Raw genomic sequence first — 144,179 nt, 5'->3', positions numbered from 1 at the left:
AGCCCAACGAGCCTGACGCGCATTAAGTCGTTTGGCTGAACGGATGTACTCAAGGTTCCTATGGTCAGTCCAAACGACAAAAGGAACGGTCGCCCCCTCCAACCACTGTCGCCATTCGCCTAGGGCTAAGCGGATGGCGAGCAGTTCGCGATTACCAACATCATAGTTACGTTCTGACGGCGATAAGCGATGAGAGAAAAACGCGCAAGGATGGACCTTGCCGTCAGAGAGAGAGCGCTGAGAAAGAATGGCTCCCACGCCCACCTCTGACGCGTCAACCTCAACAACAAACTGACTAGAGATGTCAGGTGTAACAAGAATAGGTGCGGATGTAAAACGATTCTTAAGAAGATCAAAAGCTCCCTGGGCGGAAACGGACCACTTAAAGCACGTCTTAACAGAAGTAAGGGCTGTGAGGGGAGCTGCCACCTGACCGAAATTACGGATGAAACGACGATAGAAATTAGCGAAGCCCAGAAAGCGCTGCAGCTCGACGCGTGACTTAGGAACGGGCCAACCAATGACAGCCTGGACCTTAGCGGGATCCATCTTAATGCCCTCAGCGGAAATAACGGAACCGAGAAAAGGGACAGAGGCGGCATGAAAAGTGCACTTCTCAGCCTTCACATAAAGACAGTTCTCCAAAAGGCGCTGGAGGACGCGTCGCACGTGCTGAACATGAATCGAGAGAGACGGTGAAAAAATCAGGATATCGTCCATGTAAACGAAAACAAAAATGTTCAGCATGTCTCTCAGGACGTCGTTAACTAGTGCCTGAAAGACAGCTGGAGCGTTAACGAGGCCGAAAGGAAGAACCCGGTATTCAAAGTGCCCTAACGGAGTGTTAAACGCCGTCTTCCACTCGTCCCCCTCCCTGATGCGCACGAGATGGTAGGCGTTACGAAGGTCCAATTTGGTGAAAAACCTGGCTCCCTGCAGGATCTCGAAGGCTGAAGACATAAGAGGAAGCGGATAACGATTCTTAACTGTTATGTCATTCAGCCCTCGATAATCCACGCATGGGCGCAGGGACCCGTCCTTCTTCTGAACAAAAAAAACCCCGCTCCGGCGGGAGAGGAGGAGGAGACTATGGTACCGGCGTCGAGCGAAACCGACAAATAATCCTCGAGAGCCTTACGTTCGGGAGCCGACAGAGAGTATAATCTACCCCGGGGGAGTAGTTCCCGGAAGGAGATCAATACAACAGTCATACGACCGGTGTGGAGGGAGAGAAGTGGCCTTGGAACGACTGAACACCGTGCGCAGATCGTGATACTCCTCCGGCACCCCTGTCAAATCGCCAGGCTCCTCCTGTGAAGAAGAGACAGAGGAAACAGGAGGGATAGCAGACATTAAACAGGTCACATGACAAGAAACATTCCAGGATAGGATAGTATTACTAGACCAATTAATAGAAGGGTTATGGCGCACTAGCCAGGGATGACCCAAAACAACAGGTGTAAAAGGTGAACGAAAAATTTGAAAATAAATGGTTTCGCTATGATTACCAGAGACAGTGAGGGTTAAAGGCAGCGTCTCACGCTGAATCTTGGGGAGAGAACTACCATCTAAAGCGAACAAGGCCGTGGGCTCCCTAACTGTCTGAGAGGAATGTCATGTTCCCGAGCCCAGGTCTCGTCCATAAAACAGCCCTCCGCCCCAGAGTCTATCAAGGCACTGCAGGAAGCAGATGAACCGGGCCAGCGGAGATGGACCGGAAAGGTAGTGCGTGATCCAGAAGGAGAGGCCTGAGTAGTTGCGCTCACCAGTAGCCCTCCTCTTACTGATGAGCTCTGGCTTTTACTGGACATGAGGTGACAAAATGACCAGCGGAGCCGCAGTAGAGACAGAGGCGATTGGTGACTCTCCGTTCCTTCTCCTTGGCCGAGATGCGGATACCCCCAGCTGCATAGGCTCAGCATCCGAGCCGGCGGAGGAGGGTGGCAGTGATGCGGCAGGTGGCAGTGATGTGGAGAGGGGAGCAACGGAGAACGCGAGCTCCTTTCCACGAGCTCGGCGACGAAGATCAAACCGTCGCTCTATGCGAATAGCGAGAGCTATTAAGGAGTCCAGACTGGAAGGAACCTCCCGGGAGAGGATCTCATCCTTAACCTCGACGAGGAGACCCTCCAGAAAACGAGCGAGCAAAGCCGGCTCGTTCCAGTCACTAGAGGCAGCGAGAGTGCGAAACTCAATAGAATAATCCGTTATGGATCGATTCCCCTGACATAGGGAAGACAGGGCCCTGGAAGCCTCCTCCCCAAAAACAGAACGGTCAAAAACCCGTATCATCTCCTCCTTAAAGTCCTGATACTGGTTAATACACTCAGCCCTCGCCTCCCAGATTGCCGTGCCCCACTCACGCGCCCGTCCGGTAAGGAGAGAAATGACGTAGGCGATGCGGGCTGCGCTCCTGGAGTAAGTGTTGGGCTGGAGAGAGAACACCACATCACACTGAGTGAGGAATGAGCGGCACTCAGTGGGCTCCCCAGAGTAACACGGCGGGTTGTTGATCCTGGGCTCCGGAGACTCGGAAACCCTGGAAGTGGGCGGTGGATCGAGGTGGAGTTGGTGAACCTGTCTTGTGAGGTCGGAGACTTGGACGGCCAGGGTCTCAACGGCATGTCGAGCAGCAGACAATTCCTCCTCGTGTCTGCCTAGCATCGCTCCCTGGATCTCGACGGCGGAGTGAAAAGGGTCCGGAGCCGCTGGGTCCATTCTTGGTCTGATTCTTCTGTTATGTACTTGAGTGAAGACCCAAAAGCGGTTTTAACAGAAAACAGAGTTCTTTAATGAAAAACAGGAATGGCATAAATCCTCTTCCAACGTAGTCAATGGAACAAAAAGAACGTTAGTATAATGCAGGATGCACCTGCCAGGCAGACTCCGACAGGATAGGACAAGGTGGAAGCAAACGAGACGACAGCTTGCTTCTGGCATCAAAAACACAAACAAGAATCAGACACTGAAAGTAGCAGGAACAGAGAGAGAAATAGAGACCTAATCAGAGGGGGAAGAGAGAACAGGTGGGAAGGAGTGAATGAGCTAGTTAGGGGAGATGTAGAACAGCTGAAGAATGAGAGACAGAGAAGGTAACCTAAAAAGACCAGCAGAGAGAGACAGAGTGAAGAGAAAGGACAGGAACAGACATAACAAGACATGACACTCTCTCTCTCTTTATCTCTCCAGTATTTTTCAACCTCTCTCTCTCTCTTTATCTCTCCAGTATTTTTCAACCTCTCTCTCTCTCTCTTTATCTCTCCAGTATTTTTCAACCTCTCTTTCTCTCTTTATCTCTCCAGTATTTTTCAACCTCTCTTTCTCTCTTTATCTCTCCAGTATTTTTCAACCTCTCTCACTCTCTTTATCTCTCCAGTATTTTTCAACCTCTCTCACTCTCTTTATCTCTCCAGTATTTTTCAACCTCTCTTTCTCTCTTTATCTCTCCAGTATTTTTCAACCTCTCTTTCTCTCTTTATCTCTCCAGTATTTTTCAACCTCTCTTTCTCTCTTTATCTCTCCAGTATTTTTCAACCTCTCTTTCTCTCTTTATCTCTCCAGTATTTTTCAACCTCTCTTTCTCTCTTTATCTCTCCAGTATTTTTCAACCTCTCTTTCTCTCTTTATCTCTCCAGTATTTTTCAACCTCTCTCTCTCTCTCTTCCAAACAATATGTCAAATAATAAGGTACATCTAAAACTTTAATATTAATAATAATATTTCCAATCTTGAATAAATGAATGTGAAAAAATGTATTCCAAAACCTAGTCCGTGTTTCGTCCACCTTAAGGACTATAAAGGTGTTGTCTGTATCATGTACGGATCCCGGGTCATAGGGTCTTACAGGAGGCATGCATAGGAGCACAATGACACCAAGATCAAATCAAATTGTATTTGTCACATGCACCGAATACAACAGGTGTAGGTAGACCTGACAGTGAAATGCTTAATTACAAGCCCTTAAACAACAATGCAGTTTTAAGAAAAATACCTAAAAAAATAAGAAATAAAGTAACAAGTAATTAAAGAGCAGCAATAAAATAACAATAGCAAGACTATATACAGGGGGTACCGGTACAGAGTCAATGTGCGGGTTAGCCATTTGATTAGATGTTCAGGAGACTTATGGCTTGGGGGCAGTAGCTGTTTAGAAGCCTCTTGGACCTAGACTTGGTGCATCAGTACTGCTTGCCGTGCGGTAGCAGAGAACAGTCTATGACTAGGATGGCTGGAGTATTTGACCATTTTTATGGCCTTCCTCTGACACCGCCTGGTATAGAGGACCTGGATGGCAGGAAGCTTGGCCCCAGTGATGTACTGGGCCGTACGAACTACCCTCTAAAGTGCCTTGCGGTAGGAGGCTGAGCAGTTGCCGTACCAGGAAGTGATGCAACCAGTGCTCTCGAAGGTGCATCGGTCGATCCATTTGAGGATCTGAGCACCCATGCCAACTCTTTTCAGTCTCCTGAGGGGGAATAGGTTTTGTCATGCCCTCTTCATGACTGTCTTGGTGTGCTTGGACCATGTTAGTTTGTTGGTGATGTGGACCACTGTTGTGTCATCGGCAAACTTAATGATGGTGTTGGAGTGGTGCCTGGCTGTGCAGTCATGAGTGAACAGCGAGTACAGTAGGGGACTGAGCACGCACCCCTCTGAGGGGAACCCGTGTTGAGAATCAGCATGCCGGATGCAGGAAGTCCAGGATCCAGTTGCAGAGGGAGGTGTTTAGTCCCAGGGTCCTTAGCTTAGTCCTTAGCTTCTCTATCTGCTCCTCTCATTCTCTCTCTGTCTGCTCCTCTCATTCTCTCTCTGTCTGCTCCTCTCATTCTCTCTCTATCTGCTCCTCTCATTCTCTCTCTGTCTGCTCCTCTCATTCTCTCTCTGTCTGCTCCTCTCATTCTCTCTCTGTCTGCTCCTCATTCTCTCTCTGTCTGCTCTTCTCATTCTGTCTGTCTGCTCCTCTCATTCTGTCTGTCTGATCCTCTCATTCTCTCTCTGTCTGATCCTCTCATTCTCTCTCTGTCTGCTCCTCTCATTCTCACACTCACCTCTATCCCCTCCGCCCCTTCTTTCCTCCTCGCCCCCTCTTCTCCCCCTCTCTTCCCCTCCTCCTCTTCCCCTCTCCTCCCAACCTCCTCTCCCATTCTCCTCCTTTCCCCCTCTCCTCCTTTCCCCCTCTCCCCCTCTCTTCCTCTCCTCCTCTCCCCCTCTCTTCCTCTCCTCCTCCCCCCCCTCTTCCTTTCCCCCTCTCCTCCTCTCCTCCTCTCCCCCTCTCTTCCTCTCTTCCTCTCCCCCTCTCTTCCTCTCCTCCTCTCCCCCTCTCTTCCTCTACTCCTCTCCCCCTTTCTTCCTCTCCTCCTCTCCCCCTTTCTTCCTCTCCTCCTCTCCCCCTCTCTTCCTCTCCTCCTCTCCTATCTTCTTTTCCCCCTCTCCTCCTCTCCTCCCCTCCTCATCTGAGTGGGTTTTCAGGTGACTGCTTCTAAATAAACAACACAAACAGATGAAATGATCTGAAAGAGCCAGAAACACAGAGCGTGGCTAATTTGCTGCTACGGAAACAGCTCCTGCATGTTCCTCGCCATGCAGGAGCTGGTATTATTAGCTGAGTTGACTGTAGATCTGTTAATACACTTAACTAGATCAGCCCCCCCGCTATAGATCTCTTGACCATAGATCTGCAAACACACTCAATCAGATCAACCCCCAAAGACAGAGGGCATATGTCCTTATCTTAGTTGATTGACTTGTACAACAGTACAGTCGTGGCCAAACGTTTTGAGAATGACACAAATATTAATTTTCACAAAGTCTGCTGCCTCAGTTTGTATGATGGCAATTTACATATACTCCAGAATGTAATGAAGAGTGATCAGATGAAATGTAATTAATTGCAAAGTCCCTCTTTACCATGCAAATGAACTGAATCCCCCAAAAACATTTCCACTGCATTTCAGCCCTGCTACAAAAGAACCAGCTCACATCATGTCAGTGATTCTCTCGTTAACACAGTGTTGACGAGGACAAGGCTGGAGATCACTCTGTCATGCTGATTGAGTGCGAATAACAGACTGAACGCTTCACAAGGGAGGGTGGTGCTTGAAATCATTGTTCTCCCTCTGTCAACCATGGTTACCTGCAAGGAAACACGTGCCGTCATCATTGCTTTGCACAAAAGGGGCTTCACAGGCAAGGATATTGCTGCCAGTAAGATTGCACCTAAATCAACCATTTATCGGATCATCAAGAACTTCAAGAAGAGCGGTTCAATTGTTGTGATGAAGGCTTCAGGGCGCCCAAGAAAGTCCAGCAAGGGCCAGGACCGTCTGCGGGATCGGGGCACCACCAGTACAGAGCTTGCTCAGGAATGGCAGCAGGCAGGTGTGAGTGCATCTGCACGCACAGCGAGGTGAAGACTTTTGGAGGAAGGCCTGGTGTCAAGAAGGGCAGCAAAGAAGCCACTTCTCTCCTGGAAAAACATCAGGGACAGACTGATATTCTGCAAAAGGTACAGGGATTGGACTCCTGAGGACTGGGGTAAAGTCATTTTCTCTGATGAATCCCCTTTACGATTGTTTGGGGCATCCTGAAAAAAGCTTGTCCGGAGAAGAGAAGGTGAGCGCTACCATCAGTCCTGTGTCATGCCAACAGTAAAGCATCCTGAGACCATTCATGTGTGGGGCTGCTTCTCAGCCAAGGGAGTGGGCTCACTCACAATTATGCCTAAGAACACAGCCATGAATAAAGAATGGTACCAACACATCCTCCGAGAGCAACTTCTCCCAACCATCCAGGAACAGTTTGGTGACGAACAATGCCTTTTCCAGCATGATGGAGCACCTTGCCATAAGGCAAAAGTGATAACTAAGTGTCTCGGGGAACAAAACATTGATATTTTGAGTCCATGGCCAGGAAACTCCCCAGACCTTAATCCCATTGAGAACTTGTGGTCAATCCTCAAGAGGCGGGTGGACAAACAAAACCCACAAATTCTGACAAACTCCAAGCATTGATTATGTAAGAATGGGCTGCCATCAGTCAGGATGTGGCCCAGAAGTTAATTGACAACATGCCAGGGCAGATTGCAGAGGTCTTGAAAAAGAAGGGTCAACACTGCAAATATTGACTCTTGGCATCAACTTCATGTAATTGTCAATTAAAGCCTTTGACACTTAGGAAATGCTTGTAATTATACTTCAGTATTCCATAGTAACATCTGACAAAAATATCTAAAGACACTGAAGCAGCAAACTTGTGGAAATTAATATTTGTGTCATTCTCAAAACTTTTGGCCACGACTGTTCGATGCTCTGTCGCCTTTTCATCTCCTGCAAATAGAGCTGTCAGAATGAACATCGTTACATTAAGGGCTTTGATCTGGTAGTATACGCGGTAGCCCTGTGTCAGCCATTGGAAAGGCTTGAGGCAGAAGATGCCCTTAGGCACCGTTCTAAGATCAGTTTGCACCGACCCCAATACTACCCTGCACCATTAGTGGGTTTAAACTCAAAGCTGACCCTAAGTCAGCCGTTAAGGTTAACAGGAAGTCAACCTCAACACAAACAGGAAGTGTTGTTGTGTTTAGTTCTCTGTGGGTTAGCCTTTCTACGTCAGCAGTGACTGTGTCTCCTACTGTAATTCTCCCCTCCTCACTGCAGAAAGGATCGTTTTATATTTATTTATAAATTAACTTTATCTGGGTCAGCTAACATAACAGTTGACACGGCTGGCTGCTTGTAGTGTAGTGCTGCTTCCTGTGGGGAGGAGAGAGATGGCCCTCTGACATCTAGTGTAGGGAGGAGAGAGATGTCCCTCTGACCTCTAGTGTAGGGAGGAGAGAGATGGCCCTCTGACCTCTAGTGTAGGGAGGAGAGAGATGGCCCTCTGACCTCTAGTGTAGGGAGGAGAGAGATGTCCCTCTGACCTCTAGTGTAGGGAGGAGAGAGATGGCCCTCTGACATCTCGTGTAGGGAGGAGAGAGATGGCCCTCTGACCTCTCGTGTAAGGAGGGACGGTGCACTGATCTGGTCACAGTGGTTTATCTCTGCAGTCGTAATAGCTGTAGTAATTGATATGGTTTACCAGAGAGGGACTTAGGAAAATGACAATTGACCCAGAACAGGGCAGCAAGCCTGGCCCTTTAATGTACATGGATGGTAACATGCATGTCAATCTCTCATGGCTCAAAGTAGAGGAGACGTTGACTTCATCACTACTTGTTGTTTTAAAGAAGTATTGACAAGCTGAATGCACCAAGCTGTCTGTTTAAACCACTAGCACACAGCTCAGACACCCACACATACCCCACAAGACGTGCCACCAGAGGTCTCTTCATAGTCCCTAAGTCTAGAACAGACTATGGGAGGCGCACAGTACTACATAGAGCCATGACTACATGGAACTCTATTCCACATCAATACCTATATAAGAATGCTGTTCATTGACTACAGCTCAGCCTTCAACACCATAGTGCCCTCCAAGCTCATCATTAAGCTCGGGGCCTGGGCCTGAACCCTGGACTTCCTGATGGGTCGCCCCTAGGTGGTGAAGGTAGGAAACAACATGTCCACTACGCTTATCCTCAACACATGAGCCCCTCCTGTACACATACACACGCATACACACACACACACACACACACACACACACACACACACACACACACACACACACACACACACACACACACACACACACACACACACACACACACACACACACACACACACACACACACACGCATACACAGACACACACACACACACGCATACACATACACGCATACACATACACACACACACACACACACACATGCATACACACACACACACATACACACGCATACACGCGCATACACATACACACACACATACACACGCATACATACACACACACACACACACACACACACGCATACACACTAAACACACACATGATAACATACACACTATACAAACACGTACACATGGATTTAGAATTGTAGATATGTGCTAGTGGCCTGGGGGAACACACTTAATGTTGTGAAATCTGTTGTGAAATGTAATGTCATGTTTTTAATTGTATTTCACTGCCTGGCAGGAACTAATGGGGACCCCATAATAGATACAATTACAAAAAAAATACCTATGAGTTTGTGTGAGTGTTGGTAGTTTGGATATGACGTGTGTGTGAGTGGTGTTAGTTTGGATATGATGTGTGTGTGAGTGTTGGTAGTGTGGATATGACGTGTGTGTGAGTGTTGTTAGTTTGGATATGACGTGTGTGTGAGTGGTGTTAGTTTGAATATGACTTGTGTGAGTGTTGGTAGTTTGGATATGACGTGTGTGTGAGTGTTGGTAGTTTGGATATGACGTGTGTGTGAGTATTGGTAGTTTGGATATGACGTGTGTGTGAGTGGTGTTAGTTTGGATATGGAGGTGTGTGTGTAGGTGTGTATGGGAGGGAGGTGTGTGTGTAGGTGTGTATGGGAGGGAGGTGTGTGTGTGTAGGTGTGTATGGGAGGGAGGTGTGTGTGTAGGTGTGTATTTGAGGGAGGTGTGTGTGTAGGTGTGTATGGGAGGGAGGTGTGTGTGTAGGTGTGTATGGGAGGGAGGTGTGTGTGTAGGTGTGTATGGGAGGGAGGTGTGTGTGTAGGTGTGTATGGGAGGGAGGTGTGTGTGTAGGTGTGTATGGGATTGTTCGGCCAAAGCTTTTCCTCTGCATTTCTTGGCATATTGAAATGCTATTTCACTGTGTGTGTGAGTGTGTTGTTTTGTGTATCCCTCTCTTTCTCATACTCTCTCTCTTTAATCTCTATTGCTCTCTTTTTCCTAAACTTCCCTCCCTCCTCTTCTCCTTCTCTCCCTCCCAGTCTCCTTCTCTCCCTCCTCTTCTCCTTCTCTCCCTCCCCTTCTCCTTCTCTCCCTCCTCTTCTCCCTCTCTCCCTCCTCTTCTCCTTCTCTCCCTCCCAGTCTCCCTCTCTCCCTCCTCTTCTCCCTCTCTCCCTCCTCTTCTCCTTCTCTCCCTCCTCTTCTCCCTCTCTCCCTCCTCTTCTCCTTCTCTCCCTCCTCTTCTCCCTCTCTCCCTCCTCTTCTCCTTCTCTCCCTCCTCTTCTCCCTCTCTCCCTCCTCTTCTCCTTCTCTCCCTCCCAGTCTCCCTCTCTCCCTCCTCTTCTCCTTCTCTCCCTCCCAGTCTCCCTCTCTCCCTCCTCTTCTCCTTCTCTCCCTCCCAGTCTCCCTCTCTCCCTCCCCTTCTCCTTCTCTCCCTCCCAGTCTCCCTCTCTCCCTCCCCTTCTCCTTCTCTCCCTCCGTCTCCCTCCCTCTCTCCCTCCTCTTCTCCTTCTCTCCCTCCCAGTCTCCCTCTCTCCCTCCTCTTCTCCTTCTCTCCCTCCCAGTCTCCCTCTCTCCCTCCCCTTCTCCTTCTCTCCCTCCCAGTCTCCCTCTCTCCCTCCCCTTCTCCTTCTCTCCCTCCGTCTCCCTCTCTCCCTCCTCTTCTCCTTCTCTCCCTCCCAGTCTCCCTCTCTCCCTCCCCTTCTCCTTCTCTCCCTCCCAGTCTCCCTCTCTCCCTCCCCCTTCTCCTTCTCTCCCTCCGTCTCCCTCTCTCCCTCCTCTTCTCCTTCTCTCCCTCCCAGTCTCCCTCTCTCCCTCCCCTTCTCCTTCTCTCCCTCCCAGTCTCCCCTCTCTCCCTCCCCTTCTCCTTCTCTCCCTCCGTCTCCCTCTCTCCCTCCTCTTCTCCTTCTCTCCCTCCCAGTCTCCCTCTCTCCCTCCCCTTCTCCTTCTCTCCCTCCGTCTCCCTCTCTCCCTCCTCTTCTCCTTCTCTCCCTCAGTCTCCCTCTCTCCCTCCTCTTCTCCTTCTCTCCCTCCCAGTCTCCCTCTCTCCCTCCCCTTCTCCTTCTCTCCCTCCCAGTCTCCCTCTCTCCCTCCCCTTCTCCTCCTTCTCTCCCTCCGTCTCCCTCTCTCCCTCCTCTTCTCCTTCTCTCCCTCCCAGTCTCCCTCTCTCCCTCCTCTTCTCCTTCTCTCCCTCAGTCTCCCTCTCTCCCTCCTCTTCTCCTCCTCTCCCTCCCAGTCTCCCTCTCTCCCTCCTCTTCTCCTTCTCTCCCTCCCAGTCTCCCTCTCTCCCTCCCCTTCTCCTTCTCTCCCTCCCAGTCTCCCTCTCTCCCTCCCCTTCTCCTTCTCTCCCTCCGTCTCCCTCTCTCCCTCCTCTTCTCCTTCTCTCCCTCCCAGTCTCCCTCTCTCCCTCCCCTTCTCCTTCTCTCCCTCCGTCTCCCTCTCTCCCTCCTCTTCTCCTTCTCTCCCTCCCAGTCTCCCTCTCTCCCTCCTCTTCTCCTTCTCTCCCTCCCAGTCTCCCTCTCTCCCTCCCCTTCTCCTTCTCTCCCTCCCAGTCTCCCTCTCTCCCTCCCCTTCTCCTTCTCTCCCTCCGTCTCCCTCTCTCCTCCCTCCTCTTCTCCTTCTCTCCCTCCCAGTCTCCCTCTCTCCCTCCTCTTCTCCTTCTCTCCCTCAGTCTCCCTCTCTCCCTCCTCTTCTCCTCCTCTCCCTCCCAGTCTCCCTCTCTCCCTCCTCTTCTCCTTCTCTCCCTCCCAGTCTCCCTCTCTCCCTCCCCTTCTCCTTCTCTCCCTCCCAGTCTCCCTCTCTCCCTCCCCTTCTCCTTCTCTCCCTCCCAGTCTCCCTCTCTCCCTCCCCTTCTCCTTCTCTCCCTCCCAGTCTCCCTCTCTCCCTCCCCTTCTCCTTCTCTCCCTCAGTCTCCCTCTCTCCCTCCTCTTCTCCTTCTCTCCCTCCCAGTCTCCCTCTCTCCCTCCTCTTCTCCCTCTCTCCCTCCTCTTCTCCCTCTCTCCCTCCTCTTCTCCCTCTCTCCCTCCTCTTCTCCTTCTCTCCCTCCCAGTCTCCCTCTCTCCCTCCTCTTCTCCTCCTCTCCCTCCCAGTCTCCCTCTCTCCCTCCTCTTCTCCTTCTCTCCCTCCCAGTCTCCCTCTCTCCCTCCCCTTCTCCTTCTCTCCCTCCCAGTCTCCCTCTCTCCCTCCCCTTCTCCTTCTCTCCCTCCCAGTCTCCCTCTCTCCCTCCTCTTCTCCTTCTCTCCCTCCCAGTCTCCCTCTCTCCCTCCTCTTCTCCTTCTCTCCCTCCCAGTCTCCCTTTCTCCCTCCTCTTCTCCTTCTCTCCCTCCCAGTCTCCCTCTCTCCCTCCTCTTCTCCTTCTCTCCCTCCCAGTCTCCCTCTCCCCCTCCTCTTCTCCTTCTCTCCCTCCCAGTCTCCCTCTCCCTCCTCTTCTCCTTCTCTCCCTCCTCTTCTCCTTCTCTCCCTCAGTCTCCCTCTCCCTCCTCTTCTCCTTCTCTCCCTCCCAGTCTCCCTCTCTCCCTCCTCTTCTCCTTCTCTCCCTCCTCTTCTCCTTCTCTCCCTCAGTCTCCCTCTCCCTCCTCTTCTCCTTCTCTCCCTCCCAGTCTCCCTCTCTCCCTCCTCTTCTCCTTCTCTCCCTCCTCTTCTCCTTCTCTCCCTCAGTCTCCCTCTCTCCCTCCTCTTCTCCTCCTCTCCCTCCCAGTCTCCCTCTCCCTCCTCTTCTCCTTCTCTCCCTCCTCTTCTCCTTCTCTCCCTCAGTCTCCCTCTCCCTCCTCTTCTCCTTCTCTCCCTCCTCTTCTCCTTCTCTCCCTCCTCTTCTCCTTCTCTCCCTCCTCTTCTCCTTCTCTCCCTCCTCTTCTCCTTCTCTCCCTCCTCTTCTCCTTCTCTCCCTCCCAGTCTCCCTCTCTCCCTCCTCTTCTCCTTCTCTCCCTCCCCGTCTCCCTCTCTCCCTCCTCTTCTCCTTCTCTCCCTCCCAGTCTCCCTCTCTCCCTCCTCTTCTCCTTCTCTCCCTCAGTCTCCCTCTCTCCCTCCTCTTCTCCTTCTCTCCCTCCCAGTCTCCCTCTCTCCCTCCTCTTCTCCTTCTCTCCCTCCCAGTCTCCCTCTCTCCCTCCCCTTCTCCTTCTCTCCCTCCCAGTCTCCCTCTCTCCCTCCTCTTCTCCTTCTCTCCCTCCCAGTCTCCCTCTCTCCCTCCTCTTCTCCTTCTCTCCCTCCCAGTCTCCCTCTCTCCCTCCTCTTCTCCCTCTCTCCCTCCCAGTCTCCCTCTCTCCCTCCCCTTCTCCTTCTCTCCCTCCCAGTCTCCCTCTCTCCCTCTCCCCTTCTCCCCATCTCCGTTCCCATCTCCTTCACTCTCTCCCAGTCTCCCTCTCTCCCTCCTCTTCTCCCTCTCTCCCTCCTCTTCTCCCTCTCTCCCTCCCAGTCTCCCTCTCTCCCTTCTCCTTCTCTCCCTCCCTGTCTCCCTCTCTCCCTCTCCCCTTCTCCCCATCTCCGTTCCCATCTCCTTCACTCTCTCCCCGTCTCCCTCTCTCCCTCCCCGTCTCCCTCTCTCCCTCCCCGTCTCCCCATCTCCCTCCCCGTCTCCCTCTCTCCCTCTCCGTCTCCCTCTCTCCCTCCCCGTCTCCCCGTCTCCCTCTCCGTCTCCCTCTCTCCCTCCCCGTCTCTCTCTCTCCCTCCCCATCTCCCTCTCTCCCTCCCCATCTCCCTCTCTCCCTCTCCGTCTCCCTCTCTCCCTCCCCATCTCTCTCCCTCCCTCCCCGTCTCCCTCTCTCCCTCCTGGTCTCTCTCTCTCCCTTCCTGTCTCCCCATCTCCCTCTCTCCCTCCCCGTCTCCCTATTTCCCTCCCCGTCTCCCTCTCTCCCTCCCCGTCTCCCTCTCTCCCTCCCCGTCTCCCCATCTCCCTCTCTCCCTCTCCGTCTCCCTCTCTCCTTCCCCATCTCCCTCTCTCCCTCCCCATCTCCCTCCCCATCTCCCTCTCTCCCTCCCTGTCTCCCTCCCCGTCTCCCTCCCCATCTCCCTCTCCCCCTCCCCGTCTCCCTCTCTCCCTCCCCATCTCCCTCTCTCCCTCCCCCGTCTCCCTCCCCATCTCCCTCTCCCCCTCCCCGTCTCCTTCTCTCCCTCCCCGTCTCCCTCCCCATCTCCCTCTCTCCCTCCCCATCTCCCTCTCTCCCTCCCCGTCTCCCTCCCCATCTCCCTCTCTCCCTCCCCGTCTCCCTCCCCATCTCCCTCTCTCCCTCCCCATCTCCCTCTCTCCCTCCCCATCTCCCCTCTCTCCCTCCCCGTCTCCCTCCCCGTCTCCTTCTCTCCCTCCCCGTCTCCCTCCCCATCTCCCTCTCTCCCTCCCCATCTCCCTCTCTCCCTCCCCATCTCCCTCCCCATCTCCCTCTCTCCCTCTCCGTCTCCCTCTCTCCCTCCCCGTCTCCCCGTCTCCCTCTCCGTCTCCCTCTCTCCCTCCCCGTCTCTCTCTCTCCCTCCCCATCTCCCTCTCTCCCTCCCCATCTCCCTCTCTCCCTCTCCGTCTCCCTCTCTCCCTCCCCATCTCTCTCCCTCCCTCCCCGTCTCCCTCTCTCCCTCCTGGTCTCTCTCTCCCTTCCTGTCTCCCCATCTCCCTCTCTCCCTCCCCGTCTCCCTCTCTCCCTCCTGGTCTCTCTCTCTCCCTTCCTGTCTCCCCATCTCCCTCTCTCCCTCCCCGTCTCCCTCTTTCCCTCCCCGTCTCCCTCTCTCCCTCCCCGTCTCCCTCTCTCCCTCCCCGTCTCCCTCTCTCCCTCCCCATCTCCCTCTCTCCCTCCCCATCTCCCTCTCTCCCTCCCCATCTCCCTCCCCATCTCCCTCCCCATCTCCCTCTCTCCCTCCCTGTCTCCCTCCCCATCTCCCTCTCTATCTCCCTCTCTCCCTCTCCGTCTCCCTCTCTCCCTCCCCATCTCCCTCTCTCCCTCCCCATCTCCCTCCCCATCTCCCTCTCTCCCTCCCTGTCTCCCTCCCCGTCTCCCTCTCTCCCTCCCCATCTCCCTCTCTCCCTCCCCGTCTCCCTCCCCATCTCCCTCTCTCCCTCCCCATCTCCCTCTCTCCCTCTCCGTCTCCCTCTCTCCCTCCCCATCTCCCTCTCTCCCTCCCCATCTCCCTCCCCATCTCCCTCTCTCCCTCCCTGTCTCCCTCCCCGTCTCCCTCCCCATCTCCCTCTCCCCCTCCCCCGTCTCCCTCTCTCCCTCCCCATCTCCCTCTCTCCCCCCCGTCTCCCTCCCCATCTCCCTCTCTCCCTCCCCATCTCCCTCTCCCCCTCCCCATCTCCCTCTCTCCCTCCCCGTCTCCCTCCCCATCTCCCTCTCTCCCTCCCCGTCTCCCTCCCCATCTCTCTCTCCCCCTCCCCGTCTCCCTCTCTCCCTCCCTCTCTTCGTGAGTGTAGTCTGGGCAGCCTGCCAGCTGGCATGTGTGTTTTTGAATGAATACCTGATGAAGTTGGTGGAGCGAGGCGTGGGAGGAGCCCAGTGTGTGTGTCTCTCTAACCCTTGCATAACACACGTTGCGAGTGCTGCTTGCATGGCTCCCTCTCTCACACTGCGCGTGTGTGCTGCGTGTGTGTGAGTGTGTGCTGCGTGTGTGTGAGTGTGTGTGAGTGTGTGTGAGTGTGTGTGAGTGTGTGCTGCGTGTGTGTGAGTGTGTGTGAGTGTGTGTGAGTGTGTGTGAGTGTGTGTGAGTGTGTGTGAGTGTGTGTGAGTGTGTGTGTGAGTGTGTGAGTGTGTGTGAGTGTGTGTGAGTGTGTGTGAGTGTGTGTGAGTGTGTGTGTGAGTGTGTGTGTGAGTGTGTGTGAGTGTGTGTGAGTGTGTGTGAGTGTGTGAGTGTGTGTGTGAGTGTGTGTGTGAGTGTGTGTGAGTGTGTGTGTGAGTGTGTGTGAGTGTGTGTGTGAGTGTGTGTGTGTGTGAGTGTGTGTGAGTGTGTGCTGCGTGTGTGTGAGTGTGTGTGAGTGTGTGTGAGTGTGTGTGAGTGTGTGCGCTCGGGAGGCAACGGTGGCAGAGGGTGAACTTCCTGCCTGCTGCCATGCCGTAAGGGGGGATAGGGGAACACAGGCAGGGGCCAGAGCACGGAGCACACCCCTCATCACCAGGACTGTTTGGGATGTTCTGCTTTGCTCCGGGTGAAGGAAGGAGAGAGAGAGAGTGAGAAAGAGAGAGAGAGGGTGTGAGATAGAGAGTGATAGAAAAAGAGAGAGTGAGAGGCAAAAAGAGAGGGTGTGAGATCAATAGAGAGTGATAGAGAAAGATAGTGAGAGAGAGGGACACTCTGCTTGCCTCTGGGGCGTTTCTTAAGAGAGTGTGTGTGTGAGAGAGAGAAAGAGAGGGATAGAGAGAGAAAGAGAGGGATAGAGAGAGAAAGAGAGGGATAGAGAGAGAAAGAGAGAGAAAGAGAGGGATAGAGAGAGAAAGAGAGGGATAGAGAGAGAAAGAGAGGGATAGAGTCGTACTGAAAGGCAGGCTGGTAGCATGCAGCAGGAGGGCTTCTCCAGACACACTGGTAAGACACTTTGTCCTCACACTGACCGTCTTTTCTGTCTCATACTTAGTCTCTCTGTGCGGTGTTACACTGTACTGTCTTCTGACTCGGCCGTCTGTGGTTCCTCTCACGAGGTGTTTCGCCTGTCTTCTGTTCTCTCTCTCTCTCTTTCTCCCTCTAAACGAGCTCGAGGACTGTCCCATGGGTGGAGTGTAGAAAATGCAAGTCATGCAACTCTCCTTTAGCGCTTGTTTTCCAAAGGCTGCTTTGTTGAGTTATGTCTCCTACTCCTTCACTTCACTCTCCCCTCGTCTCTCTCTCTCTCTCCTTCACTTCTCTCTCTCTCTCCTTCACTTCACTCTCCCCTAGTCTCTCTCTCTCTCCTTCACTTCACTCTCCCCTAGTCTCTCTCTCTCCTTCACTTCACTCTCCCCTCGTCTCTCTCTCTCTCCTTCACTTCACTCTCCCCTAGTCTCTCTCTCTCTCCTTCACTTCACTCTCCCCTAGTCTCTCTCTCTCTCCTTCACTTCACTCTCCCCTCGTCTCTCTCTCTCTCCTTCACTTCACTCTCCCCTCGTCTCTCTCTCTCTCCTTCACTTCACTCTCCCCTCGTCTCTCTCTCTCTCCTTCACTTCACTCTCCCCTAGTCTCTCTCTCTCTCCTTCACTTCACTCTCCCCTAGTCTCTCTCTCTCTCCTTCACTTCACTCTCCCCTCGTCTCTCTCTCTCTCCTTCACTTCACTCTCCCCTCGTCTCTCTCTCTCCTTCACTTCACTCTCCCCTCGTCTCTCTCTCTCTCCTTCACTTCACTCTCTCTCTCCTTCACTTCACTCTCTCTCTCTCCTTCACTTCACTATCCCCTAGTCTCTCTCTCTCTCCTTCACTTCACTCTCCCCTAGTCTCTCTCTCTCTCCTTCACTTCACTCTCCCCTAGTCTCTCTCTCTCTCCTTCACTTCACTCTCCCCTCGTCTCTCTCTCTCTCCTTCACTTCACTCTCCCCTCGTCTCTCTCTCTCTCCTTCACTTCACTCTCCCCTAGTCTCTCTCTCTCTCCTTCACTTCACTCTCTCTCTCCTTCACTTCACTCTCTCTCTCCTTCACTTCACTCTCCCCTAGTCTCTCTCTCTCTCCTTCACTTCACTCTCCCCTAGTCTCTCTCTCTCTCCTTCACTTCACTCTCCCCTAGTCTCTCTCGCTCTCCTTCACTTCACTCTCCCCTACTCTCTCTCTCTCTCCTTCACTTCACTCTCCCCTAGTCTCTCTCTCTCTCCTTCACTTCACTCTCCCCTAGTCTCTCTCTCTCTCCTTCACTTCACTCTCTCTCTCCTTCACTTCACTCTCTCTCTCCTTCACTTCACTCTCCCCTCGTCTCTCTCTCTCTCTCCTTCACTTCACTCTCCACTAGTCTCTCTCTCTCTACTTCACTTCACTCTCCCCTAGTCTCTCTCTCTCTCCTTCACTTCACTCTCCCCTAGTCTCTCTCTCTCTCCTTCACTTCACTCTCCCCTAGTCTCTCTCTCTCTTCCCTCTTCCTCTTGCTCTGTCGTTTCTCTCTCTCTCTTTCTGTTGCTCATTCTCCCATCTTCCTCTCTCTCCTCTGTCTCTCGCTATGTACTCTACGTGGTGAGAGGAGAGGGGAGCTCTGGACAATACTGAAGATAGTGACAGGCCTGTTTGTGCTCCCAGCCTGACTGCCTGCCTCCCCTTAAAGAGACACACACTGACAGAGAGGGAAGGAAAGAGAACAGAGGGAGAGAGAGAGAGAGAGCGAGAGGGAGAGAGAGGGGGAGAGAGGATAGGGAGGGGGAGAGAGAGAGAGAGAGAGAGAGAGGGAGAGAGAGAGAGAGAGAGCGAGAGAGAGAGAGAGGAGGGGAGGGGAGAGAGAGAGAGAGAGAGAGAGAGAGGGAGGGAGGGAGGGAGGGAGGGGGGAGGGAGGGAGGGAGGGAGGGAGGGAGGGAGGGAGGGAGGGAGAGTATTAGTGTGTAAGGTACTCCTGGTGCAGAGTTGTACTATACACAACAAGAGCTTGAGAACTCACTATATATAGCTCTGAGGTAATGTATCACACTGTAGTTATCCCTCTGAGGGCTGGACGGGGGACAGGGTAGTACAACACACACACACACACTATATGGAGTGTATTACACACAGACGCACACACACACACACCATATGGAGTGTATTACACACTCACACACACACTCACACACACACTATATGTAGTGTATTACACACTCACACACACACTATATGTAGTGTATTACACACTCACACACACACACTATATGTAGTGTATTACACACTCACACACGTACAAGCAGCCAGTTTGTACAGACAGAACAACAGACAGTGAGCAGTACGGACACACCAACATCTCATCTCTATGACAACAGAGTTTGCATGTTATTTGTGTTTGTTTCCAACGTGTTCTGGTAGTCTAAGCCTTCATATTTGTTCTAGTTGACAGTCTACTGGGTAGTCTAAGTCTTCATATTTGTTCTAGTTGACAGTCTACTGGGTAGTCTAAGCCTTCATATTTGTTCTAGTTGACAGTCTACTGGGTAGTCTAAGCCTTCATATTTGTTCTAGTTGACAGTCTACTGGGTAGTCTAAGCCTTCATATTTGTTCTAGTTGACAGTCTACTGGGTAGTCTAAGCCTTCATATTTGTTCTAGTTGACAGTCTACTGGGTAGTCTAAGTCTGTTGGCCTTAAGACCTTTCATTCCATATTTGGTATTTAGAAAACTGATGACATATCAAAGTGATTTCTCACTGCAGAGCTTGCAGCCTTCCTGTGTGTGTGTGTGTGTGTGTGTGTGTGTGTGTGTGTGTGTGTGTGTGTGTGTGTGTGTGTGTGTGTGTGTGTGTGTGTGTGTGTGTGTGTGTGTGTGTGTGTGTGTGTGTGTGTGTGTGTGTGTGTGTGTGTGTTTATGTTGAATGGGGATCTGTCAGTGAACTAATGTAGGTCACTAGAGGTCAGCTCTCTCTCTTTCTCCCTCCCGTCTCCCTCTCCATCTTTCTCTCTCCCCTCTCGCTGTCATCTCTCTCCCCCTCTCTCTCTATCTTTCTATCTCTCCCCCTCTCTATCTCTCTCCCATTCTCCCTCTCTCTCTAACTCTCTCTCATTCTCCCTCTCTCTCTATCTTTCTATCTCTCTTCCACTCTATCTCTCTCCCGTTCTCCCTCTCTCTCTATCTTTCTATCTCTCCCGCTCTCTATCTCTCTCCCGTTCTCCCTCTCTCTCGATCTTTCTATCTCTCTTCCTCTCTATCTCTCTCCCCCTCTCTATCTCTCTCCCGTTCTCCCTCTCTCTCTATCTTTCTATCTCTCCCCCTCTCTATTCAATTCAATTCAAGGGGCTTTATTGGCATGGGTAACATGTGTTAACATTGCCAAAGCAAGTAAGGTAGATAATATATATATATATATATATATATATATATATATATATATATATATATATATATATATATATATCTCCCGTTCTCCCTCTCTCTCGATCTTTCTATCTCTCTTCCTCTCTATCTCTCTCCCCCTCTCTATCTCTCTCCCGTTCTCCCTCTCTCTATCTTTATATCTCTCCCCCTCTATCTCTCTCCCGTTCTCCCTCTCTCTCTATCTTTCTATCTCTCCCCCTCTCTCTCTCTCTCTCGTTCTCCCTCTCTCTCTATCTTTCTATCTATCTCCCCCTCTCTATCTCTCTCCCATTCTCCCTCTCTCTCTATCTTTCTATCTCTCTTCCTCTCTATCTCTCTCCCCCCCTCTATCTCTCTCCCGTTCTCCCTCTCTCTATCTCTCTCCCCCTCTCTATCTCTCTCCCCACCTCTCTCTCTCTCCAGGGGGAGTTATAGCACAGTGGTTCAGCTCTCTCTCTAATCCTGCAGGATAAAGCAGCAGAGGAGAGGAAGGATAGAAAGAGGGATAGAGAGAGAGGAGGAGAGGAAGGCCCAAGCGGGAAAGATTAGGGGCTGGCTTTCCCCGGGATACCACTGGGATGTAGAAACACTGCACTAACTCTCTTGATTGAAGCATTGTAACTCTCTTGATTGAAGCATTGTAACTCTCTTGATTGAAGCATTGTAACTCTCTTGATTGAAGCATAGTAACTCTCTTGATTGAAGCATTGTAACTCTCTTGATTGAAGCATGGTAACTCTCTTGATTGAAGCATTGTAACTCTCTTGATTGAAGCATTGTAACTCTCTTGATTGAAGCATTGTAACTCTCTTGATTGAAGCATTGTAACTCTCTTGATTGAAGCATTGTAACTCTCTTGATTGAAGCATAGTAACTCTCTTGATTGAAGCATTGTAACTCTCTTGATTGAAGCATTGTAACTCTCTTGATTGAAGCATTGTAACTCTCTTGAATGAAGCATTGTAACTCTCTTGATTGAAGCATGGTAACTCTCTTGATTGAAGCATTGTAACTCTCTTGATTGAAGCATTGTAACTCTCTTGATTGAAGCATGGTAACTCTCTTGATTGAAGCATTGTAACTCTCTTGATTGAAGCATTGTAACTCTCTTGATTGAAGCATAGTAACTCTCTTGATTGAAGCATTGTAACTCTCTTGATTGAAGCATTGTAACTCTCTTGATTGAAGCATGGTAACTGTCTTGATTGAAGCATTGTAACTCTCTTGATTGAAGCATTGTGTGTGTGTGTGTGTGTGTGTGTGTGTGTGTGTGTGTGTGTGTGTGTGTGTGTGTGTGTGTGTGTGTGTGTGTGTGTGTGTGTGTGTGTGTGTGCGTGCGTGCGTGCGTGCGTGCGTGTGTGCGTGTGTGTGTGTGTGTACGTGTGTAGCTGCATGAACATTATTAATGAGCCTCACACAGAGTGTTTCCCTGCTCTCACCGACGCAACACACACACATACAATGCCCACAGATGGCAGAAATTGATGCTTACAAACAAACACACACATGTAAGCGTGCGTCTCATCTTCCCAGGGTGGGCATTCAAATGCTGTTTAACCCCAATTCTCTCTCCTCTTGTTGTAATGGGTCACTGTATGATAAATACATTTTTCTATTGTGTGTGTGTGTGTGTGTGTGTGTGTGTGTGTGTGTGTGTGTGTGTGTGTGTGTTTGAGAGAGCCTAATCTGACATGTTTGTTCCCTGTGCTCCCCAGGTTGCTGCAGCTGTCCAGAAGGCTGTCCAGAAGGCTGTCCAGAAGGCTGTCCAGAAGGCTAGCTCACAGAGGGAAATGATTCCGCATGAAGCTGACGGACGGCTCTCCACCTCTCTCCACGACAACGCCGGGTGTGACTCGGGCTGCTCTCACGGCAACGGCAGGTGTGCCGCTCTCTGCTCTCTGCTGAGCCAGAGCCAGGCGTTGGACAGACGCTGAGCTACCCCTTCCCTCCCTCTCTACCTCCTACACCGTCCTACCTACCTACCTACCTACCCCCTCCAGTCTCCCAGTCTCCTGGTCCTACCCACCCACACAACCAGCAGGAGGGCCTCCTCTGTCAACGAGGAAAACCAGGCCAAGGAGAGAGAGAGAGAGAGAGAGAGAGAGAGAGAGAGAGAGAGAGAGAGAGAGAGAGCGCCAAAGATGGGAATGAAAGAGAATGTGAACGAGGCAGAGACATAAGAACTAGAGAGTTAGTGTGAAAAGAGAAACAGGCACACCTGTTGTTGCCGTGGGAGCAACGCGTGTCTATGTGACAGAAAGTCTAGAGACAAAAGACAACAGTATGAAGTCCAGCCATGAGCGCAGCAACGAGTGTCTGCCCCCCAAGAAGAGAGATTTCCCAGCCAGCACTGCAGATGAGAGGCCCCTGTTGATGGCGCCCGCCAGCGAGACCCAGCGAGGAGAGAACCTGACATGGCTGGCCAGTGTAGCTGGCAGGCACAACAGAGACATTAGTGGAGGTAACGGGGATGGCGGTAGAGGTGGGCAGCGTACCAGCACTCCCTGTGAGTCTGACGTGCCCCAGTACAAACCACTATGCTCCACCATCACCACACACTCAGACTTCCTGGTCCCTTCCTCCATCTGTTCCTCCTCTTCATCACATCAGTCCAGAGTGGTGACCACATCGCTCCCTGCCATGTACAGCAGCTCTCCTCTGTCCCCACCAGGGGGACCATCCACTACACCCAGCTTCCCCACAACCTTCAGTTCATCAGTTCCCCTTACCCAGGCCCCTACGCTGGCTACCTCTCCTCCCAGCCCCCCCCTCTACCCACCTCCACATCCCAACGCTCCCACCCTGACCCCTACCCCAACACCACCATCACCTCCAAGCTGAACCAGCACCACTCTGTGGGTCCAGGTCGCCCCCCACCCCAGTCCCTACCCCCAGGCCTGGCTGTATCGGACACTGGCCCCCAGTACGTCCAGCTCTCTGGTTCCTCTCAGAACGTGGCCCCCCGGACTGCCCCCTTTCCCCACGGAGGGACCCACCACCTGCACCACAACCCCCACCACACCCTGGCCTTCAGCGGGGGCTCCCAGGTGCTGGTACAGTATGCGGGCTCCGGCTCCGAGGAGCCCCTGACTAAGAGAGAGGAGGGCCGGCCCAGGGAACTGCACAACGGAGAGCTGGAGAAGAGAGGCCGCTTTGAGAGGAAGGAAAGCAAAGGAGCCCCATCCTCATCCTCCTCTTCTTCATCCTCTTCCTCCCATCACCAGCTCCACCAGCAGCAGAGCTCCCACCATCACTATGAGACCTATACCTCCCATGATGCCTCAGGGCTACGGACCCCTCTCATGCTCGTCCCTAACAGTCACGGAGGACAAGACCACCAGAGTCCCGAAAAACTACCCCTCTCCTCTGCCTTGCACCCAGAGAAAGGCAGCCTCCTCCTGGGTAAACCTGTGTACCGTACCTCCTCCTCCACGTTCACCTTCCCCCCTGCGCTCAACGTGGATAGTCTTAAGGCAGCCGTCAGCTCCCTGTCCCCCCACACTCACACAGTCATCCAGCCCACACACAACGCCAGCGATGCATCGCCCATCTCCCTAGGCCAACTCTCCACCAACTTCTACCAGGCTGGCCCAGGTGGGCAGCCCATCATCGGCTATCTGTCTGGGGGTGCAGGGGGGCAACAGTACCACACCAGTCTGTCCCAGCACCTGCTCATCCCCGTCAGTGGGGCCGGGGTCACCAGCCTGGAGGCTGGCCATACTGCCCACATAGCCACCACAAGTCAACCACAGCCCTTCCCTGCCACACTCTCCCACGGCTATGTCGCCACCACCACCACAACTAACCCCAGAGAGGAGCATCTATTTGAGGTCCCGGCCCCCTACCCTCCTCTGTCCTACCCTGCTGGGGCTGGGGGGAGCATGGTCCAGGCCCAGCTACACCTCCCGGTGGTCCCAACCCCCCAGGCCCCCTCCTCAGCCACCTCCTCGGCCCCCTTGGGCTCCTCGCTGCCCGCCTACTTTATCAAGGGCTCCATCATCCAGCTGGCGGACGGGGAGCTGAAGCATGTGGAGGACCTGAAGACGGAGGACTTCATCCAGAGCGCTGAGATCAGCAGCGAGCTGAAGATAGACTCGTCCACCGTGGAACGCATCGACGACAGCCACACACCCAACTTCGCCATCGTCCAGTTCTCCGTGGGTGAACACCACGCTCAGGTAAGAGAAGGCTTTTGTTTATGTAACTTCAATGAATATCAAAACAAACAAACGCTAAATCATGTTTGTGCATCAACATAACATTGATATTCACAAGTGGACAGAGGTGCTAACCAGGGCCTGCGCACGTCAATCGATTATTGAACAACTCCCTGTGTGTTCATACTAGAGACTTACTGTGACTGCAACTCAAGCCTCTCTTTCCACCGATATAAAGCCTGCACCCGGGGCTTGTGAAGGCGGTGTTTGTCAACACAGGAGAGGATCCGGACAAGAAATCAAATCAAATCATCTGTAAAACCCAAACTGTTTGAGCGACAAAACTAATAAGCATTGAAAGGGGAGACTCACGCAAACAACAAAAAGGTGTCAGTCATTTTGCTCTATTTCGGGGGGTACCATACCTCAAACTGTTTTTAAATACAACAGATTCTGTTCCAACAGCCCTGGGCCCAACTCATTGGAATATCCCCACCCCAGGGGCCCAAATATAGGATGGGATCTGTGATTGGGCGTTGCATACTGTTGGCCTATCATATGGATTGGAATTAGGCACCTCTTTACCATGAATCTGGGTGAGAACAGGCCATGGTGATGGTTCAGTGATGTGTTCAGGACAGAGGTTGAATGGTTTAGTCTACTGGAATAGATGAAGGGGGCTGTCAGCTGAGACAGACATTCACATACAAATATTTTAGATCTCCCCTCTTTATGAATCTCATATGGGATTAATTGACGCATAAACGTGTATTATTTGTATGTATTTCCATCTCTGTCATATGAAACCACTGGCATGTGTGGTGCGCATTAGACTGGTGTTTTCCGCTACTTGCATTCCGGGACGCGTGTGTTACCATGTAGCCATTGCTGCGCTTATAATGTGAGCAAATAATATTTTATCAACTTTCTAAACCTTCTGATCTGTTCCATCAGCCTCTTTGTGTTTACAGGCTATTTTAGACCGCAAGTCCCACTGGGCGTCAGTTGTAGTCTACATGCAGGCTATTTTAGACCGCAAGTCCCACTGGGTGTCAGTTGTAGGCTACATGCAGGCTATTGTAGACCGCAAGTCCCAACTGGGCGTCAGTTGTAGGCTACATGCAGGCTATTTTAGACCGCAGGTCCCACTGGGCGTCAGTTGTAGGCTACATGCAGGCTATTTTAGACCGCAAGTCCCACTGGGCGTCAGTTGTAGGCTACATGCAGGCTATTTTAGACCGCAAGTCCCAACTGGGCGTCAGTTGTAGGCTACGTGCAGGCTATTGAGCTTCTTGTGTGAATTCTTATATGGATGATAATAAATGGACATATATTTTAGGGGGTGGATGTATTTTTCGTTATGGAAATGATGAAATGTTCAGGGCATGCAATAGGCATAATAAAGTGGTTCGTCACTGACCCCGGCACACATTATGCCAGAGTCCGCATCGGTTGGAATCCGTGTTTTTCCCCCTCGCCCTGTCTTTCTAACACTGATCTAGCTCTGAAATAAAACGTTCAAACAAATTACAAAGGTTAAAACAATACTGTTAATAAGAGGCTTGTTTAATATAATGCTTGTAATATAATGATACAGTATAATGACCGTAGAGGCGAGGCCGTTATGCCGTTTAGCAGTGGGAGGACATTAACACACACGGGTGCAGCAAAGTGCCAGATTCTTCAATGATAATGACCAAATCATTAACTCGTGATTAAAGAGACCAGGTTGGCCCGAAACGAGTGGGAATGGTGAATTCAACTGTTAAACAAGCTGCTCAAAAAGCTGTCAATCAACTGATGGCCCAAATCAGCTCATCAACTCAGCCAGAGGAACACAAACGGTAGCCTATGACGGGTTTCCACACCTTTCATTATGTGTCAATGGACAGGCTAACGGGCAGCCTGTTGGAAAATCATCAGATAACACGGGGTTCACCCGCACAGCTGATCTCCATAGCAACCATTATTGGTCCCACGAATAACCACACCTTAGTCACACCTGCAACCAAATTCTTTTAAGATGTGTTCGCCCTCTGATTGGTATTGTCATGGGAACAACTTAGTCCTTTTTGAACTGGTCTCATCTTCACAAGCATTCAGTACAGTTGAAATAAAGTATTTTATTGTTTACCAAAGCAAATCTACTGTGGCAATTTACCCAACACTTTGTATAAATGGAAAATCATGTTTAAAAAAAAAATTGATTCCCATTTATGTAATCCATTAAATACAACTGTATATGAAATTGTCTGTTACACCTGGACTGTGCCATTCATGCGCCATTTGCACTCAATTATGTAGTCTACCTCACTATTATAGTCTCCTACATAATTAGTTTTGATAGGCTATAGTTTAGGTGTTGTCTCCTATATGATTAGTTTTGATAGGCGACAGTAGGCTATAGTTTAGGTGTTGTCTCCTATATGATTAGTTTTGATAGGTGACAGTAGGCTATAGTTTAGGTGGTGTCTCCTATATGATTAGTTTTGATAGGTGACAGTAGGCTATAGTTTAGGTGTAGTCTCCTATATGATTATTTTTGATAGGCTATAGTTTAGGTGGTGTCTCCTATATGATTAGTGTTGATAGGCTATAGTTTAGGTGTTGTCTCCTATATGATTAGTTTTGATAGGTGACAGTAGGCTATAGTTTAGGTGTTGTCTCCTATATGATTAGTTTTGATAGGTGACAGTAGGCTATAGTTTAGGTGTTGTCTCCTATATGATTAGTTTTGATAGGTGACAGTAGGCTATAGTTTAGGTGTTGTCTCCTATATGATTAGCGTTGATAGGCTATAGTTTAGGTGTAGTCTCCTATATTAGTGTTGATAGGCTATAGTTTAGGTGTTGTCTCCTATATGATTAGTTTTGATAGGTGACAGTGGGCTATAGTTTAGGTGTTGTCTCCTATATGATTAGTGTTGATAGGATATAGTTTAGGTGTTGTCTCCTATATGATTAGTTTTGATAGGTGACAGTGGGCTATAGTTTAGGTGTTGTCTCCTATATGATTAGTGTTGATAGGATATAGTTTAGGTGTTGTCTCCTATATGATTAGTTATGATAGGTGACAGTAGGCTATAGTTTAGGTGTTGTCTCCTATATGATTAGCGTTGATAGGCTATAGTTTAGGTGTAGTCTCCTATATGATTAGTGTTGATAGGTGACAGTAGGATATAGTTTAGGTGTTGTCTCCTATATGATTTGTTTTGATAGGTGACAGTAGGCTATAGTTTAGGTGTTGTCTCCTATATGATTATTTTCGATAGTTGACAGTAGGCTATAGTTTAGGTGTTGTCTCCTATATGATTAGTTTTGATAGGCTATAGTTTAGGTGTTGTCTCCTATATGATTAGTGTTGATAGGCTATAGTTTAGGTGTTGTCTCCTATATGATTAGTTTTGATAGGTGACAGTAGGATATAGTTTAGGTGTTGTCTCCTATATGATTTGTTTTGATAGGTGACAGTAGGCTATAGTTTAGGTATTGTCTCCTATATGATTAGTTTTTATAGGCTATAGTTTAGGTGTTGTCTCCTATATGATTAGTGTTGATAGGCTATAGTTTAGGTGTTGTCTCCTATATGATTAGTTTTGATAGGTGTCAGTAGGCTATAGTTTAGGTGTTGTCTCCTATATGATTCGTTTTGATAGGCTATTGTTTAGGTGTTGTCTCCTATATGATTATTTTTGATTTGTGACAGTAGGCTATAGTTTAGGTGTTGTCTCCAATATGATTAGTGTTGATAGGCTATAGTTTAGGTGTTGTCTCCTATATGATTTGTTTTGATAGGTGACAGTAGGCTATAGTTTAGGTGTTGTCTCCTATATGATTAGTGTTGATAGGCTATAGTTTAGGTGTTGTCTCCTATATGATTAGTTTTGATAGGCTATAGTTTAGGTGTTGTCTCCAATATGATTAGTTTTGATAGGTGACAGTAGGCTATAGTTTAGGTGTTGTCTCCTATATGATTAGTTTTGATAGGTGTCAGTAGGCTATAGTTTAGGTGTTGTCTCCTATATGATTAGTTTTGATAGGCTATTGTTTAGGTGTTGTCTCCTATATGATTATTTTTGATTTGTGACAGTAGGCTATAGTTTAGGTGTTGTCTCCAATATGATTAGTGTTGATAGGCTATAGTTTAGGTGTTGTCTCCTATATGATTTGTTTTGATAGGTGACAGTAGGCTATAGTTTAGGTGTTGTCTCCTATATGATTAGTGTTGATAGGCTATAGTTTAGGTGTTGTCTCCTATATGATTAGTTTTGATAGGCTATAGTTTAGGTGTTGTCTCCAATATGATTAGTTTTGATAGGTGACAGTAGGCTATAGTTTAGGTGTTGTCTCCTATATGATTAATGTTGATAGGCTATAGTTTAGGTGTTGTCTCCTATATGATTAGTTTTGATAGGTGACAGTATGCTATAGTTTAGGTGTTGTCTCCTATATGATTAGTTTTGATAGGTGACAGTAGGCTATAGTTTAGGTATTTGTCTCCTATATGATTAGTTTTGATAGGTGACAGTAGGCTATAGTTTAGGTGTTGTCTCCTATATGATTAGTGTTGATAGGCTATAGTTTAGGTGTTGTCTCCTATATGATTAGTTTTGATAGGCTATAGTTTAGGTGTTGTCTCCTATATGATTAGTTTTGATAGGTGACAGTAGGCTATAGTTTAGGTGTTGTCTCCTATATGATTAGTTTTGATAGGTGACAGTAGGCTATAGTTTAGGTGTTGTCTCCTATATGATTCGTTTTGATAGGTGACAGTAGGCTATAGTTTAAGTGTTGTCTCCTATATGATTAGTTTTGATAGGTGACAGTAGGCTATAGTTTAGGTGTTGTCTCCTATATGATTAGTTTTGATAGGTGACAGTAGGCTATAGTTTAGGTGTTGTCTCCTATATGATTAGAATTGATAGGCTATAGTTTAGGTGTAGTATCCTATATGATTAGTTTTGATAGGCTATAGTTTAGGTGTTGTCTCCTATATGATTCGTTTTGATAGGCTATAGTTTAGGTGTAGTCTCCTATATGATTAGTTTTGATAGGTGACAGTAGGCTATATTTTAGGTGTTGTCTCCTATATGATTAGTGTTGATAGGCTATAGTTTAGGTGTTGTCTCCTATATGATTAGTTTTGATAGGTGACAGTAGGCTATAGTTTAGGTGTTGTCTCCTATATGATTTGTTTTGATAGGCTATAGTTTAGGTGTTGTCTCCTATATTATTAGTGTTGAAAGGCTATAGTTTAGGTGTTGTCTCCTATATGATTAGTTTTGATAGGTGACAGTAGGCTATAGTTTAGGTGTTGTCTCCTATATGATTTGTTTTGATAGGTGACAGTAGGCTATAGTTTAGGTGTAGTCTCCTATATGATTAGTTTTGATAGTTGACAGTAGGCTATAGTTTAGGTGTTGTCTCCTATATGATTAGTTTTGATAGGCTATAGCTTAGGTGTTGTCTCCTATATGATTAGTTTTGATAGGCTATAGTTTAGGTGTAGTCTCCTATATGATTAGTTTTGATAGTTGACAGTAGGCTATAGTTTAGGTGTTGTCTCCTATATGATTAGTTTTGATAGGCTATAGCTTAGGTGTTGTCTCCTATATGATTAGTTTTGATAGGCTATAGTTTAGGTGTAGTCTCCTATATGATTAGTTTTGATATGCTATTGTTTAGGTGTAGTCTCCTATATGATTATTTTTGATAGGTGACAGTAGGCTATAGTTTAGGTGTAGTCTCCTATATGATTAGTGTTGATAGGCTATAGTTTAGGTGTAGTCTCCTATATGATTGGTTTTGATAGTCTGTTCTCTCTCTCCATCTCTCCCTCCTCTCCTCTCACTCTCTTATATTATCTCTCCCCCAGGTGAGTGTGGAGGTGCAGGTGGAGTATCCCTTCTTCGTATTCGGCCAGGGCTGGTCATCGTGCTGCCCGGACCGGACCACTCAGCTGTTAGAACTACCCTGCACCAAGCTCTCAGTGGGGGACGTCTGTATCTCCCTCACCCTGAAGAACCTGAGGAACGGCTCCCTGAAGAAGACCCAGCAGACCCAGTACCAGGCCATGGAAATCACTACTAGCTGCAACATGGGCTCCATCCACGGGCCCCTCAAACCCTCCAGGTCTTCCCGGGGTGGAAGGGGGTCAGGCAGGCACGGGGAGCAGGAGAACGGGGTGGGTCATAGAGGCCCCAGTGGGGGAATGGTGGTTGAAGGTGCTCAGTTCACCTCAGAGAATGGGGAACTGAGGTTCGGCGTCGGGGGGGGGGCCAACTTGAAAGGAGGCCAGCCTGGAGATTCAGAATCCAGTAGGGGCGCCGCCAAGCCGGCGAGCCGCAAGAGGAGGTGGTCGGCCCCCGAGGGCCGTCAGGTGGAGAGGAGCGAGGAGGTGCCCCAGTTGACTCTACCCAAACCTTCCTTTATCACTCAGGGGGTAAAAATCAGCATCGAAGGCAGGTCAAATATAGGCAAGTAGTGAAGGCAGGAGATTAAAACAAGACTGTTAATTCAAATAAGGATTGGAGGAGAGATGGGGAAAAAATAAATGCCCTCGTAAATGTTTTATTTTAACGACTTTGTTTGAGATTTTTTCTTGTTTATATTTTCTATCCGGATTACTGTAGGCTAAATTTGACCCATGTTATCACCTTACATTAAGTCCATGTTATAATAACATTGTAGTAGATGCGTTCGGCATTACGTAAACGAGCAAACGGTGCAATTGCTTTGGGATTTTTCAACAAATCTCTGGGCAAGGGGTTTTGTGAAGTATAGTACATGTTTTATTGGTGGGTTTGTGGCAAGAGCGCTGCTTGATACCTCTCTGGTCATTTGATGGCTGCAGGTGGACAACTGAATGAAACATGTAAGTTAGCTTTCCTATAGGGCCTAGGAGATGACGAAGCTGCCATAATGTATACCGGTGAGTGATATCACTTCCTGGTAGAGGGCGCTACTGACGAGAGTGTTCGGGATGTCTGGACGGAATCACTCTCCACGCCACCCGTTGCCGCGGTGGCAGACTGAGTTGATATGATGTCATCTATCCCGAGCGACTCAAGACGTCTTTAGATAAAACACAGTAAAAAAAAAAGGACTTTAACAAATTCAAACCCTCGTGAATAGAAGAGGATGTGTAATAACACCTTTATGTGTCTCTGACAGAAGGTTAGAACTACACATCTAATCCTAAACAAGGGGTCACCAGATGCCTCGACAGTCATCCACCTAGACCACTCAGCTAGGTGATGTCACCCAGCAGGGCCAGACCAGCCAGGCGAGGTCATCAGGCCGCGCCACTGGGCCACCATAAAAACTCTTCCTTCCTTTGTTATGTTTGGGTGACAGTGGAGTCATTTTGTTATTATTCTTGATAATGATATATTTAAATGATTGTCTAAAAATTTGAGGTCAGGGGTCACATACTGTATGTATAATTTGATCCAGGGTGGTTAAGTAAAATGTTTATGTTATTCCTTTATACCCTACATACATTTACATTCACACTGAGTTGATGAACTATGGGATTCTTCAGAGGAAGATGATGTTGACTTGGTGCAACCTTTTCCTTTAAATTTTTATTGCAGAAAGAAAGAGCTTATGTCTCAAATGGTCTCCTATACCCTATATAGTGCACTTATTTTACTAAGGCTCCTATCCTTATGGGCCCTAGTCAAAAGTAGTGCACTGTATAGGGAATAGGGGCCATTTGGAACGCAGTCAGGGAGTCACTGTTGAGTCTTTAGAGAGAGACAGCATGTTGTCTTGAAGCACTTGCATTTGCACACCTGTCACACTCCCCAACTGATGATAACACAACTATTATTAATTATTATTGTTATTGTTATTGTTGGTCTCTCTTCATTAACACAGTACTGTATGTTTTTGTTATTTTACCTTAAGGAAGAAGTAGAACTCTGTGACAGTAGGACTTTAGAACAGTGAAGGGGTCATGATGATGTCATAGAGGAATGATGATGTCATGGGGTCACAAAGTCACTTGACCTGACAGGGATGAATGTGACAGGTGATGAAGCGAGTGCCAGTTAGGAGAGGGAAAGAAAGTGAGAAAGAAAACAGAGGAATATAGAGGACGATATGAAAGCAGAATAGTGGGGTTTTTTTTTGTTAAGGCACTTTACTCCAATCAGAACATGCTCTTCAAAATATGGGTGTGGTCAAAAAAAAGACACATAACTGCCTTTTCAAGGAAATCAAAAATGTCAATCAAGTCCAAAAGGAGATTGGACAAAGGATGGGAATAGGCAGGAACTATGTACAGGTATGTTGTGGACGAGACTGAGAGAGTTATAGATGCTCTGGACACAGAATGTTTGACGTGTGTCACATACATAATGTATGTACGGGAAGTGTGCATGAATGTTGGTATGTGTAAGGACACACACACCAGAGGAGGCTGGTGGGGGTAGCTATAGGAGGACGTATTCATTGTCATGGCTGGAATGGTATAGATGGAACGGAGTCAAACACACTGTTTCCAGGTGTTTGATGTGTTTGGTACCATTGCATTGATTTCCATTCCAGCCATGACAATGAGCCCGTCCTCCTATAGCTCCTCCCACCAGCCTCCCTGACACACACTCACACAAACACACAGGGAATACAGTACCTGCACAGACTCTCCTGAAGGTGAGGGAGGGCTGTATGTATTTCAGACTTGTGATATATGTTTCATGTGTATCCAAATACTCCTGTTGCATAGATGTTTCCCCTTCATGATATAGAGAAGAGAATATATTTGAGTAGGAAACTAAGACGATAGTGATTCTCAGTGGTGTGTGTGTGTGTGTGCGTGTGTGTGTGTGTGTGTGTGTGTGTGTGTGTGTGTGTGTGTGTGTGTGTGTGTGTGCGTGTGTGTGTGTGCATGTGCGTGTGTGTGTGCGTGTGCATGTGCGTGTGTGTGTGCGTGTGTGTGTGCGTGTGCATGTGCGTGTGTGTGTGTGTGTGTGTGTGTGTGTGTGTGTGTGTGTGTGTTTGTAAATGTGTATAGAAATATCATATAAGTTAATTTGATATATCCCATGTTAAATGTCCAGGGTTCCTGTATTTGGAGTTCTACTTAAGAGAATCTTGCAATTTGCACATCTGGAGAGGTTGTCAGTTGGGTGACATGACTTTTTGGTTGTGTCCGAAATGGCGCCCTTTTAACCTACATAGTGCACTGACCAAAAGTAGTGCACGATATAGGGAATATAATGCCATTTCAGATACACCTATGTTTTCAGCCAGGTTGCACACACAAACACACACACTCACACAAACACACAGTGAGCTGAAGCCATAGAGATAGGTAGAGGACTCGTCTTTGTATCTGTGCCATTATAGTGTCTGTGACAGCCTCAATGGCGCTGTCCATGCTATCTCCAATTTAAAGTAGTCATTTGTCGTCTTCACTATTGGCTGGTCCCTCCTGATGACCCAGTTGGACATGACTCCAACAGGGTCACCAGGGGGATCATTCAATGAAGCTGGAAGTCCCACCCAGTTGACTACATTAAAATGTTTGAATCCCTCAATGGCGCTACCCATGCTAATATGACCTTTTGGCCAATAGAGGCCTCTATCATTCTCTATGGCTGAAACCCCATTTTACTGAAATGTAGCAGTTACTTAACAAGTGCGCTCCCTGCTGATTGGCTCTGACAATCTTGAGTCTGCTCCTCATTGGACAACCACACACATCTGTGGCACGTCCAAGTCCCACCCACTTGTTGGGGGTTTGGTTGAGAGACAGTGTGGAGGTATGTCGGTCGGTCTTGGAGACGGGGGCGGGGCCACCAGCAGGTACACCTGTTGAGCTCTCTGATTGAACTAGATTTTCAGGTGTGTTTAGGTGGTAAAAGGTATGGCAGAATAGGAGAAGAAGGTAGAAGTTGCTTCTAGCCACTGGTGTAGGTTCAGATGTTTAGTTCATCCCCCTAAAGGTTCGTGTTAGGTGTGGGTGTAGGGGAATCTGATCCTAGATCTGTGGTTAAGAGGAACTCCTACCTGGAGGGCGGGTGCAGGTGATTGCCGTGGTGATGGACAGATGGATGGATGGTAAAGTCAGATGGATGGTGGTGGCGGTGGTGGGGAGTGAGTAGACACCCTGTGTAAGATTTGAAAATGCTTTATTGTTTTTAATAAAACAGGGTTTCTCAGATCAACACCACGGCATCTTCATTTTTTCTTTTATAACATTCTTTGACTGTTGTCTTGAGCTAGTTTCTCTGTGTGTGTGCGTGTGCGTGTGTGTGTGTGTGTGTGTGTGTGCGAGCGTGTTTTCTGAGAATGTGTGAGTCTTTTTGTAAGGACAGGATGGATATAATGTTTTATTTGCTTCTAGAGCTTCACCTTGGTAAAATAGCAGATATTTAAACCATTACATATATGGCTTTGCATTCATACACATTGAACCAAAATGAGACCCCAGTTAAGTCTTGTTCTAACTGACTAACCCCTACCTAAATGGGACAATTCAGTAAAACAACGACACACACTTACACCCCTTGCCAATCAAACCCTTTCAGGTAAAGTTTTCTAGTGCAAATGTAAAGCATAATGGCAGTGGTGTGGTGGCTGCTTTCCAATAGTTAGACAACAAGCATCGAGTCAGCATGTGTGTGAGGGGTGAAGCTGTGTCTCTAGAGATGGGGGGGTGAAGCTGTGTCTCTAGAGGTGGGGATGAAACTCTGTCTCTAGAGATGGGGGATGAAACTCTGTCTCTAGAGATGAGGGATGAAACTGTGTCTCTAGAGATGGGGGATGAAACTCTGTCTCTAGAGATGGGGTATGAAACTGTGTCTCTAGAGGTGGGGGGATGAAATTGTGTCTCTAGAGATGAGGGATGAAACTGTGTCTCTAGAGATGAGGGATGAAACTGTGTCTAGAGAGATGGGGGATGAAACTGTGTCTCTAGAGATGGGGGATGAAACTGTGTCTCTAGAGATGGGGGATGAAACTGTGTCTCTAGAGGTGGGGGATGAAACTCTGTCTCTAGAGATGGGGGATGAAACTCTGTCTCTAGAGATGGGGGATGAAACTCTGTCTCTAGAGATGGGGGATGAAACTCTGTCTCTAGAGATGGGGGATGAAACTGTGTCTCTAGAGATGGGGGATGAAACTCTGTCTCTAGAGATGGGGGATGAAATTGTGTCTCTAGAGATGGGGGGATGAAATTGTGTCTCTAGAGATGAGGGATGAAACTGAGTCTCTAGAGAGATGGGGGGGATAAAACTGTGTCTCTAGAGATGGGGGGGATGAAACTGTGTCTCTAGAGATGGGGGATGAAACTGAGTCTCTAGAGATGGGGGGGATGAAACTGTGTCTCTAGAGATGGGGGATGAAACTGTGTCTCTAGAGAGATGGGGGGGATAAAACTGTGTCTCTAGAGAGATGGGGGATGAAACTGTGTCTCTAGAGAGATGGGGGGTGAAACTGTGTCTCTAGAGAGATGGGGGGATGAAACTGTGTCTCTAGAGAGATGGGGGGATGAAACTGTGTCTCTACAGAGATGGGGGTGAAACTGTGTCTCTAGAGAGATGGGGGGTGAAACTGTGTCTCTAGAGAGATGGGGGGATGAAACTGTGTCTAGAGGGATGTGGGGATGAAACTGTGTCTAGAGAGATGGGGGATGAAACTGTGTCTCTAGAGATGGGGGTGAAGCTGTGTCTAGGGAGATGGGGGGATGAAACTGTGCCTAGAGAGATGGGGGGATGAAACTGTGTCTAGAGATTGGGGGTGAAACTGTGCCTAGAGAGATGGGGGGATGAAACTGTGTCTAGAGAGATGGGGGGATGAAACTGTGTCTAGAGAGATGGGGGATGAAACTGTGTCTCTAGAGATTGGGGGTGAAGCTGTGTCTCTAGAGATGGGGGATGAAACTGTGCCTAGAGAGATGGGGGGATGAAACTGTGTCTAGAGAGATGGGGGGATGAAACTGTGTCTAGAGAGATGGGGGGATGAAACTGTGTCTCTAGAGATTGGGGGTGAAGCTGTGTCTCTAGAGATGGGGGATGAAACTAGAGATTGGGGGTGAAGCTGTGTCTCTAGAGATGGGGGATGAAACTGTGTCTAGAGAGATGGGGGATGAAACTGTGTCTAGAGAGATGGGGGATGAAACTAGAGATTGGGGGTGAAGCTGTGCCTAGAGAGATGGGGGGTGAAGCTGTGTCTCTAGAGATGGGGGATGAAACTGTGTCTAGAGAGATGGGGGATGAAACTGTGCCTAGAGAGATGGGGGGATGAAACTGTGTCTAGAGAGATGGGGGGATGAAACTGTGTCTAGAGAGATGGGGGATGAAACTGTTTCTAGAGAGATGGGGGGTGAAACTGTGTCTAGAGAGATGGGGGGAGGTGAAACTGTGTCTAGAGAGATGGGGGGATGAAACTGTGTCTAGAGAGATGGGGGGATGAAACTGTGTCTAGAGAGATGGGGGGATGAAACTGTGTCTAGAGAGATGGGGGGATGAAACTGTGTCTAGAGAGATGGGGGGATGAAACTGTGTCTAGAGAGATGGGGGGGATGAAACTGTGTCTATAGAGATGGGGAATGAAACTGTGTCTAGAGAGATGGGGGGATGAAACTGTGTCTAGAGAGATGGGGGGGATGAAACTGTGTCTATAGAGATGGGGGTGACACTGTGTCTCTAGAGAGATGGGGGGATGAAACTGTGTCTCTAGAGATGGGGGTGAAGCTGTGTCTCTAGAGATGGGGTGAAGCTGTGTCTCTAGAGATGGGGGATGAAACTGTGTCTAGAGAGATGGGGGTGAAGCTGTGTCTCTAGAGATGGGGGGATGAAACTGTGTCTAGAGAGATGGGGGATGAAACTGTGTCTAGAGAGATGGGGGGATGAAACTGTGTCTAGAGAGATGGGGGTGAAGCTGTGTCTCTAGAGATGGGGTGAAGCTGTGTCTCTAGAGATGGGGGGATGAAACTGTGCCTAGAGAGATGGGGGGATGAAACTGTGTCTATAGAGATGGGGGATGAAACTGTGTCTAGAGAGATGGGGGGGATGAAACTGTGTCTATAGAGATGGGGAATGAAACTGTGTCTAGAGAGATGGGGGGATGAAACTGTGTCTAGAGAGATGGGGGGGATGAAACTGTGTCTATAGAGATGGGGAATGAAACTGTGTCTAGAGAGATGGGGGGATGAAACTGTGTCTAGAGAGATGGGGGTGAAGCTGTGTCTCTAGAGATGGGGGGATGAAACTGTGCCTAGAGAGATGGGGGGATGAAACTGTGTCTAGAGAGATGGGGGGATGAAACTGTGTCTAGAGAGATGGGGGATGAAACTGTGTCTAGAGAGATGGGGGGATGAAACTGTGTCTAGAGAGATGGGGGGATGAAACTATGTCTAGAGAGATGGGGGGATGAAACTGTGTCTAGAGAGATGGGGGATGAAACTGTGTATCTAGAGATGGGGGGATGAAACTGTGTCTAGGGAGATGGGGGGATGAAACTGTGCCTAGAGAGATGGGGGGATGAAACTGTGTCTAGAGATTGGGGGTGAAACTGTGCCTAGAGAGATGGGGGGATGAAACTGTGTCTAGAGAGATGGGGGGATGAAACTGTGTCTAGAGAGATGGGGGGATGAAACTGTGTCTCTAGAGATTGGGGGTGAAGCTGTGTCTCTAGAGATGGGGGATGAAACTGTGCCTAGAGAGATGGGGGATGAAACTGTGTCTAGAGAGATGGGGGGATGAAACTGTGTCTAGAGAGATGGGGGGTGAAGCTGTGTCTCTAGAGATGGGGGATGAAACTAGAGATTGGGGGTGAAGCTGTGTCTCTAGAGATGGGGGATGAAACTGTGTCTAGAGAGATGGGGGATGAAACTGTGTCTAGAGAGATGGGGGATGAAACTAGAGATTGGGGGTGAAGCTGTGCCTAGAGAGATGGGGGTGAAGCTGTGTCTCTAGAGATGGGGGATGAAACTGTGTCTAGAGAGATGGGGGATGAAACTGTGCCTAGAGAGATGGGGGGATGAAACTGTGTCTAGAGAGATGGGGGGATGAAACTGTGTCTAGAGAGATGGGGGGATGAAACTGTTTCTAGAGAGATGGGGGTGAAACTGTGTCTAGAGAGATGGGGGGAGGTGAAACTGTGTCTAGAGAGATGGGGGGATGAAACTGTGTCTAGAGAGATGGGGGGATGAAACTGTGTCTAGAGAGATGGGGGGATGAAACTGTTTCTAGAGAGATGGGGGGTGAAACTGTGTCTAGAGAGATGGGGGAGGTGAAACTGTGTCTAGAGAGATGGATGGGATGAAACTGTCTAGAGAGATGGGGGTGAAGCTGTGTCTAGAGAGATGGGTGGTGAAGCTGTGTCTCTAGAGATGGGGGATGAAACTGTGTCTCTAGAGATGGGGGGATGAAACTGGGTCTCTAGAGATGGGGGGAGGAAACTGTGTCTCTAGAGATTGGGTGTGAAGCTGTGTCTAGAGAGATGAGGGGTGAAGCTGTGTCTAGAGACATGGGGGTGAAGCTGTGTCTAGAGAGATGGGGGGGGGTGTGAAACTGTGTCTAGAGAGATGGGGGGTGAAACTGTGTCTAGAGAGATGGCGGGATGAAACTGTGTCTAGAGAGATGGGGGAGGTGAAACTGTGTCTAGAGAGGTGGGGGGTGAAGCTGTGTCTAGAGAGATGGGGGGGTGTGAAACTGTGTCTAGAGAGATGGCGGGATGAAACTGTGTCTAGAGAGATGGGGGAGGTGAAACTGTGTCTAGAGAGATGGGGGATGAAACTGTGTCTAGAGAGATGGGGGGTGAAACTGTGTCTCTGGAGATGGGGGGTGAAACTGTGTCTCTGGAGATGGGGGGTGAAACTGTGTCTCTAGAGATGGGGGTGAAACTGTGTCTCTAGAGATGGGGGTGAAACTGTGTCTCTAGAGATGGGGGTGAAACTGTGTCTCTAGAGATGGGGTGAAGCTGTGTTTCTAGAGATGGGGTGAAGATGTGTGTCTAGAGATAAGAGGTGAAGCTGTGTCTAGAGAGATGAGGGGTGAAGCTGTGTCTAGAGCGATGGGGGGATGAAACTGGGTCTCTAGAGATAGGGGGAGGAAACTGTGTCTCTAGAGATTGGGGGTGAAGCTGTGTTTCTAGAGATGGGGTGAAGCTGTGTTTCTAGAGGTGGGGTGAAGATGTGTGTCTAGAGATAAGAGGTGAAGCTGTGTCTAGAGAGATGAGTCGTGAAGCTGTGTCTAGAGAGATGGGGGTGAAGCTATGTCTAGAGAGATGGGGTGTGAAGCTGTGTCTAGAGAGATGGGGGATGAAGCTGTGTCTAGAGAGATGAGGGGGTGAAGCTGTGTCTAGAGAGATGGGGGGGTGTGAAGCTGTGTCTAGAGAGATGGGGGTGAAGCTGTGTCTAGAGAGATGGGGGTGTGAAGCTGTGTCTAGAGAGATGGGGTGAAGCTGTGTCTAGAGAGATGGGGGGTGAAGCTGTGTCTAGAGAGATGGGGGCTGAAGCTGTGTCTCGAGATTTGGGGTGAAGCTGTGTCTAGAGAGATGGGGGTGAAGCTTGGTCTCTAGAGATGGGGGTGAAGCTGTGTTTCTAGAGATGGGGTGAAGCTGTGTTTCTAGAGATGGGGTGAAGCTGTGTTTCCAGAAATGGGGTGAAGATGTGTTTCTAGAGATAAGGGGTGAAGCTGTGTCTAGAGAGATGGTGTGAATCTGAGTTTCTAGACATGGCGTGAAGATGTGTTTCTTGAGATAAGAGGTGAAGCTGTGTCTCTAGAGATGGGGTGAAGCTGTGTCTCTAGAGATGGGGTGAAGCTGTGTCTCTAGGGATGGGGTGTGAAGCTGTGTTTCTAGAGGTGGGGTGAAGATGTGTGTCTAGAGATAAGAGGTGAAGCTGTGTCTAGAGAGATGAGGGGTGAAGCTGTTTCTAGAGAGATGGGGGTGAAGCTATGTCTAGAGAGATGGGGTGTGAAGCTGTGTCTAGAGAGATGGGGGATGAAGCTGTGTCTAGAGAGATGAGGGGGTGAAGCTGTGTCTAGAGAGATGGGGGGGTGTGAAGCTGTGTCTAGAGAGATGGGGGGTGAAGCTGTGTCTAGAGAGATGGTGGGGTGTGAAGCTGTGTCTAGAGAGATGGGGTGAAGCTGTGTCTAGAGAGATGGGGGTGAAGCTGTGTCTAGAGAGATGGGGGCTGAAGCTGTGTCTCGAGATTTGGGGTGAAGCTGTGTCTAGAGAGATGGGGGTGAAGCTTGGTCTCTAGAGATGGGGGTGAAGCTGTGTTTCTAGAGATGGGGTGAAGCTGTGTTTCTAGAGATGGGGTGAAGATGTGTTTCTAGAGATAAGAGGTGAAGCTGTGTCTCTAGAGATGGGGTGAAGCTGTGTCTCTAGAGATGGGGTGAAGCTGTGTCTCTAGAGATGGGATGAAGCTGTGTTTCTAGAGATGGGGTGAAGATGTGTTTCTAGAGATAAGAGGTGAAGCTGTGTCTAGAGAGATGGGGTGAAGCTGTGTCTCTAGAGATGGGGGGTGAAACTGTGTCTCTAGAGATGGGGTGAAGCTGTGTCTAGAGAGATGGAGGGTGATGCTGTGTCTAGAGAGATGGGGGTGAAGCTGTGTCTAGAGAGATGAGGGGGTGAAGCTGTGTCTAGAGAGATGGGGGGGGTGAAGCTGTGTCTAGAGAGATGGGGGTGAAGCTGTGTCTAGAGAGATGGGGGGTGACGCTGTGTCTAGAGAGATCGGGGTGAAGCTGTGTCTAGAGTGATGGGGGTGAATTTGTGTCTAAAGAGATGGGGGGGTGAAGCTGTGTCTCTAGAGATTTGGGGTGGAGCTGTGTCTAGAGAGTTGGGGGGTGAAGCTGTGTCTAGAGAGATGGGGGTGAAGCTGTGTTTCTAGAGATGGGGTGAAGCTGTGTTTCTAGAGATGGGGTGAAGCTGTGTTTCCAGAAATGGGGTGAAGATGTGTTTCTAGAGATAAGGGGTGAAGCTGTGTCTAGAGAGATGGTGTGAATCTGAGTTTCTAGACATGGCGTGAAGATGTGTTTCTTGAGATAAGAGGTGAAGCTGTGTCTCTAGAGATGGGGTGAAGCTGTGTCTCTAGAGATGGGGTGAAGCTGTGTCTCTAGGGATGGGGTGTGAAGCTGTGTCTCTAGAGATGGGGTGAAGATGTGTTTCTAGAGATAAGAGGTGAAGCTGTGTCTCTGGAGATGGGGTGAAGCTGTGTCTCTAGAGATGGGGGGTGAAGCTGTGTCTCTAGAGATGGGGTGAAGCTGTGTTTCTAGAGATAAGAGGTGAAGCTGTATCTCTGGAGATGGGGTGAAGCTGTGTCTCTAGAGATGGGGTGAAGCTGTGTCTCTAGAGATTTGGGGTGAAGCTGTGTCTAGAGAGATGGGGTGAAGCTGTGTCTCTAGAGATGGGGGGTGAAGCTGTGTCTCTAGAGATGGGGTGAAGCTGTGTTTCTAGAGATAAGAGGTGAAGCTGTGTCTCTAGAGATGGGGTGAAGCTGTGTCTCTAGAGATGGGGTGAAGCTGTGTCTCTAGAGATTTGGGGTGAAGCTGTGTCTAGAGAGATGGGGTGAAGCTGTGTCTCTAGAGATGGGGGGTGAAGCTGTGTCTCTAGAGATTTGGGGTGAAGCTGTGTCTAGAGAGATGGGGTGAAGCTGAGTTTTTAGAGATGGGGTGAAGCTGTGTCTCTAGAGATGGGGGGTGAAGCTGTGTCTAGAGAGATGGGGGTGAAGCTGTGTCTAGAGAGATGGGGGGTGAAGCTGTGTCTAGAGAGATGGGGTGAAGCTGTGTCTCTAGAGATGGGGGGTGAAGCTGTGTCTCTAGAGATGGGGGTGAAGCTGTGTCCCTAGAGATGGGGTGAAGCTGTGTCTCTAGAGATGGGGGGTGAAGCTGTGTCTCTAGAGAGATGGGGGGTGAAGCTGTGTCTAGAGAGATGGGGGGGTGTGAAGCTGTGTCTAGAGAGATGGGGTGAAGCTGTGTCTAGAGAGATGGGGGGTGAAGCTGTGTCTAGAGAGATGGGGGCTGAAGCTGTGTCTCGAGATTTGGGGTGAAGCTGTGTCTAGAGAGATGGGGGTGAAGCTTGGTCTCTAGAGATGGGGGTGAAGCTGTGTTTCTAGAGATGGGGTGAAGCTGTGTTTCTAGAGATGGGGTGAAGATGTGTTTCTAGAGATAAGAGGTGAAGCTGTGTCTCTAGAGATGGGGTGAAGCTGTGTCTCTAGAGATGGGGTGAAGCTGTGTCTCTAGAGATGGGATGAAGCTGTGTTTCTAGAGATGGGGTGAAGATGTGTTTCTAGAGATAAGAGGTGAAGCTGTGTCTAGAGAGATGGGGTGAAGCTGTGTCTCTAGAGATGGGGGGTGAAACTGTGTCTCTAGAGATGGGGTGAAGCTGTGTCTAGAGAGATGGAGGGTGATGCTGTGTCTAGAGAGATGTGGGGTGAAGCTGTGTCTAGAGAGATGAGGGGGTGAAGCTGTGTCTAGAGAGATGGGGGGGTGAAGCTGTGTCTAGAGAGATGGGGGGTGAAGCTGTGTCTAGAGAGATGGGGGGTGACGCTGTGTCTAGAGAGATCGGGGTGAAGCTGTGTCTAGAGAGATGGGGGTGAATTTGTGTCTAGAGAGATGGGGGTGAAGCTGTGTTTCTAGAGATGGGGTGAAGCTGTGTTTCCAGAAATGGGGTGAAGATGTGTTTCTAGAGATAAGAGGTGAAGCTGTGTCTAGAGAGATGGTGTGAATCTGAGTTTCTAGACATGGCGTGAAGATGTGTTTCTTGAGATAAGAGGTGAAGCTGTGTCTCTAGAGATGGGGTGAAGCTGTGTCTCTAGAGATGGGGTGAAGCTGTGTCTCTAGAGATGGGGTGTGAAGCTGTGTCTCTAGAGATGGGGTGAAGATGTGTTCCTAGAGATAAGAGGTGAAGCTGTGTCTCTGGAGATGGGGTGAAGCTGTGTCTCTAGAGATGGGGGGTGAAGCTGTGTCTCTAGAGATGGGGTGAAGCTATGTTTCTAGAGATAAGAGGTGAAGCTGTGTCTCTAGAGATGGGGTGAAGCTGTGTCTCTAGAGATGGGGTGAAGCTGTGTCTCTAGAGATGGGGTGACGATGTGTTTCTAGAGATAAGAGGTGAAGCTATGTCTCTGGAGATGGGGTGAAGCTGTGTCTCTAGAGATGGGGGGTGAAGCTGTGTCTCTAGAGATGGGGTGAAGCTGTGTTTCTAGAGATAAGAGGTGAAGCTGTGTCTCTAGAGATGGGGTGAAGCTGTGTCTCTAGAGATTTGGGGTGAAGCTGTGTCTAGAGAGATGGGGTGAAGTTGTGTCTCTAGAGATGGGGTGAAGCTGTGTCTCTAGAGATTTGGGGTGAAGCTGTGTCTAGAGAGATGGGGTGAAGCTGTGTCTCTAGAGATGGGGGGTGAAGCTGTGTCTCTAGAGATGGGGTGAAGCTGTGTCTCTAGAGATTTGTGGTGAAGCTGTGTCTAGAGAGATGGGGTGAAGCTGTGTCTCTAGAGATGGGGGGGTGAAGCTGTGTCTAGAGATTTGGGGTGAAGCTGTGTCTAGAGAGATGGGGTGAAGCTGAGTTTCTAGAGATGGGGTGAAGCTGTGTCTCTAGAGATGGGGGGTGAAGCTGTGTCTAGAGAGATGGGGGTGAAGCTGTGTCTAGAGAGATGGGGGGTGAAGCTGTGTCTAGAGAGATGGGGTGAAGCTGTGTCTCTAGAGATGGGGGTGAAGCTGTGTCTCTAGAGATGGGGGGTGAAGCTGTGTCTCTAGAGATGGGGTGAAGCTGTGTCTCTAGAGATGGGGGGTGAAGCTGTGTCTCTAGAGATGGGGGTGAAGCTGTGTCTCTAGAGATGGGGTGAAGCTGTGTCTCTAGAGATGGGGGGTGAAGCTGTGTCTCTAGAGATGGGGGTGAAGCTGTGTCTCTAGAGATGGGGTGAAGCTGTGTCTCTAGAGATGGGGGGTGAAGCTGTGTCTCTAGAGATGGGGGGTGAAGCTGTGTCTCTAGAGATGGGGGGTGAAGCTGTGTCTCTAGAGATGGGGGTGAAGCTGTGTCTCTAGAGAGTACACTAGTAAAAAGCCTTCCTGCCCTTCTCTCTCTCTCTCTCTGACTGGCTGTAACATGTCAATCATTTCATCTAGAAGCTCTCTGCTATAAAACCCTCTCCCTCATGCTAGGACCAAAATAAAGAGATGAACCCCCTCCCCCCCCCCCCCCCCCCCCACACACACACACACACACACACACACACACACACACACACACACACACGAACACAAACATACAGGCTCGCACACCCTTCAAAGAACCCAGCCAGCCATTAACAAACCAGCTTAGTCATTTTAGCGTGGCCTGTCAGTTGCACGGCCTGCCAGTCAGAAGATTCAGGGAGATTCTCACATATGCAGTGACAGACAGTCCAATATGGACTACAGTGCACATCATGCTACACCCACTAGTGTAGCAATTAATCTCTGACCCCTAGTTCAGGTACCCATGACGACCCCATAGCCATCCAGCCTCTCTCATACACTCACTAGAACCTTATAGACTGAGTGTACAAAACATTAAATAACATGTCTTAGATGGACCAGGTATAGCAGGCAGTCGGTGCAAGGTGCACTGGTTTGTGTGAAGAACCGGAACGCTGCCAGGGTTTTTCACGCTCAACAGTTTCCTGTGTGTGTTAAGAATGGTCCACCACCCAAAGGACATCCAGCCAACTTGACACAACTGTAGGAAGCATTGGAGTCCACATGGGCCAGCATCCCTGTGGAATGCATTAGACACCTTGTAGAGTCCATGGGGTTGCAACTAAGTGTGTGTGTATATATATATATAGTGTACAAAACATTAAGAACACCTTCTATATATATATATATATGTCTTCTAGAAGGTGTTCTTAATGTATTGTACACTCAGTGTATGTGCAACTGCCTATTTCTTCCCCCAGCACAGTTTCCTTTCTAGTTCCCACACACAGTCATGCTGTATATTTCTTTAGCGACATATTAAGTAACAGTTTCATGCTCCATTGGAAATTGTTGCGTGTTGAGATTAGTGTGACGTGAACCCAGAGATTCAGCTGTTTAAACACACAGATTCATCTGTTTACACACGCAGGATTCCACATCCACCAGATCCTCGATATTGTTTCGCTCAGCTTCACAATCAAAGCAGTGTGTCAAGTTAGTTGAAGGGGGGAGAAGCCTAGTGGACAGGGTCAGGGTCAGGTTAGTTGAATGGGTGAGAGGCCTAGTGGACAGGGTCAGGTTAGTTGAATGGGTGAGAGGCCTAGTGGACAGGGTCAGGTTAGTTGAAGGGGTGAGAGGCCTAGTGGACAGGGTCAGGGTCAGGTTAGTTGAAAGGGTGAGAGGCCTAGTGGACAGGGTCAGGTTAGTTGAATGGGTGAATGGGTGAGAAGCCTAGTGGACAGGGTCAGGGTCAGGTTAGTTGAATGGGTGAGAGGCCTAGTGGACAGGGTCAGGGTCAGGTTAGTTGAATGGGTGAGAGGCCTAGTGGACTGGGTCAGGGTCAGGTTAGTTGAATGGGTGAGAGGCCTAGTGGACAGGGTCAGGTTAGTTGAAGGGGTGAGAGGCCTAGTGGACAGGGTCAGGGTCAGGTTAGTTGAATGGTTGAGAGGCCTAGTGGACAGGGTCAGGGTCAGGTTAGTTGAATGGTTGAGAGGCCTAGTGGACAGGGTCAGGGTCAGGTTAGTTGAAGGGGTGAATGGGTGAGAGGCCTAGTGGACAGGGACAGGGTCAGGTTAGTTGAAGGGGTGAGAGGCCTAGTGGACAGGGTCAGGGTCAGGTTAGTTGAATGGGTGAGAGGCCTAGTGGACAGGGTCAGGGTCAGGTTAGTTGAAGGGGTGAGAGGCCTAGTGGACAGGGTAAGGGTCAGGTTAGTTGAAGGGGTGAGAGGCCTAGTGGACAGGGTCAGGTTAGTTGAATGGGTGAGAGGCCTAGTGGACAGGGTCAGGGTCAGGTTAGTTGAAGGGGTGAGAGGCCTAGTGGACAGGGTCAGGTTAGTTGAAGGGGTGAGAGGCCTAGTGGACAGGGTCAGGTTAGTTGAAGGGGTGAATGGGTGAGAAGCCTAGTGGACAGGGTCAGGGTCAGGTTAGTTGAAGGGGTGAGAGGCCTAGTGGACAGGGTCAGGGTCAGGGTCAGGTTAGTTGAATGGGTGAGAGGCCTAGTGGATTGGGTCAGGGTAAGGTTAGTTGAAGGGGTGAGAGGCCTAGTGGACAGGGACAGGTTAGTTGAATGGGTGAGAGGCCTAGTGGACAGGGACAGGGTCAGGTTAGTTGAAGGGGTGAGAGGCCTAGTGGACAGGGTCAGGGTCAGGTTAGTTGAATGGGTGAGAGGCCTAGTGGACAGGGACAAGGTCAGGTTAGTTGAATGGTTGAGAGGCCTAGTGGACAGGGACAGGGTCAGGTTAGTTGAAGGGGTGAGAGGCCTAGTGGACAGGGTTAGGGTCAGGTTAGTTGAATGGGTGAGAGGCCTCGTGGACAGGGTCAGGGTCAGGTTAGTTGAATGGGTGAGAGGCCTAGTGTACAGGGTCAGGTTAGTTGAATGGGTGAGAGGCCTAGTGGACAGGGTCAGGGTCAGGTTAGTTGAATGGGTGAGAGGCCTAGTGGACAGGGACAGGGTCAGTGTAGTTGAATGGGTGAGAGGCCTAGTGGACAGGGTCAGGTTAGTTGAAGGGGTGAGAGGCCTAGTGGACAGGGTCAGGGTCAGGTTAGTTGAAAGGGTGAGAGGCCTAGTGGACAGGGTCAGGTTAGTTGAATGGGTGAATGGGTGAGAAGCCTAGTGGACAGGGTCAGGGTTAGGTTAGTTGAAGGGGTGAGAGGCCTAGTGGACAGGGTCAGGGTCAGGTTAGTTGAATGGGTGAGAGGCCTAGTGGACAGGGTCAGGGTCAGGTTAGTTGAATGGGTGAGAGGCCTAGTGGACTGGGTCAGGGTCAGGTTAGTTGAATGGGTGAGAGACCTAGTGGACAGGGTCAGGGTCAGGTTAGTTGGAGGGGTGAGAGGCCTAGTGGACAGGGTCAGGGTCAGGTTAGTTGGAGGGGTGAGAGGCCTAGTGGACAGGGTCAGGGTCAGGTTAGTTGAAGGGGTGAGAGGCCTCGTGGACAGGGTCAGGTTAGTTGAATGGGTGAGAGGCCTAGTGGACAGGGTCAGGGTCAGGTTAGTTGAAGGGGTGAGAGGCCTAGTGGACAGGGTCAGGTTAGTTGAAGGGGTGAGAGGCCTAGTGGACAGGGTCAGGGTCAGGGTCAGGTTAGTTGAATGGGTGAGAGGCCTTGTGGACAGGGTCAGGGTCAGGTTAGTTGAAGGGGTGAGAGGCCTTGTGGACAGGGTCAGGTTAGTTGAAGGGGTGAGAGGCCTAGTGGACAGGGTCAGGTTAGTTGAAGGGGTGAGAGGCCTAGTGGACTGGGTCAGGGTCAGGTTAGTTGGAGGGGTGAGAGACCTAGTGGACAGGGTCAGGGTCAGGTTAGTTGGAGGGGTGAGAGGCCTAGTGGACAGGGTCAGGTTAGTTGGAGGGGTGAGAGACCTAGTGGACAGGGTCAGGGTCAGGTTAGTTGGAGGGGTGAGAGGCCTAGTGGACAGGGTCAGGGTCAGGTTAGTTGGAGGGGTGAGAGGCCTAGTGGACAGGGTCAGGTTAGTTGAAGGGGTGAGAGGCCTAGTGGACAGGGTCAGGGTCAGGTTAGTTGAAGGGGTGAGAGGCCTAGTGGACAGGGTCAGGTTAGTTGGAGGGGTGAGAGACCTAGTGGACAGGGTCAGGGTCAGGTTAGTTGGAGGGGTGAGAGGCCTATTGGACAGGGTCAGGTTAGTTGAAGGGGTGAGAGGCCTAGTGGACAGGGTCAGGTTAGTTGGAGGGGTGAGAGACCTAGTGGACAGGGTCAGGGTCAGGTTAGTTGGAGGGGTGAGAGGCCTATTGGACAGGGTCAGGTTAGTTGAAGGGGTGAGAGGCCTAGTGGACAGGGTCAGGTTAGTTGAAGGGGTGAGAGGCCTAGTGGACAGGGTCAGGTTAGTTGGAGGGGTGAGAGGCCTAGTGGACAGGGTCAGGGTCAGGTTAGTTGGAGGGGTGAGAGGCCTAGTGGACAGGGTCAGGGTCAGGTTAGTTGAATGGGTGAGAGGCCTAGTGGACAGGGTCAGGGTCAGGTTAGTTGAATGGGTGAGAGGCCTAGTGGACAGGGTTAGGGTCAGGTTAGTTGGAGGGGTGAGAGGCCTAGTGGACAGGGTCAGGTTAGTTGAAGGGGTGAGAGACCTAGTGGACAGGGTCAGGTTAGTTGAAGGGGTGAGAGACCTAGTGGACAGGGTCAGGTTAGTTGAAGGGGTGAGAGACCTAGTGGACAGGGTCAGGGTCAGGTTAGTTGAATGGGTGAGAGGCCTAGTGGACAGGGTCAGGTTAGTTGAAGGGGTGAGAGACCTAGTGGACAGGGTCAGGTTAGTTGAATGGGTGAGAGGCCTAGTGGACAGGGTCAGGGTCAGGTTAGTTGAAGGGGTTAGAGGCCTAGTGGACAGGGTCAGGTTAGTTGAATGGGTGAGAGGCCTAGTGGACAGGGTCAGGTTAGTTGAATGGGTGAGAGGCCTAGTGGTCAGGGTCAGGTTAGTTGAAGGGGTGAGAGGCCTAGTGGACAGGGTCAGGTTAGTTGAAGTGGTGAGGAGGCCTAGTGGACAGGGTCAGGGTCAGGTTAGTTGAATGGGTGAGAGGCCTAGTGGACAGGGTCAGGTTAGTTGAATGGGTGAGAGGCCTAGTGGACAGGGTCAGGGTCAGGTTAGTTGAAGGGGTGAGAGGCCTAGTGGACAGGGTCAGGTTAGTTGGAGGGGTGAGAGACCTAGTGAACAGGGTCAGGGTCAGGTTAGTTGAATGGGTGAGAGGCCTAGTGGACAGGGTCAGGTTAGTTGAAGGGGTGAGAGGCCTAGTGGACAGGGTCAGGTTAGTTGAAGGGGTGAGAGGCCTAGTGGACAGGGTCAGGTTAGTTGAAGTGGTGAGGAGGCCTAGTGGACAGGGTCAGGGTCAGGTTAGTTGAATGGGTGAGAGGCCTAGTGGACAGGGTCAGGTTAGTTGGAGGGGTGAGAGGCCTAGTGGACAGGGTCAGGTTAGTTGGAGGGGTGAGAGGCCTAGTGGACAGGGTCAGGTTAGTTGAAGGGGTGAGAGGCCTAGTGGACAGGGACAGGGTCAGGTTAGTTGAAGGGGTGAGAGGCCTAGTGGACAGGGTAAGGGTCAGGTTAGTTGAAGGGGTGAGAGGCCTAGTGGACAGGGTCAGGGTCAGGTTAGTTGAAGGGGTGAGAGGCCTAGTGGACAGGGTCAGGGTCAGGTTAGTTGAAGGGGTGAGAGGCCTAGTGGACAGGGTCAGGTTAGTTGAAGTGGTGAGGAGGCCTAGTGGACAGGGTCAGGGTCAGGTTAGTTGAAGGGGTGAGAGGCCTAGTGGACAGGGTCAGGTTAGTTGAATGGGTGAGAGGCCTAGTGGACAGGGTCAGGGTCAGGTTAGTTGAATGGGTGAGAGGCCTCGTGGACAGGGTCAGGGTCAGGTTAGTTGAATGGGTGAGAGGCCTAGTGTACAGGGTCAGGTTAGTTGAAGGGGTGAGAGGCCTAGTGGACAGGGTCAGGTTAGTTGAAGGGGTGAGAGGCCTAGTGGACAGGGTCAGGGTCAGGTTAGTTGAAGGGGTGAGAGACCTAGTGGACAGGGTCAGGGTCAGGTTAGTTGAAGGGGTGAGAGACCTAGTGGACAGGGTCAGGTTAGTTGAATGGGTGAGAGGCCTAATGGACAGGGTCAGGGTCAGGTTAGTTGGAGGGGTGAGAGGCCTAGTGGACAGGGTCAGGTTAGTTGAAGGGGTGAGAGGCCTAGTGGACATGGTCAGGTTAGTTGATTGGGTGAGAGGCCTAGTGGACAGGGTCAGGGTCAGGTTAGTCGAAGGGGTGAGAGGCCTAGTGGACAGGGTCAGGTTAGTTGAATGGGTGAGAGGCCTAGTGGACAGGGTCAGGTTAGTTGAATGGGTGAGAGGCCTAGTGGACAGGGTCAGGGTCAGGTTAGTTGAATTGGTGAGAGGCCTAGTGGACAGGGTCAGGGTCAGGTTAGTTGAATAGGTGAGAGGCCTAGTGGACAGGGTCAGGGTCAGGTTAGTTGAATAGGTGAGAGGCCTAGTGGACAGGGTCAGGGTCAGGTTAGTTGAATTGGTGAGAGGCCTAGTGGACAGGGTCAGGGTCAGGTTAGTTGGAGGGGTGAGAGGCCTAGTGGACAGGGTCAGGTTAGTGTATTGAGAGGTGGTATGATGGTAGTACTATGATAGGTCAGTAGTAGAGATGTGTAGTGAGAGGTGGAATGATGGTAGTACTATGATAGGTAGTAGAGATGTGTAGTGAGAGGTGGTATGATGGTAGAACTATGATAGGTAGTAGAGATGTGTAGTGAGAGGTGGTATGATGGTAGTACTATGATAGGTAGTAGAGCTGTGTAGTGAGAGGTGGTATGATGGTAGTACTATGATAGGTCAGTAGTAGAGATGTGGTATGATGGTAGTACTTTAATAGGTAGTAGAGATGTGGTATGATGGTAGTACTATGATAGGTAGTATAGATGTGTAGTGAGAGGTGGTATGATGGTAGTACTATGATAGGTAGTAGAGCTGTGTAGTGAGAGGTGGTATGATGGTAGTACTATGATAGTTCAGTAGTAGAGATGTGGTATGATGGTAGTACTTTAATAGGTAGTAGAGATGTGGTACGATGGTAGTACTATGATAGGTAGTATAGATGTGTAGTGAGAGTCAAAACTGTTCGCTGCTCTGGCCCCCCAATGGTGGAACAAACTCCCTCACGACGCCAGGACAGCGGAGTCAATCACCACCTTCCGGAGACACCTGAAACCCCACCTCTTTAAGGAATACCTAGGATAGGATAAAGTAATCCTTCTCACCCCCCCCCCCCCTTAAATGATTTAGACGCACTATTGTAAAGTGGCTGTTCCACTGATGTCAGAAGGTGAATTCACCAATTTGTAAGTCGCTCTGGATAAGAGCGTCTGCTAAATGACTTAAATGTAATGTAATGTAAATGAGAGGTGGTATGATGGTAGTACTATGATAGGTAGTAGAGCTGTGTAGTGAGAGGTGGTATGATGGTAGTACTATGATAGGTCAGTAGTAGAGATGTGGTATGATGGTAGTACTATGATAGGTAGTAGAGATGTGTAGTGAGAGGTGGTATGATGGTAGTACTATGATAGGTAGTAGAGATGTGTAGTGAGAGGTGGTATGATGGTAGTACTATGATAGGTAGTAGAGATGTGTAGTGAGAGGTGGTATGATGGTAGTACTATGATAGGTAGTAGAGATGTGTAGTGAGAGGTGGTATGATGGTAGTACTATGATAGGTCAGTAGTATAGATGTGGTATGATGGTAGTACTATGATAGGTAGTATAGATGTGTAGTGAGAGGTGGTATGATGGTAGTACTATGATAGGTAGTATAGATGTGTAGTGAGAGGTGGTATGATGGTAGTACCATGATAGGTCAGTAGTAGAGATGTGGTATGATGGTAGTACTTCAATGGGTAGTAGAGATGTGTAGTGAGAGGTGGTATGATGGTAGTACTATGATAGGTAGTAGAGATGTGTAGTGAGAGGTGGTATGATGGTAGTACTATGATAGGTAGTAGAGATGTGTAGTGAGAGGTGGTATGATGGTAGTACTATGATAGGTCAGTAGTAGAGATGTCTAGTGAGAAAGTGGTTTGTAAAAACCAACCAATAAAGATGCACATAGTCGACTAACAGCGTAGACTTGATACTGTTTCCAGCACTTTGTAAACCCAGAGGAATGGATCTGGTCTAAACCCTCAGACCAAGGCCTTTCCAGAGGAATGGATCTGGTCTAAACCCTCAGACCAAGGCCTTTCCAGAGGAATGGATCTGGTCTAAACCCTCAGACCAAGGCCTTTCCAGAGGAATGGATCTGGTCTAAACCCTCAGACCAAGGCCTTTCCCAGAGGTATAACATTCATTCAATTCAGACAGAGAATGTGTGTGTGTGTGTGTGTGTGTGTGTGTGTGTGTGTGTGTGTGTGTGTGTGTGTGTGTGTGTGTGTGTGTGTGTGTGTGTGTGTGTGTGTGTGTGTGTGTGTGTGTGTGTGTGTGTGAGAGAGAGAGAGAGAGACACAGAGACAGAGAGAGAGACAGAGAGAGAGACAGAGAGAGAGACAGAGAGAGAGACAAAGAGAGAGACACAGAGAGAGACACTGAGACAGAGAGAGAGAGAGAGAGAGACAGAGACAGAGAAACAGAGACAGAGACAGAGAGAGAGACAGAGAAACAGAGAGAGAGAGGATAAAGAGAGGATAAAGAGATGGGAGAGCCTGTTCAGATTAATTTATTTGCACATGGCCTCCTTGGAAAACCGTAGTGTTTCCACTCTTTGCTCCATTTCGCCTCGCGTCCGGCACGTTCTTGGGTCCAATGTGTTGAGACGCGAGGTGGTTTCTTGGTTCCGTGGTTCTAAACAGAAGGGCCATTTTTTTCATAGACACACCCACTTTTCTGTGTTCAATTTGGTCCTATAGTATAAAGGTCTATGGTTTCTTTATTAATTGACCTTTTCCGGAATAGATGGGTTAGCTGACAATGTCCTGAACACTACGGGCATGCTTCAAAGGGGCAGAAGTCCATGTGTTGTGGTTCTAGATGGCCAGATAGCGAGCAACAAGACGATGTCATTTAGGGAATTGTAGGTGGCTTGTTTCAGCAAGTTTTAACTTGTTCTTGATACAATGTCTTGTTTTGACTGATGTCACATCTATGCTAATATAGCAAAAAAAATAGCTAGCGATCTAACCAACAACTGTAACGATGTATTTGAGAGACAGCAAGTGCTCATTGTGCAAATATATTTAAGTTTTCAAAAAACAATAGTCACAAAATATAGTTTACATGTTATCAACAATCTAAGCCAACCCCGTCTGTTTTGCCCCATAGTTGCGCACTCGTGCTTTTTGTTGCTAAACAACCAACCCGTCTATAGGACCTCTTCCGGTTTCCACTAATTACCACAGCCACAAAGTACAAATTGGCTATATGATTAAAATGCATGTAAACACAAATTAGCTTACTTTAAGGTTAGGCATAAGGTTAGCAGTGTGATTACGGTTAGGGTTAGGTTTAAATCCCATTTTAAGAAGAGACGTCTTGTCAATAGAAGTCCGCTGGATAATCAACTCAGGCAGAGAAAACATAAACACGTCCACAAACCCAATGGTTAAGTTTGACCTCAACTCAATGTGGATATTCGATATGTATTATTACTATTTTGACTGATTATATTTATATAATAAATAATAATACATTTATATAACAAATATAATGTATTGTTTGGATTATTATTCTGATATTTTTATATGCTGGAGATGGCTGCATGCCCTCAAAATGGAGGTTGAGTAAGGATAAAGGGGTTGTCCTGGTGCTGCAGTGAAGTAGCATCATCTATCTACAATGACCAGCTGACAGACAAACATAGTCACTCACTCTGACCTCTCACCTTTGACCCTTACACACTGAAGGGCCAGGGATGGGTCTTCTGTCAGCTGGGGTTCATTAAATGTTGTCTGTCTACTGGTCACAACACACAGCCTAGTGGTTAAACACACACCTGGGAGTGGGACTCTGGTCAAACTGGACCTGTGGGGACATTCACATGGCTGACTGCCAGTCACTCGGGGAAAGAACTGAGACATAACACAATAACTGTTAAGGCAGGCAAGGAAAGACATGATAGCCATAGCAGGCCAGAACCATCCAACAACCAACTCCTGTTGTAAAGATGCTGTATTAAAACAGCACCTACCCCAGTGTCTGTCACTCTCCTCAATAGCAAACCAAATGGTCAGTGTATTAGAGATCTGTAAGAACACAACTCTTAAGAAGAAAAAAAGAAAAGAAACTTTGAAATATCTTCAAGAAATGGGCAAATAAATGTGCTTAAAGTTTTAAAATGTTGCCAATTAATAATCTATAAAATATTGTAGGCTACTTCTGTAATATAATATTTCAAACAAATATACATAGCCCATACATCCCCCACTCCTCAACCCAACTGACAATGTTTAATAAAAGAGGGAGCCAACCAAAAACAAAGACGTTGTCATGGTTTCAGCACCAAGACAGGACATGCTTTCTCCAGGATACACCGGCCCCTGTGTTTGTATCGCTGAGTTCTGGAATCACAGAAAACAGGAGCTCCTCCTAGTGTCTGCCCAGAGACATGACACCACACGACCTGCTTACTGTGGCCTACAACCCTGTTGGCCAAGGTGTCTTGTCTTAACTGGTGTTGAAGGGGGAGAGAAAACAACGGATCGTGCATTACAACTTGTTACACACATTTACAACTTCCTGGTTCTTTTAGCTGTTGTTGTTGTTGTTGTTGTTATTGTTTTTGTTGAGAGTTAAAACCTACTGGGCGGAAGCTCTCCAGGAACAGGGTTGGAGATTAAGCCTACAGAACGGTATCTCTCCAGGAACAGGGTTGGAGTGTTAAACCTACAGGAGGGTAGCTTTCTAGGAACAGGAATGAGGTTTAAACCCACTGGACGGTAGCTCTCCAGGAACAGGGTTTGAGAGCCCTGCTCTATTGTATGGAAATATTGTGCAGTATTGGCTCGCCCAGCAATTCCCAAACTCGGTCCTGGGGACCCCAAGGGGTATAAAACCTCAGTCAGTGAAATATAAAACCTTACTCAGTCAGTAAAATATAAAACCTTACTCAGTCAGTAAAATATAAAACCTTACTCAGTCAGTAAAATATAAAACCTCAGTCAGTAAAATATGAAACCTTACTCAGTCAGTAAAATATAAAACCTTACTCAGTCAGTAAAATATGAAACCTTACTCAGTCAGTAAAATATAAAACCTTACTCAGTCAGTAAAATATAAACCTTACTCAGTCAGTAAAATATAAAACCTTACCCAGTCAGTAAAATATAAAACCTCAGTCAGTAAAATATAAAACCTCACTCAGTCAGTAAAATATAAACCTTACTCAGTCAGTAAAATATAAACCTTACTCAGTCAGTAAAATATAAAACCTTACCCAGTCAGTAAAAAATAAAACCTTCCTCAGTCAGTAAAATATAAACCTTACTCAGTCAGTAAAAAATAAAACCTTCCTCAGTCAGTAAAATATAAACCTTACTCAGTCAGTAAAATATAAAACCTTCCTCAGTCAGTAAAATATAAACCTTACTCAGTCAGTAAAATATAAAACCTTACTCAGTCAGTAAAATATAAACCTTACTCAGTCAGTAAAATATAAAACCTTACTCAGTCAGTAAAATATAAACCTTACCCAGTCAGTAAAATATAAACCTTACTCAGTCAGTAAAATATAAAACCTTACTCAGTCAGTAAAATATGAAACCTTACTCAGTCAGTAAAATATAAAACCTTACCCAGTCAGTAAAATATAAAACCTTACTCAGTCAGTAAAATATAAAACCTTACCCAGTCAGTAAAATATAAAACCTTACCCAGTCAGTAAAATATAAAACCTTACTCAGTCAGTAAAATATAAAACCTCAGTCAGTAAAATATAAAACCTTACTCAGTCAGTAACATTTACATTACATTTACATTTAAGTCATTTAGCAGACGCTCTTATCCAGAGCGACTTACAAATTGGTGAATTCACCTTCTGACATCAGTGGAACAGCCACTTTACAATAGTGCATCTAAATCATTTAAGGGGGGGTGAGAAGGATTGCTTTATCCTATCCTAGGTATTCCTTGAAGAGGTGGGGTTTCAGGTGTCTCCGGAAGGTGGTGATTGACTCCGCTGTCCTGGCGTCGTGAGGGAGTTTGTTCCACCATTGGGGGCCAGAGCAGCGAACAGTTTTGACTGGGCTGAGCGGGAACTGTACTTCCTCAGTGGTAGGGAGGCGAGCAGGCCAGAGGTGGATGAACGCAGTGCCCTTGTTTGGGTGTAGGGCCTGGTCAGAGCCTGGAGGTACTGCGGTGCCGTTCCCCTCACAGCTCCGTAGGCAAGCACCATGGTCTTGTAGCGGATGCGAGCTTCAACTGGAAGCCAGTGGAGAGAGCGGAGGAGCGGGGTGACGTGAGAGAACTTGGGAAGGTTGAACACCAGACGGGCTGCGGCGTTCTGGATGAGTTGTAGGGGTTTAATGGCACAGGCAGGGAGCCCAGCCAACAGCGAGTTGCAGTAATCCAGACGGGAGATGACAAGTGCCTGGATTAGGACCTGCGCCGCTTCCTGTGTGAGGCAGGGGCGTACTCTGCGGATGTTGTAGAGCATGAACCTACAGGAACGGGCCACCGCCTTGATGTTAGTTGAGAACGACAGGGTGTTGTCCAGGATCACGCCAAGGTTCTTAGCGCTCTGGGAGGAGGAAACAATGGAGTTGTCAACCGTGATGGCGAGATCATGGAACGGGCAGTCCTTCCCCGGGAGGAAGAGCAGCTCCGTCTTGCCGAGGTTCAGCTTGAGGTGGTGATCCGTCATCCACACTGATATGTCTGCCAGACATGCAGAGATGCGATTCGCCACCTGGTCATCAGAAGGGGGAAAGGAGAAGATTAATTGTGTGTCGTCTGCATAGCAATGATAGGAGAGACCATGTGAGGTCATGACAGAGCCAAGTGACTTGGTGTATAGCGAGAATAGGAGAGGGCCTAGAACAGAGCCCTGGGGGACACCAGTGGTGAGAGCGCGTGGCGAGGAGACAGATTCTCGCCACGCCACCTGGTAGGAGCGACCTGTCAGGTAGGACGCAATCCAAGCGTGGGCCGCACCGGAGATGCCCAACTCGGAGAGGGTGGAGAGGAGGATCTGATGGTTCACAGTGTCGAAGGCAGCCGATAGGTCTAGAAGGATGAGAGCAGAGGAGAGAGAGTTAGCTTTAGCAGTGCGGAGCGCCTCCGTGATACAGAGAAGAGCAGTCTCAGTTGAATGACTAGTCTTGAAACCTGACTGATTTGGATCAAGAAGGTCATTCTGAGAGAGATAGCGGGAGAGCTGGCCAAGGACGGCACGTTCAAGAGTTTTGGAGAGAAAAGAAAGAAGGGATACTGGTCTGTAGTTGTTGACATCGGAGGGATCGAGTGTAGGTTTTTTCAGAAGGGGTGCAACTCTCGCTCTCTTGAAGACGGAAGGGACGTAGCCAGCGGTCAGGGATGAGTTGATGAGCGAGGTGAGGTAAGGGAGAAGGTCTCCGGAAATGGTCTGGAGAAGAGAGGAGGGGATAGGGTCAAGCGGGCAGGTTGTTGGGCGGCCGGCCGTCACAAGAAGCGAGATTTCATCTGGAGAGAGGGGAGAAAGAGGTCAGAGCACAGGGTAGGGCAGTGTGAGCAGAACCAGCGGTGTCGTTTGACTTAGCAAACGAGGATCGGATGTCGTCGACCTTCTTTTCAAAATGGTTGACGAAGTCATCTGCAGAGAGGGAGGAGGGGGGTGGGGAGGAGGATTCAGAAGGGAGGAGAAGGTGGCAAAGAGCTTCCTAGGGTTAGAGGCAGATGCTTGGAATTTAGAGTGGAAGAAAGTGGCTTTAGCAGCAGAGACAGAGGAGGAAAATGTAGAGAGGAGGGAGTGAAAGGATGCCAGGTCCGCAGGGGAGGCGAGTTTTCCTCCATTTCCGCTCGGCTGCCCGGAGCACTGTTCTGTGAGCTCGCAATGAGTCGTCGAGCCACGGAGCGGGAGGGGAGGACCGAGCCGGCCTGGAGGATAGGGGACATAGAGAGTCAAAGGATGCAGAAAGGGAAGAGAGGAGGGTTGAGGAGGCAGAATCAGGAGATAGGTTGGAGAAGGTATGAGCAGAGGGAAGAGATGATAGGATGGAAGAGGAGAGAGTAGCGGGGGAGAGAGAGCGAAGGTTGGGACGGCGCGATACCATCCGAGTAGGGGCAGTGTGGGAAGTGTTGGATGAGAGCGAGAGGGAAAAGGATACAAGGTAGTGGTCGGAGACTTGGAGGGGAGATGCAATGAGGTTAGTGGAAGAACAGCATCTAGTAAAGATGAGGTCGAGCGTATTGCCTGCCTTGTGAGTAGGGGGGGAAGGTGAGAGGGTGAGGTCAAAAGAGGAGAGGAGTGGAAAGAAGGAGGCAGAGAGGAATGAATCAAAGGTAGACGTGGGGAGGTTAAAGTCGCCCAGGACTGTGAGAGGTGAGCCGTCCTCAGGAAAGGAGCTTATCAAGGCATCAAGCTCATTGATGAACTCTCCGAGGGAACCTGGAGGGCGATAAATGATAAGGATGTTAAGCTTGAAAGGGCTGGTAACTGTGACAGCATGGAATTCAAAGGAGGCGATAGACAGATGGGTAAGGGGAGAGAGAGAGAATGACCACAAATATGAAACCTTACTCAGTCAGTAAAATATGAAACCTTACTCAGTCAGTAAAATATGAAACCTTAATTGAATCCCTCCCTCTCTTTCTTGGTCAGACTTCTTATACAACTCACCTTTACTTACACTGTGTCAAGCAAACACTCTCTCAAAGGAATCAAGTACAATGTCAAGTCTTCCTTATTGTGATACACTTTAGCCAATCAATCAAGACCAGCCACTACAACTAGATCACAAGATGTTCCCTGTAATAATGCCAGGGGTACAAACACACATCACACAGCAAACCCAGAGGAACACAACTCCCAATCCCCCAGTCCCCTACCCCCAGTCCCATACCCCCAGGCCCCTACCCCCTGTCCCCTACCCCCAGTTCCCCAATCCCCCAGCCCCCTCCAGGCCTACCTATGACCTTCTCTCCAGACTGGTTCACTTGGGTCTGATCAGGACATCCGTAAAGTCCAGTTTGAGATCTGTGTCTACACGAGGCATGGTTCCTGAGTTATGGAGGATTATTCAGGAGGTTATTCTGAGGCAGCAGGCTGCTGGGCTTTTCGTAGGCACCAAGACCCGGACCGCAACCTCCAGGAGCAGATTTATAGTGTATGGTGGCCCTCCCAGCCCCCTTGGAATCTCCTTCTCTTTCCCCTTCACCCTCGCTCTCCCCTATCCTTTGTTGTTCTCCCCTCCACCTCCCTCTCTCGCAGTGGAGTGGACACAGCAGCTGTGTCAGCTGCAGACGTTGCTTGTCCGGGCAGATTAAGCACACACATCTTGTAAACATACACTACCGGTCAAAAGTTTTAGAACAATGTTTTTCTTTATTTTTTACTATTTCCTACATTGTAGAATAATAGTGAAGACATCACAACTATGAAATAACACATATGGAATCATGCTTTTCCTTCACTCTGCGGTCCAACTCATCCCAAACCATCTCAATTGGGTTGAGGTCAGGGGATTGTGGACGTCAGGTCAACTGATGCAGCACTCAATCACTACCCTTCTTGGTCTAATAGACTGGAGGTTGGGTCATTGTCCTGTTGAAAAACAAATGATAGTCCCACTATGCACAAACTAGAAGGGATGGTGTATTGCTGCAGAATGATGTGGTAACTATGCTGGTTAAGTGTGCCTTGAATTCTAAATAAATCACAGACAATGTCACCAGCAAAGCACCCCCAGACCATAACACCACCTCCATGTTTTACGGTGGGAAATACACATGCAGAGATCATCCGTTCACCTACTCTGCGTCTCACAAAGACACTGCGGTTGGAACCAAAAATCTACAATTTGGACTCCAGACCAAAGGACACATTTCCACAGGTCTAATGTCCATTGCTCGTGTTTCTTGGCCCAAGCAGGTCTCTTCTTATTGGTGTCCTTTGATAGTGGTTTCTTTGCAGCAATTGAACCATGAAGGTCTGACTCATACAGTCTCCTCTGAACAGTTGATTTTGAGATGTGTCTGTTACTTGAACTCTGAAACATTTATTTGGTCTGCAATGTCTGAGGCTGGTAACTCTAATGAACTTATCCTCAGCAGCAGAGGTAACTCTCGGTCTTCCTTTCCTGTGGAGATCCTCATGAGATCCAGTTTCATCATAGCGCTTGGTGGTTTTTGCGACTGCACTTGAAGAAAAATTAAAAGTTATTGAAATATTCCGTATTGACTGACCTTCATGTCTTAAATTAATGATGGACTGTCGTTTCTATTTGCTTATTTGAGCTGTTTTTGCAATAATATAGACTTTGATTTTTACCAAATAGGGATATCTTCTGTATACCCATCAACACAATTCCACAAATTTACTGTTAAAACTTCTTCGGGACAGGGGGCAGCATTTTCATTTTTGAATGAATAGCATGGCCAAATTCAAAATGTTTAGTAGTATTGGATAGAACACATTCTGAAGTTTCTAAAACTGTTTGAATCATGTCTGTGAGCATAACAGAACTTATGTAGCAGGCAAAACCCAGAGGACAAACCATTCAGATTTTTTTTTTGAGGTCACTGTCTTTTCAATAATATTTCATTGGGAAACCCGATTTCTAAGGGACTTGCTTGCAGTTCCTACCACTTCCACTGGATGTCACCAGTCTTTGGAATTTGGTTGAGGTTTGTCCTTTGTGTAATGAAGAAGTACGGCCATCTTGAATGAGAGTCACTTGAAGTGGACTGTTTGAGAGGTGCGTGACAAGAAAAGTAGCGTCAGTTTGTTTTCTTTTTGTATTGAACACAGATCATCCAGTCTTCAATTTATCGATTATCTACATTTAAAAATACCTAAAGTTGTATTACAAAAGTAGTTTGAAATGTTTTGGCAAAGTTTACAGGTAACTTTTGAGATATTTTGTAGTGACCTTGGTCAAGTTGGAACCAGTGTTTTTCTGGAACAAACGCACCAAATAAATTGACATTTTCGATATATGGACAGAATTAATCGAACAAAATGACCATTTGTGATGTTTATGGGACATATTGGAGTGCCAACAAAAGAAGCTCGTCAAAGGTAAGGCATGATTTATATTTAATTTCTGCGTTTTGTGTCGCGCCTGCAGGGTTGAAATATGCTACTCTCTCATTGTTTACTGTTGTGCTATCATCAGATAATAGCATCTTATGCTTTTGCCGAAAAGCCTTTTTGAAATCTGACATGTCGGCTGGATTCACAACGAGTGTAGCTTTAATTTGCTATCTTGCAAGTGTGATTTAATGAAAGTTTGATTTTTATCGAAATTTGTTTGAATTTGGTGCTCTGCATTTTCCCTGGCTATTGCCAAGTGGGACGCAAGCGTCCCGCCTATCCCAAAGAGGATTTATTAAGAAGGCACACCTGTTAATTAAAATGGAGTCCAGGTGACTACCTCATGAAGCTGGTTGAGATAATGCAGAGAGTGTGCAAAGCTTTCATCAAGGCAAAGGGTGGCCATTTGAAGAATCTCAAATATAAAATATATTTTGATTTGTTTAACACTTTTTTGGTTACTACATGATTCCATATGTGTTATTTCATAGTTTTGATGTCTTCACTGTTATTCTTCAATGTAGAAAATAGTAAGAATAAAGAAAAACCCTTGAATAAGTAGGTGTTCTAAAACTTTTGAGCATCACCTCCTGTCCAGTAGAGTATAGTCCAGTAGAGTATAGTCCAGTAGAGTATAGTCCAGTAGAGTATAGTCCGAGAGAGAGAATTGAGGAGAGAAGAACGGATAAGGAAAGTGGTACTCAGTTGGTACAGCGTGGCTCTTGCAACACCAGGGATCAGAGTTTGATTCTCACGGAGGAACAGTGATAAAATATATGCAAACTTCACAACAACTTCATTACTTTCAGATGAACCATGTCTGAAATGAGACATGGTGGATAGGAATGGTGAAACACCACAAGGATCTCCCCCTACATTCTACAACATACTCACTATGGCCAGAAGGGGTCACAATAGCTACGGAAATACAGCCTTATGCCCGGTCTTATGGTACAGTGAGCCTTAAGCCCTGTTTTGGTACAGGTATAGCATTATGCCCCGTGTTTTGGTACAGCGGGGTCGTCACGCCCTGACCATAGAGCCATTGTTTCTCTATGGTGTCGTAGGTCAAGGCATGATTGGGTTTTTTCTAGGTCATTATTTCTATGTGGGTTCTAGGTTATTATTTCTATGTGGTGTTCTAGCTTAATTTCTTTGTTGGTGATTTGTATGATTCCCAATTAGAGGCAGCTGGTAATTGTTGTCTCTAATTGGGGATCATATTTAAGTAGTGTTTGGTCCCACCTGTGTTTGTGGGATATTGAATTTTGTATTTTGAGTAAGTGTATGTAGCACCTCTGTAGTTACAGTTCGTTGTTCGTTTATTGTTTTTGTTAAGTTTCACTATTAATAAATTATGTGGAACTCAACATTCGCTGCGCCTTGGTCCATTTCTACAAACGATCGTGACAGGGGTACTGAACTTTGTGATATGGCTTAGTAATATTCCAGATACATTTTCAAGATTGAAAACCCATCTAAACTCCTATCTCCTCTCCATAAAACTGTGATAACCTCACAGCGACAGCTGCGCTAGCTGTGATAACCTCACAGCGACAGCTGCGCTACCTGTGATAACCTAAAGCATATAAACAGTGCTGTGAAAAAGTATTTGCCCCATTTCTGATTTTCTCTATTTTTGCATATTTTTGATGCATGCTCTTCAACCAATCGCTGCCCGCACCTGCCTTCCCGTCTAGCATCACTACTCTGGATGGTTCTGACTTAGAATATGTGGACAACTACAAATACCTGGGTGTCTGGTTAGACTGGAAACCCTTCTTCCAGACTCACATTAAGCATCTACAATCCAAAATTAAATGTAGAATCGGCTTCCTATTTCACAACAAAGCATCCTTCACTCATGCTGCCAATCATACCCTCGTAAAACTGACTATCCTACCGATCCTTGACTTCGGTGATGTCATTTATAAAATAACACTCTACTCAGCAAATTGGATGCAGTCTATCACAGTGCTATCCCTATTGTCACCACAGCCCCATATACTACCCACCACTGCGACTGTATGCTCTCTTTGGCTGGCCCTCGCTTAATATTCGTCGCCAAACCCACTGGCTCCAGGTCATCAATAAGTCTTTGCTAGGTAAAGCCCTGCCTTATCTCAGCTCACTGGTCACCATAGCAGCACCCACCTGAAGCACACGCTCCAGAAGGTATATTTCACTGGTCACCCCCAAAGCCAACTCCTTTGGTCGTCTTTCCTTCCAGTTCTCTGCTGCCAATGACTGGAACCAATCACTGAAGCTGGAGATTTATCTCCCTCACTAACTTTAAGCATCAGCTGTCAGAGCAGCGTATAGATCCTTGCACCTGTACATAGCCCATCTGTAAATAGCCCATCCAACTACCTCATCCCCATAGTGTTTTTTTTCTTCTCTTTTGCACCCCAGTATCTCTACTTGCACATGCATCTTCTGCACATCTACCATTCCAGTGTTTAATTGCTAGATTGTAATTATTTCGCCACTCTGGCCTATTTATTGCCTTACCTCCCTAATCTTACTACATTTGCACACACTGTATATATCATTTTCTATTGTGTTATTGACTGTATATTGTGTTTATTCCATGTTTAACTGTGTTGTTTGTGTCGCACTGCTTTGCTTTATCTTTATCTTTGCTTTATCTTGGCCACGTCACAGTTGTAAATGAGAACTTCTTCTCAACTGGCCTACCTGGTTAATAAATAAAGATGAAATAAATAAATAAATAAATGAAAAGATCTTCAACCAAAACCTAATATTAGATCAAAGGAACCTGAGTTTACAAATAACACAATAATTACATACTTAACTATTGTGTTAATCAGTATCTAAAATATTCCGAAGTTGAGAAAATGTTAAAGGGGCAATTATTTTTTCACAGCACTGTATAGCCAACTCAACTTTGACCCCTTGTACAGTATAACCCTCTTCACTGTGCCTTATCAGGAGACCGACACAGCAACACACTGCCCTGCATTGATAAGTCAGCAAGATAAGCCAGTAATATATAAAATATAATCTTATGCAATATTGAATTAGAGGTGTGGCAGTCTGTGTTACAGAAAGTCCACCATAAGAACCGGTGTCAGCATGTTGGAGCTGAAGATGAGGCTTCAGATCTGCCTCTGTGTCTACTGTGTAATACGTTGTTCGATTTTATGACACTGGAGAGATAGATGCTGAATGTAGGTGACAGTTCATGTGGGGGTCACCATCGCTGCATGGACGGAGGGAGGGTGACCTCAATAAAACTCAATGTTACCCACTTTTTTATTTTATGACAGGGCTTAGCTATCTATTATATTAACTATTTAACTATTGCATTGAAGTGTGTTTTCGCATGAGGGTTTAACCATCTAGTTACCTGTTTTTGTATTAGGAAATACCCATCTAGTTACCTGTTTTTGAATAGGGTTTACACATCTACCTGTCTGGGTTGGCGCCCCCCCCTTGGGTTGTGCCATGGCGGAGATCTTTGCGGGCTATACTCAGCTTTGTCTCAGGATGGTAAGTTGGTGGTTGAGATATCCCTCTAGTGGTGTGGGGGCTGTGCTTTGGCAAAGTGGGTGGGGTTATATCCTTCCTGTTTGGCCCTGTCCGGGGGTGTCCTCGGATGGGGCCACAGTGTCTCCTGACCCCTCCTGTCTCAGCCTCCAGTATTTATGCTGCAGTAGTTTATGTGTCGGGGGGCTGGGGTCAGTTTGTTATATCTGGAGTACTTCTCCTGTCCAATTCGGTGTCCTGTGTGAATCTAAGTGTGCGTTCTCTAATTCTCTCCTTCTCTCTCTTGAGGACCTGAGCCCTAGGACCATGCCCCAGGACTACCTGACATGATGACTCCTTGCTGTCCCCAGTCCACCTGGCCATGCTGCTGCTCCAGTTTCAACTGTTCTGCCTTATTATTATTCGACCATGCTGGTCATTTATGAACATTTGAACATCTTGGCCATGTTCTGTTATAATCTCTACCCGGCACAGCCAGAAGAGGACTAGCCACCCCACATAGCCTGGTTCCTCTCTAGGTTTCTTCCTAGGTTTTGGCCTTTCTAGGGAGTTTTTCCTAACCACCGTGCTTCTACACCTGCATTGCTAGCTGTTTGGGGTTTTAGGCTGGGTTTCTGTACAGCACTTTGAGATATCAGCTGATGTACGAAGGGCTATATAAATAAATTTGATTTTGATCTAGTTACCTGTCTTTATATTGGGGTACACCCATCTCGTTACCTGTTATTATATTGGGGTACACCCATCTAGTTACCTGTTATTATATTGGGGTTCACCCATCTAGTTACCTGTTATTATATTTTGGTTCACCCATCTAGTTACCTGTTATTATTTTGGGGTTCACCCATCTAGTTACCTGTTATTATATTGGGGTTCACCCATCTAGTTACCTGTTATTATTTTGGGGTTCACCCATCTAGTTACCTGTTATTATATTGGGGTTCACCCATCTAGTTACCTGTTATTATATTGGGGTTCACCCATCTAGTTACCTGTTATTATATTGGGGTTCACACATCTAGTTACCTGTTATTATATTGGGGTTCACACATCTAGTTACCTGTTATTATATTGGGGTTCACACATCTAGTTACCTGTTATTATATTGGGGTTCACACATCTAGTTACCTGTTATTATATTGGGGTTCACCCATCTCGTTACCTGTTATTATATTGGGGTTCACCCATCTAGTTACCACTTTACTCCTGTGTTTCACCTCAATCGATAAAAAACAAGTCTGTTGTGACTTTCATTAATCGGATGACTGTTATTTATTTAATCCATGTTTCATTGTTACCCCGATTTAAATTAATAATGTAACAATTAACTCATTAGGATTTGGGGCACTATGGAAGAAGTTGTTTAATGAGTTAACATCTCCCGAATTAATCTCTAGAAGATATGTAAATTATATATCGATAACAGTCACTTGTTAATCATCACCTCATATCAGTCTTATATTCTGAATGGTGGCATCATTATTGGATCTGCAAACCCCCCTAGTTTTACTGATCATTCTACTAGCTAACTAAATAATAACATAGAGTAACTTCCTCTTACATGAGTCAAAGGTCCCTAGTGGAATGTCAAGATATGATGGTCTTGGGAGGCAAAGGGACATTCCTCTAGTTGATACTTAAGGGTAAAAGAGAGAGTCTCTTTATCTTGTAATTTATGACCGGGTGTGAACTGCCAACACCCCCCCCCCTCCTCCCTTCTGTTGGAGAGAGAGAGTGGCCTGGTTACTGTCACAATCCCACCAGTCTGATCAGACTCACTCTGATCCTCACAGGACAGTCATGACAAGTCGTCTAGTCTACTTTACAGAATGTACACTGTAAAAACCTGTAAGTGTGTTGGAGAAGATGACACTGGAAAGATTGAACGATATATGGTACGTGAAAGTGCACTTGGCCAGTGCTGGTTGTGTGTGTGCATCCTGGGGAGTGGGTCAGTGACAGACATCTTTACTAAAGCCAAGAGGTTGAGAATAGAACAGAACAGACCGAACAGAATAGAACAGAACAGATCAGAATCGAACAGAATAGAACAGACAGAACAGAATAGAACAGACACAGCAGAATAGAACAGAACGGAGCAGAATAGAACAGAGCAGAATAGAACAGAGCAGAATAGAACAGAGCAGAATAGAACAGACAGGACAGAATGGAACAGACAGGACAGAACGGAACAGACAGGACAGAACGGAACAGACAGGACAGAACGGAACAGACAGGACAGAACGGAACAGACAGGACAGAACGGAACAGACAGGACAGAACGGAACAGACAGGACGGAACGGAACAGACAGGACGGAACGGAACAGACAGGACGGAACGGAACAGACAGGACGGAACGGAACAGACAGGACGGAACGGAACAGACAGAACAGAACAGAACAGAGCGGAACAGAACAGAACAGAGCAGAGCGGAACAGACAGGACAGAAGAGAACCGAACAGAGCAGAAGAGAACCGAACAGAGCAGAAGAGAACCGAACAGAGCAGAAGAGAACCGAACAGAGCAGAAGAGAACCGAACAGAGCAGAAGAGAACAGAACAGAGCAGAACAGAACAGATGGTTTCTGAGTGCAGAACATTTTGTACACTCGGGTCTTTTGTGTCTTGCCCTCCAAACTCCATTCTGGTGTTAGAGAATGACACAGAGGAAAGACATTACTGTGTCACTGACATGTATTCATAGAGAGGGGTGTCTAATGAAATGGCTATCTGCAAACTATGATGAAAAATAACATTAAAAGGGGAGGGAGATCATCATTTCTAATTTATAAAAGCTCTAAAAAGCTGTGCAGAATTCTCCCAGCAGAATTTGTTTGTAACTATAACATCTAAATGACATGTATGATACATGATAAGCATACATAATGACTACTCTATATTGCTAATTTACTTCATACAGTGTTAACCACAATTGACTACAGCTCAGTGTACAACACCATGGTGCCCACAAAGCTCATCACTAAGCTAAGGACCCTGGGACTAAACCCCTTCCTCTGCAACCGGATCCTGTACTTCCTGACGGGCCGCTCCCAGGTGGTAAGGGTGGGCAACAACACATCTGCAATGCAGATTCTCAACATGGGGGCCCCTCAGGGGTGTGTCCCCTCCTGTACTCCCTGTTCACCCATGACTGTGTGCACGACTCTAACATCATCATTAAGTTTGCTGATGACACAAGTTTGCTCACCGACAACGATGAGACAGCCGAAAGGCATGAGGTCAGAGACCTGGCAGTGTGGTGCCAGGACAACAACCTCTCCCCCACCTCTTTGACCTCTTTGACAGGGCCCATGCCCACCTCTCTGATGGGCCCCATGCCCACCTCTTTGACCTCTTTGACAGGGCCCATATCCACCTCTCTGATGGGCCCCATGCCCAACTCTCTGATGGGCCCCATGCCCACCTCTTTGACCTCTTTGACAGGGCCCATGCCCACCTCTCTGATGGGCCCCATGCCCACCTCTCTGATGGGCCCCTTGTCCACCTCTCTGATGGGCCCCATGCCCACCTCTTTGACCTCTTTGACAGGGCCCATGCCCACCTCTCTGATGGGCCCCTTGTCCACCTCTTTGACAGGGCCCCTTGTCCACCTCTCTGAGGGGCCCCTTGTCCACCTCTTTGACAGGGCCCTTGTCCACCTCTTTGACAGGGCCCATGTCCACCTCTTTGACAGGGCCCATGTCCACCTCTTTGACAGGGCCCATGTCCACCTCTTTGACAGGGCCCATGTCCACCTCTTTGACAGGGCCCATGTCCACCTGTGATGGGCCCCTTGTCCACCTCTCTGATGGGCCCCATGCCCACCTCTTTGACAGGGCCCCTTGTCCATCTCTCTGATGGGCCCCTTGTCCACCTCTCTGACAGGGCCCCTTGTCCACCTCTTTGACAGGGCCCATGTCCACCTCTTTGACAGGGCCCATGTCCACCTCTTTGACAGGGCCCATATCCACCTCTTTGACAGGGCCCATGTCCACCTCTTTGACAGGGCCCATGTCCACCTCTTTGACAGGGCCCATGTCCACCTCTTTGACAGGGCCCATGTCCACCTCTTTGACAGGGCCCATGTCCACCTCTTTGACAGGGCCCATGTCCACCTCTTTGACGGGCCCATGTCCACCTCTCTGATGGGCCCCTTGTCCACCTCTTTGACAGGGCCCATGTCCACCTCTCTGACAGGGCCCCTTGTCCACTTCTTTGACAGGGCCCATGTCCACCTCTTTGACAGGGCCCATGTCCACCTCTCTGACAGGGCCCCTTGTCCACCTCTTTGACAGGGCCCATGTCCACCTCTTTGACAGGGCCCATGTCCACCTCTTTGACAGGGCCCATGTCCACCTCTTTGACAGGGCCCATGTCCACCTCTTTGACAGGGCCCCGTGTCCATCTCTTTGACAGGGCCCCGTGTCCACCTCTTTGACAGGGCCCCGTGTCCACCACTTTGACAGGGCCCCGTGTCCACCTCTCTGACAGGGCCCCGTGTCCACCTCTTTGACAGGGCCCATGTCCACCTCTTTGACAGGCCACGTGTCCACCTCTTTGACAGGCCCCGTGTCCACCTCTTTGACAGGCCCCGTGTCCACCTCTTTGACAGGGCCCATGTCCACCTCTCTGACCTCTTTGACAGGGCCCCTGTCCACCTCTCTGATGGGCCCCTGTCCACCTCTGACCTCTTTGACAGGGCCCCTGTCCACCTCTCTGATGGGCCCCTGTCCACCTCTGACCTCTTTGACAGGGCCCCATGTCCACCTCTCTGATGGGCCCCATGTCCACCTCCTTTTTTTCTCTTTTTTTTAACCCCGTTTTCTCCCCAATTTCGTGGTATCCAATTTTTAATTTTTTTGTAGCTACTATCTTGTCTCAATGCAGACCAGTGTCAAGCTTGGATTCGCCTAAAGGTTTTTCCTGCTGTGCAGGAACAATGAGGACATTCACTGTGATGTGTATGAGAATGTATGGTGAAATGCTCAAGACTGGCTTGATGCACATTAATGTGTGCTCAACGTTGTGTTATTTTCATTTCATTTCTTCCATTTGATTAGACAGTACACCTATGTTACAATTATATCTGACAAATATCTATATATATTTTTGCATGAACGATTGTAGAGGATGTCTTCATTGATCACACCTTTGATTACACATTGGATAGATATTATGGAAATCATAGATTTTCTGTCTATTTTGTTGGGTAATGTAACTATCGCCTAATGTGAAAACTGTTGTTTACAGTAGAGAAGCATATTACTTTCAGCACTTCTAAGGTCTGAATCTGAAACACATATTCTCAGGTTGTTTCCTGCTTTGAATTTGATTGTTCTTCATAACAGCAACTCTTCTAGAACACCTTCCATAAACAAGGTTCCACAGCTATCTACTATTATAGCACACACTGCACTATACAGGCCATACATAGCATGTCATTTCAGACGCAGACCAAGTACAGTGGGGCAAAAAACGTATTTAGTCAGCCACCAATTGTGCAAGTTCTCCTACTTAAAAAGATGAGAGGCCTGTACTTTTCATCATACTTATTTTCCACCATAATTTGCAAATTCATTAAAAATCCTACAATGTGATTTTCTGGATTTTTTTTCTCATTTGTCTGTCATAGTTGAAGTGTACCTATGATGAAAATTACAGGCCTCATCTTTTTAAGTGGGAAAACTTGCACAATTGGAGGCTGACTAAATACTTTTTTGCTCCACTGTATCTATAAGTGAAAAGTAATGAAGTCTTTAAGTTGGCCAGAAAGACATGGATATATGTATAAGGAAGGAAGGAATGTTAGTTGTTCACTTCATGTTTTTAAAAAAGATTCTCTTTCTGTAATGCCACTCTCTTTCTGAGAACAACATCTATGACCATAGAAAAAAGGATGCTAACTATAACCATAGAAGCTTGTCCCGATAGGGGTAACCTTAATGGTTGTAGGTAAAACTAGTCTTGTCTGCAAAATGTTCTACCTAGAATCCTCTGTAAATGGTTCTATCTAGAACCCTTTATTAAGGCATCTATATAGAACACCTTCAATCTTCCAATCTAAGTGTTCTAAATGGAACTCTCATCAAGGGGTAGAACCCTTCTATCTTTTGATACAAAATGTACATTCTAAACTGAACACTTTTTCTAACTAAAACCGTGAGAGGACTTGAACTCATCAACCATCAAGGAGTTGCATGCAATTAAATGTATTACATTTACACTGAAACCCATCTCTGCCTAGCCATGAGTCTGAAGAGACTATAAACTCAACAGAGGTGAAACCCCTCTCTGCCTAGCCATGAGTGTCTGAAGAGACTATAAACTCAACAGAGGTGAAACCCCTCTCTGCCTAGCCATGAGTCTGAAGAGACTATAAACTCAACAGAGGTGAAACCCCTCTCTGCCTAGCCATGAGTCTGAAGAGACTATAAACTCAACAGAGGTGAAACCCCTCTCTGCCTAGCCATGAGTCTGAAGAGACTATAAACTCAACAGAGGTGAAACCCCTCTCTGCCTAGCCATGAGTGTCTGAAGAGACTATAAACTCAACAGAGGTGAAACCCCTCTCTGCCTAGACATGAGTCTGAAGAGACTATAAACTCAACAGAGGTGAAACCCCTCTCTGCCTAGCCATGAGTCTGAAGAGACTATAAACTCAACAGAGGTGAAACCCCTCTCTGCCTAGCCATGATTCTGAAGAGACTATAAACTCAACAGAGGTGAAACCCCTCTCTGCCTAGCCATGAGCCTGAAGAGACTATAAACTCAACAGAGGTGAAACCCCTCTCTGCCTAGCCATGAGTCTGAAGAGACTATAAACTCAACAGAGGTGAAACCCCTCTCTGCCTAGCCATGAGTCTGAAGAGACTATAAACTCAACAGAGGTGAAACCCATCTCTGCCTAGCCATTAGTCTGAAGAGACTATAAACTCAGCAGAGGTGAAACCCCTCTCTGCCTAGCCATTAGTCTGAAGAGACTATAAACTCAACAGAGGTGAAACCCCTCTCTGCCTAGCCATGAGTCTGAAGAGACTATAAACTCAACAGAGGTGAAACCCATCTCTGCCTAGCCATTAGTCTGAAGAGACTATAAACTCAGCAGAGGTGAAACCCCTCTCTGCCTAGCCATGAGTCTGAAGAGAACTTTGAGACCATAAACTCAACAGAGGTGAAAGTTGGATGGATTATAAAAATAATGACTAGACATGGATTATTAGACTACCAGATCTCTAGTTTACTTCTCTCTCGCTCCTTCCTGTTTTCCCTCTTTCTGTCTCTGATAACCTCCCTCTTTCTCCTGTTCTCTGCGTTAACCACTCCCCAGTATGTCATGTAGGACATGTTGCCACTCATTATGTAAGCCTACAGTATAGTGTTTTATTGCCAGTTATGTAATGAGGAATTTATGCAATCATATAGCATTTCACTTAAATACATTTTTGATTAGACTCTTAAACATTATGACTTATTTTGTCCAAGTGTTTATTCTATATTATTTTAAAGGCAGATTATAGTCTTATGCTGATATTAACACTTTTGTTATTAATTATATTTTCATTGTCAGACATAATACCCACAAGCTTGTTATAGTTTCCCATTGTTCTCTGACACCACTAATACATTTAGCCTGTATGTTTTTGACCACACTGTACGGCCACAGGGCAGCGACAGACATGACTGCCGCTGCGCCACAGAGCAGAACACACTAGATCGAGGGTGGCCAACTCCAGTCCTCGACTGTTTGCTACGGATGGAGGAAAAAGTGGGACACCAATCAGGCCCTTGAGGACTTGAATTGTCCACCTCTGTACTAGATTAAGTTTCTATGCACATCTGGGTTACTGGTTGCCTAAGGCCTCGTGGCTAGACACTGGAAACTGAGCAACAAACGGGGGCCTCCTCGACTGCGTTCACACAGGCAGACCAGATCAGAATTTTGGTATTTTGACCAAATCAGATCAGCTCTGAAAAAAATATTCAAGAATCAAAAATTGGTGTTTATTCATCCTTAATGGAATAGACCACAGAACAGCTGTAAATATTGCAGATTGTGCCTTTAAAGTCAGTCACTCCTACTACTCATTCAGAATCCTCCCTCTTTTCCAGCTGTCATCAGTGTCCTTGGAGTCTTTTTAACAGTAGAGATGTTGCCTGACTGTGTGTGTGGATCAATACTCTTAACGTTCTTTCGGGTCACCTCCCCCCGATCGCCAAACTGTTTAATCACAGTGAAGCAAAGCGTATCCTAAAATGATCAATAGTAAAAACAGTCATGTCTGTGATTTGCCTGTTTGCATTCTGATAATGGAATGATCAGTTCATCAACATACAGAAACTTTAATGACAGGCAACAACATCATTTATTTACTGAGATCTGATTAAAAACATAGCAGGCATTACCTTTGACCTTATGAGTTTAGTAAATCTTCAATCACAAAACACCCGGTCATTTAATCCCATATCTTTATCTGACCTGTCAGCTGTGAATGTGTGTGTTGCCAGGGTAACTGTGTGTTGCCAGGGTAACTTTAGATCAACACTGTCAAAGCCATAAATAAAAATGGATTAACTAAAAAAAATTAAAAGAACTCAGTCAGAAAAGTAATGTTTAAAAAACAACTTTATTAACACTTCTCATACAAAGAAATAACATACAAAAGATCCAAAGTAATTTCTTTCTACATTTCCAGAGCATAGGTGTTTGCTTCAAAAAAACAGAAACAAATCCTACTTGTACAAAGTGAATAAAAGCATCAATCCCCTGCAGTGACAATGTGCCAAATGGTTCCAGCCATAAAGAAAACATTCTTCATCATCTTTCTAAACAAAGAAAGTCTGTGCAAAGAAAGAACGCATACCAAAAAACACAATGTAAGTGAGTCTCAAAATGGCACCCTATTCCCTATTCAGTGCACTACTGTTGACCAGAATCCTATGGGCCCTGGTCAAAAGTAGTGCACTACGTAAGTAATAGGGTGCCATTTGGGAGACAAACCCATGTTGCTACATTAATAAGGCAAAACCCTACAGATAATTCACTTGGGGAGCTTCCTTGGTAAAGTGAATGTAGATAGAAATATATATTCTACCCTAAAAATACACAAGGCTTCTCAAAAAAGCAGCTAGTATTGCACTGATAAGACTAGTACCCTTTAATAATGAAATCCTAAGGAACTCACTAGTTGACCACATAAAAACAGAAATACTGATCACAGAATACACAGTAGTGGCTGATCCCAGATCTGTTTGTGTTATATAACTAACTCCTATGGTCTGGGTTAGTGATGCGACACAAACAGATCTGGGATAAGGCTAGAAAAAAAAAAAAGCCTTAGCAATAAATAAATAAAAAAAATCACAGAATACTTAAAACATCTTATTTTGGGGACCTGCATTTCTGTGGGTTCCAGTTCATGTGGGATGAAATAATGAATGGACGGAGCTCATGGGAGTTCTGTTTGAATCTGGTCTTTTTTCTGGGGGTCATTCAACCATTTCTCTTTCCCTGTCAAAGTTCTTGTTTGGTTCCAGAACCCATCTACACATGAAGAGAATAATACTGGGCTTACCGTCAAGACTTAACCACAACGGCATCCCAAATGACATGCTATTCCCTATATAGTGCACTACTTTTGACCAGAGCCCAAAGTAGTGCACAACATATAAGGAATAGCATGGAACGCGTCCCAAATGACATCTCTAAATCAGAATGCTGTGCTGTGCTCGGGTCTGGCTGCTTCCTACCCCGCAAATACCTTCTCATTGGCATGGAAACCATAGGAACTACATGGAAAACAAACAACTAAACAGGAAACGAACAACAAAAATGAAATGCATTTCACTCCATTAGAACCATGAAATGAGATTCTTAAAGCTTAAAAGAAACGTTTAAAACTGAATGACTATCTACGTTGCCTACTACTCTCCTAGAACACAGAATGTCCTCGTCTTGTACAAACGCTGCAGGTTATGAGCCCAATAGATAATTCACGTTCTGTAGACCAATATGGAGAAAAAAACAACACAATCAAAAATGGTGAAATAAATCAAAATAGAGCCACTAATTCAGATCAGATCAACTGATGAAATTAGATTAAAACTAAATAATACGCAATAAACCTAAATCTAAAAGGGAGGGGAGGTATTAAAAAAATCCCAAGTCCATCATTGGTTTAAAAATAATCCATATGATTTACAGTGGGGAGTGGAGAAAATACCACCGTCAGGGAGAGTGGTACGGTGAAAACAACCCAACAGAACCCAACGGTGTTGGAACTGGACTGGGCTGCTTCCCAAATTGCACCCTATTCCCCATGTAGTGCCAGGGAGACATTTGGTACACAGCCTGGGAGTGGTGAAGTGGTTCTATGTCTCTGTGTGGTAGATGTTGTTGGAGTCGTGTCGGGTGTTGGTGTTGCAGTAGTCCTTGGTGTGGCAGGTGTGTCCTAGACCACACATAGCTCTGTGGATGGGACCGGGGCTGTCGTCGCCATGGTGAGAGGTGGTGGTGAAGTTCAGGAGACTGGTGCAGGTGGGGAGGTAGACATGCTGCACGTGTTCCACCTCCGACCGACACACCGGACACGACTGGGGGGAGGACAAAGAGAGAACGTCAACATAAAACTGTCACTTCATTTGAGGCACAGGACAGGTACACTACATTCTGTCGACAGAAAGCACATTAAGAGGCCGAGTTGCACATGCAGATCCACAATGCTACAGAAAGCATGAACCACCACCAGCCCTGGGCTGCAGAACGGACCAGGTAGCCAACCAATCATATTTCAGACACCAACAATGCTAACCAATCTGCACAGTGATGGAGCAGGGATAGTGGAAACACACTCCATTCTCATTTAGCCAGTCAATTTTATTGAAGTCACGTAAAAGCCTGTTACTTAACCAACCGGGACCTCCAGATCAAATTACCCACGATACACTCTGTTCAGACATATCTAGAAGATGGTTAATAGTGTGTTATAAAGGGGCGGCCATCTTGGAAAGTGAGTACATTTTTTTTGGGGGGGGGGGGGATCTCCTGTTCTCTCTCTCTCTCCTCTCAATGTGTTTGGGCCTAGCCATCACATGACACGTTTCCTTGTGGATTTAATGGAATAGAGATTTGCTGGCCTGCTTCCGGCAGCTTTAATCCACAGCCACTAATTCACCATCTGAGACGACAGTTTAAGCAAAGTTGGGCACATTTAGGAGATTAGTTGGAGGGACAATCAGGTTAGCTGAAGTCATGCATGAGCAAAACACTGGATCGTTTTTTTAAAAACGCCTTAAAAGTGATGAGTGACTCAGGAGAAAAGTCAAGTATTCTCCTGGAATCAGAGCGCTCTGCCACTCAATGGTATTACACAGCTAGAACCACAGAGTGTGGACAACCACCACTAACACAAACTGTGGCTAGGTTCCAATACTCCTCAATAGCTTGCTTCCTTCCCAAGTGTTATTTCCTACAATGGCGCAAAGGACCGGATGGGTCTCTGTCCTGCTGCTGTAGTGTATTAAGACCAGGCTGAAATATGGCCTGAAGAAAGATGAGAAAGGGAAGACATTTAAACCTAATGAGACAGCCGAGTGTTCTGGGGGTTGACTGCAGCGGTGGCATCCAAATGTCTTGACCAATGGTCGCCTTAATCAAAAACCATCAACAACTAAATGAATGTGCAGATGTGTTTTCTGGACTCCTTCTCTATCGTTGACTGGTAGCAGCTTCTCAATGTAGACCACCATGCAGGAAATAACATGTGTGTTGATCATTTTCAACCAATCACAAGTAGTCACTTCTATCTGGGTCTGTTCACCTGTAGTTGGTTGGCGCAGGTCTGGCAGCACACCATGTGTCCACAGGGGCAGAAGGCTGTGTCGATCTCCTCCACACAGCACAACATACACAGCAGAGCTTCTCTGAGTTTCTCTAGTCTCTCCAGCAGCGCCCTGCTCTGCTGACAGCTCCCACAGTCCTCTCCCAGCCCCTCCTCCTGGCCACGCAGTGGACTGAGCCCTGATGGCGTCCTCTCGCCAACCACCTCCATGATGCCGGCGTTGTAGAGCGTCCGGCGTGCGTAGTCGTAGACCTCCTTGGAGGTGCGTCGGATGTCGAAGACGTACTTCTTGCCCAGGTTGATGTTCTCATTGAGGAAGAGAGACGCCAGGTGACCCTTGAAGTCACGGCTGTACTGCATCATCACCGCGCTGGTCACCGTGTCACACCTGAAGGAGAGAGGGAGACATTACTAACCAGGAAGTATCAATCTCGTTCTGTGTTCATCTGTCAACTGAATGTTAGACACCATTTTCAAATCAATTGATTTCTCCATTGTCCACATCTCTTTTGGCTCTGAACCTATACAAGGGTTGTGGCTAAATGGTGTACAGCTAAGGTAAAAATGTTGCATGTTTGAGTCTGGGAGAATTGTAGCATTCTGGCTAACCGTTTTCCTAACATGCTATGTCCCGTAAGTTATCTGTATACCATCTAGTCAAAACCCTATAAAAAGGGGGTTGATCATGTTCAACAGCAGTATAGGACTCTAGAAATCCTCTACACTGACAGACACTGCTCCAGGTCCTACAGAACAGGCACATCTGCACAAGCTGAGGAATACGTGGTGAAAAACCCCCACACACACAATAGAGAGGTCATCCTTGTACCTTTGACTATTGTAAGCCAAGCTTTGCTATTGCACAATTGAAAACAGCTGACATCCATTTTTCTAGGAAGAAGCACTTTTAGTTTCATGAATATCAACACTAAGACTGTCTCTTCATTTCCTGTACTGCCTATGGCTTCCTCAAGATCAGGACATTTTATCATTTTTTATACCTTTATTTAACTAGGCAAGTCAGTTAAGAACACATTCTTATTGTCAATGACGGAACAGTGGGTTAACTGTCTTGTTCAGGGGCAGAAGGACAGATTCGAACTTGCAACCTTCCGGTTACTAGACCAACGCTCTAACCACTCACATGGGGGAGGCAGTTTGTTGACGACACTAAGGACCAAAGCACAGTCTCTGTGAATGTGTACAACTACAGATCAGGATGCATATTCAGGGAGCAGAGCCACGGTAAACAGAGCAGAGTCTTCAGAAACACCAAGGTTTAAGTGATGAGAGAGAGAGAACGTTACCTAACTGGACTAAAATGGGGGGAGTGTAACGGTTGGCTGGTTGACCAGCCCCTAGGCAGTATAAAGTCACGCCAGACTGGTTCAGGAACTCTTCGTGTATTCAGAAGGATGTAGAGTCAGGTGAGTAAGTGATCACAGACCACATAGGGGATGGTAGTGTAAACAAACATGTGGTCAATACATTAACATGACAGTGAAGCCCTGTCAATGTGTCACTATACTCACAGGCTCTCATTTTAACTCTACCAAATAGTTTGCGAAGAAGTCAGTCCATTAGGTTTTCATCATGGAACATTTGATCAACAATGACTTCGATCAGTTGGTGATCCAATCTAACTCCACAGATCCAGTATGATGACATATATATATATATATATATATATATATGCAGAGTGTAGAATTGGACTGCATGTATTTGTGTTCTAGCTTCCCACAAGGTAACCCTCTCCACTCGCCTGTAGAAGGCGTGTGTCTCAGTGATGGCCCGGTACAGTCCGCTTGCTGCCCGGTTGCTGATCAGCTTGAATAGCAGAACCACACTGTCGCTGGTATCCTTGGTCACAGTCAGGTAAACACTCTTCCCTGACTGGGTGGCTGTTTGTATTATGGGATAGCTGATCCTAGAATGGATAAAGAAAAGCTGAACTTAGAAACAGTATTCTTTCAACTGAAATCCTGTAATATTACACCCACACACACAGAGAGAGACATTCACTTTATATATTATCTATATATTATCTACCTCACTTGCTTTGGCAATGTTAACACATGTTTCCCATGCCAATAAAGCCCTTGAATTGAATTGAGACACACACACACACACACACACACACACACACACCCTATCGCACAACAATAAAACAAATATAGCATTCAAGTTTCATGATGACAATCTCAGATTTCCTAGAAGGTAAAGTTAGCGGGTCAGATGGACTTTACCCTTCATAGATGTGCACGGTACAGTATAGGTACAGTATAGGTACAGTATAGGTACAGTATTTACGGTACAGTATAGGTACAGTATTTGCGGTACAGTAGAGGTACAGTATTTACGGTACAGTATAGGTACAGTATTTACGGTACAGTATAGGTACAGTATTTACGGTACAGTATTTACGGTACAGTATTTACGGTAGAGTATTTACGGTACAGTATAGGTACAGTATAGGTACAGTATAGGTACAGTATAGGTACAGTATAGGTACAGTATTTACGGTACAGTATTTACGGTACAGTATAGGTACAGTATTTACGGACAGTATAGGTACAGTATTTACGGTACAGTATAGGTACAGTATAGGTACAGTATAGGTACAGTATTTACGGTACAGTATAGGTACAGTATTTACGGTACGTATAGGTACAGTATTTACGGTACAGTATTTACGGTACAGTATTTACGGTACAGTATAGGTACAGTATTTACGGTACAGTATAGGTACAGTATTTACGGTACAGTATTTACGGTACAGTATTTACGGTACAGTATTTACGGTACAGTATAGGTACAGTATTTGCGGTACAGTAGAGGTACAGTATTTACGGTACAGTATAGGTACAGTATTTACGGTACAGTATAGGTACAGTATTTACGGTACGTATAGGTACAGTATTTACGGTACAGTATAGGTACAGTATTTACGGTACAGTATAGGTACAGAATTTACGGACAGTATAGGTACAGTATTTACGGTACAGTATAGGTACAGTATTTACGGTACGTATAGGTACAGTATTTACGGTACAGTATAGGTACAGTATTTACGGTACGTATAGGTACAGTATTTACGGTACAGTATAGGTACAGTATTTACGGTACAGTATAGGTACAGAATTTACGGACAGTATAGGTACAGTATTTACGGTACAGTAGAGGTACAGTATTTACGGTACAGTATTTACGGTACAGTATGTACGGTACAGTATTTACGGTACAGTATAGGTACAGTATTTACGGTACAGTATTTACGGTACAGTATAGGTACAGTATTTACGGTACAGTATAGGTACAGTATTTACGGTACAGTATTTACGGAACAGTATAGGTACAGTATTTACGGTACAGTATTTACGGACAGTATTTACGGTACAGTATAGGTACAGTATTTACGGTACAGTATTTACGGACAGTATAGGTACAGTATTTACGGTACAGTAAAGGTACAGTATAGGTACAGTATTTACGGTACAGTATAGGTACAGTATTTACGGTACAGTATTTACGGTACAGTATAGGTACAGTATTTACGGTACAGTATAGGTACAGTATAGGTACAGTATTTACGGACAGTATAGGTACAGTATTTACGGTACAGTATAGGTACAGTATAGGTACAGTATTTACGGTACGTATAGGTACAGTATTTACGGTACGTATAGGTACAGTATTTACGGTACAGTATTTACGGACAGTATAGGTACAGTATTTACGGAACAGTATTTACGGACATTATAGGTACAGTATTTACGGTACGTAAAAGTACAGTATTTACGGTACAGTATTTACGATACGTATAGGTACAGTATTTACGGTACGTAAAAGTACAGTATTTACGGTACAGTATTTACGGACAGTATAGGTACAGTATTTACGGTACAGTAAAGGTACAGTATAGGTACAGTATTTACGGACAGTATAGGTACAGTATTTACGGACAGTATAGGTACAGTATAGGTACAGTATAGGTACAGTATTTACGGACAGTATAGGTACAGTATTTACGGTACAGTATTTACGGAACAGTATTTACGGACAGTATAGGTACAGTATTTACGGTACGTAAAAGTACAGTATTTACGGTACAGTATTTACGGACAGTAAAGGTACAGTATTTCTAGGAGGCAATCTGAACTCCGTACAGTAGATTGTTGTGTATTGTGCACTGTGCAACCCACATGCCAAGCTCTCTGGTGACGTTGTTTCGGAAGATATGTCAGTGTTCTGACTGCACAAGATATGGAGTAGTTGGTTAATTATGGTGAAGACCCTCCTTTACCTGTTGACCAGGCTGAAGTCCTCTTTACAGACAGCGATACCTTCAGGGCCAACCCCTATGGCCAGCCTCTGTCCCTCTGCGTCCCTGGCCCAGTGCCACTCCACCCCGTAGTGCTCCAGGCTGGACACCAGCTGCAGGGCCTGGTACTCCACCGACCCCGGGCTCTGACCCTCCAACGCCTTGTGCTTAGAGATGATACTGTGGCGAGAGAGAGGAGAGGGAGATGGCAGTGTTACTACTGACTCACATGCAGAGCCTCATTGCTTCAAAGGGTTCACACAAAGAGCTACTGTGCTTGAAATAGTTTATGTTCTGCATTCATTTCCTGGGAGGGCTGTGAGAAAACAGTAGAGAAACATCTTCACACAACTGCGAAACGTGACAGACTGCTGGTAATGAAGACATGAACATCCCTACCGATGGCCATCTAGAAGACATGAAGGGTTCTAACACCAGACATACAGTGAGTCCAGCAGCCAGGATGAGGTTGAAAGCACTGCTACATGAATCACTCAATGGCCACAGTCAGTATGTCAGCTGCACCACAAGGCAAGCACCAAGGTCCCAGATACTGCAGACAGCACCAAGGTCTCAGATACTACAGACAGCACCAAGGTCTCAGATACTACAGACAGCACCAAGGTCTCAGATACTACAGACAGCACCAAGGTCCCAGTTACTACAGACAGCACCAACGTCCCAGTTACTACAGACAGCACCAAGGTCTCAGATACTACAGACAGCACCAAGGTCCCAGTTACTACAGACAGCACCAACGTCCCAGTTACTACAGACAGCACCAAGGTCCTAGATACTACAGACAGCACCAAGGTCTCAGTTACTACAGACAGCACCAAGGTCTCAGATACTACAGACAGCACCAAGGTCCCAGTTACTACAGACAGCACCAAGGTCCCAGTTACTACAGACAGCAGACTGAAGCACCAAGGTCCCAGTTACTACAGACAGCACCAAGTTCCCAGTTACTACAGACATCAGACTGAATCACCAAGGTCCCAGTTACTACAGACAGCACCAAGGTCCCAGTTACTACAGACAGCACCAAGGTCCCAGTTACTACAGACAGCACCAAGGTCCCAGTTACTACAGACAGCAGACTGAAGGGAAAATATCTTCATAAGAATTCCATCATATCTCTCTGAATCATATTACCCCGAGAGGGAGGGAACTCATATTTCCATAGTGCTACAGAGACCTCATGTGATGGGGATTGAGATTATAGAGAGGAAGGATCCTTCCTGAGCTGTCAGTCTGTCACCCAGAGAGCAGATGTTATAATATAATCCCATCATTCCCTTATCTGAGCAAAAATAATAAGGGAATCAATCACTATAATGCAATGTGAATCTCTGTCCTCTCCTGCCAGGAATCCTCTCATCACTATGTGTGCAGTGTGAATTCAAGTGTATGAACTGAGCTATTATTGCCCAAGCATTACTCCTGGACTGAACCTCCAGCCCTCCTCGGTTCCATACGAACCTCCAGCCCTCCTCGGTTCCATACGAACCTCCAGCCCTCCTCGGTTCCATACGAACCTCCAGCCCTCCTCGGTTCCATACGAACCTCCACCCCTCCTCGGTTCCATACGAACCTCCAGCCCTCCTCGGTTCCATACGAACCTCCAGCCCTCCTCGGTTCCATACGAACCTCCACCCCTCCTCGGTTCCATACGAACATTACTCATACAGCTATACGGGGTACTGATGTCGACTCCCAACGACTGTGTCTGTCTATGGAATGCATCACCAATACATTTCCTCTTACAGACAGCTTTGCTGTTAACTTTCACAACAGTGATAATATTCTCCTGCTGTAATTTCTTTACTATGGTAAAATGATCTGTATGTGTGCATTTTATTATTGTTGTTGGCTGTGAAAAGTGGTTTACAAACTTAATTTGAGCGCCTCTGTAAATGGTATCACAAAATGAGTTAAACACAGTACATACATTGGTTAAGTCTTCCTCCCAAGACATAAGCTTGATTATGAGGGGCAAGAACGTCCAGAACATTACCCATAGTGCAATAGAAGTATGCTATTGGCAATTACTCAAAACAACAGAGCTGACGGAAATCACCAAATGGGCTATTATAATTGACAATACATTAACAAGACAGCTTCATGTCCACATTAGCCTGATTAGAGCCGATCCAATGGCATTTACATTTCCCTCCAATTACGATGTCAGGAGGATCCTAGTTTGTGTGTGCTTGTCTTGCATGTGTGTCCTAGTGTGTGTGTCCTAGTGTGTGTGTAAACACAGCGATAGATCAGTCCTCTGACCTAGTATGAACAGTCCCTAGTTTAGCTTGGCCTCCACCCAAACTGGCAGTCTTCTCAAACTGTTGACTTAACCAGTCAACGAGCTGCTGGGCTACGCTCTAATCGCTGGCTTGGTTCTCACAACCATGTTGTTGTTGTTGTAGCTAGCAGGCAGGCAGGCAGGCGGGCGGCTTTATTTGTTAGAGGTGGAAAACAACTTCCGGGTTGGGTTTCACAGAAAATATAAATAACTTGTGGAGGTCTACAATTTTTTTCCTGAGGTCTTGACTGACTTCTTTTGATTTTCCCATGATGTCAAGGAAAGAAGCACTGGGTTTGAAGGTTGGCCTTGAAATACATCCACGCCTCCAATTGACTCAGATGATGTCAATTAGCCTTTGGGAAAGCTTCTAAAGCCATGACATTTTCTGGAATTTTCCAAGCTGTATGTAAATTTCTGACCCACTGAAATTGTGATACAGTGAAATAATCTGTCTGTAAACAATTGTTGGAAAAATGACTTGTGTCATGCACAAAGTAGATGTCCTAACCGACTTGCCAAAACTATAGTTTGTTAACGAGAAATTTGTGGAGTGGTTGAAAAACAAGTTTTAATGACTCCAACATAAGTGTATGTAAACTTCCCACTTCCCACCATTCCCTTTTCAAGTGTTGATGTGTATGATTCACAGTCGTTTCACAATGTGTAGGACAGTTACCTGGCTAGAACTCAATAACCCTGCTTGCTTTGGTGAAATTCCCTGTTAGGTGTTCAGTTCCGTGCCTGAACAGGTTTGGTCCTTGAGAGAGAGAGAAACAAGTGGCTGCATGGTAGAATCTTTGGGAAGAGAGGAGTGTGTCTGTCTCTGTAGAGGGGACCTTGTGAGTATGTGTAGGAGGCTCCAAAATGGCACCTTATTCCCCATCTAGTGCACTACTTTTGACCAGAGCCTATGGGGAAACAGGGTGCCATATCCTTACCATCTATTACTCATCTCATGTTGGATGACATCACGTGGGACAAACAGTTGTTGGAATTGCAAACCAACCTCGGCCCCATGGTAGGAACATGGGAGGGGAACATGTTTTCTTTCTGTACAGCGAACCTCGTGACCATGCCTTTTCTTCTAGTTTCCTCTTGGTCGGTCTTTTGCGCATGGCGACGGACACGTGGGCATGAGTTTTGAACTTTGTTCCAATTGCAAAACAAACAATTTCTGGGGACTTCCAAACTCTGCTGCTGTCTGCAGTGTCAGTGGAACTGAGATCCGGTTCCCATGACACTGCATGTTTCTGTCAGATGCACGCGACAGACTGATTCATATTCAAGAAGGTAGGCTAAGTAGAGGGAAGCGTTACGGCTCGGAGCAACTCATGGGTTCGGGTGCAAATTCTAGAACCTATTTTACACCTAATTGTTTATTTGTTTTGAACAGCTACCATATGTTATTTCGGAATAGGAACACAGCTAAATCTAGGTAGCACAGATGGTAATAAATGATGAAAGGTTTGACCTGTTCTGGGATGAATTTTCAAACATTCTGAATTGGGACAGGAAAGGGAATTTTCCTCTTTGAAGCATCCGATTGTTAGAAGTCCAACCGATGTTGGATGAATCATTAACAACGCATCTGTCACTTGGTTCAGCGAGATGTTGATACTTTCATATCATACTCCTCTAATAACAGATCTGTTCTCCAAGCCAGCGACCTTGTCAAGGGTAGCTTTGCTTTCAATATTTCAACAGTGTATTCATGTCCTGCAAACTCCATCCAATTAGCACAATGGCTAGAGCTTCAAACCTGTTTAAACACACCACAGGTGTGTGTGTGTGTGTGTACACATTTTACTATACTTGTGAGAACCAAAAGTACTCACAAGAATAGTAAACTAACTAGAATTCCGAAGTGTGGCCATTTTTGCCAGCTATTTCAGGCTTAGGTTTAGGTTTAGGGAAAAAGTGAAAATAGGATCTTGAATGGGAATCAACTGTTGGGCCCCAAAATGTCCTCAAGCATAGTAAGACATAGCTGTGTGTGTGTGCGACCTTACCTGTTGACTGTTGCCGGGCAGGGTTCACTCCCACACAGCTCAAAGTACCAGTACTTGGCTGTGTTCTGGTTGTAGTCTCTGAACTCAGCTTGGGCCAGCAGGGCACTCAGCTCCTCAGCTTGCTCCGAACACATCCTCAGGTGGCCGCTGTGGAGGTTCTCCTTGACCTGCATGAAGAACACATGTCTGGTGGAGGGAAGAGAGAGGGAGGGAATGTTAGACATGAACTGGAACAGGTCATGATTGGAGAGGGGTGATGCACAGGGCCTGGAACCAAACAGGTCATGATTGGAGAGAGGTGATGCACAGGGCCTGGAACCAAACAGGTCATGATTGGAGAGAGGTGATGCACAGGGCCTGGAACCAAACAGGTCATGATTGGGGGAGCAGGTGGAAGTTAGAGGTTGGGTTACACACAGAGCAGGTGTGTGTGGGGGGGTTCACTGATCCTTACCTCAAAGTAGTACTCTGTTCCGCTTTCTAGTTCACTACGGTCATTGATGCCAGGAATAGAATGAGGAACACGAGCAGTTGAAAAGGAACAGCTGTTCCCAGTCAGACAGTGCGTGACAAAGTCTGACTTTTAACCCAGTGACTCAGTCAGCGGCTTTAATTATTATTTTTAAATATTTATTTAATTAGGCAAGTCAGTTAAGAACAAATTCTTATTTTTAATGACGGCCTAGGAACACTGCCTTGTTCAGGTGCAGAAAGACAGATTTTTACCTTGTCAGCTCGGGGATTTGATCTTGCAACCTTTCGGTTACTAGTCCAACGCTCTAACCCCTAGGCTACCTTCCGTCCCGAAATGGGGCTTCATAACTCCAATCAGGGTACACACACACACACACACACACACACACACACACACACACACACACACACACACACACACACACACAGTAAGAGGAGTCAGCAGCCAGCCCTGTAGACTTCTGTATGGCTGCCTATTCACAGCATTGTGCAGCAGAGTGATAAGCAGACCGGGTTCTACTGCTGTTGTGTTGTAACAGTGGGGTCTGGGTACGATAGCACCATTCAGCCTTGGCCTCTCTTCTTCTCCCGCTCTCATTCTTAAAAGTCTGGTTATATACCAAAACAAGCCCACACAAAGACACGGCTAAATCGATGTAATGATGACGCAGCGCTGTAAGCTTGTTCTTAGGGAGGTAAGGGCCCTCCCATGTTGTTGCTCAACACTTGTTATTGTGCTGAATTTAACATGGAGCAATAGTAGGCTTCGGGAAAGAAACTGGATTTTTTTTAAAGAAAGAAAGAAAGAAAGAATAACAGTAGACAAAAACAACATGGAATACAGTGACCATTGGACTGGTCCAATCACATGTCTTAGTTCCTGAGATGTGGTGAATGATTGAGTTATTAAGTTGTCGCCTACTTTAACTCGGTTATGATGTGATGACACTTCTCTTTCAAGTCACTGTCCAGTGAGGCTGTTAACACAAAACTGACATACCAATAATATTATACAGGAGCCAGCCAGCTGGATCAAACCAGACCAGACTCCCTGGTTTTCCTCACACATAATGTAACCTCATACCTTGTCATACCACTACCGAGCCCATCTGTACAAATGAATAACACAACATCCCTAACACAAAGCTATGTAAACATACAACTCCAACTGTGTATGAATGTGTGAGATTTACTGTCAACTCCGCTTGGTCTCTTCCTGCCACCCCTGCGTTGATGGCTGAAAGCATTCATGCAGGAAAAAGCTTGCCGCACTGGTTCTAGTCACACCAACATTCTAATTTAGCGAGGACACAATCCCATCTCCTCTTGAATGCGCCAACTGTCTTGTTGTTTTTGCAGACTGCGTATTACAGGTAGAAAACATAATAGGTCCAGAGTCTGGACTCCAGCCAGTAACAGTGCTATTTTTGTATCACGGATGTGTTCACTTTGGAGCCAGTCCAGCGTTTGCACATAAGTAGCACAGATTGCTAGCTAGGCTAACTACACTGCTGCTGAGGTAGCCAGCTAACGTTACCTAAGTGATCATGTGATGAGGGCTGCTTGCTTGGTGAAGTGTACTTTTGCATTACTTCTGTTTTTAAATAGTCTGTCGCTGGCACGCTACTCACTGTCAAAGCACCATGCCTATTCTTCTGCCTATTTTTGTTCATTCTATATACAGTATATAATCTTGGTACTTTATGTATGGAATAAAGACAGATACTGATATTTATGTGAAAGGCTAATATCACCGATAATATCCGTCAACCGATTTTAGTGGTCGGGCTCTGAACAGAACACAGCAGTCTGTTTCCCTACTGTGATTGGCCCAGCAGCAGGACTCATGTGACCAGCAGGCTGCTTGCTACCTGCCAGGTTGGAAACAAAGGGCTCTGACTACCTGGGACTTACTATCGGTCAGGGCCCTGCCTGGCCTGACTGCTCTCCATCCCTCTCCCTCGTCACCCTGGGGTCGCCTGGGGCTTACTATCGGTCACGGCCCTGCCTGGCCTGACTGCTCTCCTTCCCTCTCCCTCGTCACCCTGGGGTCGCCTGGGGCTTACTATCGGTCACGGCCCTGCCTGGCCTGACTGCTCTCCTTCCCTCTCCCTCGTCACCCTGGGGTCGCCTGGGGCTTACTATCGGTCACGGCCCTGCCTGGCCTGACTGCTCTCCTTCCTCTCCCTCGTCACCCTGGGGTCGCCTGGGGCTTACTATCGGTCACGGCCCTGCCTGGCCTGACTGCTCTCCTTCCCTCTCCTCGTCACCCTGGGGTCGCCTGGGGCTTACTATCGGTCACGGCCCTGCCTGGCCTGACTGCTCTCCTTCCCTCTCCCTCGTCACCCTGGGGTCGCCTGGGGCTTACTATCGGTCACGGCCCTGCCTGGCCTGACTGCTCTCCTTCCCTCTCCCTCGTCACCCTGGGGTCGCCTGGGGCGACCTACCAGTCACTACCCTGCCCACACACACACAACCTACCAGTCACTACCCTTCCCACACACACACAACCTACCAGTCACTACCCTTCCCACACACACACACACACAACCTACCAGTCACTACCCTGCCCACACAACCTACCAGTCACTACCCTGCCCACACACACACAACCTACCAGTCACTACCCTGCCCACACACACACACACAACCTACCAGTCACTACCCTGCCCACACACACACACACACACAACCTACCAGTCACTACCCTGCCCACACACACACACACACAACCTACCAGTCACTACCCTGCCCACACACACACACAACCTACCAGTCACTACCCTGCCCACACACACACACAACCTACCAGTCACTACCCTGCCCACCCACACACACAACCTACCAGTCACTACCCTGCCCACCCACACACACAACCTACCAGTCACTACCCTGCCCACCCACACACACAACCTACCAGTCACTACCCTGCCCACACACACACAACCTACCAGTCACTACCCTGCCCACACACACACACACACAACCTACCAGTCACTACCCTGCCCACACACACAACCTACCAATCACTACCCTGCCCACACACACACACAACCTACCAGTCACTACCCTGCCCACACACACACAACCTACCAGTCACTACCCTGCCCACACACACACACACACAACTTACCAGTCACTACCCTGCCCACACACAACCTACCAGTCACCACCCTGCCCACACACACACAACCTACCAGTCACCACCCTGCCCACACACACACAACCTACCAGTCACTACACTGCCCACACACACACACAACCTACCAGTCACTACCCTTCCCACACACACACAACCTACCAGTCACTACCCTGCCCACACAACCTACCAGTCACTACCCTGCCCACACACACACAACCTACCAGTCACTACCCTGCCCACACACACACACACAACCTACCAGTCACTACCCTGCCCACACACACACACACAACCTACCAGTCACTACCCTGCCCACACACACACACACACCCTACCAGTCACTACCCTGCCCACACACACACACACACAACCTACCAGTCACTACCCTGCCCACACACACACACAACCTACCAGTCACTACCCTGCCCACACACACACACAACCTACCAGTCACTACCCTGCCCACACACACACACAACCTACCAGTCACTACCCTGCCCACCCACACACACAACCTACCAGTCACTACCCTGCCCACCCACACACACAACCTACCAGTCACTACCCTGCCCACACACACACACAACCTACCAGTCACTACCCTGCCCACCCACACACACAACCTACCAGTCACTACCCTGCCCACACACACACACAACCTACCAGTCACTACCCTGCCCACACACACACACAACCTACCAGTCACTACCCTGCCCACACACACACACACAACCTACCAGTCACTACCCTGCCCACACACACAACCTACCAGTCACTACCCTGCCCACACACACACAACCTACCAGTCACTACCCTGCCCACACACACACACACACACACAACTTACCAGTCACTACCCTGCCCACACACAACCTACCAGTCACCACCCTGCCCACACACACACACAACCTACCAGTCACCACCCTGCCCACACACACACAACCTACCAGTCACTACCCTGCCCACACACACACACAACCTACCAGTCACTACCCTGCCCACACACACACACACAACCTACCAGTCACTACCATAGACAGTAACCATCTCCACACTGCTGCCCACACTACCACCATCTGTCCAGGTAGAAGGACACTGCTGCCCACACTACCACCATCTGTCCAGGTAGAAGGACACTGCTGCCCACACTACCACCATCTGTCCAGGTAGAAGGACACTACATGTGGGGTGGCCAGTCCTCTTCTGGCTGTGACGGGTGGAGATTATAACAGAACATGGCCAAGATGTTCAAATGTTCATAAATGACCAGCATGGTCGAATAATAATAAGGCAGAACAGTTGAAACTGACACGCCTACTCATTCAAGGGTTTCTTTATTTTCACCAATTTCTACATTGTAGAATAATAGTGAAGACATCAAAACCATTCAATTACACATGGAATCATGTAATAACCAAAAAAAAAGTGTTAAACAAATCAAAAATACATTTTATGAGATTCTTCAAAGTAGCCACCCTTTGCCTTGATCACAGCTTTGCACACTCATGGCATTCTCTCAACCATCTTCACCTGGAATGCTTTTCCAACAGTCTTGAAGGAGTTCCCACATATGCTGAGCACTTGTTGGCTGCTTTTCCTTCACTCTGCAGTCCAACTCATCCCAAACCATCTCAATTGGGTTGAGGTCAGGTGATTGTGGATGCCAGGTCATATAATGCAGCACTCTCCTTCTTGGTCAAATAGCCCCTTACACAGCCTGGGAGGTGTGTTGGGTCATTGTCCTGTTGAAAAACAAATGATAGTCCTACTAAGCACAAACCAGATGGGATGGTGTATCGCTGCAGTAGCCATGCTGGTTTTGTGTGCCTTGAATTCTAAATAAATCACAGACAGTGTCACCAGTAAAGCACCATCACACCACCTCCTCCATGCTTCACGGCGGGAACCAAACATGCGGAGATCATCCGTTCATCTACTCACAAAGACACGGTGGTTGGAGCCAAAAAAAACTAATTTGGACTCATCAGACCAAAGGACAGATTTCCACCGGTCTAATGTCCATTGCTCATGTTTCTTGGCCCAAGCAAGTCTCTTCTTATTATTGGTGTCCTTCAGTAGTGGTTTCTATACAGCAATTCACCTATGAAGGCCTGATTCACACAGTCTCTTCTGAACAGTTAATGATGAGACACATTTACTTAGGCTGCAATTTCTGAGGTTGTTAACTCGAATGAACTTATCCTCTGCAGCAGAAGTAACTCTGGGTCTTCCTTTCCTGTGGTGGTCCTCATGAGAGACAGTTTCATCATTGCGCTTTGTTTTTGCGACTGCATTTGAAGAAACTTTCAAAGTTCTTAGACATTTTCAGAATTGACTGACCTTCATGTCTTAAAAGTAATGGACGGTAATTTCTCTTTGTTTATTTGAGCTGTTCTTGTCATAATATGGACTTGGTACCAAATAGGGCTCTTCTGTATACCACCCCTACCTTGTCACAACACAACTTATTGGCTGAAATGCATTAAGAAGGAAATAAATTCCTCAAATTAACTTTTAACAAGGCACACCTGTTAATTGAAATGCATTCCAGATGACTACCAAATGAAGCTGGTTGAGAAAATGCCAAGAGTGTGCAAAGCTGTCAAGGAAAAGGGTGGGTACTTTGAAGAATCTCAAATATAAAATATATTTGGATTTGTTTAACCCTTTTTTGGTTACTACCTGATTCCATGTGTTATTTCATAGTTTGTGTCTTCACTACTATTCTACAATGTAGAAAATTGTAAAAAAATAAATAAAGGCAACCCCTTGAATGACTGTGTCCAAACGTTTGACTGGAACTGTATATATAATTAAATCTTCAACAGGATTAGGCCTATTTTTGATCAAATTTGAATGGAATTGATGGAGAGAAAGACCGTGAGAGAGTGTTTGCCTGCACACTAATGTAAAGCAATGATATGAGTGATAGGCTGCTTTAAGTAAAACTCTTTACAATTAAAAAAAATAAGGTCACCCCCGCATTGTGAACTGCGCTCCACACGGAGATGCAAGGTCTGTCCCGATGGTGATTGGTCATGCAGATAGCAGAGTCCCGATGGTGATTGGTCATGCAGATAGCAGAGTCCCGTTGGTGATTGGTCATGCAGATAGCAGAGAGTCCCGTTGGTGATTGGTCATGCAGATAGCAGAGAGTCCCGTTGGTGATTGGTCATGCAGATAGCAGAGAGTCCCGTTGGTGATTGGTCATGCAGATAGCAGAGAGTCCCGTTGGTGATTGGTCATGCAGATAGCAGAGAGTCCCGTTGGTGATTGGTCATGCAGATAGCAGAGAGTCCCGTTGGTGATTGGTCATGCAGATAGCAGAGAGTCCCGTTGGTGATTGGTCATGCAGATAGCAGAGAGTCCCGTTGGTGATTGGTCATGCAGATAGCAGAGAGTCCCGTTGGTGATTGGTCATGCAGATAGCAGAGAGTCCCGTTGGTGATTGGTCATGCAGATAGCAGAGTCCCGTTGGTGATTGGTCATGCAGATAGCAGAGTCCCGTTGGTGATTGGTCATGCAGATAGCAGAGAGTCCCGTTGGTGATTGGTCATGCAGATAGCAGAGAGTCCCGTTGGTGATTGGTCATGCAGATAGCAGAGAGTCCCGTTGGTGATTGGTCATGCAGATAGCAGAGTCCCGTTGGTGATTGGTCATGCAGATAGCAGAGTCCCGTTGGTGATTGGTCATGCAGATAGCAGAGTCCCGTTGGTGATTGGTCATGCAGATAGCAGAGTCCCGTTGGTGATTGGTCATGCAGATAGCAGAGTCCCATTGGTGATTGGTCATGCAGATAGCAGAGTCCCGTTGGTGATTGGTCATGCAGATAGCAGAGTCCCGTTGGTGATTGATCATGCAGATAGCAGAGAGTCCCGTTGGTGATTGGTCATGCAGATAGCAGAGAGTCCCGTTGGTGATTGGTCATGCAGATAGCAGAGTCCCGTTGGTGATTGGTCATGCAGATAGCAGAGTCCCGTTGGTGATTGGTCATGCAGATAGCAGAGTCCCGTTGGTGATTGGTCATGCAGATAGCAGAGTCCCGTAGGTGATTGGTCATGCAGATAGCAGAGAGTCCCGTTGGTGATTGGTCATGCAGATAGCAGAGAGTCCCGTTGGTGATTGGTCATGCAGATAGCAGAGGGTCCCGATGGTGATTGATCATGCAGATAGCAGAGAGTCCCGTTGGTGATTGGTCATGCAGATAGCAGAGAGTCCCGTTGGTGATTGATCATGCAGATAGCAGAGAGTCCCGTTGGTGATTGGTCATGCAGATAGCAGAGAGTCCCGTTGGTGATTGGTCATGCAGATAGCAGAGTCCCGTTGGTGATTGGTCATGCAGATAGCAGAGAGTCCCGTTGGTGATTGGTCATGCAGATAGCAGAGTCCCGTTGGTGATTGGTCATGCAGATAGCAGAGAGTCCCGTTGGTGATTGGTCATGCAGATAGCAGAGAGTCCCGTTGGTGATTGGTCATGCAGATAGCAGAGAGTCCCGTTGGTGATTGGTCATGCAGATAGCAGAGAGTCCCGTTGGTGATTGGTCATGCAGATAGCAGAGAGTCCCGTTGGTGATTGGTCATGCAGATAGCAGAGAGTCCCGTTGATGATTGATCATGCAGAGAGTCCCGTTGGTGATTGGTCATGCAGATAGCAGAGAGTCCCGTTGGTGATTGGTCATGCAGATAGCAGAGAGTCCCGTTGGTGATTGATCATGCAGATAGCAGAGAGTCCCGTTGGTGATTGATCATGCAGATAGCAGAGAGTCCCGATGGTGATTGATCATGCAGAGAGTCCCGTTGGTGATTGGTCATGCAGAGTCCCGTTGGTGATTGATCATGCAGATAGCAGAGAGTCCCGTTGGTGATTGATCATGCAGATAGCAGAGAGTCCCGATGGTGATTGATCATGCAGATAGCAGAGAGTCCCGTTGGTGATTGGTCATGCAGAGTCCCGTTGGTGATTGATCATGCAGATAGCAGAGAGTCCCGTTGGTGATTGGTCATGCAGATAGCAGAGAGTCCCGTTGGTGATTGGTCATGCAGATAGCAGAGAGTCCCGTTGGTGATTGGTCATGCAGATAGCAGAGAGTCCCGTTGGTGATTGGTCATGCAGATAGCAGAGAGTCCCGTTGGTGATTGATCATGCAGATAGCAGAGAGTCCCGATGGTGATTGATCATGCAGATAGCAGAGAGTCCCGTTGGTGATTGATCATGCAGATAGCAGAGAGTCCCGTTGGTGATTGATCATGCAGATAGCAGAGAGTCCCGATGGTGATTGATCATGCAGATAGCAGAGAGTCCGTTGGTGATTGGTCATGCAGAGTCCGTTGGTGATTGATCATGCAGATAGCAGAGAGTCCCGTTGGTGATTGGTCATGCAGATAGCAGAGAGTCCCGTTGGTGATTGGTCATGCAGATAGCAGAGAGTCCCGTTGGTGATTGGTCATGCAGATAGCAGAGAGTCCCGTTGGTGATTGGTCATGCAGATAGCAGAGAGTCCCGTTGGTGATTGGTCATGCAGATAGCAGAGAGTCCCGTTGGTGATTGGTCATGCAGATAGCAGAGAGTCCCGTTGGTGATTGGTCATGCAGATAGCAGAGAGTCCCGTTGGTGATTGGTCATGCAGATAGCAGAGAGTCCCGTTGGTGATTGGTCATGCAGATAGCAGAGAGTCCCGTTGGTGATTGGTCATGCAGATAGCAGAGAGTCCCGTTGATGATTGATCATGCAGAGAGTCCCGTTGGTGATTGGTCATGCAGATAGCAGAGAGTCCCGTTGGTGATTGGTCATGCAGATAGCAGAGAGTCCCGTTGGTGATTGATCATGCAGATAGCAGAGAGTCCCGTTGGTGATTGATCATGCAGATAGCAGAGAGTCCCGATGGTGATTGATCATGCAGAGAGTCCCGTTGGTGATTGGTCATGCAGAGTCCCGTTGGTGATTGATCATGCAGATAGCAGAGAGTCCCGTTGGTGATTGATCATGCAGATAGCAGAGAGTCCCGATGGTGATTGATCATGCAGATAGCAGAGAGTCCCGTTGGTGATTGGTCATGCAGAGTCCCGTTGGTGATTGATCATGCAGATAGCAGAGAGTCCCGTTGGTGATTGGTCATGCAGATAGCAGAGAGTCCCGTTGGTGATTGGTCATGCAGATAGCAGAGAGTCCCGTTGGTGATTGGTCATGCAGATAGCAGAGAGTCCCGTTGGTGATTGGTCATGCAGATAGCAGAGAGTCCCGTTGGTGATTGATCATGCAGATAGCAGAGAGTCCCGATGGTGATTGATCATGCAGATAGCAGAGAGTCCCGTTGGTGATTGATCATGCAGATAGCAGAGAGTCCCGTTGGTGATTGATCATGCAGATAGCAGAGAGTCCCGATGGTGATTGATCATGCAGATAGCAGAGAGTCCCGTTGGTGATTGGTCATGCAGAGTCCCGTTGGTGATTGATCATGCAGATAGCAGAGAGTCCCGTTGGTGATTGGTCATGCAGATAGCAGAGAGTCCCGTTGGTGATTGGTCATGCAGATAGCAGAGAGTCCCGTTGGTGATTGGTCATGCAGATAGCAGAGAGTCCCGTTGGTGATTGGTCATGCAGATAGCAGAGAGTCCCGTTGGTGATTGGTCATGCAGATAGCAGAGAGTCCCGTTGGTGATTGGTCATGCAGATAGCAGAGAGTCCCGTTGGTGATTGGTCATGCAGATAGCAGAGAGTCGGCCGTAGAGAAGCCAGATTGAGACATTTACATATCAATTAAAAATAGATCCATTTCCCGTCATGCTGTTCATAGAAATCATTTATTATAACAATTGTAGCAAGTTATTTTTTTCTCTGGAAAAGAGAGCAGGTTTGGGCTGGAAATCTCTAACCTGGTTGCCACTATTGAACTCTAACACAGACGGACAAAACAGCAGGGGTTCTAGTTAAGCCTGCAGGGAATCTGATATTGGAACAGAAAACCCTTAAACCTCCTCCTTTCTGCTGGTCCGGTTTAAATACAACTGGGATGAACACAGCCTCTTTAAGGCTTTCATTACTGTCAAGGAACACCTGCTCTCAGACCACTGGACGGCATGGTACATTTACTGTTCACACACACACACACCACCACCGCGGACACACACACACACACACACACACACACCACCGCAGGCAATGGATGACAGTGGAGGCTCCAACACAAAGTAATCTGTTCTACTGCTGGAATGCTAAAACACTTGACTGCATAGCTGGAATAATTCAATTAAAGTGCACCGTAGACTGAGGGGGGAATATGGTTCATTGATCCTTATGTGTGACAGCAGATGGAAGATAAGAGAGGAGAAGAATAAGGAAGAAGAGAAAGGGGGAGGAGGAAGAGGGCATTTAGTGCACTTATGGATTTTTAATGACATATTTTAACTGTGTTTTAGATGTTGTCAAAGTTAAATGACTTCAAATAGGCTATATAGCATTTCACATGCTCTCCTCACCTCTTTTTACCTTTATTTAACTAGACAAGTCAGTTAAGAACAAATTCTTATTTTCAATGACGGCCTAGGAACAGTGGGTTAACTGCCTGTTTGGGGGTAGAATGACAGATTTGTACCTTGTCAGCTCGGGGATTTGAAATTGCAACCTTCCGGTTACTAGTCCAACGCTCTAACCACTAGGCTACCCTGCCGCCCCTCAGTACTTTTTCTTAACAAAATTAAAGAGTTAACAAGTTCTCAAAAGTAGCCTAAAACAAATTGTTTCAACTGGACTTTTCCTCTCAGTAGTAGAACACATCAGAACGTCAGAGTTCACAGTTTCCAGAAGAACATAAAGTCCGTGTGAAATGAAACCCAAAAAACATCTGCCTTGCGACTGCACCGCATCAGCCAATGAGAAGTGTCTGTTTCAGAGCTCACAGGGCCAGGCTCTAAACAATGTGGTTTGTTGGAGTAACAAACAACACAGCCCAAAGCTGTGGTGCTACAGGTCACTCCCAATCAACGAACTCTAATAACCCCATTCCACCACTCACTGTCTCTCAATGAAAACTTCACAATTTACACTCTCCAACACAAGGCTGTTAATCAGCTCGTTTAAGCAACGGAAAGAGGGACAAAACACGAAATAAATAAGATAAATATTATTCACACTGTTTTCCTGAATGGAAAGAGTGGCATTTCGAGGCGAACTAATAAGTTGTTTTTGTAAGCTAAAACGCCATGTGGTTATGGGAACATAACGGAATATTCCATAATAATGGACTGTCGAAGGGCGAAGGTCACACACACAGCCCAGAGCCAGCCACAGACATCCTTCCTGGCCGGGAACTACTGCTATGGGTTCAAACTAGATATACGAGGGACTGATACTTGAGTTCAGAGACCTTAAAAGGCAGGTTAAAAAAAGTTTGGGGAAAAGGACAGGGGCTGACTGAGGAAACCCTCATCTCCTAAACTAAGGCAAATGGATATAATGCTGGTCTTCAATTCCGTGAAAAACATCCATCAGCCTTGTTGTTGTGACAATATCTAGGTTGTGCAGACATGTAAAGACACTGGAGTTGGCAGGGCTCAATAATACACAACGGCTCCCCCAGGGGGTTTAGAGGGAGGATAGCAAAACACAACGACACGCGACTTCTGCAATTTGCACCCAAATTAAACTGACAAAGCGTTCTCAAACTTTCCTCTCTAACTGAATTCACAGATATATTGAACCAAAACAAAAGCAACAATGTCAAAAATTCTAGTGAGTTACAGTTCGTATAAAGGAAATTAGTCAACTGAAATAAATGAATTAGTCCCTAATCTATAGATTTCACATGACTAGGAATGCAGATATGCACCTGGTCACAGATACCTTAAAACAGGTAGGGGTGTTGATCCTAAAACCAGTCAGTATCTGGTGTGACCACCATTTGCCTCATGCAGTGTGCCATCTCTTTCACAGAGTTAAATCAGGCTGTTGACTGTGGCCTGTGAAATGTTGTCCCACTTCTCTTCAATGGTTGTGTGAAGTTGCTGGATATTGGTGGGAACTGGAACACGCTGTTGTATACGTTGATCCAGAGCATCCCAAACATGCTCAACGGGTGACATGTCTGGTGAGTATGCAGGCCATGGAAGAATTGGGACATGTTCAGCTTCCTGGAATTGTGCACAGATCCTTGCGACACGGGGCCGTGCATTACCATGCTGAAACATGAGGTGATGGTGGCGGATGAATGGCACGACAATGGGCCTCAGGATCTCATCACGGCATCTCTGTGCATTCAAATTGCTATCAATAAAATGCAATTGTGTTCATTGTCTGTAGCTTATGCCTGCCCATACCATAACCCCACCATGGGGCACTCTGTTCACAACGTTGACGTCAGCAAACCGCCCGCCCACGTTCACACCATGTGTCTGCGGTTGTGAGGCAAGTTGGAAGTACTGACAAATTCTCTAAAACGACATTGGATGAGGCTTATTCATGCCAATTGCACATTCCTTCAAAACTTGACAGTTGTGGCACTGTGTTGTGTGACAAAACTGCACATTTTAGAGTGGCCTTTTGTCCCCAGCACAAGGTGCATCCATGTAATGACCATGCTGTTTAAATCAGCTTCTTGATATGCCACACCTGTCAGGTGGATGGATTACCTTGGCGAAGGAGAACTGCTCACTAACAGGGATGTAAACACATTTGAGCACAACATTTAAGATAAATACTTTTTTTTGCGTATGGAACATTTCTAGAATCTTCTATTTCAGCTCATGAAACATGGGACCAACACTTTACATGTTGCCTCTATATTTGTGCACTATCAAATCAAATCAACCTGACTCTGATTGAAGGACAACTAACTGAGTCCGAGAGGCCATGCAAACCCAAGAATGCATGCATGTTGCTGCCATTCAAAAAACCCATCCAGAATGCCCTTCCATTTCTAACCTAGTATTAGCAGAATTTACCAGTCAAATTGCTAGGGTTAGAGGCTCTAAGTCCCTTCTAGAGATTCTATTACTAAGGAAAAGGAACTAAACACATCCCTTTTCTCATTCATGGCAGTGGTCTATAGTAATGGCAGTGGTCCATAGTAATGGTAGTGGTCTATAGTAATGGCAGTGGTCTATAGTAATGGCAGTGGTCTATAGTAATGGCTGTGGTCTATAGTAATGGCTGTGGTCTATAGTAATGGCTGTGCTCTGCCCTCTGGTTTGCTAACCCCCCCCCCCCACCCGACCAACCGTTGGCCTGATCGGAATGCTAAACAACGAGGAGTGGAAAACATGTTAATTTAGACCAGCATGACGTAGACAACACTACCTCTGGGCTAGTGAGGGATAACGAGGCAGACAGCACTACCTCTGGGCTAGTGAGGGATAACGAGGCAGACAGCACTACCTCTGGGCTAGTGAGGGATAACGAGGCAGACAGCACGACCTCCCGGCTAGTGAGGAATAACGAGGCAGACAGCACTACCTCTGGGCTAGTGAGGGATAACGAGGCAGACAGCACACATTCATTGAGGGGGCCAAGGTCCAACCATAGAATTAAAACAACGAGAACAATGATGACATTCTACTTATTCTATTTCTATGGGGCCCCAACTCAATCCCTGCCGTGCTATCACCCAAACAGACATGACCACTCCCATCATCTCCTAACCAATGGATGGATTTACCAGGAAGTTTCATAAAGAGGGATGTTTGTTGTTTGAGCGAACAGCTTTTAAAAACAAATATGTAATCTACTACTCCTCTGAGAATTCAGAAATTACAACCAAATGCAGAAGTAGCTCTATGAAACTGCACAGATCTGGTCAGTGAACACACACACACAAACATCAAGACTGCCTCAACTCAAACCATGGTCAGAGACAGAGTCAGTCTAGGTGTGAGCAGCAACAAAAATAGATGGGGGGGGGGGTGAGAGTAGAGAAAACATCTCTCCCACTAGCAGGCAGTCGGCTGCATTAGGCAGTCGGACAGGGTGTTTCAAAAGCTACCCAGGCGGAGCAGTGTAGAGAGATGCTGTGATTTAAGCTACAGGATTAGGATGGGGGTTTATTTGATGTTCGGAGGACAGAGGAACCACAGAAATCTGACTGAACTGAGCCTGCGCTACAGACCAAAGACCTGAGTGTGTATTTATAGAAAGCTTTATAAAATGTGGGAGTGTGTGTGGAATTCATTGGAGATCATCTTAAAAGACAGCGATTGTTGAACTTTGACTGTTGGAAAGCGATATCCAAAGTATAAACAATGAAGTACACACACTAAAGGGTAAAAAAAAATAACTATTGCGCAAAATAGTGTTTTTTAGACAACTGCAAACCTCAAGGAGTTGGTCTGATGGGAGTCCGTGATGTCATCCCTAGCTTGAGGAACAATAGAGAACAAAAGAGGAATCCCCCCCGTGTCATAACATACCTGGACCACCTATTGAGATGTGCCTTTGTTGTAGTCAAAGTAGAAATGCTATGAGAAGTTGGGGCTTGCATGTACGTTTTAAAGTTGGTTTCGTGTTAAATGGTTTAAGGGCTAGAGCGAGTCGAATAAATATTATAATAATTATAATGAGTTTGTAATAAATCTACTGATGCAGTCGCCATTTGTCATTCTGCGGTTGGGAGCGGATGGTCAGATCAGACCAGCTTGGGATGGAAATATTTGTGTCGTCCCGCAGGTTATTTGTAAACGGTCGTCTTTCTGCTCGTTGCGCATTAGACTACCTATTGTATTAAAAAGTCACATCTGTCTCATTCACTGCTTCAAGTTAAGAGGCCAACCTGTGGTCTCAATGAAATCGAGTAGGCTGCCTACGATTGGGGGCGGGCAAGGGGGCAGTCATCTTTCCAAGGAAATGGACTTCCTAAATATGAGGATTAGAATATAGTTAACTACATTGCCTAAAAATAAGTATTGATCACCCATATTTGTCTGTCTGGAAATCGTCCCACTCCTAAAAGGGTAAGCTATAAAACGAAGTGAAAGAGCAAGTCTCACCGATTCTGCTCTCTTCAATCCACGTCAAGCCTACTCGCTGACATAGCCCTTTAATACCGACAGTCCACGTCTCGTCTACTCGCTGACATAGCCCAGTAATACCGACAGTCCACGTCTAGCCTACTCGCTGACATAGCCCAGTAATACCGACAGTCCATGTCTAGCCTACTCGCTGACATAGCCCAGTAATACCGACAGTCCACGTCTCGTCTACTCGCTGATATAGCCCAGTAATACCGACAGTCCACGTCTAGCCTACTCGCTGATATAGCCCAGTAATACCCACAGTCCACGTCTAGCCTACTCGCTGATATAGCCCAGTAATACCGACAGTCCACGTCTAGCCTACTCGCTGATATAGCCCAGTAATACCCACAGTCCACGTCTAGCCTACTCGCTGATATAGCCCAGTAATACCGACAGTCCACGTCTAGCCTACTCGCTGATATAGCCCAGTAATACCCACAGTCCACGTCTAGCCTACTCGCTGATATAGCCCAGTAATACCGACAGTCCACGTCTAGCCTACTCGCTGATATAGCCCAGTAATACCCACAGTCCACGTCTAGCCTACTCGCTGATATAGCCCAGTAATACCGACAGTCCACGTCTAGCCTACTCGCTGATATAGCCCAGTAATACCCACAGTCCACGTCTAGCCTACTCGCTGATATAGCCCAGTAATACCCACAGTCCACGTCTAGCCTACTCGCTGACATAGCCCTTTAATACCGACAGTCCACGTCTAGCCTACTTGCTGACATAGCCCGGTAATACCGACAGTCCACGTCTAGCCTACTCGCTGATATAGCCCTTTAATACCGACAGTCCACGTCTAGCCTACTCGCTGACATAGCCCAGTAATACCGACAGTCCACGTCTAGCCTACTCGCTGACATAGCCCAGTAATACCGACAGTCCATGTCTAGCCTACTCGCTGACATAGCCCAGTAATACCGACAGTCCATGTCCACCCTACTCGCTGACATAGCCCAGTAATACCGACAGTCCACGTCTAGCCTACTCGCTGATATAGCCCTTTAATACCGACAGTCCACATCTCGCCTACTCGCTGACATAGCCCAGTAATACCGACAGTCCACATCTAGCCTACTCGCTGACATAGCCCAGTAATACCGACAGTCCATGTCTAGCCTACTCGCTGACATAGCCCAGTAATACCGACAGTCCATGTCCACCCTACTCGCTGACATAGCCCAGTAATACCGACAGTCCACGTCTAGCCTACTCGCTGATATAGCCCTTTAATACCGACAGTCCACATCTCGCCTACTCGCTGACATAGCCCAGTAATACCGACAGTCCACATCTAGCCTACTCGCTGACATAGCCCGGTAATACCGACAGTCCACGTCCAGCCTACTCGCTGACATAGCCCGGTAATACCGACAGTCCACGTCCAGCCTACTCGCTGACATAGCCCGGTAATACCGAAAGGTTAATATAAAAAATGGCCACGTGAGAATCTCTGGTAATTTAACCTATTTCTTAGGTTATTTATTTTTGCACATTTCGATATTGCCAATAAGGTGCCAATTGCTGAGTCTTCACATGAGCCTAAAATAACATTGTGGGATCAGTTCTTGTGGTAGCGAGTGGGAGTCCGACAAAGACAGCTGGTGTGGGCAGGAGTGGGACGAAAATCTGCAGGTGCGAGAGGGGTGAATAAATCAGTCCTATGCAGACTTCTACCAGAGTGGGCCAAGCACACACACACACACACACACACACACACACACACACACACACACACATGGCCCAAGCTTCCAATAATGGGATAGCAGCAGGATCTGGTGATGATTCTGTAAATTTAAGCAGTCCAGCTTATGAAAGCAGCTTTTTATTTAGTATTCTGTGAGTGCAGAGTCCACCATATGCTATGTAACAGGGTGAGAGAGAGAGGCCCGTGTATATGCGTGCGTGAGTGAGTGAGTGTGTACATACTGGCATTCTGCGTGTGTCTGTACCCACTAAGGACAATCCACACGCTCTCCAGCATCTGTTACTACCTGCAGGCTTCCCAGTACCAGGGCGTACGTACCTGCGTGCATATAGCTGTGAGGGTAAGTGCGTACGGCTGTGAGGGTAAGGGCGTACGGCTGTGAGGGTAAGGGCGTACGGCTGTGAGGGTACGGGCGTACGGCTGTGAGGGTAAGGGCGTACGGCTGTGAGGGTGAGGGCGTACGGCTGTGAGGGTGAGGGCGTACGGCTGTGAGGGTGAGGGCGTACGGCTGTGAGGGTGAGGGCGTACGGCTGTGAGGGTGAGGGCGTACGGCTGTGAGGGTAAGGGCGTACGGCTGTGAGGGTAAGTGCGTACGGCTGTGAGGGTAAGTGCGTACGGCTGTGAGGGTAAGGGCGTACGGCTGTGAGGGTAAGGGCGTACGGCTGTGAGGGTAAGGGCGTACGGCTGTGAGGGTAAGGGCGTACGGCTGTGAGGGTAAGGGCGTACGGCTGTGAGGGTAAGGGCGTACGGCTGTGAGGGTAAGGGCGTACGGCTGTGAGGGTAAGTGCGTACGGCTGTGAGGGTAAGTGCGTACGGCTGTGAGGGTAAGTGCGTACGGCTGTGAGGGTAAGTGCGTACGGCTGTGAGGGTAAGGGCGTACGGCTGTGAGGGTAAGTGCGTACGGCTGTGAGGGTAAGTGCGTACGGCTGTGAGGGTAAGTGCGTACGGCTGTGAGGGTAAGTGCGTACGGCTGTGAGGGTAAGTGCGTACGGCTGTGAGGGTAAGTGCGTACAGCTGTGAGGGTAAGTGCGTATAGCTGTGAGGGTAAGTGTGAGCATGCCTAAAATGCTGGAAAAATCCCCTGGGCCAGGTCACATTTCAGCACTGTCATTTGTCAAGAACACTCAGTTCCATTGGTGGATATTAGTTTGTGAGCATGTTCCATTGGTATATAGTTGTTTCTGAGAGTCGTCCTTCATTAGTAAACTATTGGCTGGGGTCTCTCTCACTCATACCCTGGCAGTGCAACACTTGTAGCCGTCAGAACAAGCTGATAGATGAGGAATAGACTAGAGCACATGCAGAGTAGCCTAGTGGTTAGAGTGTTGGGCTAGTAACCGGAAGGTTGCAAGTTCGAATCCCCGAGCTGACAAGGTAAAAATCTGTCGTTCTGCCCCTGAACAGGCAGTTAACCCACCGTTCCTAGGCCGTCATTGAAAATAAGAATTTGTTCTTAACTGACTTGCCTAGTTAAATAAAGGTCAAATAAAAAATAAAAATAAAAAAAGAGGAGAGTTGGACATGGCCACGCATTCTACCTATATGTTCTGCTCTCACTGTGAGTCTACTGGTCGGGTGCTCTCCACATGGTCACACTGTCCGCATTCTACCTATATGTTCTGCTCTCACTGTGAGAGTCTACTGGTCGGGTGCTCTCCACATGGTCACACTGTCCGCATTCTACCTATATGTTCTGCTCTCACTGTGAGAGTCTACTGGTCGGGTGCTCTCCACATGGTCACACTGTCCGCATTCTACCTATATGTTCTGCTCTCACTGTGAGTCTACTGGTCGGGTGCTCTCCACATGGTCACACTGTCCGCATTCTACCTATATGTTCTGCTCTCACTGAGAGAGTCTACCGGTCGGGTGCTCTCCACATGGTCACACTGTCCGCATTCTACCTATATGTTCTGCTCTCACTGTGAGAGTCTACTGGTCGGGTGCTCTCCACATGGTCACACTGTCCGCATTCTACCTATATGTTCTGCTCTCACTGTGAGTCTACTGGTCGGGTGCTCTCCACATGGTCACACTGTCCGCATTCTACCTATATGTTCTGCTCTCACTGAGAGAGTCTACCGGTCGGGTGCTCTCCACATGGTCACACTGTCCGCATTCTACCTATATGTTCTGCTCTCACTGTGAGTCTACTGGTCGGGTGCTCTCCACATGGTCACACTGTCCGCATTCTACCTATATGTTCTGCTCTCACTGTGAGAGTCTACTGGTCGGGTGCTCTCCACATGGTCACACTGTCCGCATTCTACCTATATGTTCTGCTCTCACTGTGAGTCTACTGGTCGGGTGCTCTCCACATGGTCACACTGTCCGCATTCTACCTATATGTTCTGCTCTCACTGTGAGAGCCTACTGGTCGGGTGCTCTCCACATGGTCACACTGTCCGCATTCTACCTATATGTTCTGCTCTCACTGTGAGAGTCTACTGGTCGGGTGCTCTCCACATGGTCACACTGTCCGCATTCTACCTATATGTTCTGCTCTCACTGTGAGAGCCTACTGGTCGGGTGCTCTCCACATGGTCACACTGTCTGCATTCTACCTATATGTTCTGCTCTCACTGTGAGAGTCTACTGGTCGGGTGCTCTCCACATGGTCACACTGTCCGCATTCTACCTATATGTTCTGCTCTCACTGTGAGAGTCTACTGGTCGGGTGCTCTCCACACTGTCGTACTGTTTCTGTACCATACCAGGGTATACGACGGTATTACCGGAAGTGCCCACAAGGGGCGCTATCTGAGCTGGATATCATTCATTTAACACATCTTATATTTCTTATTTATTTCTACTTCACTTACAAGCAGTGGCGTAGCACTCCTGTCTGTTTGTGGTTGGAGTGTGAGAGGCAGAGACAGCAGTAGTCTAACTGGGTGACGAGCAGAGGGAGACAGCAGTAGTCTAACTGGGTGACGAGCAGAGGGAGACAGCAGTAGTCTAACTGGGTGACGAGCAGAGGGAGACAGCAGTAGTCTAACTGGGTGACGAGCAGAGGGAGACAGCAGTAGTCTAACTGGGTGACGGGCAGAGGGAGACAGCAGTAGTCTAACTGGGTGACGGGCAGAGGGAGACAGCAGTAGTCTAACTGGGTGACGAGCAGAGGGAGACAGCAGTAGCCTAACTGGGTGACGAGCAGAGGGAGACAGCAGTAGTCTAACTGGGTGACGAGCAGAGGGAGACAGCAGTAGTCTAACTGGGTGACGAGCAGAGGGAGACAGCAGTAGTCTAACTGGGTGACGAGCAGAGGGAGACAGCAGTAGTCTAACTGGGTGACGGGCAGAGGGAGACAGCAGTAGTCTAACTGGGTGACGGGCAGAGGGAGACAGCAGTAGCCTAACTGGGTGACGAGCAGAGGGAGACAGCAGTAGTCTAACTGGGTGACGAGCAGAGGGAGACAGCAGTAGTCTAACTGGGTGACGGGCAGAGGGAGACAGCAGTAGTCTAACTGGGTGACGGGCAGAGGGAGACAGCAGTAGCCTAACTGGGTGACGGGCAGAGGGAGACAGCAGTAGTCCAACTGGGTGACGGGCAGAGGGAGACAGCAGTAGTCCAACTGGGTGACGAGCAGAGGGAGACAGCAGTAGCCTAACTGGGTGACGAGCAGAGGGAGACCGCAGTAGCCTAACTGGGTGACGAGCAGAGGGAGAAGCAGTAGTCTAACTGGGTGACGAGCAGAGGGAGACAGCAGTAGTCTAACTGGGTGACGAGCAGAGGGAGACAGCAGTAGTCTAACTGGGTGACGAGCAGAGGGAGACAGCAGTAGTCTAACTGGGTGACGAGCAGAGGGAGACAGCAGTAGTCTAACTGGGTGACGAGCAGAGGGAGACAGCAGTAGTCTAACTGGGTGACGAGCAGAGGGAGACAGCAGTAGTCTAACTGGGTGACGAGCAGAGGGAGACAGCAGTAGTCTAACTGGGTGACGAGCAGAGGGAGACAGCAGTAGTCTAACTGGGTGACGAGCAGAGGGAGACAGCAGTAGTCTAACTGGGTGACGAGCAGAGGGAGACAGCAGTAGTCTAACTGGGTGACGAGCAGAGGGAGACAGCAGTAGTCTAACTGGGTGACGAGCAGAGGGAGACAGCAGTACCCTCATCTATCCCTTTCCTCCCCCCAACTCCACAGGTACACTGTCCAGTCTTAAAGACACACACACACACAGTCCATCCTGAAATAAGTCAGGAGTAAGGGGAGAGAAAGCCGTAGTATGTGCTTGGAGTCCAGACGGAAAAGGAAGGCTGCTGGCCATGAGGGATAGATCTCTGTTTAATGAACAGTTACTGGCCAACCGTGCACACACAGAGACACAGAGAGAGGAGATGAGCAGCTCGGGGGCTCTGCTCCCCACACACAGAGACACAGAGAGAGGAGATGAGCAGCTCAGGGGCTCTGCTCCCCACACACAGAGACAGGAGATGAGCAGCTCAGGGGCTCTGCTCCCTACACACAGAGACACAGAGAGAGGAGATGAGCAGCTCAGGGGCTCTGTTCCCTACACACAGAGACACAGAGAGAGGAGATGAGCAGATCAGGGGCTCTGCTCCCCACACGCTTTTCTACTCTAACACTGAGTTATCTGATGCCTCTCCTGGCAGACTGACTGACTGGGGTTAGAATCAGCTTTAAATGATACAGGATCTCCCACAGCTGTGGAAAGATAGACATGATGATATTAACATGAATACTGCATGCAAAGCTGTTTTCCTGCAACGGGCAGGCGGTAGAGAGGGAGGGTAAACACTGAGATCAGAGCGCCCTATGAATAACATCAAAAGAGAAGCCGAGTTGAGAATCTGTGTCCCAAACAGCACCCTATTCCCCTTCTAGTGCACTGTCCATAGGTCGCTGGTCTAAAGAAGTGCACGATATAGGGAATGGGTTTCCATGAGGGATGCAGTCAGGACTTCTCAATAGAGGACCTCTAAAGGGCTAGGGGAGGAGGAAGAACACAACCAGGTTCATGGTCCTGTTATCTATCGGCCTGATGAGGTCAGGGTCTCTATCGGCCTGATGAGGTCAGGGTCTCTATCGGCCTGATGAGGTCAGGGTCTCTATCGGCCTGATGAGGTCAGGGTATCTATCGGCCTGATGAGGTCAGGGTCTCTATCGGCCTGATGAGGTCAGGGTCTCTATCGGCCTGATGAGGTCAGGGTCTCTATCGGCCTGATGAGGTCAGGGTCTCTATCGGCCTGATGAGGTCAGGGTCTCTATCGGCCTGATGAGGTCAGGGTCTCTATCGGCCTGATGAGGTCAGGGTCTCTATCGGCCTGATGAGGTCAGGGTATCTATCGGCCTGATGAGGTCAGGGTATCTATCGGCCTGATGCGGTCAGGGTATCTATCGGCCTGATGCGGTCAGGGTATCTATCGGCCTGATGAGGTCAGGGTCTCTATCGGCCTGATGAGGTCAGGGTCTCTATCGGCCTGATGAGGTCAGGGTCTCTATCGGCCTGATGAGGTCAGGGTCTCTATCGGCCTGATGAGGTCAGGGTCTCTATCGGCCTGATGAGGTCAGGGTCTCTATCGGCCTGATGAGGTCAGGGTCTCTATCGGCCTGATGAGGTCAGGGTCTCTATCGGCCTGATGAGGTCAGGGTCTCTATCGGCCTGATGAGGTCAGGGTATCTATCGGCCTGATGAGGTCAGGGTCTCTATCGGCCTGATGAGGTCAGGGTATCTATCGGCCTGATGAGGTCAGGGTATCTATCGGCCTGATGAGGTCAGGGTATCTATCGGCCTGATGAGGTCAGGGTCTCTATCGGCCTGATGAGGTCAGGGTATCTATCGGCCTGATGAGGTCAGGGTATCTATCGGCCTGATGAGGTCAGGGTCTCTATCGGCCTGATGAGGTCAGGGTATCTATCGGCCTGATGAGGTCAGGGTATCTATCGGCCTGATGAGGTCAGGGTATCTATCGGCCTGATGAGGTATATTAAATGAGAAAAAAAGCCTTTCACACTAGTCTTTTATAGTTATTTTAACTCATGCATATTTTCTGAGGATGTAGGAAAAGCATTTTAGCATTTAAACAAATTCACAACGGTGAGACATGCCTTTGAGACTGTCAAACGCCAAAAGAAACTAAAAACTGAGAAATGCACAAGAACAAGGACGCTTCTCCTTAAATGAGAAAGTCAACAAAAGAAAATAAACCTAAAGCAAAAAGCAACAACAAATGTTGGAGTAAAGCCCACTTCTCCTTCATTCACTTGAATGAGCGCTAGCAGGGAAGGTTTGGGGAGGGCTGTATAGCTCTCAGCAGGCAGGATCAGGCAGGCATAGGGACCCTGTGGCATCAGCAACAGAGCCTTTACAGAGTTCCCATTTCCTGGATGCCTCCCGCCCTGCTCCGCTTGGCTCCACAATGACCTGTAGTAACCCTGTGTGCTGCGGGGTTACTGTAGTTCGCTCCACTGTAGAGCCTATTCAGGAAGTCACAAATAACTTCACAGGATACAGTAGCTACAGTACGGTGCTGAATGATCTGGTTGCTTCTTCTCCTACAGCACATGACTGGTGTCAGAGGGAATCTGAACAGTTAAGGGTTGAGTTAGAGAAGATGTTAAAATATGAATATTTAATGAGTAACATGCCCTAGATTTATTTAGCTTCCTTATCCCATCATAACAAGACGATGTAAGGAGCATAAAGAATGACTATTGTAGTGTGTGTGTGTGTGTGTGTGTGTGTGTGTGTGTGTGTGTGTGTGTGTGTGTGTGTGTGTGTGTGTGTGTGTGTGTGTGTGTGTGTGTGTGTGTGTGTGTTACAGAATATCCATACCTTGTCTGCTCCTGGAGTATGAGATGTGGTTCCACAAAGAACTTGACTCGAAGCCGGAGTCGGCAGGGAGTCAGATTGTCCACCTGCTGACAGATTCTGTTCCTGAGGTTGAGCCACAGGTTCTCTCCTTTATTGCCTGAGAACTGCAGGCCAAAGTAGTCCACCTCTAGGATTCCCAACTTCCTACACACCTTTAGAATAGAAGAATTCAGTGTGTTGGGTTAAACAAAGTGATCAGGGGGGAAACCAGTCAAACCCACAGAATAGTCATTATATCAAAGTAAAACCTCAGTTGATTTGGTTTGTGACCCATTTTTTGCCTTTGCCATTGATTCCGTGGCTCGCACACTTCAATATGCAGAGGCCTTAAAGCCAGTGGGGGGCGTTGATGGAAAATACATGGGATCTTTTTCACCTGATAATACAACTCACCTCGAGCGCATCCCACGCGCCTCTCAACAGCGATCAAGAAAGAAACAGAGTTGCATAACGTCAAGGACAGCCTACTTCCAGACAGGATGGAGTTGCATAACGTCAAGGACAGCCAACTTCCAGACAGGACGGAGTTGCATAACGTCAAGGACAGCCTACTTCCAGACGGGACGGAGTTACACAACGTCAAGGACAGCCTACTTCCAGACGGGACGGAGTTGCATAACGTCAAGGACAGCCTACTTCCAGACGGGACGGAGTTACATAACATCAAGGACAGCCTACTTCCAGATGGGACAGAGTTACATAACGTCAAGGAAAGCCTACTTCCAGACGGGACGGAGTTGCATAACGTCAAGGACAGCCTACTTCCAGACGGGACGGAGTTACACAACGTCAAGGACAGCCTACTTCTAGACGGGACGGAGTTACACAACGTCAAGGACAGCCTACTTCCAGACGGGATGGAGTTACACAATGTCAAGGACAGCCTACTTCCAGACGGGACGGAGTTGCATAACGTCAAGGACAGCCTACTTCCAGACAGGACGGAGTTACATAACGTCAAGGACAGCCTACTTCCAGACGGGACGGAGTTACATAACGTCAAGGACAGCCTACTTCCAGACAGGACCCAGACGGGACGGAGTTACATAACGTCAAGGACAGCCTACTTCCAGACGGGACGGAGTTACATAACGTCAAGGACAGCCTACTTCCAGACGGGACGGAGTTACATAACGTCAAGGACAGCCTACTTCCAGACAGGACCCAGACGGGACGGAGTTACATAACGTCAAGGACAGCCTACTTCCAGACGGGACGGAGTTACATAACGTCAAGGACAGCCTACTTCCAGACGGGACGGAGTTGCATAACGTCAAGGACAGCCTACTTCCAGACGGGACGGAGTTACACAACGTCAAGGACAGCCTACTTCCAGACGGGACGGAGGTACATAACGTCAAGGACAGCCTACTTCCAGACGGGACGGAGTTGCATAACGTCAAGGACAGCCTACTTCCAGACGGGACGGAGTTACACAACGTCAAGGACAGCCTACTTCCAGACAGGACGGAGTTACATAACGTCAAGGACAGCCTACTTCCAGATGGGACAGAGTTACATAACGTCAAGGAAAGCCTACTTCCAGACGGGACGGAGTTACACAACGTCAAGGACAGCCTACTTCCAGACGGGACGGAGTTACACAACGTCAAGGACAGCCTACTTCCAGACGGGACGGAGTTACACAACGTCAAGGACAGCCTACTTCCAGACGGGACGGAGTTACACAACGTCAAGGACAGCCTACTTCCAGACGGGACGGAGTTACACAACGTCAAGGACAGCCTACTTCCAGACGGGACGGAGTTGCATAACGTCAAGGACAGCCTACTTCCAGACGGGACGGAGTTGCATAACGTCAAGGACAGCCTACTTCCAGACAGGACGGAGTTGCATAACGTCAAGGACAGCCTACTTCCAGACGGGACGGAGTTACATAACGTCAAGGACAGCCTACTTCCAGACAGGACGGAGTTACATAACGTCAAGGACAGCCTACTTCCAGATGGGACAGAGTTACATAACGTCAAGGAAAGCCTACTTCCAGACGGGACGGAGTTACATAACGTCAAGGAAAGCCTACTTCCAGACGGGACGGAGTTGCATAACGTCAAGGACAGCCTACTTCCAGACGGGACGGAGTTACACAACGTCAAGGACAGCCTACTTCCAGACGGGACGGAGTTACACAACGTCAAGGACAGCCTACTTCCAGACGGGATGGAGTTACACAACGTCAAGGACAGCCTACTTCCAGACGGGACGGAGTTACACAACGTCAAGGACAGCCTACTTCCAGACGGGACGGAGTTACACAACGTCAAGGACAGCCTACTTCCAGACGGGACGGAGTTACACAACGTCAAGGACAGCCTACTTCCAGACGGGACGGAGTTGCATAACGTCAAGGACAGCCTACTTCCAGACGGGACGGAGTTGCATAACGTCAAGGACAGCCTACTTCCATACAGGACGGAGTTGCATAACGTCAAGGACAGGCTACTTCCAGACGGGACGGAGTTACATAACGTCAAGGACAGCCTACTTCCAGACAGGACCCAGACGGGACGGAGTTGCATAACGTCAAGGACAGCCTACTTCCAGACGGGACGGAGTTACACAACGTCAAGGACAGCCTACTTCCAGACGGGACGGAGTTACACAACGTCAAGGACAGCCTACTTCCAGACGGGACGGAGTTACACAACGTCAAGGACAGCCTACTTCCAGACGGGACGGAGTTACACAACGTCAAGGACAGCCTACTTCCAGACGGGACGGAGTTACACAACGTCAAGGACAGCCTACTTCCAGACGGGACGGAGTTACACAACGTCAAGGACAGCCTACTTCCAGACGGGACGGAGTTACACAACGTCAAGGACAGCCTACTTCCAGACGGGACGGAGTTGCATAACGTCAAGGACAGCCTACTTCCAGACAGGACGGAGTTGCATAACGTCAAGGACAGCCTACTTCCAGACGGGACGGAGTTACATAACGTCAAGGACAGCCTACTTCCAGACAGGACGGAGTTACATAACGTCAAGGACAGCCTACTTCCAGACGGGACAGAGTTACATAACGTCAAGGAAAGCCTACTTCCAGACGGGACGGAGTTGCATAACGTCAAGGACAGCCTACTTCCAGACGGGACGGAGTTACACAACGTCAAGGACAGCCTACTTCCAGACGGGACGGAGTTGCATAACGTCAAGGACAGCCTACTTCCAGACAGGACGGAGTTGCATAACGTCAAGGACAGCCTACTTCCAGACAGGACGGAGTTGCATAACGTCAAGGACAGCCTACTTCCAGACGGGACGGAGTTACATAACGTCAAGGACAGCCTACTTCCAGACAGGACCCAGACGGGACGGAGTTACATAACGTCAAGGACAGCCTACTTCCAGACAGGACGGAGTTACATAACGTCAAGGACAGCCTACTTCCAGATGGGACAGAGTTACATAACGTCAAGGAAAGCCTACTTCCAGACGGGACAGAGTTACATAACATCAAGGAAAGCCTACTTCCAGACGGGACGGAGTTGCATAACGTCAAGGACAGCCTACTTCCAGACGGGACGGAGTTACACAACGTCAAGGACAGCCTACTTCCAGACGGGACGGAGTTGCATAACGTCAAGGACAGCCTACTTCCAGACAGGTTGGAGTTACATAACGTCAAGGACAGCCTACTTCCAGACGGGACGGAGTTACATAACGTCAAGGACAGCCTACTTCCAGACAGGACCCAGACGGGACGGAGTTACATAACGTCAAGGACAGCCTACTTCCAGACGGGACGGAGTTACATAACGTCAAGGACAGCCTACTTCCAGACGGGACGGAGTTGCATAACGTCAAGGACAGCCTACTTCCAGACGGGACAGAGTTACACAACGTCAAGGACAGCCTACTTCCAGACAGGACGGAGTTGCATAACGTCAAGGACAGCCTACTTCCAGACGGGACGGAGTTACACAACGTCAAGGACAGCCTACTTCCAGACGGGACGGAGTTACACAACGTCAAGGACAGCCTACTTCTAGACGGGACGGAGTTACACAACGTCAAGGACAGCCTACTTCCAGACGGGACGGAGTTACACAACGTCAAGGACAGCCTACTTCCAGACGGGACGGAGTTGCATAACGTCAAGGACAGCCTACTTCCAGACAGGACGGAGTTACACAACGTCAAGGACAGCCTACTTCCAGACGGGACGGAGTTGCATAACGTCAAGGACAGCCTACTTCCAGACGGGACGGAGTTACACAACGTCAAGGACAGCCTACTTCCAGACGGGACGGAGTTGCATAACGTCAAGGACAGCCTACTTCCAGACAGGACGGAGTTGCATAACGTCAAGGACAGCCTACTTCCAGACGGGACGGAGTTGCATAACGTCAAGGACAGCCTACTTCCAGACAGGACGGAGTTGCATAACGTCAAGGACAGCCTACTTCCAGACGGGACGGAGTTACACAACGTCAAGGACAGCCTACTTCTAGACGGGACGGAGGATGAGGACTAGTGTCAACGCGCTGTGCATATGATATAGAATGGATAGAACTCATTAGAAAACAAGGCGATTAAAGCCTCCGATAAATTCACATTGGTTCCTTTTATTTCCTGGTTTGAGGACTAACATTACATTATTTTTTTTCACCTTTATTTAACCAGGTAGGCAAGTTGAGAACACCTTTATTTAACCAGGTAGGCAAGTTGAGAACACCTTTATTTAACCAGGTAGGCAAGTTGAGAACACCTTTATTTAACCAGGTAGGCAAGTTGAGAACACCTTTATTTAACCAGGTAGGCAAGTTGAGAACAAGTTCTCAATTACAACTGCGACCTGGCCAAGATAAAGCAAAGCGACAAAAAAACACAGTTACACATAAACAAACGCACAGTCCATAACACAATAGAAACATGAATCTATGTACAGTCTTTGACACCAGCAGCTCTGTGCATGCGTGATAGTATTTATTAACTCTTTCAAAACAGATTTCGCAGCAATTTGGAACTATTGTATATTCAATGTTGATCTAGTCAACAATGGGAACCCCCATTGAAGCTTCACAATAACATTGCCAATTATGCACCGGGGAACCAAATGAACTGAAGTAACCTTGGCTTGACAAAGCCTTTCCTCGCGAATATACTACCAGGAAACAACCTTAATAGTAAGTTACCTATTTAGGAAATCACCAACTTAATGAGTTTGATGGGGGGGGGTATTTCGCGGAAAATTTGGCCAACTTATTTTCGACCAAAGCAACATTGTTAAACGATAGAGGAAAAATGTAATAAAATTACAAATTAAATTAATAATAATTTGTAATGCTGTGTGAGACAATGTATGGGTAGGTAGTCTATCCTGTGACAGATAATGCCATTTCGCCTGTACATTGAACTTCGCCTGTACATCAACATTTGGATTTATCATCTCGGCAAACCAACACACGCGCTCATTTTGCTAAGTGTTGCGTTTCAATCTGAACATTTCACTGTAAATTACACTTGCAGGACAATATTCACTGGAATTTGACACAAATGTTATATGTTATAAATAGCGTATTAACAACCTGAAAAGGGGGGTAATTAAATTAGTATCCACTATCCATACCTTATTCAGACAGTCTTCACCATTCGCCTTGGTATCAACTTCCACTTCCATAACCACCGAATCCGGTCGGGTAACATGGCAAAGCATTTTGGCAATCTAATAGTTTAGCTTTGGTCTATACCTCTCTTTAAAACAATAAACAACCTCGGTATCCCTCCTTTGGAGACCCTACATGAAGCTTTCGTTCACTTTCTAAGCCCTCTCACTTTGTGTGACAAACACTACCTTCCAGCTGTAGCATATCAATTGCTATGCCAAAGCACTGTTTACTCGGAAGCAGCCAATGACAGAACGTTTAGCATATTCTCAGCCACAAACCTGCCAACCGCGAGCCCCGGTCATGTCGGAAACGAGATGGTGGCTTTACAACGGCGGACGGCCAAGGCGCCCCCTTCTGAGTGCGCAGCTAATTTCACCTTCCATAAATATACGGAACCTTCACCTGCTTAGGAAGAGTTGACTATCCATGGACATATCTGCGTTGAGTTGCATGAGTAAGTTGGGAGCTGCATGCGAATTAATAATGCATTGAAATACTGATAGAATATAGCAACAGTGGAGAACTATGTGGTCCCCAAACATTTATTTCGGTGCTTGCTTTCAAAAGTATCTGAATTGTTAATGCTAAAAGCTCCCATTGTTTTCGCCCAAATACGCTTCCTTGCCTTGTGAGCAAAGTCTATTCCTGTACATTGTCCTATGACTAGTTAGGTATACCTGTCTATGTTGTTGACATTCAGCAGCCTACTGTGTCACCAATGTCAGACATCATGTTTCACACACAGCAGTTGTTTTTCTTCTATCACCTTTCTGCAACGGCTCTTAGTTACTTCCTGTGTGATCTTCACGAGTTAGATGTGATTTTAAAAGGTGAGCATTTCTTCTTCGTGTGTTTTATAAATCTATCTATCATGACAGGCAGGCAGAATAGGATGGAAACGTATCATCCTGTTATTGTGTGGTTTTAATGAACTGCACTCATTTCCCACGGAGAAACGCGCACCCTATACCACAAGCCCCATGTTCACACATCGATGTGCTTGACATCAGTAGCAATGCAGCAGTATATTGGTGTGCATGTGTGTGGATGATTGTAGGGGGAGACTGTCGACACTGGTAGTTTCAACACTAGATTAGCTGCATCAGGACACTGCTAGTTTCAACACTAGATTAGCTGCATCAGGACACTGCTAGTTTCAACACTAGATTAGCTGCATCAGGACACTGCTAGTTTCAACACTATTATTTTAAATTGTACCACCATCATCTTGAACCCCAGCGCTGTCTCGACCCCGCCCTGTGCAACTGGGTACTGGACTTCCTGACGGGCCGCCCCCAGGTGGTGAGGGTAGGCAACAACAACATCTCCACCCAGCTGATCCTCAACACTAGGGCCCCACAAGGGTGCGTTCTGAGCCCTCTCCTGTACTCCCTGTTGACCCACGACTGCGTGGCCACGCACGCCTCCAACTCAATCATCAAGTTTGCGGACGACACAACAGTGGTAGGCTTGATTACCAACAACGACGAGACGGCCTACAGGGAGGAGGTGAGGGCCCTCGGAGTGTGGTGTCAGGAAAATAACCTCACACTCAACGTCAACAAAACTAAGGATATGATTGTGGACTTCAGGAAACAGCAGAGGGAACACCCCCCTATCCACATCGATGAAACTGTAGTGGAGAGGGTAGTAAGTTTTAAGTTCCTCGGAATACACATCACAGACAAACTGAATTGGTCCACTCACACAGACAAGCATCGTGAAGAAGGCGCAGCAGCGCCTCTTCAACCTCAGGAGGCTGAAGAAATTCGGCTTGTCACCAAAAGCACTCACAAACTTCTACAGATGCACAATTGAGAGCATCCTGTCGGGCTGTATCACCGCCTGGTACGGCAACTGCTCCGCCCACAACCGTAAGGCTCTCCAGAGGGTAGTGAGGTCTGCACAACGCATCACCGGGGGCAAGCTACCTGCCCTCCAGGACACCTACACCACCCGATGTTACAGGAAGGCCATAAAGATCATCAAGGACAACAACCACCCGAGCCACTGCCTGTTCACCCCGCTTACCATCCAGAAGGCGGGGTCAGTACAGGTGCATCAAAGCTGGGACCGAGAGACTGAAAAACAGCTTCTATCTCAAGGCCATCAGACTGTTAATCAGCAACCACTAACATTGAGTGGCTGCTGCCAACACACTGACTCAACTCCAGCTACTTCAATAATGGGAATCGATGGGAAATTATGAAGAATATATCACTAGCCACTTTAAACAATGCTATCTAATATAATGTTTACATACCCTACATTATTCATCTCATATGTGTATATACTGTACTCGATACCATCTACTGTATCTTGCCTATGCTGCTCTGTACCATTACTCATTCTATATTTTTATGTACATATTCTTTAACCCCTTACACTTGTGTGTGTGTGTGTATAAGACAGTTGTTTTGGAATTGTTAGTTAGATTACTTGTTGGTTATTACTGCATTGTTGGAACTAGAAGCACAAGCATTTCGCTACGCTCGCATTAACATCTGCTAACCATGTGTATGTGACAAATAAAATTTGATATTTGATTTGAAATCCAGCAGTCATTTGCACCTCTACCTGCCTGCCTCTTGCTGAATCTTTGTCCTTTCGATTGCTAAAATATCACTGTTTTACAATCCCACAACTTTATATGTTATTCTTTATTTTTCATTTGAAATGTAAGAAGCAGAGAGGTTCATTTTTCATTTGTTGTGCGGATGGTGTCCCAAACGGCACCGTTATTCTCTGTGTAGTGCACTACTTTTGACCAGGGCGGATAGGGCTCATGTCAAAAATAGTGGACGACATATGGAATAGGGTGCCATTTGGGACTCATTCAGATGAGTGGCTGTTCAACACCACCATATGATAGAAGAGAGGGGATTTGATTTGGAAGTGATCTGCAGATCAGTCTCCCAGGGACTAGTCCCTGTCCACAGAGAGACCCTCACACTAAGACACCACCGGAGAGACACGCACACCACACACACACACACACACACACATGCATGCACACACACAGCCATACACACGCATACATACACACACACACACACACCTGAAACCTCAACACAGTTTACTCTCCCATGACCAGGATGTTTGCCAGTGAGACATATTGCGATGTCATCACTGTAGAATTAGTACTACGTTTACCGTGACTGCAGTCTGGCCATCCAATTATGTGTTCAGATTACCCTGAGGCAATGGAGTTGTCTTTTCAATTGATATCCACTACTCACTTGGTTTAAATATGCTATATCAGTTTTTGCTGCTTTAACTCTCTGTGGACCTGGCTGCAACATCAACTCTCAGGAGGAAGTCTCTGTGGACCTGGCTGCAACATCAACTCTCAGGAGGAGGTCTCTGTGGACCTGGCTGCAACATCAACTCTCAGGAGGAAGTCTCTGTGGACCTGGCTGCAGGAGGAGGTCTCTGTGGACCTGGCTGCAGGAGGAGGTCTCTGTGGACCTGGCTGCAGGAGGAGGTCTCTGTGGACCTGGCTGCAGGAGGAGGTCTCTGTGGACCTGGCTGCAGGAGGAGGTCTCTGTGGACCTGGCTGCAGGAGGAGGTCTCTGTGGACCTGGCTGCAGGAGGAAGTCTCTGTGGACCTGGCTGCAGGAGGAGGTCTCTGTGGACCTGGCCGCAGGAGGAGGTCTCTGTGGACCTGGCCGCAGGAGGAGGTCTCTGTGGACCTGGCTGCAGGAGGAGGTCTCTGTGGACCTGGCTGCAGGAGGAAGTCTCTGTGGACCTGGCTGCAGGAGGAGGTCTCTGTGGACCTGGCTGCAGGAGGAAGTCTCTGTGGACCTGGCTGCAGGAGGAAGTCTCTGTGGACCTGGCCGCAGGAGGAGGTCTCTGTGGACCTGGCCGCAGGAGGAGGTCTCTGTGGACCTGGCCGCAGGAGGAAGTGGACCTGGCTGCAGGAGGAGGTCTCTGTGGACCTGGCTGCAGGAGGAAGTCTCTGTGGACCTGGCCGCAACATCAGTGTAAAACAAGATAGGCTCTGATTGTGATGAGGTATTTATACCAGTGATGCAGAAGCTGCAGGCATAGAGCAAAACTAGCTAGTACTAACCGCCACACCATAGAGAGAGCCTCTCAATACATCAAATATAAACTAGCTAGTACTAACCAGCACACCATAGAGAGAGCCTCTCAATACATCAAATATAAACTAGCTAGTACTAACCAGCACACCATAGAGAGAGCCTCTCAGTACATCAAATATAAACTAGCTAGTACTAACCAGCACACCATAGAGAGAGCCTCTCAATACATCAAATATAAACTAGCTAGTACTAACCAGCACACCATAGAGAGAGCCTCTCAATACATCAAATATAAACTAGCTAGTACTAACCGCCACACCATAGAGAGAGCCTCTCAATACATCAAATATAAACTAGCTAGTACTAACCGCCACACCATAGAGAGAGCCTCTCAATACATCAAATATAAACTAGCTAGTACTAACCGCCACACCATAGAGAGAGCCTCTCAATACATCAAATATAAACTAGCTAGTACTAACCGCCACACCATAGAGAGAGCCTCTCAGTACATCAAAGATGCAGGGGGGACAGTAAATGATTCCAGCAATGCCACTGTAACTCCCCAGGGGTGTGTGTGTGTGTGTGTGTGTGTGTGTGTGTGTGTGTGTGTGTGTGTGTGTGTGTGTGTGTGTGTGTGTGTGTGTGTGTGTGTGTGCGGATTGCAGCTGGCAAGCATACAGACTAAATGTGCTCAGAATCCAATCACTCTGAGATGTTATGACATTAAGGGAACTCATCATGAAAACAACATGAGACCCATCAGTGGAGGCTAGTGGGAGGAGCTACAGGAGGACGGGCTCATTGTAATGGCTGGAATGGAAAACCTCTGATACACAGAGAAGCACAAAGAAGCCCCATCTGATATCCATAGCTGCGGGAAGTAGGGCTGCTGAGGGTGTTGCCACACCCCCTGGAAAATCGTAATACATTAATTTTTTCATATTTTTGGGGAAAAAAGTTTTTTTTTTTTATAAAAGTAGCGCACTGGACCTTTTTAATAGTCCTGAGTAAGTCGACCCCCAAACTACTTCACGCGGCTATGCTGATATGTACCCTCATCAATCTGGTACTGTACATGTTTTGATATACTGTATGTGCTTTCAATACAGCTGCTCACTTCCATGTTATCAGGCAGCTCTCTCGATTCAGCAGTACCGAAACGGACCCATTTAACACCTCTACTGCTGTGGTGTTTCACATTTCATAGGGAAATGGAAATGATTTACAGTATAATCAAAAATATCAATTAGGATTCATATTGAATCAAATGTTAGAAAATTGAGATTCTTGGACACGCCTTATTTGTATGTGTTTTTAATATGGATCTCCATTAGTTCCTGCCAGGGCAGCAGCTACTCTTCCTGGGGTCCAGCAACATTTAGGCAGTTATATACAATTACAAATATGACATGACATTACATTTCTTAACACTTTACCCAATACATTTAGTGTGTTCCCTCAGGCTACTACTCCACTATCACATATACAATACATTTAGTGTGTTCCCTCAGGCCACTACTCCACTATCACATATTTACAATACATTTAGTGTGTTCCCTCAGGCCACTACTCCACTATCACATATACAATACATTTAGTGTGTTCCCTCTCGCCACTACTCCACTATCACATATACAATACATTTAGTGTGTTCCCTCAGGCCACTACTCCACTATCACATATTTACAATACATTTAGTGTGTTCCCTCAGGCCACTACTCCACTATCACATATTCACAATACAACATCCATGTGTACGTGTGTGTAGAGTGCGTTTCTTATCTTGTGTATGTCTGTGCCTGTGTGTGTGTGTCTCTTCACAGTACCTGCTGTTCCATAAGGTGTATGTAGAACTGTGTGCCTCCCATAGTCTGTTCTTGACTTGGCGCCTATGAAGAGACCTCTGGTGGCACATCTTGTGGGGTATGTGTGGGTGTCTGAGCTGTGTGCCTCCCATAGTCTGTTCTAGACTTAGGGACTATGAAGAGACCTCTGGTGGCACGTCTTGTGGGGTATGTGTGTGTGTCTCTTCACAGTACCTGCTGTTCCATAAGGTGTATGTAGAACTGTGTGCCTCCCATAGTCTGTTCTAGACTTGGCGCCTATGAAGAGACCTCTGGTGGCACATCTTGTGGGGTATGTGTGGGTGTCTGAGCTGTGTGCCTCCCATAGTCTGTTCTAGACTTAGGGACTATGAAGAGACCTCTGGTGGCACATCTTGTGGGGTATGTGTGGGTGTCTGAGCTGTGTGCCTCCCATAGTCTGTTCTAGACTTAGGGACTATGAAGAGACCTCTGGTGGCACGTCTTGTGGGGTATGTGTGTGTGTCTGAGCTGTGTGCCTCCCACAGTCTGTTCTAGACTTAGGGACTATGAAGAGACCTCTGGTGGCACGTCTTGTGGGGTATGTGTGGGTGTCTGAGCTGTGTGCCTCCCATAGTCTGTTCTAGACTTAGGGACTATGAAGAGACCTCTGGTGGCACGTCTTGTGGGGTATGTGTGGGTGTCTGAGCTGTGTGCTAGTGGTTTAAACAGACAGCTTGGTGCATTCAGCTTGTCAATACTTCTTTAAAACAACAAGTAGTGATGAAGTCAACGTCTCCTCTACTTTGAGCCATGAGAGATTGACATGCATATGATTAATGTTAGCTCTATTGGTTTGACATTTAATGGCCAGCTGTGTTGTCCTGTTCTGGGCCAGTTGTAATTTTCCCAAGTCATTCTTTGTGTCACTTGACCACACGACTGAACAGTAGTCCAGTTGTGACAAAACTAGGGCCTGTAGGACCTGTCTTGTTAATAGTGTTGTTAAGAAGGCAGAGTAGCGCTTTATGGACAGACTTCTCCCCATCTTAGCATCTTAGTTGTATTAACCTCTTACATCTATGGGGGCGCTATTTCATTTTTGGATGAAAAACGTTCCCGTTTTAAACAAGATATTTTGTCACAAAAATATGCTCGACTATGCATATAATTGATAGCTTTCGAAAGAAAACACTCTGACGTGTCCAGAACTACCGAGATATTCTCTGTGCGTGCCCTAGAACGTGAGCTTCAGGCAAAACCAAGATGAGATGGCATCCAGGAAATGAGCAGGATTTTTGAGGCTCTGTTTTCCATTGTCTCCTTATATGGCTGTGAATGCGAGAGGAATGAGCCTGCCCTTTCTGTCGTTTCCCCAAGGTGTCTGCAGCATTGTGACGTATTTGTAGGCAGATCATTGGAAGATTGACCATAAGAGACCACATTTACCAGGTGTCCGCCCGGTGTCCTGCGCCGAAATTGGTGCGCAAAAGTCACCTGCCAGTATTTTTCCATGGGATACAGAGAGGAAAGCAAGCTTCCACAAACTGCATATCAATGAAGAGATATGTGAAAAAACACCTTGAGGATTGATTCCAAACAACGTTTGCCATGTTTCGGTCGATATTATGTAGTTAATCCGGAAAAGGTTTTACGTTGTAGGTGACTGAATTTTCGGTTCGTTTCGGTAGCCAGACGCAATGTAGAAAACGGAACGATTTCTCCTACACACAGACGCTTTCAGGAAAAACTGCGCATTTGGTATGTAACTGAGAGTCTCCTCATTGAAAACATCAGAAGCTCTTCAAAGGTAAATGATTTTATTTATTTGGTTATCTGGTTTTTGTGAAAATGTTGCGTGCTAAATGCTACTCAAAATGCTATGCTAGCTTTGCATACTCTTACACAAATTAGTCAATTTCTATGGTTCAAAAGCATATTTTGAAAATCTGAGATGACAGTGTTGTTAAGAAAAGGCTAAGCTTGAGAACAGACGCATTATTTTCATTTTATTTGCGATTTTCAGAAATCGTTAACGTTGCGTTATGCTAATGAGCCTGAGGCTTTAGTCACAAACCCGGATCCAAGATGGGGAGTTTCAAGAAGTTAACATGTTTTGACCATGACAGTTTACAATCTAAGGTAACTCCAAGTAGTTTAGTCACCTTAACATTTTCCACATGATTTATTACAACATTTAGTTGAGAGTTAGGGTTTTGTCCCAAATACAATGCTTTTAGTTTTAGAAATAATTAAGACTAAATTATTCCTTGCCACCCATTCTGATGTGTCTGCAACTCTTAAGTGTTGCAGTCATTTCACTCGCTGTAGTAGCTGACATGTAATGTGGTGTTGTGTCAACCGCATACATAGACACACTGACTTTACTCAAGGCCAATGGCATGTCATTAGTAAAGATTGAAAAAATGTAAGTGGCCTAGACAGCTGCCCTGGGGAATTCCTGATTCTACCTGGATTATGTTGGAGAGGCTTCCATTAAAGAACACCCTCTGTGTGCTGTTAGACAGGTAAGTCTTTATTGACAATATAGCAGGGGGTGTACAGCCATAACACGTACATTAATCCATCAGCAGACTAGGATCGATAATGTAAAAAGTCTAACAAAACCGCTGCCACAATCTTTTTGTGTTAAGTGCCGTGCGTGTTGAATGTCCTTCCCTGTAAGTGCGCTAAAAGTCTGTTGTCGATCTGTTTACAGTACAATAGCATTGTAACAGGCGGATTGGTCAGCTATTTGGAGCAGATAAATCAAATCAAATCAAACAGGCGGATTGGTCAGCTATTTGAGCCAGTAAATGGAGCTTTACTATGCAAAATTACTTTTGCTTCCCTCCAGGCTTGAGGCACACACTCTCTAGTAGGCTTAGATTGAAGATGTGGCAAATAGGAGGGGCAGTATCGTCTGCTATTATCCTCAGTAATTTTCCATCCAAGTTGTCAGACCCCGGTGGCTTGATTGTCCTTCAGAATTTAGTCAGATTTACATTTACATTTAAGTCATTTAGCAGACGCTCTTATCCAGAGCGACTTACAAATTGGTGAATTCACCTTCTGACATCAGTGGAACAGCCACTTTACAATAGTGCATCTAAATCATTTAAGGGGGGGGGGGGAGGTGAGAAGGATTACTTTATCCTATCCTAGGTATTCCTTGAAGAGGTGGGGTTTCAGGTGTCTCCGGAAGGTGGTGATTGACTCCGCTGTCCTGGCGTCGTGAGGGAGTTTGTTCCACCATTGGGGGGCCAGAGCAGCGAACAGTTTTGACTGGGCTGAGCGGGAACTGTACTTCCTCAGTGGTAGGGAGGCGAGCAGGCCAGAGGTGGATGAACGCAGTGCCCTTGTTTGGGTGTAGGGCCTGATCAGAACCTGGAGGTACTGCGGTGCCGTTCCCCTCACAGATATACTTGGATGTGTAGTGTCAGTGTTTGTTGCTGGCATGTCATGCCTAAATTTGCTTATCTTGCCATTTAAAAAAACATTAAAGTGATTGGCAATATCAGTGGGTTTTCTAATGAATGAGCCATCTGATTCAATGAATGATGGAGCATAGTTTGCCTTTTTGCCCAAAATTTCATTTAAGGTTCTCCAAAGCTTTTTACTATCATTCTTTATGTCATTTATCTGTGTTTCATAGTATTTCAGTTGAAAAGTCACTGTAAAGACATGCTGGTTTACCTTGCTTACTTTATGAGGGTGGAGGGACTTTTCTTGGCCTTGAACTAGCTCGACCTATAAACCTAAACCATTATTCATTTTTTTTTTTAGTGTGTGATTGGTACCGTATGATGACATCATCATATGTGACATCATTCTCTTCAAGGCACTAGAACATTAAAGCAGCATCAGGGTTCTATCTGTGATATCACCCACTTTTCCATACAAGATGTGTCACTGATGCAGTGATTATGTCATAAAGGACCAGGGCAGGCCATGCTCTCAGGTTGTTGTGTGTCCGTGGTAACAGTCATTCATTGCATCTCTGTACAGCAACAGGCAGCTTCACCAGGAAGTTCTTTCTTCTTGTGGTAACTATGATGAAGAAAGGCCGGAGGGTCAGCTGTGTCTCCTTTGGGGGAAAAAGCAGAAAACCAATCCCAGACACGCCATATGAAAGATGGACAATCGACAAAGGACTCCGACATCTTGCTGCCTGTCACAAGTCTGTTTAAGTCAGATCTGGTCATCTGGGCTGAGAATACAGGATGTGTGGTCGTTTGGGCTGAGAATACAGGATGTGTGGTCGTTTGGGCTGAGAATACAGGATGTGTGGTCGTTTGGGCTGAGAATACAGGATGTGTGGTCGTTTGGGCTGAGAATACAGGATATGTGGTCGTTTGGGCTGAGAATACAGGATGTGTGGTCGTTTGGGCTGAGAATACAGGATATGTGGTCGTTTGGGCTGAGAATACAGGATGTGTGGTCGTTTGGGCTGAGAATACAGGATATGTGGTCGTTTGGGCTGAGAATACAGGATATGTGGTCGTTTGGGCTGAGAATACAGGATATGTGGTCGTTTGGGCTGAGAATACAGGATGTGTGGTCGTTTGGGCTGAGAATACAGGATATGTGGTCGTTTGGGCTGAGAATACAGGATGTGTGGTCGTTTGGGCTGAGAATACAGGATGTGTGGTCGTTTGGGCTGAGAATACAGGATATGTGGTCGTTTGGGCTGAGAATACAGGATATGTGGTCGTTTGGGCTGAGAATACAGGATGTGTGGTCGTTTGGGCTGAGAATACAGGATGTGTGGTCGTTTGGGCTGAGAATACAGGATGTGTGGTCGTTTGGGCTGAGAATACAGGATGTGTGGTCGTTTGGGCTGAAAATACAGGATGTGTAGTCGTTTGGGCTGAGAATACAGGATGTGTGGTCGTTTGGAAACATGATTTTATTTTTGTGTTGCAGCCAAGTGTAACATATTTCCTTTCTATCACATAGCAGCTGGGTATATGAGATAGCCAAGACTTGAAATATCCCTATTCCCATCACAGAGTCTCCTGTTACAGATTTGTCATTGAAGACAGATCAAACTTTAAAAATGCATCCGTGAGTAACAATCAGTCATTTTGAAACACTGGGTGGTGTTTGAATTGTGACACTCCAAACATAATTTGTGAACACTTTTCCTCACAATAACAGCACAATGAATGCAACGTAATCCATTTTACTATTAGAAGGCAGAATATACAGTACATTAATTTATGTATTGTGTTTGCATATCAACTCATTTTGCCACATGTCTCACTGACTCCAAAGGTCAGGTGCAAATTAGTAACTCATCCTCTTTAATCTCTATCATCTTCCTTCCCACTCTATCATCCTCTGTCTGAGGTAATGTGACAACAGCACACACACTCTCTCACACACACACACACACACACACACACACACACACACACACACACACACACACACACACACACACACACACACACACTCTCATACACACACACTGCTACTGATCGACAGGCGAGCTAGCCCATCACTCTTCAGTCAGCGCAGCCTGGGTCTCTGGCCTTGTGTCTGTTGGCAAAAGCAATTTGTGATGGTTGCCCCTGGAGACAGGTCTGATTGTTCACTAAAAGCTGGAATCCAGGAGAGAGGAAGTGTTTTATTGCCAGATCAAACATGGGGAGAGGAATCCAGTTGCTGCAGTAGGAAATGGATTATCTACTAATCCTAACCCTGTCTGCTGCGGTAGGAGATGGTACAGTATATCTACTAACCCTACAGTGCCTTGCGAAAGTATTCGGCCCCCTTGAACTTTGCGACCTTTTGCCACATTTCAGGCTTCAAACATAAAGATATAAAACTATTTTTTTGTGAAGAATCAACACCAAGTGGGACACAATCATGAAGTGGAACGACATTTATTGGATATTTCAAACTTTTTTAACAAATCAAAAACTGAAAAATTGGGCGTGCAAAATTATTCATTATTCATTATTTAAACCAAGCTGCTTACCTATTGCAGATTTAGTCTTCCCAGCCTGGTGCAGGTCTACAATTTTGTTTCTGGTGTCCTTTGACAGCTCTTTGGTCTTGGCCATAGTGGAGTTTGGAGTGTGACTGTTGTGGGCAGGTTTATTTTATACTCATAACAAGTTCAAACAGGTGCCATTAATACAGGTAACGAGTGGAGGACAGAGGAGCCTATTAAAGAAGAAGTTACAGGTCTGTGAGAGCCAGAAATCTTGCTTGTTTGTAGGTGACCAAATACTTATTTTCCACCATAATTTGCAAATTAATTAATTAAAAATCCTACAATGTGATTTTCTGGAGAATTCTTTTTTTCATTTTGTCTGTAATAGTTGAAGTGTACCTATGATGAAAATTACAGGCCTCTCTCATCTTTTTAAGTGGGAGAACTTGCACAATTGGTGGCTGACTAAATACTTTTTTGCCCCACTGTATTTGTATTTGTCTATCAGTGTATTCTTGCACCATGCAATCAATTATCACTTCTAAACATGTATTTTTCTCAGGCAGCACGCCTGCAGCACGATCTATTTTTCTGGCGCACATGATAGACAATTGGTGTTTGGAGCATGTCTCTGGAGCCGGTGAGTCAGAGGAGCACGTATTTATCCTGATTTAGAATTCATTGCGGGTCAAACGAGTTACTAAACTGAACGAGTCACTCGGAAAAACGAATCATGACTCTCGAGTCAGTAAAAATAGTCATTGAAAAATAAAGAATAAGTTGCAAACTGCACATAACTAACACACGCACACACACACACACACACACACACTGGCATCGTGAAGGAGCAGAGATCTCTGGCGTCGTGAGGGAGCAGAGATCTCTGGCGTCGTGAGGGAGCAGAGATCTCTGGCGTCGTGAGGGAGTTGTGCACTCTGAATGATGAATTGGCACTGGGAGACAAGGACAAGCATGGTGCGACTCCACATGGCCAAGAGACAGACCGAAAGACATGGAGGGGGAGTAATAGAAGTTGGAAAGGAGACAGAGAGAGGGGGGTAGAGAGAGACAGAGAGAGGGGGTTAGAGAGAGGGGGTTAGAGAGAGGGGGGCTAGAGAGAGAGGATGAGTGTGGGAGCGAGAGAGAGTGAGAGAGAGAGAGAGTCAGAGGGGTGAAAGAGAGTGAGAGAGAGAGTCAGACAGAGGGGTGGAAGAGAGAGTGAGAGAGAGGGGGGAGTGTGGGATAGAGAGAGAGTCAGACAGAGAGAGTGAGAGAGAGAGAGGGGGGGAGTGTTGGATAGAGAGAGAGTCAGACAGAGAGAGGGAGTGTTGGAGGACAAAGAGGAGTGTGATGAATGACCCCAGTGGCAGTGCAGCTGATTCCATGGCAGGCTGGATGTCGCTGTCAGGGATAGAGGCTCCTGCACGTGGAGAGAGAAGAATCTCACGACATCACTGGCTGGCCGGAATGCTTGTGTAATGTGTGTGTGATGTCTGTGTGTGTGTACTGAACTTTGTGTGTGTCCATGTCAGCACATTGTTGAATGTATGACTGCATGTGTGCGTGTGTGTGTGTCTACATGGTGTTAATGCATGCGAGTGTGTGAGTGCATATGTATGTGTGTGTGTGTGTGTGTGTATAGAAAAGCAGGGTGGTGTCCTGCAACACAACACAAGGCTACAGCTCCATGATGGATGATGATGATGAGAGAACACATGATGTTCCCCTGCTGCCACACGTTGTTCCTCTTTAAACACGCCGAGCTTAGAACAGGAACAAAGACCTGGGATGTATGGGCAGAAAGTGGAATGGTTTAATTCAGTAAAACAAACACAGTTGTCTATTCCATGTATTCATTTCCATTCCATCTATAGTATTGTATTTATTTTCCACCATTTTATGACTGTGATTTTTCTGAACGATTAAAAGGGCATTTGGTGTAAGACTCTTTGTGTCACGTTGTCATTAAAAGGGCTAAAAAATACAATTAGATAGATTGATCAATTGTACGAACAAGGTCTTCGCCAGAAAAGGAAAAATAAGTCAAATGTTATGCCTATTATCTCTACATCTAGTCCTGTCTGAATGGGTATTTATAGTCCTGTCTGAATGGGAACTGGGTATTTATAGTCCTGTCTGAATGGTACTGGGTATTTATAGTCCTGTCTGAATGGGTATTTATAGTCCTGTCTGAATGGGTACTGGGTATTTATAGTCCTGTCTGAATGGTACTGGGTATTTATAGTCCTGTCTGAATGGGAACTGGGTATTTATAGTCCTGTCTGAATGGGAACTGGGTATTTATAGTCCTGTCTGAATGGGTATTTATAGTCCTGTCTGAATGGGCACTGGGTATTTATAGTCCTGTCTGAATGGGAACTGGGTATTTATAGTCCTGTCTGAATGGTACTGGGTATTTATAGTCCTGTCTGAATGGGAACTGGGTATTTATAGTCCTGTCTGAATGGGAACTGGGTATTTATAGTCCTGTCTGAATGGGTATTTATAGTCCTGTCTGCATTGGCACTGGGTATTTATAGTCCTGTCTGAATGGTACTGGGTATTTATAGTCCTGTCTGAATGGGCACTGGGTATTTATAGTCCTGTCTGAATGGGCACTGGGTATTTATAGTCCTGTCTGAATGGTACTGGGTATTTATAGTCCTGTCTGAATGGGAACTGGGTATTTATAGTCCTGTCTGAATGGGAACTGGGTATTTATAGTCCTGTCTGAATGGGTATTTATAGTCCTGTCTGAATGGGCACTGGGTATTTATAGTCCTGTCTGAATGGGAACTGGGTATTTATAGTCCTGTCTGAATGGGAACTGGGTATTTATAGTCCTGTCTGAATGGGCACTGGGTATTTATAGTCCTGTCTGAATGGGCACTGGGTATTTATAGTCCTGTCTGAATGGGCACTGGGTATTTATAGTCCTGTCTGAATGGGCACTGGGTATTTATAGTCCTGTCTGAATGGGCACTGGGTATTTATAGTCCTGTCTGAATGGGTACTGGGTATTTATAGTCCTGTCTGAATGGGCACTGGGTATTTATAATCCTGTCTGAATGGGCACTGGGTATTTATAGTCCTGTCTGAATGGGTACTGGGTATTTATAGTCCTGTCTGAATGGGAACTGGGTATTTATAGTCCTGTCTGAATGGGCACTGGGTATTTATAGTCCTGTCTGAATGGGAACTGGGTATTTATAGTCCTGTCTGAATGGGAACTGGGTATTTAGTTGGGTCTAGTCCTGTCTGAATAGGTACTGGGTATTTAGTTGGGTCTAGTCCCTGTCTGAATGGGTACTGGGTATTTAGTTGGGTCTAGTCCTGTCTGAATAGGTACTGGGTATTTAGTTGGGTCTAGTCCCTGTCTGAATGGGTACTGGGTATTTAGTTGGGTCTAGTCCTGTCTGAATAGGTACTGGGTATTTAGTTGGGTCTAGTCCCTGTCTGAATAGGTACTGGGTATTTAGTTGGGTCTAGTCCTGTCTGAATAGGTACTGGGTATTTAGTTGGGTCTAGTCCCTGTCTGAATAGGTACTGGGTATTTAGTTGGGTCTAGTCCTGTCTGAATAGGTACTGGGTATTTAGTTGGGTCTCGTCCTGTCTGAATAGGTACTGGGTATTTAGTTGGGTCTAGTCCTGTCTGAATAGGTACTGGGTATTTAGTTGGGTCTAGTCCCTGTCTGAATAGGTACTGGGTATTTAGTTGGGTCTAGTCCCTGTCTGAATAGGTACTGGGTATTTAGTTGGGTCTAGTCCCTGTCTGAATGGGTACTGGGTATTTAGTTGGGTCTAGTCCTGTCTGAATAGGTACTGGGTATTTAGTTGGGTCTAGTCCCTGTCTGAATAGGTACTGGGTATTTAGTTGGGTCTAGTCCCTGTCTGATTGAGTACTATGTATTTAGTTGGGTGTAGTCCTGTCTGAATAGGTACTGGGTATTTAGTTGGGTCTAGTCCCTGTCTGAATGGGTACTGGGTATTTAGTTGGGTCTATTCCCTGTCTGAATAGGTACTGGGTATTTAGTTGGGTCTAGTCCCTGTCTGAATGGGTACTGGGTATTTAGTTGGGTCTAGTCCTGTCTGAATAGGTACTGGGTATTTAGTTGGGTCTAGTCCTGTCTGAATAGGTACTGGGTATTTAGTTGGGTCTAGTCCCTGTCTGAATGGGCACTGGGTATTTAGTTGGGTCTAGTCCCTGTCTGAATAGGTACTGGGTATTTAGTTGGGTCTAGTCCCTGTCTGATTGAGTACTATGTATTTAGTTGGGTGTAGTCCTGTCTGAATAGGTACTGGGTATTTAGTTGGGTCTAGTCCCTGTCTGAATTGGTACTGGGTATTTAGTTGGGTCTATTCCCTGTCTGAATAGGTACTGGGTATTTAGTTGGGTCTAGTCCCTGTCTGAATGGGTACTGGGTATTTAGTTGGGTCTAGTCCTGTCTGAATAGGTACTGGGTATTTAGTTGGGTCTAGTCCCTGTCTGATTGAGTACTATGTATTTAGTTGGGTGTAGTCCTGTCTGAATGGGTACTGGGTATTTAGTTGGGTCTAGTCCCTGTCTTAATGGGTACTGGGTATTTAGTTGGGTCTAGTCCTGTCTGAATGGGTACTGGGTATTTAGTTGGGTCTAGTCCTGTCTGAATAGGTAGGTACTGGGTATTTAGTTGGGTCTAGTCCCTGTCTGAATGGGTACTGGGTATTTAGTTGGGTCTAGTCCTGTCTGAATGGGTACTGGGTATTTAGTTGGGTCTAGTCCTGTCTGAATAGGTACTGGGTATTTAGTTGGGTCTAGTCCTGTCTGAATAGGTACTGGGTATTTAGTTGGGTCTAGTCCTGTCTGAATAGGTACTGGGTATTTAGTTGGGTCTAGTCCCTGTCTGAATAGGTACTGGGTATTTAGTTGGGTCTAGTCCTGTCTGAATAGGTACTGGGTATTTAGTTGGGTCTCGTCCTGTCTGAATAGGTACTGGGTATTTAGTTGGGTCTAGTCCTGTCTGAATAGGTACTGGGTATTTAGTTGGGTCTAGTCCCTGTCTGAATAGGTACTGGGTATTTAGTTGGGTCTAGTCCCTGTCTGAATAGGTACTGGGTATTTAGTTGGGTCTAGTCCCTGTCTGAATGGGTACTGGGTATTTAGTTGGGTCTAGTCCTGTCTGAATAGGTACTGGGTATTTAGTTGGGTCTAGTCCCTGTCTGAATAGGTACTGGGTATTTAGTTGGGTCTAGTCCCTGTCTGATTGAGTACTATGTATTTAGTTGGGTGTAGTCCTGTCTGAATAGGTACTGGGTATTTAGTTGGGTCTAGTCCCTGTCTGAATGGGTACTGGGTATTTAGTTGGGTCTATTCCCTGTCTGAATAGGTACTGGGTATTTAGTTGGGTCTAGTCCCTGTCTGAATGGGTACTGGGTATTTAGTTGGGTCTAGTCCTGTCTGAATAGGTACTGGGTATTTAGTTGGGTCTAGTCCTGTCTGAATAGGTACTGGGTATTTAGTTGGGTCTAGTCCCTGTCTGAATGGGCACTGGGTATTTAGTTGGGTCTAGTCCCTGTCTGAATAGGTACTGGGTATTTAGTTGGGTCTAGTCCCTGTCTTATTGAGTACTATGTATTTAGTTGGGTGTAGTCCTGTCTGAATAGGTACTGGGTATTTAGTTGGGTCTAGTCCCTGTCTGAATTGGTACTGGGTATTTAGTTGGGTCTATTCCCTGTCTGAATAGGTACTGGGTATTTAGTTGGGTCTAGTCCCTGTCTGAATGGGTACTGGGTATTTAGTTGGGTCTAGTCCTGTCTGAATAGGTACTGGGGATTTAGTTGGGTCTAGTCCCTGTCTGATTGAGTACTATGTATTTAGTTGGGTGTAGTCCTGTCTGAATGGGTACTGGGTATTTAGTTGGGTCTAGTCCTGTCTGAATAGGTACTGGGTATTTAGTTGGGTCTAGTCCTGTCTGAATAGGTACTGGGTATTTAGTTGGGTCTAGTCCTGTCTGAATAGGTACTGGGTATTTAGTTGGGTCTAGTCCTGTCTGAATAGGTACTGGGTATTTAGTTGGGTCTAGTCCCTGTCTGAATAGGTACTGGGTATTTAGTTGGGTCTAGTCCTGTCTGAATAGGTACTGGGTATTTAGTTGGGTCTCATCCTGTCTGAATAGGTACTGGGTATTTAGTTGGGTCTAGTCCTGTCTGAATAGGTACTGGGTATTTAGTTGGGTCTAGTCCCTGTCTGAATAGGTACTGGGTATTTAGTTGGGTCTAGTCCCTGTCTGAATAGGTACTGGGTATTTAGTTGGGTCTAGTCCCTGTCTGAATGGGTACTGGGTATTTAGTTGGGTCTAGTCCTGTCTGAATAGGTACTGGGTATTTAGTTGGGTCTAGTCCCTGTCTGAATAGGTACTGGGTATTTAGTTGGGTCTAGTCCCTGTCTGATTGAGTACTATGTATTTAGTTGGGTGTAGTCCTGTCTGAATAGGTACTGGGTATTTAGTTGGGTCTAGTCCCTGTCTGAATGGGTACTGGGTATTTAGTTGGGTCTATTCCCTGTCTGAATAGGTACTGGGTATTTAGTTGGGTCTAGTCCCTGTCTGAATGGGTACTGGGTATTTAGTTGGGTCTAGTCCTGTCTGAATAGGTACTGGGTATTTAGTTGGGTCTAGTCCTGTCTGAATAGGTACTGGGTATTTAGTTGGGTCTAGTCCCTGTCTGAATGGGCACTGGGTATTTAGTTGGGTCTAGTCCCTGTCTGAATAGGTACTGGGTATTTAGTTGGGTCTAGTCCCTGTCTGATTGAGTACTATGTATTTAGTTGGGTGTAGTCCTGTCTGAATAGGTACTGGGTATTTAGTTGGGTCTAGTCCCTGTCTGAATTGGTACTGGGTATTTAGTTGGGTCTATTCCCTGTCTGAATAGGTACTGGGTATTTAGTTGGGTCTAGTCCCTGTCTGAATGGGTACTGGGTATTTAGTTGGGTCTAGTCCTGTCTGAATGGGTACTGGGTATTTAGTTGGGTCTAGTCCTGTCTGAATAGGTACTGGGTATTTAGTTGGGTCTAGTCCCTGTCTTATTGAGTACTATGTATTTAGTTGGGTGTAGTCCTGTCTGAATGGGTACTGGGTATTTAGTTGGGTCTAGTCCCTGTCTTCATGGGTACTGGGTATTTAGTTGGGTCTAGTCCTGTCTGAATGGGCACTGGGTATTTAGTTGGGTCTAGTCCTGTCTGAATAGGCACTGGGTATTTAGTTGGGTCTAGTCCCTGTCTGAATGGGTACTGGGTATTTAGTTGGGTCTAGTCCTGTCTGAATAGGCACTGGGTATTTAGTTGGGTCTAGTCCTGTCTGAATTGCCACTGGGTATTCATTCTGGTCTAGTCCTGTCTGAATAGGCACTGGGTATTTAGTTGGGTCTAGTCCTGTCTGAATTGCCACTGGGTATTCATTCTGGTCTAGTCCTGTCTGAATAGGCACTGGGTATTTAGTTGGGTCTATTCCCTGTCTGAATGGGTACTGGGTATTTAGTTGGGTCTAGTCCTGTCTGAATAGGTACTGGGTATTTAGTTGGGTCTAGTCCCTGTCTGAATAGGTACTGGGTATTTAGTTGGGTCTAGTCCCTGTCTGAATGGGTACTGGGTATTTAGTTGGGTCTAGTCCCTGTCTGAATGGGTACTGGGTATTTAGTTGGGTCTAGTCCCTTTCTGAATGGGTACTGGGTATTTAGTTGGGTCTAGTCCTGTCTGAATAGGTACTGGGTATTTAGTTGGGTCTAGTCCTGTCTGAATAGGTACTGGGTATTTAGTTGGGTGTAGTCCTGTCTGAATGGGTACTGGGTATTTAGTTGGGTCTAGTCCTGTCTGAATAGGAACTGGGTATTTAGTTGGGTCTAGTCCCTGTCTGAATAGGTACTGGGTATTTAGTTGGGTCTAGTCCCTGTCTGAATAGGTACTGGGTATTTAGTTGGGTCTAGTCCCTGTCTGAATGGGTACTGGGTATTTAGTTGGGTCTCGTCCTGTCTGAATGGGTACTGGGTATTTAGTTGGGTCTAGTCCCTGTCTGAATAGGTACTGGGTATTTAGTTGGGTCTAGTCCTGTCTGAATGGGTACTGGGTATTTAGTAGTGTCTAGTCCCTGTCTGAATAGGTACTGGGTATTTAGTTGTGTCTAGTCCTGTCTGAATGGGTACTGTGTATTTAGTTGGGTCTAGTCCCTGTCTGAATGGGTACTGGGTATTTAGTTGGGTCTAGTCCTGTCTGAATGGGTACTGGGTATTTAGTTGGGTCTAGTCCTGTCTGAATAGGTACTGGGTATTTAGTTGGGTGTAGTCCTGTCTGAATAGGTACTGGGTATTTAGTTGGGTCTAGTCCCTGTCTAAATAGGTACTGTGTATTTAGTTGGGTGTAGTCCTGTCTGAATAGGTACTGGGTATTTAGTTGGGTCTAGTCCTGTCTGAATGGGTACTGGGTATTTAGTTGGGTCTAGTCCTGTCTGAATAGGTACTGGGTATTTAGTTGGGTCTAGTCCTGTCTGATTGAGTACTGGGTATTTAGTTGGGTCTAGTCCTGTCTGAATGGGTACTGGGTATTTAGTTGGGTCTAGTCCCTGTCTGAATGGGTACTGGGTATTTAGTTGGGTGTAGTCCTGTCTGAATAGGTACTGGGTATTTAGTTGGGTCTAGTCCCTGTCTGAATAGGTACTGGGTATTTAGTTGGGTCTAGTCCTGTCTGAATAGGTACTGGGTATTTAGTTGGGTCTCGTCCTGTCTGAATAGGTACTGGGTATTTAGTTGGGTCTAGTCCCTGTCTGAATAGGTACTGGGTATTTAGTTGGGTCTAGTCCTGTCTGAATGGGTACTGGGTATTTAGTTGGGTCTAGTCCATGTCTGAATAGGTACTGGGTATTTAGTTGGGTCTAGTCCCTGTCTGAATAGGTACTGGGTATTTAGTTGGGTCTAGTCCCTGTCTGAATAGGTACTGGGTATTTTGTTGGGTCTCGTCCTGTCTGAATAGGTACTGGGTATTTAGTTGGGTCTCGTACTGTCTGAATGGGTACTGGGTATTTAGTTGGGTCTAGTCCTGTCTGAATGGGTACTGGGCATTTAGTTGGGTCTAGTCCTGTCTGAATGGGTACTGGGTATTTAGTAGTGTCTAGTCCCTGTCTGAATAGGTACTGGGTATTTAGTTGGGTGTAGTCCTGTCTGAATAGGTACTGGGTATTTAGTTGGGTGTAGTCCTGTCTGAATAGGTACTGGGTATTTAGTTGGGTCTAGTCCTGTCTGAATGGGTACTGGGTATTTAGTTGGGTCTAGTCCCTGTCTGAATGGGTACTGGGTATTTAGTTGGGTCTAGTCCCTGTCTGAATAGGTACTGAGTATTTAGTTGGGTCTAGTCCCTGTCTGAATAGGTACTGGGTATTTAGTTGGGTCTAGTCCTGTCTGAATAGGTACTGGGTATTTAGTTGGGTCTAGTCCCTGTCTGAATGGGTACTGGGTATTTAGTTGGGTCTAGTCCCTGTCTGAATAGGTACTGAGTATTTAGTTGGGTCTAGTCCCTGTCTGAATGGGTACTGGGTATTTATTTGGGTCTAGTCCCTGTCTGAATAGGTACTGGGTATTTAGTTGGGTCTAGTCCTGTCTGATTGAGTACTGGGTATTTATCCTCTCCACTGCCTCATACTTACCTCTCTACCTGCCTATAACTGCAATGACTGCCATAAATCTGCACTGTGGGTGTAATGGGACTGTATCATGTCTTACATTATGGTGAGTTTGTACTGGTATGTTGGACTGTATCATGTCTTACATTATTCTTAACTGACTTGCCTAGTTAAATAAAGGTTAACCCTTGTGTCGTCATAACATTCTGTAAACTCCCCTTGTCCCGAGGGTAAAAAAATTACCCGCCTACACTAAACCCCTAAAATAAAGCAGCTTCATTGAATTTTAAACCGCAAATCCATTTTGCATGAAGAAACAACCTGTCATTCATCACAGATTTTGTGAATATCTGGGTTTTCCCGCTTCACAATGCAGAAAGACAGCATCTAACCAGCAGACACCAATCGTATTCATTACAACACACCTGTCATAATTGCAAAAACAGAGGGTTATTATTAGTATTGCTGAAGGTACTACATAGGTGTAAACATTTTTTTGCTGTTGCAAGAGGTTTTGTATAGCCTAATAAAGTCGCAGAGATAGCAGAGATGTGCAGAAAGTAGTTTTGAATGTATTTTATTGAAGGGAAACAATAGCAGTCTTGAACTTTTTTTGGCAACATAGTGATATATTCTTATATACAGTACAATGACGAATTCAACTACAAAGTAATAGTCTTCTCCCATTTGTTGAACCATTGCCCCCAACCACAAGGTGTATAAACAACAACAATAAATAAGAATAAAATAAGATAATAGATAAAAAAATGAAAATGTGAGGAACATAAATCAATCAACTCTAATTAGCAGGATAGTATGTCATGTCTTGTTATGTCTGTTCCTGTCCTTTCTCTTCATTCTCTCTCTCTGCTGGTCTTTTTAGGTTACCTTCTCTGTCTCTCATTCTTCAGCTGTTCTACATTTCCTCTAACTAGCTCATTCACTCTTTCACACCTGTTCTCTCTTCCCCCTCTGATTAGGTCTCTATTTCTTTCTCTGTTCCTGCTACTTTCAGTGTCTGATTCTTGTTTGTGTTTTTTGATGCCAGAAGCAAGCTGTCGTCTCGTTTGCTTCCACCTTGTCCTGTCCTGTCGGAGTCTGCCTGGCAGGAGCATCCTGCACTATACTAACGTTCTTTTTGTTCCGCTGACAACGTTGGAAGAGGATTTATGCCATTCCTGTATTTTCATTAAAGAACTCTGTTTTCTGTTAAAACCGCTTTTGGGTCTTCACTCAAGCTCATAACATAGTATGCAGGACAGTATGCAAGTGTGTGTGCATGGACCTTGCAGATGTATTTCTCACATGTGCAGCACATAGTATTTGTTTTACAGTCCTCCTTTGGGGGGCAGAATTGGCATGTCCTCCTCTTGCCCCAGCTGCAGCCTCAGGTGGATCAGGACAAGATTAAACCCCCTGAACAGCTTTCACAAGCGCTGCAGAAGCTGCTGTGTGAGGGAGGGGCACCCTTCTTTGAATGTGTGGGGTTACAAGTGCCTTTCCCAGCTGCTCCAGGAACACCCTCCTCTTGTTCTGCTTAGCAGGCATCTAGGTAGGGTTGATCTTGTTCCATATCACGAAGGCATTGTATGAGGACACATCAATGATGTTATGGAAGATGACCAGGGGCCAGCGGGCAGTCATCCTCCTGCAGCTGTAAGTTCCAATCACCTTGTCCATGCCTCCTTTGTTGTGGTTGTAGTCCAGGACTAGGGCTGGCTTTCTGTCCTCACAATCACTGATCTCAGCCGCTTTGTACAGTGCGCTCAGGAGGACCACATTCTTGTTCCTCTTTGGGAGGTAAGAAACTAGAGTGTTGGTGGGGGGTAAGGCAAACTTTGATGAGAAGGCCTCTCTCTCCCTTGTTGCGAGGAGTGCAGGGGGGAGCTCAGGCTTGTTCTTTCTAACTGTGCCAACCATGGTGATCTTCCTCTTCAGGAGCTGCTGGCTGAGTTGACACAGTAGCACACATAATCTACATTTGTCATTTGTGTGTGTGTGTGTGTGGTTTTCATGGTGTGTAAATTATTTTATAACTGCCAGGTCAAAAATTACCCTAAGACAATCTTTGTATGCTGGTGGTGTACAGATTTCATGGAAACATGAACTCAGGCGATGTTTCACTTTTTCTAACATTGGGTCACTCTGTGAAAAGTAATCAAATTTCAAGTTGAAAAAATATAATATAGGGGGTTTTCTCTGCTGTTAAACATAGTGGCAGGTCATTTTTTTTTACCCTTAAGACAACACAAGGGTTAAATTAAATAAATACAAATAAAAGTGCTGCTTTTGACACCATCAACCCAAATTGGTCTACACTGACAAGTTCTTGCCTGGTTTAGATCTTACTGTATCTGTCGGAAATATATCAGTTAGTCTCTGTGGATGGTTTAACCTGTGACAAATCAATTGTAAGTTTGGTGTTCCTCAAGGTTCGGTTTTAGGACCACTATTGTTTTCACTATATATTTTACCTCTTGGCGATGTCATTTGGAAACACAATGGTAACTTTCACTGCTACAGTATGCAGACGACTCACAGCTACACATTTTGATGAAACATTGTGAAGTCCCAAAATTGTCTACCCTGGAAGCCTGTGTTTCAGACATAAGGAAGTGGATGGTGGTAGATGTTTTACTTATAAACTCGGACAAAACAGAGATGCTAGTTCTAGGTGCCAAGAAACAAAGAGATCTGCTGTTGGTTCTGACAATTAATCTTGATGGTTGTACAGTCATCTCAAATAAAACTGTGAAGGTCCTCGGCGTTACTCTGGACCCTGATCTCTCTTTTGATGAACATATCAAGAATATTTACAAGGACAGCTTTGGAGTCACTGACGTGATCTTCCTGTCCGGGTTGGCGCCCCCTCGGGCTCGTGCGGTGGAGGAGATTTTCGTGCGCTATACTCAGCCTTGTCTCAGGGTAGTAAGTTTGTGGCCTGTTGAAATCCCTTTAGTGGTGTGGGGGCTGTGCTTTGGAAAAGTGGGTGGAGTTATATCCTGCGTGGTTGGCCCTGTCTGGGGGTATCGTCGGACAGTGTCTCCCGACCCCCCCCCCCCCCACCCCCACCCCCTCCAGTATCTATGCTGCAATAGTCTATGTGCCAGGGGCCTAGGGTCAGTCTGTTATATCTGGTGTAATTCTCCTGTTTTATCCAGTGTCCTGTGTGAATTTAGGTACGCTCCTACTAATTCTCTCTCCCTCCTTCTCCCCTGGGCCAGCCCTAGGATCATGCCTCAGGACTACCTGGCCTGGTGACTCCTGTCTGTCCCCATTCCACCTGGTCGTGCTGCTGCTCAAGTTTAAACTGTTCTGCCTGTGGCTATGGAACCCTGACCTGTTCACCGGACATGCTGCCTTGTCCCAGACATGCGGTTTTCAACTCTCTCTACCACACCTGCTGTTTTCAACTCTCTCTACCACACCTGCTGTTTTCAACTCTCTCTACCACACCTGCTGTTTTCAACTCTCTCTACCACACCTGCTGTTTTCAACTCTCTCTACCACACCTGCTGTTTCGACCTCTGAATGCCTGGCTATGAAAAGCCAAGTGACATTTACTCCTCAGGTACTCACCTGTTGCACCCTCGACAACCACTGTGATTAATATTTGACCCTGCTGCTCATCTATAAACGTTTGAACATATTGAAGAACAATCTGGCTTTAATGGCCATGTACTCTTATCATCTCCACCCAGGACAGCCATAAGAGGACTGGTCACCCCTCAGAGCCTGGCTCCTCTCTAGGTTTCTTCCTAGGTTCCTGCCTTTCTAGGGGAGTTTTACCTAGCCACCATGCTTCTACATCTGCATTGTTTGCTGTTTGGGGTTTTATGTTGGGTATCTGTAATAGCACTTTGTGACATCTGCTGATGTGACAAGGGCTTTATAGATAAATGTGATTGATTGATTGACATTCGCACAGTAGGCCTAGACAGACAACACACATCTGAGACGCTCATCACTTTCTGCTGACTGCAAAATCCTTTTTAAATTAACAACAATTTTGAAACCCATAGTGGAGTTAAAATCTGAATGAGTTTTCTGATTGATCTATGAAGACAGCTATAGCCCAGGCCCCTAATGGCTACGGGCCTCCATCTCTGTCTGTAGCATGTTCTCCCTCGGCTCTCCAATCAAACAAATCATTTCCTCGTTAATTTAGCCTCTTACCTTTCCCTGAGAGTTGTTATGCTTCATGTACTGTTGCAGAGTACCCAGACACTGCACTGTTGTACTCGCCTCAAATGTATGTTGTAATTCTGTAGCTAACTCTATGACATCTATCGTTGACTACTGAGTATAATAAACATTAGATCTACCCACCAGACCATGTTGACTCCAATGCTTTCTACAGTTGTGTCAAGTTGGCTGGATGTCCATCGGGTGGTGGATCATTGTTGATACACACAGGAAACTGTTGAGCATGAAGAAAAAAACACAGCAGCATTGCAGTTCTTCACACAAACCAGTGTGCCGTGCACCTACTGCCATACCTGGTCAGTCTAAGACATGTTATTTAATGTTTTGTACACTCAGTCTATAAGGCCATGCCATTGATAGGAGGTAGATTGCGGTTGCCGAGGTTAAACTAACTAACTGGCTGCTGAGGTTCTAGTGAGTGTATGAGAGAGGCTGGATGGCTTTGGGGTCGTCATGGGTACCTGAACTAGGGGTCAGAGATTAATTGCTACACTAGTGGGTGTAGCATTATGGGCACTGTAGTCCATATTGGACTGTCTGTCACTGCATATGTGAGAATCTCCCTGAATCTTCTGAATGGCAGGCCGTGCAACTGCAACATCTTAATAGGAATTGAAAGGTGCTAAGATGACTAGGCTGGTTTGTTAATGGCTGGCTGGGATCTTTGAAGGGTGTTTGTGAGCCCGTATGTTTGTGTGTGTGTCATAACGTATGTAGACCAAGGGTAAGTAACTAGATTCAGTACGATTTTTGTAGGAACGGACAGTCGAGGTGGGGGGGTTATTACAGAGAGCTTCTAGATGAAATGATTGACATGTTACAGCCAGTCAGAGAGAGAGATGGGCAAGAATGCTTTTACAAGTGCACTCTCGAGAGGCATTAATGTGTGTGTGTGTGTGTGTGTGTGTGTGTGTGTGTGTGTGTGTGTGTGTGTGTGTGTGTGTGTGTGTGCTTGCGTGCTTGTGACCACGCAGCACAACTCTCCTCAAATCACCTGGTGGTCAGTGTTCTGTGAAAGATTTTAGTGAACGCGAGAATGTTAGCCCTATCAGAGTTGCCTACAGCAGGGGTGGACAGGTGGCTAAAACCGGCCCGCAAGTTATTTATTTTCTCCCCTCCAAAGTTTTTAAATGTAAAAAAAAAAGGCTGTAAAAATAGAAAAAATCCAATAAAAACACGTGACTGTTTCTCAATGTAATCAAGGTATAAAATGATAATTGTTTTAAAATACAAACTCTTTTTGGGCTTAGTTGTGGTCCAATTGCTGTGTACAAATTATTATAATTGTGTGTGTGTGCCCCCCCCCCCTCGACTATCCGTTCCTACAGAAATCGCCCTGTGGCTGAATCTAGTTACTTACCCCTTGGCCGACATGCGTTATGATTGGTATTTGGTATTTCATTAGGATCCCCATTAGCTGTTGCGAAAGCATAAGCTACTAGCACTGCGATCCACACGAAACAATACAGAACATTAATAGACAAGAACAGAACTCCATACATTTAAAAACGGCACATATAGCCTACATACAGAGCATTCCGAAAGTATTCAGACCCCTTCACCTTTTCCACAGCCTCGTTGTTCAAGCACCTTTGGCAGAGATTACAGCCTTGAATCTTCTTGGGTATGACGCTACAAGCTTGACACACCTGTATTTGGGGAGTTTCTCCCGTTATTAGCCTGTAGATAATCTCAAGCTCTGTCAGGTTGGATGGGGAACGTTGCTGCACAGCTATTTTCAGGTCTCTCCAGAGATGTTAGATCGGGTTTAAGTCCAGGCTCTGAGTGGGCCACTCAAGGACATTCAGAGACGTGTCCCGAAGCCACTCCTGCATTGTCTTGGCTGTGTGCTTAGGGTTGCTTAGGGTTGTTGTCCTGTTATAAGATGAACCTTTGCCACAGTCTGGGGTCCTGAGCATTCTGGAGCAGGTTTTCAAGCATCTCTATGTACTTTGCTCTGTTCATCTTTCCCTCGATCCTGACTAGTCTCCCAGTCCCTGACGCTGAAAAACATTCCCACAGCATGATTCTGCCACCACCATGCTTCACCGTAAGGTTGGTATTAGCAAGGTGATGAGTGGTGCCTGGTTTCCTCCAGACGTGACGCTTGGCATTCAGGTCAAAGAGTTCAATTTTGGTTTCATCAGGCCACAGAATCTTGTTTTTCATGGTCTGAGATTCCTTTGGGTGCCTTTAGGCAAACTTCAAGTGGGCTGTCGTGTGCCTTTTCCTGAGAAGTGGCTTCTGTCTGGCCACTCTACCATAAAGGCCTGATTGGTTGAGTGCTGCAGAGATGGTTGTTCTTCTGGAAGGTTCTCCTATCTCCACAGAGGAGCTCTGGAGCTCTGTCAGAGTAACAATCGTGTTCTTGACCACATCTCTGACCAAGGCTCTCCCCCCCCCGATTGCTCAGTTTGGCCAGGTGTCCAGCTCTAGGAAGAGTCTTGGTGGTTTCAAACTTCTTCAATGCTGCAGAAATGTTTTGGTGCCCTTTCCCAGATCTGTGCCTCAACACAATTCTGTCTCGGAGCACTACAGACAATTCCTTTGACCTCATGGCTTGGTTTTTGCTCTGACAGGCACTGTCAACTGTGGGACCTTATATAGACAGGTGTGTGACTTTCCAAATCATGTCCAATCAATTGAATTTACCACAGGTGGACTCCAAGTTGTAGAAACATCTCAGGGATGACCAATGGAAACAGGATGCACCAGGGCTCCATTTAGAGTCTCATAGCAAAGGGTCTGAATACTTATGTAAATAAGGTATCTGTTTTTTATTTTTAATACATTTGCAAAAAAAATCTACAAATCTGTTTTTGCTTTGTCATTATTGGGTATTATATGTAGATACATGAGGACTTTTTAAAATCCATTTTAGAATAAGGCTTTAACAAAATGTGGAAAAAGTCAAGGGGTCTGAATACTTTCCGAATGCACAGTATCAATACACACATTAAATATCTATCTCAAATAAGGGAGAGGCATTGTGCAGTGGGCTGTTGCGTTATCTGTTTTGTGAAACCAGGTTTGCTGTTTATTTGAGCATTATGAGACGGAACGGAGTCCCATGCAATAATGTGTCTGTCTAATACTGTACGCTTTCTTGAATTTGTTCTAGATTCGGGGACTGTGAGAAGAAAAACAACCTGGTGGCATGCCTGGTGGGGTATGTGTGTGTGTGTCAGAGCTGTGTGTAAGTTGACTATGCAAAGAATTTGGCATTTTCAACACATTCATGTTGTTGTTTTTTAAGAAGAAGTGATGCAGTCAGTCTCTCCTTAACTCTTAGCCAAAGGAGACAGGCAGACATGGTATTAATATAGTGTTTATAGATGACAATGAAGAGCAAGACGTGCCGCTCTGTTCTGGACCAGCAGCTGAACTAGGTCTTTCTTTGCAGCACTTGACCACTTGATTGGACAATAATCAGGATAAGACAACTAGAGCCTGCAGGACTTCCTTTGTGGAGTGTGGTGTCAAAAAAGCAGAGCGTCTCTTTATGCCTACAAATACGTCACAATGCCGCAGACACCTTGGGGAAAACGTGGAAAAGGTAAGCTGACTCCTAGCTCCTCCACAGCCATATAAGGAGTCACTGCCATGAGGCGGTTTCAAAAAATGCAGCACTTCCTGATTGTATTTCTATCTGGGTTTTTTCTGTAACATCAGTTCTGTGGCACTCACAGACAATATCTTTGCAGTTTTGGAAACGTCAGAGTGTTTTCTTTCTAAAGCTGTCAATTATATGCATAGTCGAGCATCTTTTCATGACAAAATATATTGTTTAAAAGGGGAACGTTTTTCATCCAAAAATTAAAATAGCGCCCCCTATATCCAAGAAGATTAAGCCTAGCATTAAACCTAGACGATAATACAACAGAACGGATTAACTGGACTGACATTTACTCTCACAGGTTGCCGAAAATAACTTCCTGAAAGTCACACCCCTACTAAGCCACGCCTCCAAGTTTTATAATCGGACCAACTGGGTCATGACTCAATAACTCTGGATCAGCAACCCAACTAAGTGACCCAATCCCTGCAAACCAGCAGTTGAGTCATCCAAACAACCCAGCGTTTTTGAG

At 47.1% G+C, this 144,179-nt stretch overlaps 2 protein-coding genes across 2 annotated transcripts in view; one reads left to right on the top strand and one right to left on the bottom strand.

The window, feature by feature from the left end:
• LOC135549567 (ataxin-1-like) overlaps positions 1 to 34,028 on the top strand; it is a 115,465-nt gene extending 81,437 nt beyond the window's left edge. Inside the window, 3 exon segments of the mRNA XM_064979645.1 lie at positions 21,413 to 22,368; positions 22,371 to 23,875; positions 29,729 to 34,028. Of these exon segments, the coding sequence (XP_064835717.1) occupies positions 21,981 to 22,368; positions 22,371 to 23,875; positions 29,729 to 30,337 (2,502 nt within the window). The 5' untranslated portion in view covers positions 21,413 to 21,980 and the 3' untranslated portion in view covers positions 30,338 to 34,028.
• A 38,745-nt stretch (positions 34,029 to 72,773) lies between these two features.
• On the bottom strand, positions 72,774 to 114,679 carry LOC135549566 (E3 ubiquitin-protein ligase MYLIP-A-like). Its single transcript, XM_064979644.1, has 7 exons — positions 114,407 to 114,679; positions 108,773 to 108,963; positions 84,644 to 84,829; positions 80,309 to 80,506; positions 77,768 to 77,932; positions 75,985 to 76,393; positions 72,774 to 74,758 (listed from the first exon to the last, which is right to left on the bottom strand). The coding sequence occupies exons 1-7, from the start codon at positions 114,491 to 114,493 to the stop codon at positions 74,537 to 74,539; spliced, it is 1,458 nt and encodes a 485-aa protein (XP_064835716.1). The 5' UTR covers positions 114,494 to 114,679; the 3' UTR covers positions 72,774 to 74,536.
• Positions 114,680 to 144,179: the final 29,500 nt, after the last annotated feature.

The sequence above is a fragment of the Oncorhynchus masou genome, chromosome 12 (assembly GCF_036934945.1).
Source record: "Oncorhynchus masou masou isolate Uvic2021 chromosome 12, UVic_Omas_1.1, whole genome shotgun sequence".
Taxonomy (NCBI): domain Eukaryota; kingdom Metazoa; phylum Chordata; class Actinopteri; order Salmoniformes; family Salmonidae; genus Oncorhynchus; species Oncorhynchus masou.
The sequence above is the reverse complement of the archived record's forward strand: the minus strand, read 5'-3'. Positions and strand labels throughout refer to the sequence as shown.

Coding starts and splice junctions, on each gene's coding strand:
- LOC135549566 (XM_064979644.1), bottom strand. CDS start 114,493: ATGCTTTGCCATGTTACCCGACCGGATTCGGTGGTTATGGAAGTGGAA. Junction 84,830..108,772: donor ATACTCCAGGAGCAGACAAG/GTATGGATATTC, acceptor TCCCTCCACCAG/ACATGTGTTCTTCATGCAGG. Junction 77,933..80,308: donor GACTTCAGCCTGGTCAACAG/GTAAAGGAGGGT, acceptor TATCCATTCTAG/GATCAGCTATCCCATAATAC.